The sequence below is a fragment of the Danio rerio genome, chromosome 6 (genome assembly GCF_052040795.2).
Source record: "Danio rerio strain M-AB ecotype USA chromosome 6, GRCz13ab, whole genome shotgun sequence".
NCBI classification, from domain to species: domain Eukaryota; kingdom Metazoa; phylum Chordata; class Actinopteri; order Cypriniformes; family Danionidae; genus Danio; species Danio rerio.
The window spans coordinates 18,676,154-18,820,332 of record NC_141026.1 but is presented as its reverse complement, the minus strand read 5'-3'; the positions used below and the strand labels follow the sequence as shown (position 1 = coordinate 18,820,332).

Genomic DNA, 144,179 nt, shown 5'->3' with positions numbered 1-144,179 from the left:
CCTTTGTTCAGACATGCTTTAGAAATGTTGCTGTCAGTAAATGTCATGTGTCACAATCAGGCAGGTGTGATTTACTCTGCTTTTCCCGTCTGCAGGTGGCCATCAAGTACGTGTCGAAGGACCGGACCCCCGAGCGACTGAAAGTTGTATGTTTTGATGTGAATCTGTAGTGTTTGCTGTGTTTGATTGAGTTCTGGATATAATGGAGGGTTTGTCCTGCAGGATGGTCAGGGTCGGCTGCCGCTGGAGGTGGCATTGATGACCCGTGTCACATCAGCTCCTGCCTGCCCCAGTGTCCTGCAGCTGCTGGACTGGTTTGACCGTCCCAGGCGCTACATCCTGATCCTGGAGCGACCGGATCCTTGCCAAGATCTCCAGAGCTTCTGTGAGGAGAACGGCTGTCTGGATGAGCGTCTTGCAAAGAAAGTGCTGGTGCAGCTGATTGCCGCCCTAAAACACTGCGAGAGCCGCGGCGTCCTGCACCGGGACGTCAAACCAGAAAACCTCCTGATCTCCACAGAGTCCCAGGACATCAAGCTGCTGGACTTCGGCTGTGGAGATCTGCTGAAGCGCTCGGCCTACAAATACTTTGCAGGTGAGTTTGAGTTACAGAAGGAAACGTTCTGTTGATGTTTGTGAACTTCTGCTGATCCACTAAAGGGAATTTGTCTGTACTGGAGCATGTTGAGCAGATGTTTGTGGTCTTCTTATGTCTCTCAGGCACTCCTGCATACGCTCCTCCTGAGTGGTTTCGTAGACATCGCTACCATGCGACTCCAGCTACAGTCTGGTCAGTAGGAGTGACGCTCTACAACATCCTGTGTGACCGTTTCCCATTCAGAGGCGCACAGAGGGTCACGTCCAGAAGCAGACTGACCTTCCCCAGGAGCTTGTCAACAGGTAAGAGATTCAGACACATTCAGAGATAGCCTGGCGAGCGAGCAGAAGTGTGTTGTTGTGTGTTTCTGAAGACGGTGTTGTGTGTAACAGAGTGCCGTCAGCTGATTCGCTGGTGTCTCAGTGCAGCACCGGCTGATCGACCCAGTTTAGATGACATTGAGAGCCATCCCTGGTTGCACTGCACAGGTGGCCAGTGACATTACACTTATCTAAATCCAGCAGTCATGGCTTGGGTTGCATTGTCAGGTTCAGTGTAGATAAACGCTGTCAATGATTTGTAGAAGGAGAGCAGGAGGGGCAGAGGAACTGAGGAGAACAGATCCTGATCCTGAGCTTCCTCTGCTGCATCTGTGAGCCTCTGTGTGAAGCTGTACGAGCTGAAGACACACACACACACACACACACACACACACACACATCACACACACACACAAGCTAGTCTACAGTTGACAAATGTACAGTTTCTAGACCACTTAGAGAAAAACGGGGGAAGGTGTTAAATAAATCATAAACAATAAAGTTATTTTATACGCAATTACAGCAGTTTTTTTTTGTCTTTACTGGTTTCACTAAAATGTAAATGTTCAAACCAAGGGCAGCACAGTGACTCAGTGGTTAGCACTGTAACTTCACAGCAAGAAGGTCGCTGGTTCGAGTACCAGCAGGGCCAGTTGACATTTCTGTGTGGAGTTTGAATGTTCTCCATGTGTTGGCATGGGTTTCCCCCACAGTTCAATGACATGTGGTTTATGTGAATTGAATAAACTAAATTGGCCATAGTGTGTTTGTGCATGTGAGAGTGTGTGGATGTTTCTCAGTACTGGGTTGAAGCTGGAAGGGCATCTGCTGTGTAAAACATATGCTGAATATTTTGGCGGTTCATTCCCCTGTGGCGACCCCTGATGAATAAAGGGACTAAGCTGAAGGAAAATGAATGAATGAACACAGACACTGGAGGAATTAGGAGACTCTGTTCAGTCAGATATGATCATGCTGTCTGTAGTGTGCTGAACTAACTAGACCAAACCTTTATTTGCAATATTTGATGTCTAAATTTAAAACATAAAAATCTAAACTAGCCGAATTGTTTTACTTAAACACAGATCTGTCGATAATAAACTCAGTAAATGTCCATACACGCATGCTGATATTTAACAAATGTTTTTTTTATTTTGAGTGATCTTCAATTTTAGGTAAAAAAGAAAAGTTTCTATGAGAATTTGAAATGAACAATATTGTGTTTTTGTGGACATTGAACTACAAAATTTTCAACATTGAAGAGTGCTGAATAGTTTTTTGATTTAATCTTCAATTCCAAGTTAGAAAAAATACAAATACTAAACTTCTTACGAGAATTTAAAGTAAACACTACTGTGTTTTTCTTCTTTTGTGCATATCAAATTGCAAATTATCCCAATATAGTGCAATAAATCTCTTTTTAGGACGATCTTCAGTTTCAGGTTAGAATACAATTATAATTTAAAAAATAACTTTATTTAAACAATATGTTTTTTTCATGTGTAGGTCAACGTTTCAACAGCTCAATCATTTTAAAAAGCATGTGCTCAAACTAAAAGAAGTAAAAAAGTGCTTTTGTGGTGCAGGGTCACGTCTCTCCTCAGTAAGTGATCATAGACAACACAAGGGGGCAATGTTCAGCACAGAGAATCACAATTTAACTAAAACGTATAAGACAGCGTGTTTTTCATCATCTCAACAGTTTGTCTAATGAAACACACAATAATTTAACATTTATTTTAACAAATACAGCTCATAGTGTTAATAACATTGTTTACTCTACACTTTGTACCGTGATCATGATGATTGTTTCCTTCAGTAATAAGCACTTTTCATATTTGCTTATTTATTTAGCTGTCTTTATCTTATAGCACTCTGTCTTGCTTTCTATATTTTTATCTTAACACAATCTCTACATTTTAAAAGATTTGTTTGCTTAAAATGAGTTCACAACTAAAATTAATGAACAAACTATTTGTTTTCTGAAACTAAATTTTCTTCTGATTTGACTGCTGGACTGATCCATGATTGGGGGTGGGGGGACACAATTGCACACATGCTATTTAAGGTAAAATGTATTTGTTAAAGCCTTATCCTACAAAATATGACAGGAAATTACATTATTAGTATTTATTGTGGGCCTCCAGACTTTCTTGGGGCCCTAAGCGGATAATATAACTTTTCATTAATAAAAATACCAAGTTTTGGCATTAAAGGTGTGTTTAACTTACTCATTAGGCAGCAACAAACATTTAATTCATATTGTAAGTTCTCTGAACTTAACATTTAAATTTCTTTAAATGATTCACCATGTCATTTAAAATGATTGGTTGTGCTTGAGATTCTGCCTTGACAACCGTGCTGATTGATCAATATATGTTATATGACACAAGGTGGTCATTTTGCTTGTGATGCTGAATTCTCCTGAAGCGCAGCAAGACAGAGGCACTACCTGAACCCATCTGACGAAAGAGAAAAGTAGTTCAGTGTAGATAAACGCTGTCAATGATTTGTAGAAGGAGAACAGGAGGGGCAGAGGAACTGAGGAGAACAGATCCTGATCCTGAGCTTCCTCTGCTGCATCTGTAAGGCTCTGTGTGAAGCTGTACGAGCTGAAGACACACACACACACACACACATGCACACACACCAGCTCAGAGTGTAAACTAGTATGTGTTTTTAAAATGAGAATATGCAATGAAACAAATATATAATATAAATGAGTAAAACAAGCCAAGAGTAATCTAAATGTTTTTCATAATTAAAAATGGTTGTTTATATTCTGTCCAAGAATTCTGTCCTTTTCAAAGAAAATGAACAATAAAATTGAATAAAAAGTAAAAAAAAAAAAAAGTCTTTACTGTTTTCAATAAAAAATAAATCTTAAACTTTTTTCTTCTCCAGTAAACAAAATGTTTAAAGTCTGCATGAACTTGAAGTTGCGACTTTTTTTTGTATAGTGACGCAGTTCTTAGAGAAACTGAATATTAAATGACAGCGAGCTGATTGGATGTAGTAAAGTAGGCATTTCATTTAGTAAGATTGGGAAAAGTGTTTGGCCAAAGATATTACAACCTAACAGACACATCCTGCTCACCATTTCTGCTTAGTGTCAAAACTGACAGTTGGAGCAGCGTGGTTAAATATGTTAGTCATGCCCAATTCCTAAGATGTACGTAATCTGACAATTTAACAGAAAAACAAACAGGAAGTGCATTTTTGTATTTCAATTAAGATTATAAGGGCAAACAAGTTTTGTTTTTTAATGACATGCACAGATAAATAGTTCACCACAACACTAGCAATGTGAGCTAACAAAATCATACGGTTAATTTTGTCATAAGTTAACGGGGACTTTAAAATTAACAGAGACTCACTCACTATCAGTATGATCCTTTAAGAGAAATGGAAACACAGATCAAATTATTTATTGATATAATACATGCTTTATACAGCAAATAAGTGTTGCTAGAATACAAGCACAAGATGCTAAACTACATGCTTAGCACTTTCCCATAGAAAACCATTCTAAAGTAAACACTAAACATTCAGTTACAATATCTTACTCCAAATGTTTACAATTTGTTACTTTGATCAGTTCATGACAAGGGTTACAAAGCATGTTTACAAACATCTGCTTTATAATAAACTACAGTAAGGGCTAACAGAGTACAGTTAATAAATAATCATGTTGCATTTCAGTAACACACTGATAATAAATATACATATGTGTTTCCATGACATAAATGACCAGGTATTATTTCTGCTATAAATATGGCAATAAATAAATGCAGTGGGGCTGGATGGTATCATGTATATATCATTACCGTGGAATCAAATGTGTACTGAAAAAGAGTTTTCTATTCTGTTTATATTTCGAAATGTAGGTGTAGTTAGCTCACGTCTAGCATGCGTAAGGCTGAGAAAGACTTTCTGGCAGTGTTGTCAATTGCTTTATATTTGTGCTGCTCGATATTGGAAAAATCTGACATTGCATTTTTTTTTTTTGTTTTGCTGCGATATACATTGCGATAGGAATATAATTTCACCAGATGATTTGAATAGCTATATTTGGAAAGCTTTTATTAATTTAGATCGACTTGGATGAAAAAGACTTTTTCTATGCAGTTCATCTGCATAAATTATAACAAATTACAAGCAATAATAAATAAATAAATAAACAGTGCTTTATGCTTTTCTGGGGAGTGGAACAGTATTCAAGTACAGAAACGAAACAATCAAATGTAAAATAACATGGTCATCATTGGATAAATAATGTCAAATTTTGATAATATCTTTATCTTTTAATCATTATTAAAATTAATCCTGCATTGTGACTATTGCAAATACACACATTGCGATATCGATGCTCAAACAATATATTGTTCACCACTACTTTATATTTTCAACAAAAAGGATCACAAAGTTTATTCATACAAATATTTATACAAGAAATGTAATATTTGTATTTTAAAGGGGAAAACAACTGTTTATTTCCTTAAAGTGTTTACATGTTTGTAATTTCATTTTTGAGTTATTTACTTGGGATATATTTTATATTTGTGATTAGATGTTACTTGAGAAATGTTTATAATGATATTAATAAGGCTTGACCATAAAACTGTGAAATGTGAGATACAGTGGAATTTGTTGTTCATCTGAAGTCATGTTTTATTTACAAAATACACCAGAGATGTTAATGTCTGTTAACTTTACCAGGTAATGATCATCATTTTTGTCATGAAGACTCCTGCTCCGCACCAGAGCCAATGCCTTCCACTGATTGACCAATGGTTCCTGTTCCTGGTTTACCTGTCGCTGGTCAGAAAGAGCAGGATCTGAGGGATTGTCTCAACATCCATCAGTCCACTCTCAGCGGGATTAGAAACACTTGGGTCAGTTTATTTATTTAACTTTCTTGGCGCAGTTGGAATTTGGATGTCTCCTAAGGACATTAAAGCCACGATGACAAGTGTGTGTTCGGCAAGAAGACTTACACCTAGTTATCATTAGCTGTGTTTCCATCCAAAGAGATTTATCCACAAAACTGGAATATTGCAAAAGACATTTATGAATAAAGCACTGTTTCCATCTAAGAGAACAAAACTGGTCACTTCCTGATAAACCGGCACCAAATATAAAAAAGAAAAAGGGAATTTGCTGTGGTAGGAGAAAACACTGTGGTCCTTTCTCTTATATAATAAATGACTTGCGCCTGGAGATAATAATACTGAACCAGTCTAAGGATGAACTTTGGCTGAATGATTTTAGAATGGCCAAAACAACATGTCAGATGCTCTACATTGTGGTCGGTCCACTTGTTTGTCTAATGCTGTACCATCACTCCTAGTTATCACATAATCTGTTAAAACAAAATCACATGACTTTCTTTGATGCGCATGTTGGAATTTATTTCAGTAAATGTCTTTCCATCATAGTTGGATGATTCAATTCAGCCTTTTTATTCTATGTTTGACGTAATCTCAACTGAAACATGGAGAGAGGGTGGGAAAGATTAGACAAAAAAAAAACAATCAGCCAATATTGTATTTATATCAATATCACATATCACAGCTCTGCCAGTGAGAGTGGTTGAGCTCAAGCGCATCAAATGAAAAGCAAATAGGAAGCGTCTTGAAAATGGCGGGTTATGTCAGATACTAGAGAGCATTTGAATGATCAAGATTTGATGAGAAACTGAAGTATGAGGTGATGGGGAAAAAATCATTGATCCATTTAGACGAAAGTGAGAAACTGCAAGCTTTGGATGCTTATATCAGTTTTATATCTTCAAAAGACAAATTCTGTCACTCGCTGACATGTAAAAAAAATATTTTAATTTCACATTATCTTCAAAGCAACAGTCACCAAAATGACACAATTAGGATCAAAGCCTAAGGGCCCTATCACACACTCAGCGCAATAAGGTGCAAGGTGTGTATGGCGTGATTAGTTGCTATTTTCAGATCAGCACAACTGAAATTTTCATGCTTTGCACCACGTTGTTTAAATAGCAAATCCATTTGTGCCACTTTGTGGACTCATGGGTGTTCTGGTCTAAAAATGTGGTGTGTTAAGGCGTATTGTTGGCGCATTGCTATTTTGAGGAACTGAAATAGGCCACGCTATTGACCAGATGAATGCTGGTTTAAAGTCCTGTGCAGAGCGTTAGCTAAAGTTAAAGAGTAAAAGTAAAGCAAAGAGAAATTAAAGAGGCCGACTGGAGGAGGCTCAGTCTTCATCCTCGAACAGATGATTTGTCTAACTGTTTTCTCACAAGTGAAGTGTTTAGTTTTTCCACTTACAAAGTCCACCATGTATATAGAAAATGAGCCATGGTGCAACACAGCTGACTCTTACTATACGTTCACACCGAAAGCGTCAAGAGCGTCAAAGGTCGCTTTGGGCACCCTGGTGACAACGCTGTCTGCCTTCACCTTTGGCGGCAAGAGCGTCAAAATTCGCTACATTGATCTTGTATTTAAAGGGGCCGTTGCAGCATATCAGTCACATTCCCACATAAAACATGCTTTCAAGCGTGAAAATGTTGCACACTTTTTATCAAATTTATTTAACAATGGAAGATCAAGTTGCATGTGGTGTGGCTTTGCTGCACTTAATTATCTAATGTGTCCATATGTCTGAAATATTCTGAAGCAGCAATACTGTTTTGTGCTGAGATTCCCGCTTTTTTAAGGAAAAATATATATAACATTAATTCACATGAGTAACTCACCAGTAACTTTTTAATGTTCCTGTGAGAAAACATTGCAAATAATTGGAAATCCAGTGACCGCAATAATCAAACCTGTGGAAACAACTGTGGTCAGAACCAAAGTTCACTGTGACTGTGTTCTCTGGACTGCTCTCGTGCGGCAGACTTCTACATTCTGATTGCTTGCTGCCGAACCACATCATAGCTTATTACCAAAAAGTTAACTTGATTTCAACTCTCTTCGACGCCCACACCGGTGAAGGCGCGCTGCACTACTCCTCACTGCCGACTTTCATTGAAAATGAATGAATTCCGGCTACTTTGGCGCTGTCGCCGCTTTCGGTGTGAACATACGGCTAAAGATGAGACTCTGATTGGTTTAATGCACATTTTGCTGAAAACACACCCATAACTCATGAAAAGAATAAGCACAACCCTGTCGGACCATGCGCCAGAGCACAGAACATATTTTCCTGTCCTTACAATAGCAAAATTGGATTCGGACATGGTCTTAATGCTTTTGTTCCATGCACTTTAGACTTTATGCTTAGATTGATAAAATAGAGACCTTTAAGGGGCAGTTTCAAAGAGTTATAAAATAATTTTGTATGGTATTTTGAGCTGAAACGTCACATACACACCCCAGGATCATCGGAGACTTATTTTAGATCTTGTAAAAAGGGGCATAATACTGTAGGTCCCGTAACATTGTTATTTCAGACTGGGTCTCTGCTTCATCAGTGTCTGGGTGATTGCCTGTCATTGTGGACCAGTAGTTGACATGTCTAAACACTACTTTATTTCCAATACGAGGCACAGAGAGACAACTCATTTGTATTTAAGGCACAAACACAGAAACAACACTTTTTAATCTGACAAAACAACTGACATTTTCAACAGTTTAAAACAAAAACAATGTATATAAATAAAGATATGTAGAGTATTTAAAGCTGAAATTTCACAGACACATTCTGGGGACACCAAAAATAAAATAAGTGAATAATAGGTGCCCTTTAAATGATTAGTTCTCTTCCATAATAAAACGTTACAGATAATGTACTCACCTCCTGACAGTGTGCCACTGCAATAGACACATTTCATGGTTATTAAGTTTGATGAGTCGTCAATAAATGATGATCAATTAAGGGAATTTATAATATCAGGCATCACATACAGCATTACTCATATTGAGCAGTTCTATCACTTTAAACACTGGGTTGGTAATGTGCAATGCTTTAAACTGTGCAGTTTTATTCTGAAACAGGAAGACAATGGCCAATTTCAGCATCTTGAATGGGGTGGGACATATCAAATACCAGAAGAGCATTTGATTGGTCAGCAGATGTGATGAGCATCTGAAGTTTGAGGTGTCATCAAATTATTTCTTGTTTCATTTTGCAGGAAATGGCAAATCCTAAAAAATATTTACATTTTTTTAAGAAAATGACCAATCATCATGCTAGGCAGGCGAGGCAGTGGCGCAGTAGGTAGTGCTGTCGCCTCACTGCAAGAAGGTCGCTGGTTCGAACCTCGGCTCAGTTGGGGTTTCTGTGTGGAGTTTGCATGTTCTCCCTGCCTTTGTGTGGGTTTCCTCCGGGTGCTCCAGTTTCCCCTACAGTCCAAAGACATGCGGTACAGGTGAATTGGGTAGGCTAAATTGTCCGTAGTGTGTGTGTGAATGTGTGTGTGGATGTTTCCCAGAGATGGGTTGCTGCTGGAAGGGCATCCGCTGCGTAAAAACTTGGCACTGTACTAAAATGTTGTGTGTTGTAAATGTATCTGATCAGGGGACATAACAGATACAACTATAGTGACTGTGATGATGAAAATTTATTTGGAAAAAAGAGACTGGAAAAGAAAGGCAGAATGGAGGATCTTTCAGAAATTGATGCAGCACCGCAAGTACCATCACCACCAATGACTATGGCAGAATCCTTAAGAACACCATCAAGATGCACAGTTACTTTACGTTCCAGTACCCCTAGGAACATTTACAGTCCTTGTTCCAGTGCAGTTGGAGATCAAGACAGAACTTATTGCAACTCGTCATGTCTTTGTAAGAATTCAAAACATCAGTAAATTTGTAAAGGCTTAATGCAGCTAGAAAGTAAAGATTAACTAGAGAACAACAGCAGTATCTATCCCACTGTTGAGATATATGAGATGTTATACTAATTCATTATTTGTGTTTTTTAGCATTACTGACTGAACTTATAAAATCACAAGAGGTCATAAAGCAGCAACTGGACCTGATTCTCAAAAATCAGCAAAAACAAAGCAGTACTCTGCAGCGGGATGAAACTCCAGATGCAAGCACATTTGACCTTCCTTTGTCCAATTTATTTGATTTAGAAAAGCTTGAACATCAACTAAAGGAGCAGCCCGAACAAAGGAAGAAAGTGGTAAGTTCAAGCTCTTTTGTATTTCATAGATTTTTTTTTTTTTTAATTTATTTTTTGTTTGTTAGTTTATTTTACTTATTGGTAGGTTTTCCACTAAAGAAGCAGTGTGGCGTATCCTAGGAAAGCTTTCCTTGGCTAAACAAATGAACTGGAGTGGGGCAAACCAAAAAGTGGCTTTTCGTGCACTCACCCTAAGGACTGTCGTAGTCAGTAAGTTGATTTGAAATATACATTTCAATACATTTAGAGGCTGTTATTCATCTGTGCCAAAATACCTTTTATGCAGAATGTGTATTTAAATCATTAACCAGAGGAACAAAGAATCTTTATATAATGTGATTTTAAGTCCCATTTAGGTTGTACTTATGTGAGAGCAAGCATGAATCTGTTTTTTTTTTTTCGATTAACATTTGTACTTGTTCACAACAAATCATCTGTTTATCTTTTAATCACAGATGCAGTGAGGACAAATGTCCATACCAACAGCGCCACTGATGAAGAGGTGGAGAAATACATCACAAGGTGGCTACAACTTGCTCCTGATAGGGTTGATGGAAGGAAGGAAAGAGAGCAGCTAATGTGTCAAATGTCTAAATCACTTTATTTTTTAAAATTATTTTATTTTATAACAACATTTTAAGTGTATTAAGATGTTCCCTGATACTTGGGCAATTTGTTTCTTTCACTTTCTCTATATATATATATAGAGAAAGTATATTCATGCTATATTCATATATATTAGCTATATATATTCATGCTATTTCTTTATATATACAAACATATATATATATGTGTGTGTGTGTGTGTGTGTGTGTGTGTGTGTGTGTGTGTGTGTATATATATATATATATATATATATGTGTGTGTGTGTGTATATATATATATATATATGCTATTTCTTAAACTGGTTTCTGTTCAGGTTTCTATAAAAAAATAGCTGTTTTAAGATGTCTTGTGCAATTTCATAGATTTTTACATGGGTATTTTAAGTTGTTTCCTTTTTTTAATTTTGTGCAGTTTCAAAGCTTTTTTTTACAGTCTATTTGGAAACTTTTGTGTTTGTGCAATTTCAGAATTTTTTAAAAATCTTCCTGTTTACTTAAATTTGTTTATAATGTGTCATTATTCTGCAGCTTCATTGTTATTGCTTTATTGAAATTTTTAATTCTTGAGCAGTACAACATGTATTCAATTTTATTATTATTTGTTTAATACTTGTTTAATCAATAAATGTTTTTTGTTATTTATTGTGTCCTTTGTTTGATTATTTGCAATGTAGGACATGTATGCTGTTTGCAATTTATTCAAAGGTTAAACGCTTATTTACTGTTATATCAACACAAATGGTCTATAAGTTGTGACTATATTGTTCTCTGGTGACTTAAACTGTATTTACACACACACACACACATAAATAAATATAAATTAGAGACACAGCTTAGATACCGATTGAGGGACGTAAACAACAACAATGGTTCTCATTCTTTCCTGGATTACATTTTTAATTAGCTCCCAGGAATCCAAAAAGGTCCACATATTGATTTTATAATGGAAGTCGTTTTAACATTAAGATATGATTAAATTGCCATTGCTTATATACTCAAAAGATGGCGTTACAGGGACCCAAATCCTAACAGAATTATTATCTACAGTGCTTCACGGAAATCATGCACTGCACGTTTAATCAGGGTAATTGCATTTGGTGGCGCGGTGGCGTTGCTGTGGTTACTATAATCAGTGACGTTCTAAAAAAGAATGTGTTCGAAAAGCCGTCGATGACGTTGAGAAAGTGTGAGCTGCATTAAGTGTCTGACCATCGCTGACATTAGCGGTATGTAAAGATCTTTCTAAAAGTATCATTTTAAGTTGTTATATTTGGTTGTTTCTACGTGCTTTTGGTGACGGACAAAGATTTTACTATTTCTCTGTCTAGTTCTGTGGATTGTACTGAATGTTGGTTGGAATGTGAGATTGCCTTCTTAACTTATTTTGGCGACTTGTCAATTTTAGGCATTTGAATATATCTATTTTTCTAGTTTGTGTATTCTGTTGTCTTCTTTAACAGCTTATTCATTATCGTAGAATGATTTTTGTTATGTTGTCAAGTTGGTAAACCGATAGATAAAACATTTTTGTTTGTTTATATGCTTCATTTGTATATTGCTATTTAAAATTTGCAGATTGTTATTTGTTATATCATCAGATTAATTGATCTGTTATAATGTATTTGTATGCTGTCAGCTTTAACACATATTCCATATTACTGCTGTATTTATTTACTGTTTTATTTATTTGTAATTTATGTCGTCGGCCTGTTCAACATTTGTAGCTTTTGATTGTTATTTCTTTTATTTACAGCTTTACTAATTATTGTAACACATTTATTTATTATAAGTTCATAGATTGTCATCTAGTAGAGTATTTACTTATAGCTGCGAAATATTAGTTAGAACAGAATCAGACTGGAGACAATGGTAGATGAAACCTTCAAAGAATGGTGTTAAGTTTAATTAAGGACTTGACATCTTTTTTAATTGTATTTTGCAGATCAGAAGGGACCACATGGAGAAAAAAAAGGAAAATTACACACCACAGCAACGACTGGAAATGGAAAAACAGATGGACGGCTGCATCGATGGAAGTCCTTCCAGGATGAAAGGGGTGTTGTTAAGTATAGATAAGTGGTTCTCAAACCTTTTCACTTTAGAAAGAATTTGTCTCTCGAAGTACGACCTATGCCTATATAAAATGTGTTTAAATTAAGTTAATTAAAATCATTACCATTCGTAAAAAATAAAAAAATAAATAAATGCTGTACTTAAAGGTAAAGTATTAGCATATAGGAGCTTATATTCATCAAAACCTGGAAATGTAGCTCGGGCCTCATAAATTTATGTCATCTTATTCATATCATATACAAACCAAATTGCATGTACATATGATATATTTGAATGGGGGAGACCAGGGATAGTTGTGCTTCTATTATATTTCTCTACAGATCTTTAAGATCTTACTTTACAAGTGTCTGCTATTAAATTGCATATAAGTTAATTTTCAGCGCATACAGAAATCGTGAATCCTTTTTAGTTTCAAACAGGAGGAGTGAAATGTACAATTCAGCCCACAGTTTGGGTTAGTTGGGTAATTTAACATTATAAAATAAGAATTAAGACCTAAAAAATGGATTTGAAAGCTTTTTATTCAGCATTGAGCTTTCAATATAATTTGTGTCTCTGTGTTTCAAAGCTGAATAAAATGTGCATCAGATTCAACAATTGAACACTATTTGTGTTTGCAGCCTTCATGAGCCCACAGAGTTCAAACACTGAGCTCAAACTACTTTTGACTTTCTCTTTAAAGAGCTATAGGAATACTGAAATTAAATCAAATAAAGACATTTTTGAATCTGCTTGGGGTTGGTGGAAACATTTCACCGACGTTACGAGCAAGTTACTAGCTTTTATTCTTACAACTGACCCAGTGTTATGTGGCCATGAATCTGTTCTCCCACAGCAAACAGCTAAAACATTATCACCAACAATGTGGCTTAAATATATCCACACACAGATTACATGGGTTTAACTACAAATCAGGCATTGATATCTTAAAAATAATTCAAGTAAAAAATATTACTTTGCTGAAACGTAGTGTTTCCTCTCTAATATCTGCTGTGTCTGCTACAGAACCTGGTCAGTCATCCACGGCCAGAAGGGTTAGGAAGTGCGAGATTGATTTGTGACTATTTCCTGGTTTCTCCCCCGTGAAATCTAAACATTAACCTGTATTTTTAATATATGATTTAAAATTACATATTTCAATTAGAGATTAGATCTGCTTACAGTGCGTCATTTACAGTATGTGTTTTAGAAAACTGAGTGATTATTAGGGATGCACCGATACCACTTTTTTATAAAACGATATGAGTATTTTAATTTATGTTCTAGCCGATACCGAGAACTGATACCAATACTTCATAGATTTGGTTTCGATGAAGTTTATTTATTTATTTATTCATTTAGTTTTTGCTTGTTGCAAGGATAACCACAAACATCTTTAAGAGAAGGCTTTTCCAAGCCAAAAATATACACACATTGTTGATAAACCTGCAAATCCAGACCTTATCTATTAAAGATTAACTGTGGACATTTAAATGATGAGTTATCCTTGCGCTGACATCCCTCCACGACTTCACACATTACATAAAGTGTGTGCAGTGTACGTTAACTTTTGAAGTCACTCTCTTACACTGCATATTCGGGAAGCATAAAACCCTGTTATGGGCGATTTTTTCATATTTACGAGTCCTGCCGTTAATCCGCAGGTCAGGTATAAAGTAGGCTATACTTGATGCTATACTTTAAGTTTAACTATAGGTGGGTCACGGCTAGATAAGATCAATAGCCATAATTACTCAAAGCATACTCTCATTTTAAAAATCATGCGACCATCATCTCACAATGTTTAATAATAATCTTATTTTTATTAAAACGAGTGATTTAGCAATGCCGCGCCACTGACAAGCCAACTGCAGATCAAACAAAGCAACTATCGCGGCAACCTTTTTCTGAATTTCAGCTGTTCTTTTTTGCATTTGATTATTATGCGTTCAATGTTAAAAAAATCAATAATGAATAGAGTGTATCCTGCGTTTGTGCGTTTTATCACTGAAGCTGCCCTTTTTCAAAACTAAAAGTTGCTTTGTCTCTCTGGCAATATTTCAGCTTTATCTAATGAAAAGTTAATTTAGATGAGCCAATATTCAAAAATTGCAGTAAAGTAACTGTGACGTGCGGCCACACATCGAATCTGAGGTCTGTTCTCATCTCTCTCTCGCTGTCATCCAGACATTGATACGTAGACACCACACAAGTCATGTCGCAAAACTGAGGCTGGTACCAGCTGACAGGTAGAACAGCTGAAGCCTTTGCGAAATCTGTCAAATACAGCACTGAAATGAACAGGCATAAATGTCTTTGACCCAAAAAGTCTATCAGTAGGATATCTGTAAAAACGCAATCAGAGCCAATGTTATGTAGAAATTGTGTAGCCTAATAATTATATTAATTTTAATAAAAAAGAAAATTAAAATAAATAATTCATTGCATTTTTCGTTTGCTAAAAAATATACAAAGGGTGGCTAGTTTGTATTAATGTGTTGTAATATTAATTAAATGTGTTTAGCCTATTTAAGCTTAACGGTTATATATACTGCCAATAGGCAAGCCATTCAAAAAATATTATTTTATTGTGTACTGGGTTAGAATTAGGGATGCTCAAAATAATCGATTAACCGTTAACCGAAAGGGTGCGTTTGTGACCGATTAATGCTATCAGTTAAACGATTAAAATTATTATTTTATATATTTTTAGTTTGGCTGCATAAGCGGCCGATTGAATGCGCCTTTGTGTTAAGAGGGGCATCTTTTGCACGCGGCTCATCCCAGAGCAGCAGTTTGTGTTGTCAAGACAACTACAGAGAACTTTTAAAGAGCTTGGTTTCCGCTACATTCATTCTTCCATGGCGGGGACCAAAATGCATCCCGCCACGGCTACATTACCCATTCAAAACATTCAGTTATTGTTGTTGTTGTTTTTAATAGCGGATTATAATCGCAACAAAACGTATTAAAAGGTAAGTGGATTATAACAGCGCAAACTTTTTTGTAACCATATAGTGCTGTGCGCTATTGTTTAATCCTTTGGGGTTACGTGCTGACTGACTGAATGACTGACAGGTGCGCGATGCGTGAGGCCAGCAAACACGCAGAAGCTTTCAGTTAAGATGAACAGTTTCTATAGTTATACTTTATTTATAGATAAAGTATGACTCTACATATAATCACTCTATCTTGCTGGCGTTTATGGCCGTTTCGCTTTACTTCAGGACGCATTAACACCGCTCTGAAGGTCTAATCGCTGTTTTAAGTTATCCAGAGCTGTATGAATGTACAAATCTTGAATATCATAATATTATTAAATATTACAATTTTATCAACATAGACAGCAACACTTTTGCACAATTGATACCCAGCTGATTCAGTCGTTTCATAAGAGGACCGCGCTTCTTCTCTTCTTTTTTCCTTGTCAACATAAAGGCAGTGAGGTGCGCCTCGCGTTTTTGGAATGAAAAAAGCACGTTAGCTGTGCTCGGCCACTTGTTCAACTGCAAGACATACTTAACTTGCAAGACGATAATGTATAACCCGTGCCTACAGACACATTTGCCAAAGAAGCAAAATGGAAGAAGAATATTGCTTCAAACAGACGTGTTGATGCCAAAAAAAGCGCTGATGTTGACCTGGATCTGCATCATAAACGCAACAAATAGGCTTTACCTTTTATTTTACAGCATATAAAGCATGTATGCACATTAATGCAATATCATATTTAAACAAAAAACTGTTTACAAAAAGTCAACATATGCGCGCGTTGTTGTTGTCTTTTCATCACGCAGCGCGCGCACTTGAGCGCGATGGAGAGAAAGGAAACCATAGCAAGACATAATCTTTAAAATAATGATTTCTATTAAAAATGTAAAAAGGTTTTGTGATTATAATAATAACAGCGGGGCATTAACTAAATGCATATTTTCCGTGGAGCGAGCGATTTGAGGAAGTCAGCTATTTTATTTGACGGAAGACAAAAATATGATTGGAAAAAAATCAGTCAGTGTTTTCGATTAGTAATATAAATTACTTATTTAAGTGCAAAATAATTTAGGGCAGTCCTATTTATTTTATTCATTTTATTTAGATTATTCTGTTCTTCTGTGCTAAACACTGCAGGTACGTGAAAATGCTCTGTTGTATTGTTCTATTATTAATATGCTAGCATATAAAAATAAATTAGTATTTTATGCAATATTTAAAGTGTCAGACACAAAATAGACATGTCAATTTGTTTAATATAAAATTAATAGTAATCTGACCAGTTAACCGTTAATAACCGATTATTGAGCGGCAGTTGTCGGTTAGCAAAATTAACCAAAATGAGCATCCCTAGTTAGAATGTATATTTTACATGAAAAACTATATGTAGCATGTCTCGCTGTCATTTAAAACATGCAATTCATAACACACCAGAGCTGTAGGCCTACACTTACACGGCGATGTTGGTCAATAGTCATACTGCGCACCACGTTATTGAGCTCAAATATCTCTGAGGGAGATTATGTGACCCGATAGCCATTATTAACTTGAGAGATTTTAAAAATAAAAGGCCTTTTTAAAAAAGGAACAACACACAAATCGGCAACAAGTAAAACTGGTCCCTTGGAGTTCAGCACTTGTCATCTTGCCAGTGTATGCTGCGTGGTGTGTATGTATAGCGCCCTTATGCGGCGCATGTCAACTGTCACTGGTGAGAGAGAGCGTGCCCGTGAGAGCTCAGTGCAAGTATCGATATAATCACAAGCAAAATCATATCATTATAAATATTCTATTAACAATACTTATCAAAATATTTATACACTTACATGGTATTTATTGAGATTGTGTGATCTGTATAGGCTGTCTGATCTTTACAGAAGCTGTAAACTGAGACGGGCGCAGTGACCGCAGTAATGTTCAGCTCTGATGAGGTGCTTTTATTTACCCTGTAGTCTTTAGATTTTTTACATAATGTTCCATTACTTAAAATTTCTTTCGTTTTTTTTTTATTTATAGTTTATATTAACATGAGTGCTAGCTTGTTTTGCTGTGATCATTATGCAAGGATCATATTTCATGTTCGGTTTATTCTTCAGTAGCCGATAGATTCATTAATAATGTATTTTTAAAAGGATTGTTTATAAGGACTAAGCTATAAATATATAATACATTAGGCTAATTATTAAGACAATGGTCAGGTAGGATAACAAATCACATCCATGTAGTAAATTACTGTTGAGTGGGATCTGTGCGTGGTATCTGCCTTTTTATGTACGATATGAGTATGAGTATTTTAAGTGTCGCCCCGATACTGGTATTGGAATCGGTGCATCCCTAGTGATTATAAATACACTGTTTGACCAATTCATGCGTGATGTATCAATTCATAGATTCAGCATTTCCATAATTTGGTGGAAGTGAGATCATATCTTAAGTAAAACATAGGGCCCTATCATACACCCGGCGCAATGCAGCGCAAGGCGCGGCGCAAATGTTATTTGCTAGTTTCACCTTGACGCAAGTGTTGTTTTGCTGTTTTGCACCACGTTGTTTAAATAGCAAATGCATTTGCACTTATATGTGCGCCCATAGGCGTTCTGGTCTGAATAGGAAAGTGTTCTGAGGCGCACTGCTGGCACGTTGCTATTTTGAGAAACTATAATAGATTTTTCATTAGACCAAAACAAACCCGGTCTAAACTCCAGCTCAGAGTTGCGCCTCGCTTACAGACTGCTTAATAGCCTACACACAAGATGTAGAGCAATACGCAAATATCTTTACATATGAAAAAATTTAAATATTAAGGATATATATAGGATATAATAAGAATATAAATATAGGAAATAAGTATAAAGGATTAAAATATTACAAATCATGTTATTTTCTAGCATAAATAAATATGAAAAATCACTGCTTTTATTTCTTCTTCATCTCGGGAGGCTTTTTCAGTTCATTCATAACAATTTGCTTTTGTATAATGTTATTATTATTAGCAGTATTATTTATTATCTCCATATTTATATTTGTTTTATTAAAAACAAGCTTAGATTTGCCCACCTGCAGGTTTTAGACCATATGGGGCACAGCATGTGTATTAGGATACAACTCAGGTTTTTAAGCACACTTTGTTGTTATTGTTCATTTATTCGTTTGCTAGAAATTAGAACTGAATTTAGAAATAGTTTTGAAACGAATATTTGCGCTTAACAAACAAAATTAATTATTTATAGGCTAATTAATGTGTGTGCATAAAGGTTTCCCTATCTAAGAGCGAAAGTGAAAGTAGATCGATTATCTCTCATTCTCACGCAGTAAATGCTCTGTTTAACAGTTTTCTGTTAAAAAAAAACTTTTAACTGTTTGCTTGTAAAATGCTGAGTTTTTCCACTTAGACTTACTTTACATCCTGTAAATAGCGAATGCGCTTATGGCGCGACGCAGCTGGCTCTTAAAGGGAATGGGAGATGAGACTCTGATTGGTTTATTCTTAAAACACATCTATAACTCAATAAGAAAATAAACTCAAACCTTTTAGACCATGCGCCACGGCGCAAAGCAGATTTTTCTGTCCTTAAATTAGCAAAGATGCATTCTGACACACCCTGAAAGCGTTTGCACCCTGGGTTTTGCGCTCTGCGCATGGACTGTCAAAATAGAGCCCATAGAGTTTGTGTAAACTGTGCAACTGACCACCGTTTTCAGGCCGACTCGGGTAAGGTTCCGCACCATTTGAATCACATCCAGATTAATTTAAATCTGAGGCAACAAACTAAATCGAAAGCCACACCGCTAAACTATTTACATAACAAATGACTTCAGGCTATAAATCATAAATGGATTTTTTTACACAACTACTAACACATGTTAACACATTAGTGATAATTATTTTACCAATAATTCTCCTGAGTTTGCACTGAAATAACTGAAATGCCAACAGGACTTGTCTGTAAAAGCACCTCTCTAACATGTATCTGCTTAAGCCCTCCACAGTTTTTTTTAGATTCTTAGCATCTGATGACATGATGCACTAAACATACTAATCATAACAGTGTGATCGTACAGAACAGGGAACAGCCAATGCTGATCACATCTGTTATCGTTTGCATCAAAGGGTAAAAGGGCGTTCATATATTTTTAATTATTATTCAGTGATTTCTCTGCATACCACTAGAAGGAAACCCGCGTACAACACTTTGAGAACCACTGGTATAGATGGGTGGTTAGGCCTTGTCTGTGTCAGGTTTTTCCTTTTTTCAGGTATTGGAGAGCAGGCAAAAGAGGGAGACTCACAAGAGCAGTGGAGCAGAAGAAGGAGAACGGTGGAGATATACTTGAAGACCTGGAGCTCATGAAGCAGGTAGTGCTGCTTGAACAGACTAAACAATGGAGTTAGTTTCAAAAGAAATGTATTAAAATTAGTTAAAGACCTGATATCTTTCTCTTTGACAGGTTGGCATGGAGCATGTGAAGGAACAGGGAAACACACTGTAATGACAAGTGCATCGTAATAAATTAGGTACAGCCTTAAACTTTAAGTTGAGTCAACTGAACTTTATAAAACATTTTAAACTTATACAATTACATTTTTACAGAGTAAGTGTCACAGAAGGGACGACATTCAGTTCAGTAATATAACAGGACGTCAGGTGAGTATAAGCAGGTGAGTTTATTGATGCAGATAATAAGTCCATTAACCTGAATTGGATATTTGATTATGCAGGCTTGGAGACTGGAGACGGATACCACAGACAGCAAACAGGATGAAGACTTAACGAGGAACCAGGAGACACCTCACTAGGAGAGACACTGGAACTCACAGGAGATGTGCTTGTGGTGCTTCAGTGAGTGGAAAACCTGGTCTTAATGGGGCAGTAAGTGGTTGTCAGATATTTCCTTCAGATAGACAGAAATAGATACAATATTTTTGTTTGTATGCTTCATTTGTATATCGCTATCTAACTTAACATTTGCAGATTGTTATTTGTTATATGATCGGATAAATTGATCTGTTCTAATGTATTTGTATGCTGTCAGAGTTACCACATTGAATATTACTGCACGTCTGTTGTCAGATAGATTGTCTGGCTGTTGTATTATTTATTAGTAATTTATGCTGTCGGCCTGTTCAACATTTGTAGCTTTTGATTGTTTTTTGTTTTATTTACAGTTTTCAAACTTCCAAAGAATGGTATTAGATTAATGAATGACTTGACATCTTTCTATTGTATTTTACAGATCAGATGGCACCACATGGAGAAAAGAAGGAATCACACACCTCAGCAATGACTGGATGGTCAGGAATTTAATTTTTTTTTAAATTAGGTGGACGTGTGAATCGATGGACGTCCTTCCAAGATGAAGGAGTGCTGGTTGTTGTAGATAGTAATTAGGCCTTGTCTTTGGCAGGTTTTTCTTTTTCAGGTAATGGAGAGAGAGCAGGCAGAAGAGGGAGACTCACAAGAGCATAAGTGGAGCTATCAGGAGCTTAAGTTTGATTACTTTATTTTGGATTATGAAAGAAAAATTCTCCAACAAGAGTGATTATGCTGCTTCCTGATGGTGAAAGTGATTATACTCATGGCAAGTATTATTTGACAGTTTGGTCATTTGTTTCACTAAGGGCCTACTCACACTATGCCATCCGTACCGTGCCCAGGCCCGTTTCCCGGATCGTTTGAGAAGTGTGAGTGCGCTGAATCAGGCTCAAGCACGGTTCACTTGGCCGGCCCTGGCCCGGTTGGAAGAGGTGGATCTGAGTGCGGTTCACTTGGGCCCGAAACTGAAAGCGACACGTGACTTTTAAGGGACTGTTTCATATGGATTTATTAATCATTCTTACTGTTCATTGAACGCAAACTGCCGTAGTTTATTAAATACGCAAACTTCTCAATGCACGACAGCTGAATTTGCGGTTAGTAAATAACCGATTGTGTTCTATTTGGGACACTACATTCATATACTATGCTGTTGAGTGTGTAAGTGCATAAGTACATAGTGTATAAGTTCATAGTGTATAGCGTGCCTTTTGGGACGCAGCTTTTGTCATTTGTAGGTTGGAGTGGAGCAGAAGTAGAAGAGTCACAGGAACAGTGGAAATATACTTGAAAATCTGGAGCTCAGGAAACAGGTAGAACTGCTTGAACAGACTAAACAATGGAGTTTGTTTCCAAAGAAATATATTGAGATTAAAGACCTGATATCTTTCTCTTTGACAGGTTGGCATGGAGCATGTGGAGAAACAGCGAACCACACATCAGTATTGACAAGTACATCGTAATAAATTAGGTAGACTTACATTTTTAGTTGAATCAAATTAACTTAATAAAACATTTTTAAATTATATACTTTAATTTGTAAAGACTAAGTGATGATTGGGTATTTCCTTCAGATACAGTAAATAGTTAGATAGATGTCTTGTCTGCCGCAGGTGTTTCTTTTTCAGGTAATGGACACACAACAAACAGAAGAAGGAGACTCACAAGAGCATCAGTGGAGATTTATCTGAAGAACGCTGGAGAGCAGCTTGTGCATTGCTGGAGTTCAGCAAGCATGTAGAGCTCTGTTAGTCGTGTCTTTGTCTTTTACAGACTGGAGTGGAGCATGTGGAGACCAATAGGAATCACACACCTCAGTGGTGACTGGACACTGATGGTCAAGAATATCCTTTTAATGCAGAAGTATGGGTGCATGGATAGATGTCCTTCCAAGTGGAAGGGGGTGGTGGTGGGCATAGATTGTTAAATAGATGTTTTGTCTGTGGCTGTTATTTACATTGTAGATAATGAATTCTCAACAGGCGGAAGAGAGATACTCACAAGAGCATAAGTATTATAAATAATTTTTGATACATTTTGAAATATAAGTTGTATGTACCTATGATATATTTGTATGGGGGAGACCGGGGATAGTTGTACTTCTATTATATTTCTCTATATATCTTTGAGATCTTGAGTTACAAGTGTCTGCTATTAAATGGCCAAATAAGTAATTTTTGCAGCGTAAACAGTAAATGTGAAACTTTTTAGTTTCAGGGCGTACTCACACTATGCTATCAGTACCGTGCCCAGGCCCATATCGTTTGAGAAGTGTGAGTGCTCCGAATCTGGCTCAGGTGCGGTTCACTTGGCCGGCCCTTGCCTGGTTGAAAGAGGTGTGCCAGCGCGCGATTCACTTGGGCTGGAAACTGAAGACGAGACGTGACATTTAAGGAACTGTTTTATATGGATTTATTAATCATTCATACTGTTCAATGAATGCAAACTGTCGTAGATTATTAAAGACGCAAACACCTCACTGCATGACAGCTGCACCTGTAGCAAACCTCTTAATTCCTGCAGCGCGATGACTTTATAATTGTTTATGAGCGTCAAAAGTGGCTGATCTGTTCAGCGAAATAATTAACTGCGTGTCACCCCTTCCACCCCTACCTCTCCAGCTTTCCCTTCATAGGGTGGCACGGTGGCCCAGTGGGTAGCAATGCAGCCTCACAGCAAGAGCGTCACCGGTTCTAGTCCTTTAACAGGCTGACTGTCATTTCTGTGCATAGTTTGCATGTTCTTCCCGTGCTCGCATGGGTTTTCCCTGGGTTCTCCGGTTTCCTCCCACATTCCAAAAACATGTACTACAAGTGAATTGATCAATCTAAATTTAGCACTACATTCAAACTCTCATTCAGCAGCATATCTCTTCATAGCATTTATTTTAGTCATCAGCTCATATCATGGGGGGAGTTGTCGAGATCTACCTGAGGCAAACGGGAGGGAGCCCAGGGCTCAAGGACCTTTTGAGCTCAGGTCTCTCTCCCGGGACAGCATGCTAAACTTGCTTATAATCAGTCATCAGCTAAGTGTGAACTCTTGAAAACGATATAACTAAAGAAATTTCCACTGTGCTGAGTGAGAGCGCTTCTTACTGAACTGTGCATCATTGATGACGTAAGCATGCTCAGTCCCAAATGCGATGTGAGTGCGGGCCGTCAGGTGAGACGGGAGGGGGGACAAATGTGCTTCGGCCCGGTTCAAGGCAACTGTAAATAGTGTGAGTAAGCCCTCAAACAGGAGGAGTGAAATGTTACAATTCAGCCCACAGTCTGGGTTAGTTGTAACATCATAAAATGAGAATTATGACATAAAATGGATTTGAAAGCTTTTTATTCAGCATTGAGCTTTCAGTATAGTTTGTGTGTCTCTGTGTTACAAAGCTGAATGAAATGTGCAAATGTGCATCAGCTTCAACAATTGAACACTATTTGTGTTTGCAGGCTTCATGAGCCCACAGAGGTCAAACACTGAACTCAAACTACTTTTGACTTTCTCTTTTATAAGCTATAGCAATACTGAAATTAAATCATATAAATACAGTTTTAAATCTGCTTGGGGTTGGTGGTAACATTTCACTGATGTGACTAGCAAGTTACTAGCTTTTGTTGTTTCAACTGACCCAGCATTATGTGGCCATGAATCTGTTCTCCTACAGCTAACAGCTAAAACATTATCACCAACAATGTGGATTAAGTATATCCACAATCAGACACACAGATTACATGGGTTTAACTACAAATCAGGGAATGATATCTTAAAAATAATTAATTAGCTAATCTTAGCTGAAGTGTAGTTTTTCTGTCTAATATCTGCTGTGTCTGTCACAGGACTTTTTCATATGTGGTATGAGGACTAAAATGAGCATGTGTGAAGTGAATCAGCTGATTTGTAACTAGTTCCTTGTTGTAGAGATTGTAAGTGTTACAACTATCCCCGCTCTCTCCAAATCTAAGGGCTTCTTTTTGACGGTCCATGTGCAGAGCGCAAATTGCAGGGCGCAAACGCTTTCAGGGCGTGTCAGAACGCATTTTTGCTAATTTAAAGACGAGAAAATCCGCTTTGCGCCATGGCGCATGGTCTAAAAGGGTTGAGTTTATTTTCTTAATGAGTTATTGGTGTGTTTTGAGAATAAACCAATTAGAGTCTCATCTCCCATTCCCTTTAACAGCCAGCCGCGTCGCGCCATAAGCGCATTCGCTATTTACAGGACGTATAGTAAGTCTAAGTGGAAAAACTGAGCATTTCACTAGCAAACAGTTAACAGAAAACTGTTAAACAGAGCATCTACTGCATGAGAATGAGAGATAATCGATCTACTTTCACTTTCGCTCTTGGATAGGGAAATCTTTACGCACAGACATCAATTAGTCTATAAATAATTAATTACGTTTGTTAAGCGCAAATATTCGTTTCAAAACTATTTCTAAATTCCGTTCTAATTTCCAGCAAACGAATAAATGAACAATAATAACGAAGTGTGTTAGAAAACCTGAGTTATATCCTAATACACATGCTGTGCCCCATATGGTCTAAAACCTGACAGGTGGGCAAATCTAAGCTTGTATTTCATAAAACAAATATAAATATGGAGATAATAAATAATACTGCTAATAATAATAACATTATACAAAAGCAAATTGTTATAAATTAACTGAAAAAGCCCTCTGAGATGAAGAAGACATAAAAGCAGTGATTTTTCATATTTATGTAGGCTAGAAAATAATATGTTTTGTAATATTTTAATCCTTTATATTTATATCCTATATCTATTCTTATTATATTCTATATCCCTAATATTTAATTTTTTTCATATGTAAAGATTTGCCTATTGCTCTCTTGTGCGTATTAAGCAGTGTGTAAGCGAGGTGCAACTCTGCGCTGGAGTTTAGACCGGGTTTGTTTTGGTCTAATTAAAAATCTATTTTTGTTTCGCAAAATAGCAGTGCGCCTGAGAACGCCTTCCTTTTTAGACCAGAACGCCTATGGACGCACATATGAGCGCAAATGCATTTGCTATTTAAACAGCGTAGCGCAATGCCTCAAAACCACTCTTGCGCCAAGCTGAAACTAGCAAAAGACTATTGCACCGCGCCTTGCACCACATTGCGCCGGGTGTATGATAGGGCCCTAAACATTAACTTGTATTTGAAATATAACGTTCACTATTACAATTTAAATTAGAGATTAGATCTGCTTACAGCGCGTCATTTACAGTATGTGTTTCAGAAAAGTGAGTGATTATAAATACCCTGAAGAAAATTCATAAGTGATTTATCAATTCATAAATGCAGCATTTCCATGATTTGGTGGAATTGAGATCATATCATAAGTAAACCGTGGAGTTTGTGTAAACTGTGCATCCGACCACCGTTTTCAGGTCGACTTGGGTAAGGTTTGCAGGTGCTCCGTCTGTGCACAAACTTCCATTTTGTGTTTTTTCAAGGTTCAAACATGGTAAAATTGGCTTTAGTCTGTTCTTCGACCTGCACCATTTAACAAACTAAATCAAAAGCCACACCGCTAGGCTATTTACAAAACAAATATATATCGAAATATGTATCGGCTATACATCGAAAACACACATGATTTTACACAACTATGAACACTTTAACACGTTTGTGATAATTATTTCACCAATGATGCAGCTTGTAGAAACTCCTGAGTTTGCAGTAACTGAAAAGCACTTCACTAGTGCGTATCTGCTCGAGAGCTCCACAGTTTTTTTCAATCTTAGCATCTGATGACATGATGCACTAAACATACTAATCATAACAGTGTGATCATACAGTACAGGGAACAGCAAATGCTGATCACATCGGTGTTATCATACGCATCAAAGGGTAAAAGGGCGTTCATATATTTTTAATTATTATTCTGTGATTCCTCCGTGCACCACTAGAAGAAAGCCTGCGTACCACACTTTGAGAACCACTGGTATAGATAGATAGTTAGGCCTTGTCTGTGTCAGGTTTTTCCTTTTTCAGCTAATGGAGAGCAGGCAGAAGAGGGAGACTCAAAAGAGCATCGGTGGACATTTATCTAGAAAATGCTGGAGAACAGCAGGTAGGGCTCTGTCAGTACTGTCTATGGGTGCGTTCCAAATCACATACTTGTACACTATTCTATGCCATTTTGTAGTGTAAATGGTGTAAGTAGTGTGTGCACTAAAATATTCTCCTTTTTTTCTACTTTTTTGCCTTTATTAGATAGGACAGTAATGGGACAGGAAACGAAGTGGGAGAGAGAGAAGGGGGTAGGGTTGGGAAATGTCTTCGAGCTGGGATTTGAACTCGGGAAGCCCTATTGTGCTACTGCACCATATGTCAGCGCATTGACCACAAGGCTACTGCGCTGACAATATTCTTTTATTTTAAAAAGATTAAGTTCACTTTAAATTCACGGATGATGCTCTTATTTAACCGTTTAAAAAGAAGTGTGGACTGTGCACTTGGGGCTGTCTTTGTTTGTTTGCTGATTGGAGTGGAGCAGATGGAGACTCACAAGCGGAATGGTGGAGATATACTGCAAGACCGGGAGCTCAGGAAGCAAGTAGAACTGCTTGAACAGACTGAACAATGGAGTTTGTTTCCAAAAAAATGTATTGAGATTAAAGACCTGATATCTTTCTCTTTGACAGGTTGGCATGGAGCATGTGGAGAAACAGTGAACCACACATCAGTATTGACAAGTACATCGTAATAAATTAGGTAGACTTACATTTTTAGTTGAATCAAATTAACTTAATAAAACATTTTTAAATTATATACTTTAATTTGTAAAGACTAAGTGATGATTGGGTATTTCCTTCAGATACAGTAAATAGTTAGATAGATGTCTTGTTTGCAGCAGGTGTTTCTTTTTCAGGTAATGGACACAACAGACAGAAGGAGACTCACAAGAGCATCAGTGGAGATTTATCTGAAGAACGCTAGAGAGCAGCTTGTGCATTGCTGGAGTTCAGCAAGCATGTAGAGCTCTGTTAGTCGTGTCTTTGTCTTTTACAGACTGGAGTGGAGCATGTGGAGACAAATAGGAGTCACACACCTCAGTGGTGACTGGACACTGATGGTCAAGAATATCCTTTTAATGCAGAAGTATGGTTGCATGGATAGATGTCCTTCCAAGTGGAAGGGGGTGGTGGTGGGCATAGATTGTTAAATAGATGTTTTGTCTGTGGCTGTTATTTACATTGTAGATAATGAATCCTCAACAGGCGGAAGAGAGATACTCACGAAAGCATAAGTATTATAAATTATTTTTGATACATTTTGAAATATAAGTTGCATGTACATATGATATATTTGTATGGGGGAGACCGGGGATAGTTGTACTTCTATTATATTTCTCTATATATCTTTGAGATCTTGAGTTACAAGTGTCTGCTATTAAATGGCAATTTAGTTATTTTTGCAGCGCAAACAGTAAATATGAACACTTTTTAGTTTCAGGGCGTACTCACACTATGCTATCAGTACCGTGCCCAGGCCCATAACGTTTGAGAAGTGTGAGTGCTCCGAATCTGGCTCAGGTGCGGTACACTTTGGCGGCCCTGGCCTGGTTGGAAGAGGTGTGCCAGAGCGCGGTTTACTTGGGCTCGAAACTGAAGACGAGACGTGACTTTTAAGTAGGGTTGGGTACCGAAATCCGGTGCCATTATAGCACCGGTACCTAGGTAACCGGTACGTACCGGTATTAAATCAGCGTTTGAATTTCGGTGCCTAAGTTCGGTGCTGCGGCAAGGATGTTATGCCTGTTTCACACCGCAAGCGAAAGCAGTGCGTGAGCAGAGCGTGCGCAGCACGTATGTCGAGCAGAAGCAGCACGCAGGCGTTTGCCTTTGACGCCTGTTTCACACCGCAAGCGAAAGCAGTGCGTGAGCAGCGTGTATGGAGAGCAGAAGCAGCACGCAGCCGTTTGCCTTTCACACCAGCTGCGTCTGCAGCGCGCAGCTTTCCGGCAGCTGCTGCAGAGATCAATATATCTCTATTTCTATCTCTATGTCTATTCTATCTAGTTATGAACAGCTCTCGGGTGGAATAACTTGAGTGAACATGAAACAAAGCCTAGTAAAACTTTCTTCCTCAGCTTCAGCTGCACAGCACAGCACAAAGTGAGCTCACATCATCCAGCATGCGTGTCGAACTACACTACCCACAATACACTTTGCTATGGACTACAACTCCCGTAAATAGCAAATCTTTAAGTGACCACTCCCCTCTCCTGCAACACTAGCGTGCAACTTAAGCAAAACTGATACTAAAATAGTTTTACATTTGGTTTTGTAGTTCGGGCCTAAATAAATGTTTGTTGCAGTTTTTAATTGTTTTAAGATCATTTGAATGACTATATATAAATCAGTTGATATTACTAAAGCATTTATTGGGTAAAATTGCTACTTTTTACTGTCATTCAATGTGTCTTGGTCATTATCAATGCACAAAATAAACAATAAAAAATAGGACTTATTATGACTCCAGAATAATTATTTTTTAGGAAACAGTGCAAAAATTTTCAGAAACATTATTGTGAATGAATGGGAGGGCAAAATAAATTGACTTCAACTTTAGGCCTGTTAAAGTTTACAGGTGCAGCAATGTGCCTTGATGTACTTGAATGTTAGAAATATGTTCTCCCACACCAGTATAACGTTACTTGTCAAATAAATGAACAAGGAAGATTATTTTGAGTTTAAGTTATTTAATTATCTTGTTTATGAAGACTGCAGAGTGATGCATGAAAACAAATCACTTGAAAAGTGCATGGCCCCTGCCCGCCCCCCACAGGTTAATAGTAAGCTAATGTAATTTCATAATGCAAATCTTTTTTTTTATAATTTTTTATTTGTAGTAGCAATAAACACAGTACAATGATTCCACTTAAGAGAAAACATTTCCCACTGCTTAACATTTTTCTTTTTCACAAACTCTAAAGTAACAGAACACAAAAAAAAAAAAAATATATATATAAAAAAAAATAAATAAATAAAGGTTTCATCAAATACAATATATGAAAATAACAGTAAAAAGGTAACTTAAATAATATCAATACTAAATTTCCATAGGTCAGAGAGGGTCAAATTTTTATTTATTCATTCAACTTTAGGTTATTATCAACTGTGAATTACTAATTTAAAAAGAGGATTAAGAGGGGGAGTGCAATGGGTCGTAAATTGAAAAAATGTTTGTTATGTGGATGGGAATTAGATAGTAATAGTTTTATATTTCTATGAAGATTGGATGGAGCAATCTAACGTAATCAGTCCACTTGGACCAGATGTTTCTAAATGTATTAATTTGGAGTCGAAGGGAGAATGTAATTTTTTCCATCACATAGATATTATATACTATCTCTAGCCATTCTTGGGTTGTTGGGGATTCAGGAAGTAACCAGTGTCTTGTAATTGCTTTTTTGGCTGCGATTATTAAAATATCAAGTAAGTATTTATCAGATTTACATATTTGGATATCAGAGCTTCCAAAATAAATAACTATAAATTGAAAGGGTAGTGTAATATTAAGTATGTTTTCTATTACTCCATGTACTTCTACCCAAAATTGTTTTATTACTGGACATTCCCAAAAAATGTGCCAGTGATTAGGTTCCTGAGACCCGCATAGTCTCCAGCACTTAGTGTTCTTTCCTGTGGTGTATGCTCTTTGTTTTGGCGTGATGAAAAATCTCATTAGACATTTCCATCCAAATTCTCTCCACATATGTGAATTAGTACATTTTGATGTAAATCTACATATGTCTAACCATTCTTCCACCGTAATAATGGAATTACTTTCCTTTTCCCATTTTTCTTTAACATATTCTGTTGAATGGGGTTTAATCGATCTAAATCCTTTATAAAGTTTTGAAATTATACCTTTACTCCCACTGCCTTTGTAGGCATCTATAAATATTTTCAGTATCGAGTCATCCAGATCTGTTTTAATTTTAATATTATTTCCAAAGTGGTTACGTAATTGAAGGTATCTATAAAAATCAGATTTATCCAGGTTATATTCTTTCTTCAGACTTTCAAAATCTTTCAAAAGGCCTTTCTCTGTGAGTGAGTAGAATGTTAATATTCCTTTAGAAATCCAGGATTTAAATCTATAGTCCATTTGATTTGGTTTGAATTCAGTGTCATAAGCACACCATTGAATTATTTGTAGTTTATCATTCAGTTTGTATTCTTCTTTTATAATGTTCCAAATTTTTAATTGGGCTTTAATCCATAAATTTTGCGTTTTTTCTATGTATCCCCCCAGGTTTTTATGTGCCAATATCGCTTGTAATGGGGGATCATTCATTAGTGTAATTTCAATGTCTTTCCATTTTGCTTGATATGTTGGGTTACATAGGTTAACCAGATATTTAGTCTGGGCTGCATAAAAGTAATCCTTAAAGTAGGGTAAAGCCATTCCTCCTTGTTCCTTTGGAAGTTCTACTGTTTTTAATTTAATCCTTGTTTTTTTCCCCTGCCAAATGAATCTAGAAATGGTCTTGTTAAATTCTGACCAATGTGTTTGGGGTATTTCTGTTGGGAGAGCTTGGAATAAATAGAGGTATCGAGGAAGGACATTCACTCTTATTGCGTCAATTCTCTGGCTAAAGCTCAAGAAAGAAACGGCATTCCATCTGTGTATATCATTTTTTATATTTATTAGTAGAGTATCATAATTTACTTTTGCCAATGTTGAAATCTCTTTTGTTAAATGAATTCCTAAGTATTTCAGTGATTTCTGATCCCATTTCATATTAAATTTGTCTTTTATAGTTACTGGGGGTGTATATTTAAAAGATAGGGTCTGTGTTTTTTGTATATTTAATTTATAACCTGCATAGGAACCAAATTTCTCCAGTAAAGTCATTAGTTCAGGAAGTGAGGTTGTGGGTGTGCTTAAATAAATCAAAATATCATCTGCATACAATGCCAGCTTGTGAATATCTCCATTTATGTTTATACCTTTAATATTTTTAGTTTGTCTTATCCATTGTGCCAAAGGTTCTATATATAGAGCAAATAACAATGGTGAGATTGGGCATCCTTGTCTTGTCCCACGTTGTAATGTTATGGTGTCTGTGAGGTATCCATTTATTTTTATCCGGGCTACTGGTTTATTGTAAATTGTACGAATGCCTTTTATAAAGTTTTCATGTATGCCAAATCTTTCAAGAGCTTTATATAAAAAAGACCAATTTACAGAGTCAAAAGCCTTCTCCGCGTCAAGACTGATTAAAAGAGCCTCCATTTTGTTCTGATATATATGATTTAGTATATGTAAGGATCTTCTAATATTATCATAAGTTTGTCTTTGCGAGATAAAACCTGTCTGATCTTTATGTATTAGCTGCGGAAGAATCTTTTCCAGTCTTTTGGCGAGAATGCCTGTGTATAATTTATAATCAACATTTAAGATTGAGATTGGCCTATATGAACCGCATTCTAATTTATCTTTCCCCTCCTTTGGTAAAACAGAGATTACTGCTTCATTCCATGATGGGAGCATCTTACCCTCTTTTATAGTGATATTGCTCGCTTGGAGTAGGCTTGGAGTTAAGTTTGATCGAAAAGTTTTATACCATTCTGATGAAAACCCGTCGGGGCCAGGTGACTCATTTGATTTAAGATTAGAAATAGCGTTGACTAATTCAGTTTCAGTTATTTCAGCAGTTAATATTTTATTTTGTTCTTCTGTTACAACTGGTAGGTTGATAGAATTGAGAAATTGTTCTATTTGTTGGGCGTTCTTTAAATGTGGCTGAGTATACAAGAGCTTGTAATAGTTTTTAAAAGTCTTTTGTATTTCATGTTGTTTGTGTAGTGTATTTTTAGAATTCAAATCCCTTATTTTGTATATTGATCTCTCAATTTGTTGTTTTTGCATCCTTCTTGCTAACAATTTAGTGCCCTTTGGACCAGATTCATAGTATTTTTGTTTTGTAAATTTAATCTTTCTTTCAATTTCTTGTGCATATATTAAATTTATCTCGTTTCTGATTTTCTTTATTTTAGTCATTAAATCAGATTTTTTTTCCTTCTTATGTTGTAATTCCAGATCTTTTAGTTCTTCATTAAGGTTTGTTAATTTTAATTGTTTTTGTTTCTTTTCTTGAGCACATAGTGATATGATTCTACCTCTAATGACTGCTTTTAATGTATCCCATAATATGGCTGGGTTAACTTCTCCATTATCATTCTCTGTAAAAAATAACTTTATATCTTCCTTAATTTGAGTTTGAAATTGTTGATTATTCAGCATATTTGTATTTAATCTCCACAATGTTCTTCCTGGATTATCTCTAATATGTATAGTACAAGAGAGAGGGGCGTGATCAGATAGGTCAATCGTTCCAATATCACAGGTTTGTACTCTATGTCGATCTCGATTGAGTACAAAAAAATAATCTATTCGTGAGTATACATCATGGGGGTTTGAGTAAAAAGTGTAGTCACGGCCTGTTGGATAAAGATCTCTCCAGAGATCTACTATACCTAGCTCATTCATTAAAAATTTTATTTTTTTATGTAGGGGTGTGAGTTTAGAGTTTTTTGATGAATCTAGATTTGGATTAAGACGGATATTCCAATCTCCACCACATATAACAATTCCTTTGCCTTCTATCATCAAGTCAATTATTTTCCTATAGAAAGATAACTTGCTTCCTTGGGGAGCATATACATTACATACAGTTATATTAATATCTTTCGACTTTTTTACTGAAATATATCTCCCTTCCTTGTCTGAAATTTCTGAGAGGTGTTCAAATGGTATTTTTTGCGAAATTAATATTGCTACTCCCCTTCTATGTCCTGATTTGTAAGAAGAATAATACACTTTGGAAAATCCCATTCTCTTTAATTTTTCATGTTCTATTGGTGTAAGGTGTGTCTCTTGTAACAACACTATCCCTGCATTTTCTTTTTTCATTTTTAACAGTATTTGACTCCTCTTAGCTGGATTCAACACTCCATTTACATTAAATGTAATAACTTTAAGATTACCTTTATTCATATTTTTGTAGTTTACTAACCAATTTAATTCCCCTCTGCGTCTCTCTTGTTGACCGTAGTGTATATTTTGACATTGCCTCTCTTAAATTATAGATACTAAACTGATACCAAATTAGAACAATTTTAAAGAAAATTACACCACCGTAACTAACAAGAACAGTTGCTTCAGGTGTAGAGGCTCGATTCTAAAGAGCCTTATGGGGCTTACTGCGTTTTAAGCCTCCGTAAGGGAAATGTCCACTTTATTCAAGAAGTGGGGCCCTATTAATTGGTCGTAAATTAGTCCAGACAACGCAAAAAAAAAAAGTCTAACTCCAAAAGAAAATTATCCTCGGATGACAGTCAATAATCAAGTACCGACATTTTCAAACATTATTCGAACGCAATTAGGAATATAACGTTATTCATTCAGATGATTGTTTCAAAAACAGATAGGATAAAGGATAAAATATTGGTGTGAAAGACATATGAGATCTTAGCTGTTTTCCTGGATTAGATGTCTAGAATTCCGTTTTTGTTCATTTTCTAAATTGCTTAAGCTTCTCCTTATACTGACTACGGGAAGCTTTTTTGGGTTGTGCGTCACCGGCCACCTCTCCGTATCTCTGATCTTCTCCCCGGTCCCGTCGTTTCAGTACCGGTTGCCAGGTGGTTAGTTGTTTAGCTGTAATTTCCTCCTGTTCTATTGCCACGGAAGGTTTCACCACCGCGACCGTAAATCCACGCTTGACCAAGTCTTTCGTTGCCTCCGTCGCACTCTGGTACAGTTGGGTGCCATCCTCATAGAAAACACGCATCCTTGCCGGGTATGGGGTCTGGAATTTTATTTGCTTCTCCTTCAATACTTTCTTGACTTCGACATACTCTCCTCGCTTTTTAAGCACCTCTAAAGGGAAGTCGTGGTCTACGAAGAAACGAGTGTCATTAAAATACACCTTTTTTCTCTGCCAGGCCTTTCGAAGCACTTCTTCTTTCGTCCGGTAGCTCGAAAATTTCACTACTATTGAGCGTGGCTTTGCCTCCGGGTTACTGGGTTTCGGTTGTAACGCTCGATGTGCTCGTTCAATTCCAAGTTCACGGTCCCGGGGTAAGTTCAATGCGTTTTTCAGCAAATTATTTAGAAACTCGATCATGTCTGTGCCTTCCTTGTCTTCAGGTATACCGTAAATCCTTAGATTATCTCTGCGTGCCCGTCCTTCCTGATCGAGCACTCTGGCTTCCAGATTAGCTTGGCGCTGTATGAGGCGTTTGATTAGCGTCGATGCTAATTGTAGCGTGGTCTCGGTCTCTTCAATTCTTTCCTCAGCCTCTTCCAGTCTATCGTTTGTTCTTTTTAATTCCTGTTTGAATTCGTCAAACTGCTCCATGTTATCCTTTCTGAATTCTCGAAGTTCGATGAGAATACACCGCAGACTGACCTCGGGGCCCTCTTCGTCATGAGGTGATGGTGTCCGGGAACGGCTTCTGTTTAACGTTACTTGACTTGTTTCAGGGTTGTTTTCTGATACATTCGATGTTATTTTGCTCCTTGTGGTGACCCCTTTCTCCATCATTACTTTAATACTCCCAAAGTTTCACAAAATCAGGTTTTAGGGGGTTATTTTGTTAACCGTCGGCGAGCTCGAAGATTAAGCAGTCATCCTGACGGTGGCGCAACCGGAAGTCCTCATAATGCAAATCTTAAATTCATGCTAACTGTAACGGGGAGACTGACACGGAGGGATCCATTTGCAGTATTTATTAAGTCACACTTAATCAACATACAACACGCACGACTGTGCGAACATACAACATACACATCAATGAGAATGGGCTGGAGATGACAGACACAGAGTGATTACCAGGCATGGGTCAGAGGCAGGCAGCGTGATTCAGAGTCCGTGTAACAGGCTTTGGTCGTGGGCAGGCAGAAGACAGAGCAGAGTCAGGAAACGGGCTGAAGTAGTAAACGGGAGATCAGGCAGGATAGAACGCTCAGAAATGCTGGCCGGGGCTAAACAAGACTTCGCACAGAAGAGAGAGTGGGTCATTAGCGGATTTGATATCAGGTGTGCTGGAATCAGAGTGGAGGGATGGCATAATGTTAGAAGTCCGGAGATGGTGGCCTCTGCTGGCCAGCGAGGGAAATGACTGGGACCGAGTCGGTGACAGAGCCCCCCCCAACGAACGGCTCCTGAAGTGAGGCGAGTCTCGACGCCGGGGTCTTCCACGGGGGCGAGGGGCCGGCATATCCGGATGTTGTAAGTGGAACTCTTCCAGTAGTGTTGAGTCAAGAATGTCCTTGCGGTTGATCCATGATCTTTCCTCCGGGCCGTACACCGCCCAATCGATGAGATATTGGAGTTGTCCACCCCGGCGTCTGGATCTCAGGATTTCGTGGATCTGGTAGGCCTCCTCTCCATCGATCATGAGAGGCGGGGGACCCTGTTCACCGGCTGCCACCTCCCTATCCGCCTCGGCTGGACCAACAGCAGGCTTGAGCAGGGAGACATGGAAAGTGGGAGAAATACGGTACTGATTAGGGAGTGTCAGTCGGAATGAAACAGGAGATATTTGTTTATCTATTTGGAAAGGACCCACGTACCTGGGGCTGAGCTTCTTGCAGGGTAGTCTGAGGCGTAAGTCACGGGTGGAGAGCCATACCCATTGTCCTGGGGAATACGTGGGACCAGGGCGTCGGTGTCGATCGGCTTGTTCTTTGAAATGCTGTACGGCGTGATAGTGATGGGTGTGAGCTGCGTTCCATACTTTCTCGCAACTTTTGAACCAAGTATCTACAGCGGGGAGTTCAGTGGTCTCGCCGGACCAGGGGAAGAGAGGAGGTTGGAAGCCCAGGACGCACTGAAATGGAGTCAAACCTGTTGATGCCTTTCTCAGAGAGTTTTGAGCGTATTCTGCCCACATAAGGAATTTAGCCCATTCAGCCTGATTGGAATGACAGTATGTGCGGAGGAATCTGCCGATCTCCTGGTTCAGGCGCTCTGTTTGACCGTTGGATTGGGGATAGTAGCCGGATGTTAGGCTAACGTTTACTTGGAGGTTCTTAAAGAAGGCGGACCAGAGTCGGGAGGTAAACTGGGACCCTCAATCCGATACGATGTCTTCAGAGAGACCATAATATCGGAACACAAATTCGCAGAGCAGTTCGGCCATTTCCATGGCTGTAGGCAGTTTGGCTATGGAAATGAGGCGACAGGATTTAGAAAATCGGTCCACAACAGTGAGGATGGTGGTATTTCCTTGTGATACAGGTAAATCGGTGACGAAATCTATGGCAATGTGTGACCAGGGACGACGTGGCACCTCCAGGGGTTGGAGCAGTCCAGCTGGACGGTGACGGGAGTGTTTGGACATCTGACAGGGTGAGCATTTATTAATGAAATTGATGACGTCCTTGTTTATAGATGACCACCAGTATCGGGATTGGATTAATTGTTCTGTGGCAGTGCTGCCTGGATGACCGGAGCTGGGGTGGTCATGTACCTCGGCGATGAGTCTCTCACGGAGTGACGGGGGAACAAAGATCTTGTTTTCAGGACAGGACTGTGGCATGGAACTGTGTTCAGAGGCTTGAAGAATTTCATGCTCGATGTCCCACTGAATGGGAGCGATTATCAGGGGATCTTTGAGAATGGGCTCATCACCGTTATCTGATGTTTCCTCGTCTGAGAGGCGGGAGAGAGCATCTGCCTTAATGTTCTTCGAGCCAGGGATGTATGTGACTTGAAAGTCGAAGCGTGTGAAGAACAAAGCCCATCTTGCCTGTCTAGGGTTCAGACGTTTACAGGATCGAATGTATTCCAGGTTTTTATGTTCTGTGATGACGGTGAAAGGATGTTTGGCGCCCTTAAGCCAATGTCTCCACTCCTCTAAAGCAGCCTTCATAGCGAGGAGTTCACGGTTTCCCACGTCATAGTTCCTCTCCGCGGAGTTGAGTTTGCGAGAGTAGAAAGCACAGGGATGGAGCTTCTTCATAGATAGGGATCTCTGGGACAGAATGGCTCCAATGCCAGTGTTTGATGCGTCGATTTCAACCACGAAAGGTTGCTAGGGATCAGGATGACGCAGAATGGGTGCACTGGAGAACCGGGTTTTGAGCTGGGTGAATGCTCGAGTAGCGTCTGGGTTCCACTTGAGGCGAGCATTATTTGCCTTAACCATGGCGGTAAGTGGAGCAGCAACTGAGCTAAAGTTTCTTATAAAGCGTCGATAGAAATTGGCAAAGCCCAGGAATCGTTGCAGTTGTCGGATAGTTTCTGGTTGTGGCCATTGCATTACTGAATCGACCTTCTGTTGATCCATGGCCACGCCCTCGGGGCTGATGATGTAACCCAGGAACGATATACATGTTTGATGGAACTCGCACTTGGAAATTTTAGCGTATAACTGGTTCTGGATGAGGCGTTTGAGCACCGCCCTGACGTGCTGAATATGCTCTGATAAGGAATTGGAGTAGACCAAGATGTCGTCAATGTACACTATGACCCATTGGTTGAGCATGTCTCGAAATATCTCATTTACAAAAGCCTGGAACACGGAAGGACTGTTTGCTAGGCCGAAGGGCATAACGAGGTACTCGTAGTGGCCGTTGATTGTAGAGAACCCGGTTTTCCACTCGTCTCCCTGTCGGATGCGGATGAGGTTATATGCACTGCGGAGGTCCAATTTGGTGAAATACTGGGCTGAGCGGAGTTGTTCGAGGGCTGCTGAAACCAATGGTAAGGGATAGCGATATTTGACAGTGATTTCGTTCAATCCTCGGTAGTCGATGCAGGGGCGTAAACTGCCATCCTTCTTTTTCACGAAGAAGAAGCCAGCTGAAGCAGGTGATGTAGATGGTCTGATAAAGCCCTTTTCTAGCTCCTCTGAGATGTAAGTATTCATAGCTTCAGTCTCAGGTTGAGAGAGAGGGAAAATTCGACCACATGGTCGATGGCACAGTCATTTTCACGATGAGGAGGGAGCTTGGTAGCTTTCTGCTTATTAAAAGCCTCGGTTAAGTCGTGATAAGCCTCGGGAATTTGACAGAGTTCAGGGTCTTCGGTGCTGGTAATCGTGTTGATCTGGACTGGGGAAACAGAATGCAGACACTGGGTAAAGCACTGATCGCTCCATTTAATGATCTCACCAGTTCTCCAGGAAACTTGAGGGTCATGTAGTTGTAACCATGGTAACCCGAAGATTACAGAGTTTCGAGGGGAGTCGATGGCAAGAAGGGAAATCTCCTCTTCGTGGAGAGAGCCTGTTTGAAGAGAGATTGGTAGAGTCTGGAATTTTATGTGTCCCTCTCCTAGTGGGCGCCCGTCTACAGCAGTGATGGCTAGGGAGGAATCACAGAAGGTTAGAGGAATGGAGTGAGTGATAGCAAACGTGTAATCGATAAAGTTGCCAGCGGCTCCTGAATCGATCATGGCCATGGTCACAATCTCATCTCCTTTGTGTTTCAAACTGACAGGTATACTCATAATGTCATTAGTGGTCGTGAACATTGTGGTAGCACTCACCGGAAGGGTTTTAGGGGGAGGCTTGTTGGGACATAAAACCTTAGTATGACCTGGAAGTCCGCAATAGATGCACAGGTGATTTCTCCTCCTTCGTTCTCGTTCCTCAGGATTCAGGCTGGTTCTGCCCAGTTGCATGGGTTCAGCGGAGGTGTCAGGGGATACAGGACTGGAAGCAATTGAGCACAGTGGGTTACGAGTGCGGAGGAGAGTGTCTAACCTTATGGATAGTTCAATCAGCTGGTCCAGTGTTTTTCCCTCGTCACGACATGCCATCTCTTTTTGTAGTTCTGGTTTCAGAGCCTTTCTGTAGAGCGTAGTAAGTGGATCATCAGCCCAGCCTGTTTGCGCTGCCAGAGTGCGGAAATGCAGTGCGAATTCAGCTGCAGAGCGATCTCCCTGTTGGATAAACAATAGCTCCTCGCCAGCATTACGACCACCCTCAGGGTGATCGAACACAGTGCAAAAACGTTTGAGAAAGTCTTTAAACGAGGGAAATATCGGGGTGCTGTCTGGCCAAACTGCAGTAGCCCAGTCTAATGCTTTCCCTGTGAGCAATGAGGACACAAAAGCAATTTTCCATTCTCATCCTTCAACAGATGGGGCTGTTGGGCGATAAACAGTTTACATTGCAACAGAAAGCCTTTACATTTTGCTTGGTTACCTGAGAATTTGTCAGGAAATGCCAATCGAGCTCCGGAGACCATCGGGGGTTGTGTCACAACAGGTGGGCTCCGAGAGTAGTTGGCGGTGAGTTGCGCTGTGGGAGCAGCTTGCAGGTTTTGCAGTGATTTTCACAAGTTCGTCTGTCAACTGAGATAAGTGCGTTAGTTGCTGTTGATGAGTGGTCAATACCTGAGCTTGAGCTGTGACTTCGTGAGACAAAACCTGTATGGCTGCGGGATCCATGTTGGGCGAAGTCTTCTGTAACGGGGAGACTGACACGGAGGGATCCATTTGCAGTATTTATTAAGTCACACTTAATCAACATACAACACGCACGACTGTGCGAACAAACAACATACACATCAATGAGAATGGGCTGGAGATGACAGACACAGAGTGATTACCAGGCATGGGTCAGAGGCAGGCAGCGTGATTCAGAGTCCGTGTAACAGGCTTTGGTCAAGGGCAGGCAGCGAGTATCAGAGTCCGTGTAACAGGCTTTGGTCGTGGGCAGGCAGAAGACAGAGCAGAGTCAGGAAACGGGCTGAAGTAGTAAACGGGAGATCAGGCAGGATAGAACGCTCAGAAATGCTGGCCGGGGCTAAACAAGACTTCGCACAGAAGAGAGAGTGTGAGCTGCTTATAAAGGGTACGTGGGTCATTAGCGGAATGGATATCAGGTGTGCTGGAATCAGAGTGGAGGGATGACGTAATGTTAGAAGTCCGGAGATGGTGGCCGCTGGCCAGCGAGGGGAATGACTGGGACCGAGTCGGTGACACTAACCAACAAATGATCAAAGAAAATGTATTAATGTAATACAATATGAACTGATTTTTACTTTAAACTGTAATTATTTATTATGTATTATTTATTAATCATTCATACAGTTCAATGAACGCAACCTGTGGTAGATTATTAAAGACACAAACCCCTCACTGCATGACAGCTGCACCTGTAGCAAACCTCTTAAGTCCTGCAGCGCGATGACTTTATGATTGTTTATGAGCGTCAAAAGTGGCGGATCTGTTCGGCAAAATAATTAACTGCGTGTCACCGCATCCCAAATGATTTACGTGAAGTTTATTTATAAACTAATTTCCAGAGGATCACGTGATTTTGATTGAACACGGCTGGTTCTGCATTAGCATGTATGATCCACCAATCACGGCATTCCTAACCCACTGTAAAGAGCCAGGGTTTCCCACTACAGTCATCTTCAATTTGAAGAATCCCCCCTTCCACCCTTACCTCTCCAGCTTTCCCTTCAAAGGGTGGCACGGTGGCCCAATATTTAGCACTGTAGCCTCACAGCCAGAGCGTCACCGGTTCTAGTCCCTTAACAGGCCAGCTGTCATTTCTGTGCATAGTTTGCATGTTTTTTCCGTGCTCGCGTGGGTTTTCCCCAGGTTCTCCGGTTTCCTCCCACATTCCAAAAACATGTACTACAAGTGAATTGATCAATCTAAATTTAGCACTACAGTCAAACTCTCATCCAGCAGCACAAATTCTGTGAGTTAGCCCTCAAACAGGAGGAGTGAAATGTTACAATTCAGCCCACAGTCGGGGTTAATTGTAACGTTATAAAATGAGAATTATGACATAAAAATGGATTTGAAAGCTTTTTATTCAGCATTGAGCTTTCAGTATAGTTTGTGTGTCTCTGTGTTACAAAGCTGAATGAAATGTGCAAATGTGCATCAGCTTCAACAATTGAACACTATTTTTGTTTGCAGGCTTCATGAGCCCACAGAGGTCAAACACTGAACTCAAACTACTTTTGACTTTCTCTTTTATAAGCTATAGCAATACTGAAATTAAATCATATAAATACAGTTTTAAATCTGCTTGAGGTTGGTGGTAACATTTCACTGATGTGACTAGCAAGTTACTAGCTTTTGTTGTTTCAACTGACCCAGCATTATGTGGCCATGAATCTGTTCTCCTACAGCTAACAGCTAAAACATTATCACCAACAATGTGGATTAAGTATATCCACAATCAGACACACAGATTACATGGGTTTAACTACAAATCAGGCAATGATATCTTAAAAATAATTAATTAGCTAATCTTAGCTGAAGTGTAGTTTTTCTGTCTAATATCTGCTGTGTCTGTCACAGGACTTTTTCATATGTGGTATGAGGACTAAAATGAGCATGTGTGAAGTGAATCAGCTGATTTGTAACTAGTTCCTTGTTGTAGAGATTGTAAGTGTTACAACTATCCCCGGTCTCTCTCTTCAAATCTAAGAGCTCTATTTTGACGGTCCATGCGCAGAGCGCAAAACGCAGGGCGCAAACGCTTTCAGGGTGTGTCAGAACGGATTTTTGCTAATTTAAAGACGGGAAAATCTGCTTTGCGCCGTGCTGCATGGTCTAAAAGGGTTGAGTTTATTTTCTTAATGAGTTATTTGTGTGTTTTGAGAATAAACCAATCAGAGTCTCATCTCCCATTCCCTTTAAGAGCCAGCTGCGTCGCGCCATAAGCGCATTCGCTATTTACAGGACGCAAAAGTAAGTCTAAGTGGAAAAACTGAGCATTTTACTAGCAAACAGTTAACAGTTAACATTTTTTTAACAGAAAACTGTTAAACAGAGCATCTACTGCATGAGAAGGAGAGATAATCGCGATTAATTGCGTTTGTTAAGCGCAAATATTCGTTTCAAAACTATTTCTAAATTCAGTTCTAATTTCCAGCAAACAAATAAATGAACAATAATAACGAAGTGTGTTCAAAAACCTGAGTTATATCCTAATACACATGCTGTGCCCCATATGGTCTAAAACCTGACAGGTGGGCAAATCTAAGCTTGTTTTTAATAAAACAAATATAAATATGGATAAAATAAATAATACTGCTAATAATAATAACATTATACATTATATAAATTGTTATGAATGAACTGAAAAAGCCCCCCGAGATGAAGAAGACATAAAAGCAGTGATTTTTCATATTTATGTAGGCTAGAAAATAATATGATTTGTAATATTTTAATCCTTTATATTTATATCCTATATCTATTCTTATTATATCCTATATCCTTATTGTTTATTTTTTTCATATGTAAAGATATTTGCCTATTTGCCTATATAAGATATAATGCCTATTGCGCCAAGCTGAAACTAGCAACAGACTATTGCGCCGCGCCTTGCGCCGCATTGCGCCGGGTGTATGATAGGGCCCTAAACATTAACTTGTATTTGAAATATAATGTTCACAATTACAATTTAAATTAGATATTAGATCTGCTTACAGCGCGTCATTTACAGTATGTGTTTCAGAAAAGTGAGTGATTATAAATACACTGACCAATTCATAAGTGATTTATCAATTCATACATGCAGCATTTCCATGATTTGGTGGAATTGAGATCATATCATAAGTAAACTGTGGAGTTTGTGTAAACTGTGCATCCGACCACCGTTTTTCAGGTCGACTTGGGTAAGGTTTGCAGGTGCTCCGTCTGTGCACAAACTTCCATTTTGTGTTTTTTCAAGGTTCAAACATGGTAAAATTGGCTTTAGTCTGTTCTTCGACCTGCACCATTTAACAAACTAAATCAAAAGCCACACCACTAGGCTATTTACAAAACAAATATATATCGAAATATGTATCGGCTATACATCGAAAACACACATTATTTTACACAACTATGAACACTTTAACACGTTTGTGATAATTATTTCACCAATGATGCAGCTTGTAGAAACTTCTAAGTTTGCAGTAACTGAAAAGCACTTCACTAGTGCGTATCTGCTCGAGAGCTCCACAGTTTTTTTCAATCATAGCATCTGATGACATGATGCACTAAACATACTAATCATAACAGTGTGATCATACAGTACAGGGAACAGCAAATGCTGATCACATCGGTGTTATCATACGCATCAAAGGGTAAAAGGGCGTTCATATATTTTTAATTATTATTCTGTGATTCCTCCGTGCACCACTAGAAGAAAGCCTGCGTACCACACTTTGAGAACCACTGGTATAGATAGATAGTTAGGCCTTGTCTGTGTCAGGTTTTTCCTTTTTCAGCTAATGGAGAGCAGGCAGAAGAGGGAGACTCAAAAGAGCATCGGTGGACATTTATCTAGAAAATGCTGGAGAACAGCAGGTAGGGCTCTGTCAGTACTGTCTATGGGTGCGTTCCAAATCACATACTTGTACACTATTCTATGCCATTTTGTAGTGTAAATGGTGTAAGTAGTGTGTTCACACTGAAATATTCTTTTTTTTCAGCTTTTTTGCCTTTATTAGATAGGACAGTAATGGGACAGGAAACGAAGTGGGAGACAGAGAAGGGGGTAGAGTTGGGAAATGTCTTCATGCTGGGATTCGAACTCGGGATGCCCTATTGTGCTACTAGTTTGCTTTCAAAGAAATCCATTGAGATTAAATAAAGACCTGATATCTTTCTCTTTGACAGGTTGGCATGGAGCATGTGGAGGAACAGGGAAACGCACCTTAGTAATGACAAGTGCATCGTAATAAATTAGATACAGACTTACACTTTTTTAGGTTGAATCAAATTAACTTTATAAAACATTTAAAATCATATACTTTCATTTGTACATACTAGATGATTGTCTGGAATCTCTTTAAGTCAGATAAATGTCTTGTTTGCGGCAGGTGTTTCTTTTTCCTGTAATGGACACACAACAGACAGAAGAAGGAGACTCAAGAGCATCGGTGGAGATTTGTCTGAAAACCGCTGGTTAACAGTTTATGCATTTCTGGAGTTCAGCAAGCATGTAGAGCTCTGTTAGTTGTGTCTTTATCTTTTCCAGGCTGGAGTGCAGCATGTGTAGACAAATAGGAATCACACACCTCAGCAATGGACACTGATGGTCAGGAATATCCTTTAAAGGCAGATGAATGGGTGCATGGATGGATGTTCTTCCAAGTGGAAGGGGGTGGTGGTGGGCATAGATTGTTAGATATATGTCTTGTCTGTGGCTATTATTTACAACTACAACAGGCAGAAGAGTCAGACTCACGAGCAAAATGGTGTATATTTATCTGAGGAACACTGGAGAACGTTTGGTTTATTGATGCAGATCATCCAGCAAGTAGAGCTTTGTTAGTCTTGTATTTGTCTTTTGCAGATTAGACTGGGGCCTGTGGAGAAATGGGACTCGCACCTCAGCATGACTGGAAACTGATGGTCTGGGCTGCGTTTCCCAAACAACGAAGTAACTCGCGGCTAAGCTATAAAAGTCTGATGCATCGTTTGAAAAAAGAATGATGTAGTGACGAGTGTTTCCCAAAACTTGTATTTTCTCTGTCGCAGATCCATCGCTTAAACCAGGTTAGTTATAATTATGATAAAATGCCCGTAATGATGCTCTAAACTACTTTTTTAGAGAAGACAAACATAATTCCTTTGTGCAAATTATACACACTGTAACCAAGGGGGGGACACAAACAACTGAGGTTGGATCCACATGCAGGTTTATTCAGTGGTCAGGCTAGCAATGGTCAACACAGGTGCAAACAGATGTATAAAAGCAAATCCAGAATCGCAGTCAATATAACAAGCTAGAAGTCGAAAGGCATGCGGCAGACAGGGACAACTAAATAACAAGGCTAGGCAACTACACGTGAAAACAAGGCTAGGAAAATGCGTTGTTATGTCACTGTGGCAGAAAAAAGACTCGGCAAAGTGAATGAGTGTGTGTGCTGCTTAAATAGTGTGTGCAATCAGTCTCTGACAATCCTCAGGTGGTGCGAGTGTAATCAGTCTAGATGAGGAAGCATGTGTGTCTGGGTGAAGTGCATGTATGCAGTTGTAGTCCATAAACTGGCAGATTTGTAGTTAGAATGAGAGATAATGTTTAGAGGTTTAGAGGTAATAATGGTTAGAGGTCGCTGGTGATTGTGACACGCGCACACGCATTTAAAATAGAATTTAATATTAGATTTAGTAAAAATATGCACTCGCTTTCCATATTAACTGAAATATATGTAAATGACACAAACAGGGCTAATGTTTGTTTACTAATATTATTGAGAAGTTAAACATTACACATTCTATTCTAAAACATATCACTTACAAAAGCTAACACGTATTCTAATATCATATAAATCATAAAAATAAATAAATAATAAAGGCTATTTATTATAAAATGAAATGTAATATTAATTATTTATTAGAAATGAAAAAATCATACGTTAATAATAATATTAATGATGATGATGGTGATGATGATGATTATTATTATTATTAGGTAGGATATATACTTTAACACATATAAACCACTGCAGAAAGTTCTAACCAGCAGGCCTATGTCATATACAATACAGATACTTAATAAATAACCCACTATAAATTGAAATAATTAATGTATGCTTTTTGTTTTCACAAACTTTGAAGACGTAACATAAATTTTGCTTTTAAATAATAGGTCACCTATAGCTTTCGTCATGAGGCTTGTTCAAAATGACATCAATGTTTTCAAAGTGCACTGCGAAGGGAGCACAGTTGTAAACTGTAAGATCTGTAAGATCACGAAAACTGAACTGTAAAAATAGTTTGAACGCAAATTACACCTAAGAGAGATGACTTTAATGTTTTTTTTTTTTTTAATAATTGTAACTTTGAATGTTAAAATGTTCTAAATGAATAGGGCATAGGGGGATAACTGAGAATAGAACACAGTCAGGAACTGTTTCTAATTACAGCTCCAGAGCTGTAGTTTCAAGTGCTCAAGTTTGTGACGCAGTTTGTGAATGTTCTTTGGAGCGATGGATTTGGGAAACGGCAAATTAACAAACTATGTTTATAACAATGGAACTTGTGACCTTAGTTGGCTAACAATGGTTTTGGGAAACGCACCCCTGGTTAGGTATTTTTTGGATGAATGGATGGATGATAGATTAATGAATGAATGGCTGGTCAGATGGTAAATACAGTAGATGTCCTTCCAAGAGGAAGGGGGTGGAGGTGGGCATAGATAGTTGGAAAGATGTGTGGCAGCTATTTATATTGTAGTTGATGTACACACAACAGACAGAATAGGAGATTGACCAGGGGTGTCGCTAGACCCCATATACGGAGACACGTGCTCCATTAAAGGGGGCAATGCAGTAAATAAAGCAACAGTTTAATCGAGAACAAACTGACGCATGTGTGCAGAAAACCACTCTTGTGTGCCTCACGCACGGCTGCTTCTGCTTCTGCTGTGAATCCCGGTTGTTTAACATGCACACTGAAAAAAATACATGCCACTCATAAAACCAGCAGAACAGCCTTTAATGCAGTGGTGTCTGCGCTCAGTAAGTTTTGCAAGTCTGCAAAACTACTGTTTAAGTAATATGAGGATGATCATATTTTGACTATACAAGGCTTTTTTTGTATGAAGCACAAAGGAGAGATGATGAATGAGTCAGGAAAGTTAGACTTAATAACATTATTTCTCGGCCATCAGAGTCAGGTCTCAGACAACAGATAATTCTATACATTTTTGTTTTGTGTTTCTCAGAATTCTCATAATTTAAAATTCATGCAAAAGTTTTTTAAGAAAATTTAAAATCAGTTGAATGTAAAGACACAACTGAGTGATAGATTATGAGAGTGATTCGATTAGGTTAATTATTTAGGGAAAAAAGTATTATTATAATACAAACATTAAATAATAATAATAATAATAATACTTTTATTTATAATATAATTCAAATTTTAATGTAAAATATTCAGTATAGCTATTTATATATGGGTAAATAAATGTTTTTTTGGGTGGGGTGAGGTTGAGGGGGGCTCATGGCCCAGTAGAGCTTTACCCCTGAGACTCACAAGGGGAACAGTGGAGATATACTGGAAGACCTGGAGCTCGGCAAAGAGGTAGAACTGCTTGAACAGACTGAAAAATGGAGTTAGTTTCCAAAGAAATGTAGTAAGATTAATTATAGACCTGATATCTTTCTCTTTGGCAGATTTGTACGGAGCATGTGGAAGAACAGGGAAACACACCTCAGTAATCACAAGTGCATCGTAATAAATTAGGTACAGCCTTACATTTTTAAGTTGAGTCAAATTAACTTCATCAAACATTTTAATTTATTTATTTACATTTTCACAGAGTGATAGTCGGGTATTTTCTTTAGATAGGATGGATGGACGGACGGACGAATAGATAGTATCAAACAAGCAGGTAGAGCTCTGTTGATGTTTTCTTTGTCTTTTACAGAGTGGAGTGGAGAATTTAGGGAATCACATCTCTGCAATGATGAGAAACTGCTGGTCAGGTATCACCTATCACCGAAAGATGTTCAAGAGGAAGGGGGTGGTGGTGGGCTTGAGCTGGGCTCAGACTATAGGAGTTTTAAAAACCTAACCAATAATGAAATCTGGTTGCTGTGAACACATTAGGAGAATCTTTGGCTAATTTTTTAGCCCACCTCAAATCTTAAATGTGTGCTAAGTACAAAATATGAAAACTGCGCCACAGAACACAAGATATTAAGGTTATCGTGACCGATGGAGCACATCACTCTCTTTATCAATAATTACCATTTATTACTATACTAATATTAGACCAACTGCCACTACTGGCAAAACACTCTCATGCGCTCAAAATACATTTGGATCCTGTTTGAGTAGCTGTTAGTGGCGGTGATAAAGTTAAATAAATGGTGACCAATATGAATTATGTCCAGTAAGGGTGTTCGGCTCTGGGTTCTTCGGGGTCGACTGCTATTCTCTTCTCCTAATTTTGGAGTCGGTGGAATCGGCTCAAGAATCGACACCTTTTACATTCACTTAAAATAGCGCAAGGATTAAACATGCTGTATCATATCGTTCTTTATACAAGCAGTTCTCCTGTGGTCAGACAAAATCAGCATTTTAAATCATCTGCAGTCGAAATAAAATAATAATCCGCCTATACTTTTTTTAATTTAGAAAAGTAAATTGCAATCTTTGAGACAGAAAGTTAAAACATCAATTTATTATCAAAATATTTAATGAAAAGATGTGTAGCAGCAGTTCAATAACAAATTAAAAAACACCCCAATTGAGCCCAAACAACGCTTAAATAAAAATCTAAATGTTTGATACATAAACACAGAGCATGAGTGAACAAAATAATCAGGAATAGTAATTTTTTCTGCAGTTCTTATGTAAGTTGATCCGCTTCCAATTTAGAAACAGACTCAACTCCCATATTTCTGTTCTCAAGTCGATTCCAGTACTAGGTTCATTGAGAGTCGAGGAGTCGACTCCCCGTCCCTAATGCCCAGACAAATGTCTAATAATAATAATAATAGGCTTATAATCTCTCCATCATGCCACGATGTGCTGTGCATTCTTGCTCAAAAGCTAAATTGTTACCTGTTGCACTGCCTATATTGTGTAGAAAAATAATCTGTTATAGCATATAGAGCTACTCTATGTTGGTTTACGGCACTAGACACAGGCCTCACAGGAAAGATATATCTGTAATTTCTAAAAGCACATTTTAATGTTGAAGCTTTTTGTTTTTTGGAGATAACTAGCAATTTAGTAGGCATAGCTACCCAGCTACATCTGGCTCATAAATATTCACACACAGAATAACGTTAGTGGCTAATGAAAACTGATCATTTAAGCTTATTATAAGGAGGTTGTTGTCCTATCCACAAACGGAATAACTCACTTTTTTAATTACTTATTATTAATTTAGTAATATTTTACCAACTGCCACTACAGGAAAACACTAATATCCTGCACTCGAAATAGGCTACACTACGTCTCAGTTTGCGTAGCTGTTCATGCAGTTAGCCTGTAAAATTAAATTAACACACGCAAGTTGAGCTGCAAGTGTCTTTTAAATTTGCTCTCACACACAAACATTCATTTCATAAATGCGTATTATATATAACTAATAATCATTGGCAATTGGGATGTTTATAAGGGTCTGACATGCAGGTAGTGGACAGCAGAATGAAGAAATGTTGATTTGATATGTCTAAACGAATGTTCAATTATAATTATATCAATTATTCACACACCCATACACTCTCACATTCACACCAATACACTATGGCCAATTTAGTTTATTCAGTTCACCTATATCGCATGTCTTTGGACTGTGGGGAAAACCACACGAACATGGGGAGATCATGCAAACTCTACATAGAAATGCCAACTGACCCAGCTGGGACTCAATCCAGCAACCTTCTTGCTGTAAGGCGACAGTGCTAACCACTGAGCCACCCTGTCACAGTGATATTACTATTTATGACAATAATTGAAATCTCTCCGTCTTGCTGCGATGGCTGTGCTGTGTTTGACTGGCAATAGCTCAGCTTTTAGATTGCTAGAGCCTCTTTAAAAGTGAAATTGTACCTGTCACGCATTTAATAAGCCCAGTAGTGTAGAAAAATAAAATAATTCACTCAATCCAACACCCCTGATCTTCAGTTATCACTTACTGTCAAATTATTCTCATAGATTAAAATATTGTTTACTGGACTAGGCTATATAGACGTTGACCTAATGATTTTATAGGCTATTGAACTCATTATATCCTCATCACAGAAAAATAAATAAATAAATAAATGTATAAAAACACAGTTTAGTTTTTCTCAGTGGCTTTGGTGCATTTCTCACAACACTTTTTCCATTTGCACAACAGTTAATGCATTTCTCAAAACAATTAGCACAAACTGCAAAACCTAGATGATAACCTGAAAAAGTGAGTCACTTACTCAAAATGGATAGCTCATTCCTCAAAAGCAAGTATTGATGTCAATGAGAGTGTCAGTGTCATCGAGAGGAAAAGTCCTGACACCATTGTTTATTCACAAGATAGTCAAATGGCTTTGTCATGTTTTCATTATGACAGTTTGCTCTATTTTTTTTTCAATGCAATAAAGTCTGATTTTGGTGACACTTTCTGAAAATGCTCAAGACAGCACTATATACTATTTGCTCAGCCATTTGAAAACTACAGTAAAGTTAGACATCACTGCATTTAGTGAGGAATCTGATTACAAGACACTGAATATGTATGTTTCACATTTTTACTGCAGATGCTCTTTGCAATTCTAATTTATTCACAGCATTGGGCAAAAGAATAAATACACTCTTATTTACAACAAACATAAACTCCCTTTGGGCAGAGCTGTGCACAACTGTAAACAATATGTGCTGTGCACAACTTTCAAACATTAAGTACAAATTGCAACTGAACCTACAACATACACAGGTCTGTAAATCATTCATGAAATTGTTCAATTTAGAAGACATTTTCTGGAAAATAAAGATGTAAAAGTTTTAATAAAATTTTCTTGTCAGATTTCGACAACTAGTTCAACATTTTTGTATGTAATGACTCAAGTAATGAGATGAGGACTATTAGTTTTTAAATGAAATGACTTTTCAGTATTCACAAGTTTAGTTTATTTTGACTGACATGACATAAGCGAATAATAATTTTATAAACAGCAGAGAATTGTATGAAAGCAATTGATACATGTCCAAAAGCATTCACAATTTGTTGGAAGGAATGAGAAACTGCTACTATGATGTGCACAAATTACTAATAGTTTTGAGAAATGCATTAACTGTTGTGCAAATGTAAATAGTGTTGTGAGAAATGCACCAAAGCCACTAAGAAAAACTGTAATATGTTGAATCATTTTGGGTTTTGGAGATAACTGGCAATGTTCTAGTGCCCGGCTACACATGTGTCATCAATATCTGCACACCGCTATAAGAATAACGTTAAATCTGGCTAATAATAAAGGATAATTCAAGCTTATTATTCAAAAAAATGATATATTTATTTATTTATTAAAAGCAACATGATTCTCTCCAGCTCATGGCTTTGTTAATACTGAATAGGTTTGAACTGCTGTGATTAGCCCGATTTCAAATCCTGGATTTCAATCATGTCTGTTATGATCAGGGAGGCTGCAATTTGTGTTCAAGATGGCGAGGTGCAAGATTCTATCTTTAAACGGCTCACATTACCAGATAATCTGCGCTGAGAACCGATCAAAGTCCTCGACAAGATTTCATCTCCGATTCTCAGGAGGTCAAAATAAATTGGATTACAACTTCTGTAGTCTGAGCTCAGCTTTAGATAGATAGATGTATTCTCTGCGGCAGGCGTTTCATTTTCAGGTAATGGACACACAACAGACAGAAGAAGGAAACTCACAAGAGCATCAGTGGAGATTTGTCTAAGGAACGCTGGAAAACATTTAGTGCACTGCAGGAGTTCAGCAAGCATGTAGAGCTCTGTTAGTCGTGTCTTTGTCTTTTACAGTCTGGAGTGCAGCTTGTGGAGAAATATAGGAATCACACACCTCAGCAATGACTGGACACTGATGGTCAGGAGTGTCCTTTAAAAACAGGTGGATAGGTGCATGGCATGAATGTCCTTCCAAGAGGAAGAGGGTAGTGGTAGACATGGATTGTTAGCTAGATGTCTTCTCTGTGGCTGTTATTTATTGTAGGTAATGGACATACAGCAGGGAGAAGACAGAGACTCACAAGAGCATCAGTGGAGATTTTTTTTTTAATTGCCGGAGAACCGCATGTGCATTGCAGGAGCTCAGCCATCAGTTAGGGCTCTGTTGGTGCTGTCTTAGTCTTTTGCAGATTGGAGTGAAGCAGAAGGAGGAGAGTCACAAGGCAACAGTTGAGATATATCTGAAGAGCACTGGAGAAAACTTTGTTTATTGCTGAAGATCAGCAGCATGTAGAGTTTTGTTAGTCTTGTTTTTGTCTTGTATGTCAGATTACACTGGGGCATGAGGAGAAACGGGACTCACACCTCAGCAATGACTAGAAACTGATGGTCTGGTTAGTCATTTTACTGAATAGATAGGTGGATAAATGAATGAAAAATAGATGTCCTTCCAAGAGGAAGGGGGTGGTGGTGGGCTTAGATAGTTAGCTAGATGTCTCGTCTTTGGCAGGTGTTCAAGTAATTGACACACATCAGGCAGAAGAAGGAAACTCACAAGAGCATCAGTGGAGATTTATCTGAAGAACACTGGAGATTATCTTGTGCATTGCTGGAGTTCAGCAACATGTAGAGCTTTGTTAGTCGTGTCTTTGTCTTTACAGACTGGAGTGCAGCATGTGGAGTAAAATAGGAATCACACACCTCAGCAATGACTGGACACTGATGGCTAGAGGTTAAGTGTTTCCTTAATGGATGGATGAATTGAAAAATAGATGTCCTTCCAAAAGGAAGGGGGTGGAGGTGGGCATAGATTGTTAGATGTCTTCTCTGTGGCAGTTATTTAAATTGTACACTGTTAACCCTTGATGTAGATTATGCGGTAAATAACTCTAAAATAGCCAGTGTTCTGCTGTAATGAATGGAAACAGTATTTTACTGTAAAACCAGCAGGATTTGTATGTGTTGTGATTGGAAGTGACACAAACAACTGAAGGTAAGATCTAAATGCAGGTTTATTCGAAGGTCAGGCAAGCAATGGTCAAAACAGGTATGAACAGGTATGTGAGGGCAAATCCAGAGTCGTAATCGAGGTACAGGCAAAAGGTCGAAAGGCTGGCGGCTAAACAGGATAACGAGGATACTAAGCTAGATTAAGACACGGAAAAACAAGACAGGAAGAAACGCGTAGAATTGTCACCAAACAGTAAACAAGACTCTGCAACCTGAATGAGTGTGTGTGCTGCTTAAATACTGTGTGAAATATCAGTCTGTGACAAGTTTCAGCTGGTGATGTAATCAGAAAGATGAATGACCAGGCGTGCGTGTTTGGAAGAAGTGCATGTATGAAAATGTAGTCCTGGAGAATGCGGAAGTTGAGTTCATGATGATAGAGGAAACCAGCGATCTCCAGAGAATGATCGCTGGTTATCGTAACATAGCCCCCCCTCTAAAGAGCGGCTTCCAGACGCTCCAAATACAGTTCAGGCGGGAGGTGGAGCAGAGGCGGAACAGGGGGAGGGATGGAGGGCCAGGACCATGCAGCTGGAGCGTACCTGGGGCGTGAAGCTGAGGCAGGCCTGGAGCGTGGAGTTGCTGAAGGCCTGGAGCGTGGAGCTGCGGAAGACCCGGAGAAGGGAGCTGCGGAGGACCTGGAGCGTGGAACTGCGGAAGACCCGGAGAGTGGAGTTGCGGAGGGCCTGGAGCGTGAAGCTGCGGAAGACCTGGAGAGTAGAGCTGTCGTGGTCCTGGATCGTTTGACAATGGAGGACCAGGAGCGTGGAGCTGTGGAAGACCCGGAGAGTGGAGTTGCGGAGGGCCTGGAGCGTGGAGCTGCGGAAGACCCGGAGAGTGGAGCTGTCGTGGTCCTGAATCGTTTGACAATTGAAGACCTGGAGCGTGGAGCTGGCTGCGTCTCCAGCTGTGGCGCTGACTGCGGCGTCGACTCTGGCTGCGGCGTCGACTCTGGCTGCGGCGTCGACTCTGGCTGCGGCGTCGACTCTGGCAGCGGCGCTGGCAGCTCCGGCGGTGGCAGTGACTCTGGCAGCTCTAGAGGATCTGGCAGCACTGGACGGTCTGGCAGCACTGGAGGTTCTGGCAGCACTGGAGGTTCTGGCAGCTCTGGAAGGTCTGGCAGCTCTGGAGGGACTGGCAGCTCTGGCAGCACTGGAGGGTCTGGCAGCACTGGAGGTAGCCTTTCAGGGACATGAACAGATTCAGGACAGGAAGCCATCTTGTGAGCTGGCATACTGGAAGCGGCCATCTTGTGAGCTGGAGGACTGGATGCGGCCATTTTGTGAGCTGGATGTGCGGTGGTGGAATGATCAGCAAGCCCCGGTGTTATCTGGTCTTGCTGTACACTGCCCCTCCCCAAAAAACATTTAGGAGTTTGAAATTAGGTCATTACTTTATGTAGCCATTACAGGTAGTAACTGTGGTAATAAATGGTAAATTACTGTCTCATCTACTCTGATGCTTTATGTGGATATTTATAGAGTTGCATTTATTTTAAGACAGAAAACAATGGTTTAGGCATTAACACACACATACACTGGCTGTCCGTCTTATTCTAAACACAAATGTGTTGTCCTTTAAGGGAGCCACAGGTGTTTGATTTGTTTACTTCTGAGTGTGCTCTATTCTCTGTCTGTCAGTTCAGATGCAGAGTCTGATGTGTTTTAAGCTCTAAATAAGAATCTACAATGAGTGTAAAGGAGTAAATGTGTTCAAATATTTTGAGGGTTTCTTAAATAAAGTCTTTGTGTTAAATCCAATTGTTGTTATCCTGAACTGTGCACTTGAAAGCTACATCGTTAGCTAGTTAGCATCTCCTCACACTTCTTACATGACTTTCATTGAAGTATATGTATTAATTGGACAACTCATCTTTAATGGTTTTGCCATAATGTACAGATGCAAACAGTGTAATGTGCCTTTCTGGAACTAAGCAGATTTTATACCCATTAAAATCCTTCAATTTGAATCTCCTCAGTTAGATAACGTGCACAGAAATCCTCACAGGGAATCATAACAGATGATCTATACTGTACAGCCATCCACACACAGACCTCCACTGTCAGGTCCCAAGTTGTGAATTTGATGCTGAGAGTTTTTCAGAGATGTTTCCACCTGTCGGTTCATATTAGCGACAATAGAAAAGTTTGTTGTCTTGAGCTTTTTTTAAGTAAATAATAATAAAAGATATTTGGATCCTTGGTGTTGCCGACTTTTGTTTTTACCATTATATTAAGATTAATCAAGTCAATCAATGCCACACTAGAGCTTATTCAAAGGCAAGTATTATCTATGGACAAGATACATTTGAAGGCAAAATTATTCAGCCTCTTTTGAAATTTCAATTATTTTCTAAAATATAAGTGATGTTAAACAGCGCAAGGAAATTGTCACAGTATTTCTTATAACTTTGTTTACTTTTCTTATAATTAACCTGACTTGCCTAGTTTAACCTAGTTAAGCCTTTAAATTGTATTTTAAGCTGAATATTAGTATATTTGAATATCTTGCAAATTAACTAGTAAAAATGTGTTTGTTTTTTAAATCTTTCCGTTAAACAGCACTTGCATTCATTTTTGCAGAGGCTAAATGAATTTGACTGGAGAACTGAACAAATTAAGTTTTTTAATTATTATTATTATATGTGTGATTGAGATAAATGTTGCCAGTTGCTTTGACAATGTGCTTTATACCATCAGTGTTGGGGAAAGATACTTTTAAAAGTAATGCAATACAATATTGAGTTACTCCCCCAAAAAAGTAACATTATAATGTAAAGCTGTATTACTTATACTTTATGGAAAATATTGTATGTTACCTTTCAGCTTTATTTGTACAGCGCTTTTACAATGTAGATTGTGTCAAAGCAGCTTCACATAAATAATCATAGTAACAGTTATAGTGTTTCTGCTGGGAGAAAACTATTATTAATATTACTATTATTTATTTATTTATTTTTTAATTCAACAATAAATGTTTTAAAAGAGAATTAATTAAACTAAGAAGTAACTCAAATACTCCTTAATTTGTTAAAGTAATGTGTTACTTGTTACTTAGAAAAGTCATATTATTTCATAACTTGTGTTACTTGTAATGCGTTACCCCCAACACTGTAACCATCGATGTCAAACTCAGTTCCTGGAGTTCCCCCCCTACTTCAACACACAAGTCCTACTGTATATACACTGCATGTGTTGTTCATTATTGAACCTTTTTGTTTCATTGTGAATAGAAAATGTCTTCATACCTGCTGATTTGTTTAATTTTGTCAGACATTTTCTGTTGTTTGTTTGTTTGCTGCCAAAACAATAAAATACATTTGTCTGAAGAATTGATTTGCTTTTTATTTTTCATAACAGTTCAGAAAACTGATTAATTTGAGTTAAACTACAATAACTACTGTATATATGATTTACCATTAATGTGTGTGCAGTAGCGATTATGCTGTGAGTACAGAACTACAGTACAGTAATTAACTGTAAGCAGTTTCCAGTTAGTTTCCGCTACTGCTCTGTTACAGTGACTAACACTGTTGCCAGTATTCTACTGTAAAAAAAAAAGTCAAACCTGGTAAGATCTAATACATTTATTACAGTATTTATTATTTGTTAACATTAGTTAATGTAAATAAAGTTTCATTGTTAATTCACGTGAACTCACAGGACATTAACTAATATTAACAATTTAATTTAATATTACATTAATAATAAAACAGCCCAGACCTGGCAATGGTCATGCAAGCAGACTAGCTTTTCTCACACTGAAGCAAATATATGCATAAACACACTCCTCAAAGATCTCTTTTTTTAAATGAATATTTGAATAAATGAATGCTTTATTTTAATATATTTGTGCATAAACATTAGATCAGTCAATATCAAAGTCAAAACTGTAAACAAAAAACTTCAAAAAAAATCTTAAGATCACATTTAAAAAATGAGTTCACCCAAATGGTTCACGCCACTGGTACTTCACAGCTACTGTGGGGTCACCCATTGTGGAGAGGTCTCAGCTGAGATGCCCAACCAAGACAAACCACCTGATTCTGGACAGCAGAAGATTGAGCAGAAGCAGCAGAAGAAGATGTTGCCTGAATGACTGGAAGAAACTTCAAAATGACCGGAGTTACAGATGGACCAAGCTACTGTAAACTCTTCTCTGGAATAAATATAACACACACACACACATAGAATAACACGAAATAAATCTAGCAGACATTAAGAATGAAATATTTATAAGTCAAATATTTATTAATAACCTTCATTTAAAGAATATTTTAATAATAATAAAATAAAAAAACATTTTCAGTGTCTTGAAATGGCAGAGTCTACTTTCACTAAAACACATTGAAATGAAAGGATTATTTCATCAAACATGTAAAACTTACGATCCTGAGGAAAAATAAAAAGAAGTGACCACTATAAAGTTATTGGTTATCCTGAATTAAATTAATGCAAATTATTGAGAAAATTCCATGTTTAATGTTATAAAATTGACTCGAAAAAGTGAAAGATTTTCAATTCATCATTGTGTTAAATGTGAAAAGAAGCAAGTAAACACACAAAATAATCTACAATAGAAAGAAATTGATTTAAATGGCACAAAATGTGTAAATGATGACAAGTTTATTTTATATGTGTGAAAACAATTCAGCTTATTGTACTTTACTGCATTTATGAAAAAAAGATGTTTTAAAATAAGAAAATAAGAATCTTCAAAATAAGAATCTAAAACTTCCAGTAGGTGGTGGTAAATACATACACTTACATACCTTTAACTACACATGACATTTTACTCCACCTTACATATTACTCACCCGGATATATATAATTGTATAAGGGTCATTCTCACTATAAAGTGCCTTCGAGACATCAAAATGATAAAACTAAATTGTTTGAGAGTTTTGATTTAACCACAGTTGTTGTATTAATAAGAACTTAGACTGTAAGAAATGAATGTTGGTCAAGCTCCTGCCCTTTTTACAAATAATCTGCAAGTAGAAAAACAGTAAACAAACCTCACATTGTGTCAACCCTCACGTCCAGCAGTGAGCCAGTGCATCTGTGCTGAGCGGAGCAGTGGCCGGTCTTGGGTGAAGCAAACAGGTAAACCTGAGTTTCTCCAAAACACCCCCATATCAGCTGGAGTACTTTAGGGTGAAGTTGGCACTTTCCTGGGAGTGTGAGCTGCATGATATTCCTTGGTGCTTGCCACTGACATCCCTGAGACATGCAACAAAAACCTAAAATTAATAACAGAATTTAACATGAACCTGTTTATAATAAGAACAATTAAGAACAATCAGTAAATAAAAGTGAATAAAGAGTTAAATGTGAATTAGAGTTTTATAACAGATTTGGACAGTTGCACAGTTTAACCAAGCTTAATGTTGTGTTCAATGTTCTCTGTATTTCTCAGTTCTCCTGCATTTGTTCTGTTAATAGGTGTGGATGCCAGTTCACAGGCCAGTACTCATGAACTTTGAGAGACAGTTTTTGGGGAAACTGTATCAAAGATAGGGGTGTAACGATACACTCAAGTCCTGACGATGCACTGAGGTCTTATGAAGCAAAGGAATCTCTCTCTGTGCAACAAAGTGAACATTATTTACAAATGTATCATCTGTAATATCTCTGTGGTAAACAAACGTGTGATTTCACGGCCATGAAACAGCATTATCAGCGTAATACAGGAAAACAGAATTGACCTTTTTGGGTGAAAATTAACCTTATACAATAAGTCGAGTACTGCAAAAAAAAAACAAGTTCAGTATTGCAAGTCCTATCGTTTACACAAGCGATGCACATCAGCACATTTATATTTCACAGTTTCACATTATGATGTATCGTTATACCCCTAATCAAAGAAGAATGTAAAGAACACGCCTTGAACTCATTTTAATCTGTCTACTTTATATTTTCAGCTAATAGGCTGTATAATTGGACGTCAGGGCACCAAAATTAATGAAATCCGTCAGATGTCTGGGGCTCAGATCAAAATTGCTAATGCCATGGAGGGGTCATCAGACCACCAGATCACCATTACTGGAACACCTGCCAACATCAGCCTGGCACAGTATCTTATAAACGCCAGGTGAGATTCAAAGCAAGTAACAGAATAAATGCTAAACACAGATGTGAATAAAATGTATTTAATATATATATATATATATATATATATATATATATATATATATATATATATTTTTTTTTTTTTTTTTTTAATACTGTAATCAAACGTAAAGGAATGCAAAAGTTTAAAGAAAAGTGTTATAGATACCAAGGCTGAATTTAATTGATGAATAAATAAAGTAAAATTACAACAATCTTTTATTATTACAGATTTATTTTTAAAGCTAAAGCTCACTTTTTAATGATCCTCACTAAACCAATGTTTCTATCTTGTCTTCAAAATTAATTCTATACTGATTGTTTTCAGGAAAATTATTATTATCTGTAGTAGTAGTAGTAGTAGTAGTAGTGTTATTAGTAGTAAACATAGCAGTAGTGGCAGCAGCAGTTTTTATTTTTTTTTCTTAGCAGTGTGGTTGAATTTGGTGGTGGTCAGTATTGCCAAGATAACATTTTTATTTTTTTGAAAATGCAGTTGCAGGAAAGAATAATTCTTAATTAAATCTAGTTTAGAATTATAGCACAGAAACTTAGCATGCTGAATGTCTAGCGGTTATTACTCTTATTTATTTCAAACTAATTGTTTTATTCATATTATACAGTATATTCAAATGTATTTAAGTTATCATACATGTAATGTGAGCAATAAATTGTATGAAAATATGCTTCATTTTAAATTTGTAAGTGGCGAAACGGGCAGTCATAAATGTTGTGATTTTGAGAAAATAAAATCTCATTTTAATTACGCTGTAAAAAGCAATTAGTTGACTATAAAAAGGTAAGTTAAGTCAACTTAATAGGTCCTCATATTTTTAAGTGAAGTCAATTGGTCACTTTTAAGGCAGCGGTTTTGATCTCTTCATTAAAGTAACTAATCGCTTTTTATAAGAAACAAAATGATGTTTTACATTTGAAGGTGACATTTATTCTTTTTTCGATTATATATTTTTATTTCGCTTTTTCAACAATTAACAATACAGAACATCAAAACAAAACAGCAAACAAACTAAATTAAAGCATACACCGTATATTAAATAAATGAGTAAAATTAAATTAAATAAATCAATAAAAAGGGAGGAGATACAGCATAAGCTAGTAGAAACAAAACATTTTGTCAAATCAAATCAAGTGGTACTGTTTTAATGTAGTTCAAAAATGGATTCCAAATCTTTTTAAATACTTCATCCTTTCCTCTCAAAGAATATGTGATCTTCTCCAATGGTATACAGTTGCAAACTTCTGAGATCCACAGTCCAGTTGGTACATAAATGTCTGTTTTCTATTTTAAAGCAGTGCATTTTTTAGCTATCGTCAGCAACATTTCGGTAAGTTTAATAGCATAATTATGCTGGAGGTTAGAATTTGTGTAATTACCCAATAAACTTATCTCTGGATCCAATGGAAAATCAATTGCATGAATCTGTGATATAATATTACATACTTGTACCCACAATACTTTCACTTTAGGGCACAGCCATGTAGAATGCAAAAATGTAGCTTCTTCTATACCACATCTGAAGCAGAAAGGAGAAATACTGTTTTTAAATTTGTGTAATCCGGATGGAGTATAATAAAGCTGGTGTAAGAAATTAAACTGGATTAGTCTAAATCTGGAATTCAAAGTTGAGGTTACCCCATCTCTACATAGCTGACCCCACAGGTCATTTTCTAGTGTTATCCCCAAATCCTGTTCCCATCTAGTTTTAGACTTATCTGGGTCAGTCAAAGGTTGTCTAAGCATCAAAGCATCATATATTCTAGAAACTGTTTTATGTAATGGTTTATCAGAGAAAACAAGTTCCTCCATAGCAGTTAAATTGGGTATCTTGGGATATTTTTTTAATTTGACCCTTAATAGTATATTAGTGGGACAGTCCTCTTTCATCTCAAATGTCTCCATATTAAGCCATGACGGGTAGGGGGTTTCAGCGGACATCTGTGCCAGATACCTGGATTGGGCTGCCCAATAATACATCTTAAAATTGGGGAGTCTAAGTCCTCCTTTGCTGTAGTCTAAAGCCAGTTTGTCAAGACCAACCCTTGGGGTTTTCCGATAGCAAATAAATGATCTCACTAGTGAATTATGAGAAGTCAAAAAGGATTTAGGTATTGATATTGGAAGAATGAAATACATATAAGAACCTGGGCAAAACATTCATTTTAACTGCATTAATTCTACCAGACAATGTGAGTGGTAAATCCATCCAATTTGTTAAGTCTCTGCCAGTTTTTTCTAAAAGATTAGCCAAATTAAATTTATAGAGATTTTTTAGGTTGCCGTCTACATGTATACCCAAATACTTAATGCCAGCAGGTGAGCATTTAAAAGAAAAGGTATTTAATGAAGTATAATCAAAACCTGATAATGGCAAAATTTCACTTTTATCAATGTTAACTTTATATCCAGAAAAAGTACTATATGACTGTAATACATTCTGTGAATTAGATAGGGAGTCTACAGGGTCAGTAAGAAACAAAAGAATATCATCGGCGAACAAAGATATTTTTTGTATTTCAGGGCCAGTTTTAAAGCCTTTTATGTTGGGGACACATCTAATAGCCTCAGCTAGAGGTTCAATCGCAAGGGCAAAGAGAGCTGGGCTGATGGGGCAACCTTGTCTACATCCTCTATACAAAGGTATTGAAGAAGAAATAATACCATTTGTAATAATTTTAGCTTTTGGGGATTTATAAAGTGATTGAATTAGCTCTATGTATACAGTTCCAAATCCAAATTTTTTTAGTACTTCAAATAAGTATGACCACTCAAAAGCCTTTTCGGCATCGAGAGAGGCGACTATCCCTGGTATATGTTTTTCTTTAGCAGTGTGAATAATGTTAAAAACTCTCCTCAGATTATTTGCGCCTAATCTCCCAACTACAAAACCAGTTTGATCTGGATTAATCAATTGAGGAAGTCGAGTTTCTAATCTTTTAGCTACCATTTTAGTGACTATTTTATAATCTACATTGAGGAGTGAGATTGGTCTGTAGGAGGCACAGTTATTTGGATCCTTGTCTTTTTTGAGTATTACTGAAATTATAGCATTTGAAAAGGAGTCTGGAAAACTTTTTTCCACCTTAGCCTGATTAAGAACTTCCATTAAATATGGCACAAGCAAATCTTTAAACTCTTTATAGAATTCTAATGGAAAACCATCTTCACCTCTTGATTTATTATTAGACAATAGATTAATAGCTTCAATCAGTTCAGAAGTAGAAAAAGGCTGATCCAGACTAGATCTGTCTTCCTCTGAGAGATATGGTAAATGGACTGAGGAGAGAAAAGCTTTCATTTGTAATGATCTATACATGATTGAGAGGTATATAATTCTGTGAAATATTGCTTAAATACATCATTAATTTCTACCGGGTTTCATGTTTCCTTGTTACCAGTTTTAATAACATTTATTGTTCGTTTCTGTTCCTCTCATTTTAATTGCCAGGCCAAGACATTCTAAGCTTTCTCACCGAGTTCGTAATAACGTTGATTAGAGTAAATAATAGCTTTCTCTGCTTGGTAGGTGTTCAATTTATTGTATTCAATCTTTTTGTTTAGTAATTCTTTATAAATATCCTTTGTTTGCGACTTGTGGTACAATTTTTCAAGTACTAGTTTTTCAACTTCTAAAGTACTTAATTTGGATTTTTTGTTTTTTAACAGCCCCTTAATGTAGGAAACTTTTTGACCTCTAAGATAAGCTTTTAAAGTGTCCCATAATATAAAACTATTGGAGCATGAGGGTTTATTTGTTGCAGTAAAAATATCAATTTGTTCCCTTATGAATTTATGAAATTCAGGTTGTTTAAAAAGAGTAGGGTTTAGTCTCCACCTGTAAGTTCCTTTTGTTTTTTCTGGAATGGACAGTGACATTACAAGGGGAGAATGATCACTCAGTAATCGAGGGAGATATTCAACATCTAGCACTCTGTATAGAAGTTGAGAGGGCAACAAGAAATAATCTATACGAGTGTGTGTATTATGGGGATGCGAATAAAAAGAGTAGTCTCTTTCCACTAAATTCAGATCTTTCATAAATGTTGTAGTAGATTTAGCTGCTTTAGAAAGGGGCACTGGTGTCGTTGAAGATCTTTCTAGTATATTGTCTAAAACAAAATTAAAATCTCCACCTACCAGGAGTTGACATTTATTCTTGATTTATTCTTTGTAACACAGTTTGTTTCATTCAGCGCATGATATTCTTTGGTCTGAAAATGGTTGTTGATTACAAACCAGATGATAGTCAGTGTTTAATGATTTATTTCAGCCTTCAGAAGGGCCTGATTGTTTAATCTTTGACATTTTTACTTGGCTCGACTTCATTGATGTTGACTGTGCTTCAAGTAATTGTAATAGTTCATAAAGCAATGTACTTTGTTTACATCTTTGTTTATTACCGTGATGTGCTGCAGTGACTTGGATCTGAAAGTGTGACGGTGTCACATTCGTCCAGACATACTTAAGAAAGATTAATTTAATTATTTAAGAACTGACCCTTTTGGGCAACGCAACTGTGATTAAAGTAAAGCAGCAAGTAACAGAAGCTGATTTGAATGTAATGTTGTGACTTTTTAACAAGTCATTTGCTGTTAAATTTGAATAATAATAAATAATAAATATACTCAAGTTCTTTTTTTTCCAAACTTGGTTTTAATAGATAGTGACTACATTGTGAGTTCTATTGTATCTCTGCTGTATTTGCTCAATGTTACAGTACTCTGTTCAGAATGTTTATTATTTATATCACAGAAATGGGATTCATTCAAACGTAATGTATTATGTATGGATTTCAGTGTTGACTGCTGTAAGATTTTATGTGATTAATAATATGACATAAAATCTCTTTTTTTCATTGCGATCTCATTTTCACGTCATTGCAAGGATACTTATGAAGGTAAAAAATGAATATGTATTTGCTTCTGTCATTTCTATTTCTAAAGACAGTTAATTTTGCTCCAGTGACTTATAATTGTATAATCATGTCTATATTCTTCTGAGTCTAAAATATTGTTATTCTGAATGTCTTGACACCCTTGGCAGTCTTTATCCAGTATAACATCATATAACAGGTTATGTCACCATATACAAAATAGATCCTCCGTTGTGCAAAGATAATCATTTATTTAAGGTCTTAGAAAACAAGAACTGACTACAATCTTTAAGTGATGATTGCTGCTGATTGACGCATTGTATGACTTAATTTCTTGATTTTTCTTTTAATAAAGTCTCTTGGTCTCACGTAGGTTTTGTTTGTTTTCTGTGCCAGTGATTTATACTTGAATATGTTTACGAGGTGGGTTGTTAGCCCAACGATCAACCCTCAACCTGGAGGACCAGGACATACACACATACGGACAATTTAGCTTACCCAATTCACCTATAGCGCATGTCCTTGGACTTATGGGGGAAACTGGAGCACCTGGAGGAAACTAACGTGAACGAGGGGAGAACATGCAAACTCCACACAGAAATGCCAACTGGCCCAGCCAGGACTCGAACCAGCGACCTTCTTACTGTGAGGCGACAATGCTAACCACGGAGTCACTGTGTTGCCCCAGCGTGTATATCAATTAAGAAAAAAATATATCAGCATTTAAATATCTACTGACTAATTTAACTTTTCTCTTTTCGTCAGATGGGTTCAGGTAGTGCCTCTGTCCTGCTGCGCTTCAGGAGAATTCAGCATCACAAGCAAAATGACCACGTTGAGTCAAATAACATATATTGATCAATCAGTGCGGTTGTCAAGGCAGAATCTCAAGCACAACCAATCATTTTAAATGACATAGTGAATCATTTAAAGAAATTTAAATGTTAAGTTCAGAGAACTTACAATAAGAATTAAAAGTTTGTTGCTGCCTAATGAGTAAGTTAAACACACCTTTGATGCCAAAACTTGGTATTTTAAATAATATCAAGTTATATTAACTTAATATCTTTAATAATGACTACAGCAGGGTTTACAGTGCATAATCAGGGCGGATTAAATCAATAAGCTAACTAAGCAGTCGCTTAGGGCCCCAAGGAAGTCTGGAGGCAGACAATAAACACTAATAATGTCATTTCCTGTCATATTTTGCAGGATAAGGCTCTAACAAATACATTTTACCTTAATCAGTATGTGTGCAATTGTGTCCCCCCACCCCAATCATGGATCAGTCCAGCAGTCAAATCAGATGAAAATTAAATCTTTTAAAATGTAGAGATTGTGTTCAGATAAAAATATAGAAAGCAAGACAGAGTGCTATAAGATAAAGACAGCTAAATAAATAAGCAAATATGAAAAGTGCTTATTACTGTAGGACTTCTGGGTCTCATGACTCGAATTGCTTAGGGCCCCAAAATCACTGAATCCGGCCCTGCTCATAACAAACAATCATCATGATCACAGTAAAAAGTGTAGAGTAAACAATGTTATTAACACTATGAGCTGTATTTGTTAAAATAAATGTTAAATTATTGTGTGTTTCATTAGACAAACTGTTGAGATGATGAAAAACACGCAGTCTTATACGTTTTAGTTAAATTGTGATTCTCTGTGCTGAACATTGCCCCCTTGTGTTGTCTATGATCACTTACTGAGGAGAGACGTGACCCTGCACCACAAAAGCACTTTTTTACTTCTTTTAGTTTGAGCACATGCTTTTTAAAATGATTGAGCTGTTGAAACTTTGACCTACACATGAAAAAACAATATGTACATTTTAAATTATTTTCAAAATTATAATTGTATTCTAACTTGAAACTGAAGATCGTCCTAAAAAGAGATTTATTGCACTATATTGGGATAATTTGCAATTTGATGTGCACAAAGAAGAAAAACACAGTAGTGTTTACTTTAAATTCTCTTAAGAAGTTTAGTATTTGTATTTTTTCTAACTTTGAATTGAAGATTATATCAAAAAACTATTCAGCACGCTTCAATGTTGAAATTTTGTAGTTCCATGTCCACAAAAACACAATATTGTTCATTTCAAATTCTCATACAAACTTTTCTTTTTTACCTAAAATTGAAGATCACTCAAAATAAAAAACATTTGTTAAATATCAGCATGCGTGTATGGACATTTACTGAGTTTATTATCGACAGATCTGTGTTTAAGTAAAACAATTCGGCTAGTTTAGATTTTTATGTTTTAAATTCAGACATCAAATTTTGCAAATAAAGGTTTGGTCTAGTTAGTTCAGCACACTACAGACAGCATGATCATATCTGACTGAACAGAGTCTCCTAATTCCTCCAGTGTCTGTGTTCATTCATCAATTTTCCTTCAGCTTAGTCCCTTTATTCATCAGGGTTCGCCACAGGGGAATGAACCGCCAAAATATCCAGCATATGTTTTACACAGTGAACCTTGCTGTGAGGTTACAGTGCAAACCACTGAGTCACTGTGCTGCCCTAGGTTTGAACATTTACATTTTAGTGAAACCAGTAAAGAAAAAAACAACTGCTGTAATTGCGAATAAAATAACTTTATTGTTCATGATTTATTTAACATCTGTCCCCGTTTTTCTCTAAGTGGTCAAGAAACTGTACATTTGTCTACTGTAGACTAGCTTGTGTGTGTGTGTGTGTGTGTGTGTGTGTGTGTGTGTGTGTGTGTGTGTGTGTGTCTTCAGCTCGTACAGCTTCACACAGAGGCTCACAGATGCAGCAGAGGAAGCTCAGGATCAGGATCTGTTCTCCTCAGTTCCTCTGCCCCTCCTGCTCTCCTTCTACAAATCATTGACAGCGTTTATCTACACTGAACCTGACAATGCAACCCAAGCCATGACTGCTGGATTCAGATAAGTGTAATGTCACTGGCCACCTGTGCAGTGCAACCAGGGATGGCTCTCAATGTCATCTAAACTGGGCCGATCAGCCGGTGCTGCACTGAGACACCAGCGAATCAGCTGACGGCACTCTGTTACACACAACACCGTCTTCAGAAACACACAACAACACACTTCTGCTCGCTTACCAGGCTATCTCTGAATGTGTCTGAATCTCTTACCTGTTGACAAGCTCCTAGGGAAGGTCAGTCTGCTTCTGGACGTGACCCTCTGTGCGCCTCTGAATGGGAAACGGTCACACAGGATGTTGTAGAGCGTCACTCCTACTGACCAGACTGTAGCTGGAGTCGCATGGTAGCGATGTCTACGAAACCACTCAGGAGGAGCGTATGCAGGAGTGCCTGAGAGACATAAGAAGACCACAAACATCTGCTCAACATGCTCCAGTACAGACAAATTCCCTTTAGTGGATCAGCAGAAGTTCACAAACATCAACAGAACGTTTCCTTCTGTAACTCAAACTCACCTGCAAAGTATTTGTAGGCCGAGCGCTTCAGCAGATCTCCACAGCCGAAGTCCAGCAGCTTGATGTCCTGGGACTCTGTGGAGATCAGGAGGTTTTCTGGTTTGACGTCCCGGTGCAGGACGCCGCGGCTCTCGCAGTGTTTTAGGGCGGCAATCAGCTGCACCAGCACTTTCTTTGCAAGACGCTCATCCAGACAGCCGTTCTCCTCACAGAAGCTCTGGAGATCTTGGCAAGGATCCAGTCGCTCCAGGATCAGGATGTAGCGCCTGGGACGGTCAAACCAGTCCAGCAGCTGCAGGACACTGGGGCAGGCAGGAGCTGATGTGACACGGGTCATCAATGCCACCTCCAGCGGCAGCCGACCCTGACCATCCTGCAGAACAAACCCTCCATTATATCCAGAACTCAATCAAACACAGCAAACACAACAGATTCACATCAAAACATACAACTTTCAGTCGCTCGGGGGTCCGGTCCTTCGACACGTACTTGATGGCCACCTGCAGACAGGAAAAGCAGAGTAAATCACACCTGCCTGATTGTGACACATGACATTTACTGACAGCAACATTTCTAAAGCATGTCTGAACAAAGGAGGGAAGAAAATCTCTTACTGGCAGTCCATCAGACCTGCGCATCCCAGCAAACACAGAGCCGAATCCACCTCGTCCCAGCAACGGGCCCTTCTGGTACAAGTCTGCAACACAGAAGAGCACAAGAAATGAAGAGAGAAAGAGAAAACATGCTGCGGTCTCATCAATGACAAATCATTTCCTAACTGAGCCATAAGATCTAGAAGATGAGCTGTGCTGACCTCTGCGAGAGCGTTTGGCTGGTCTGCTGGACGAGGTGGACAGTGTTTGCTGGCTGCTGCTCTGCCTTTTCCTCTTGCTGTTCCTCTGGTCTGTGGATGCAGAATCAGCCAAATGTGAAGGCAGAGGAGCCAAAAAACCAGGAAGCTCAGTGGTGCCGTCCCGTGTATCTTCTGTGCATTAAAACATTTTTAATGAATCTTTTTTGTTAACTTCTGTAATCCTTTTCATATTAGTCAAACATCATACAGCATCATGCAGTGATATACAATGACAAACAAATGAAAGATTAAAAACACTCACCTCCTCTTTCTTCACCCATGTGGGACATGGACAATCTCCTCCAACCTGCAATAAAACAGACAAATACAGACAAATATAAAAAATAAATGTAAAACAAAGTAAAGAAAAAAGAAAAAGAAAAAGAAGAAAAAAAAACGAAATGAAAAAAGAGCAACAAAGTTGTGTTTAAAAAAATAATCAGAAAAATAACGAAAAAAAGATGATTAGAGAAATTGTGCTCTTTAAAATAAGTCTTTTTCTCTCAGAAATCCTCCAACAGCTTCAGAAATCTCAGGAATCGCACAGAAATGCTCTGCAAAGTCGCCTCGTCTCTCAACCAAAAGATTGCGATGGGTTTGATTGTTTTTATATGCGGTCAGAAATCATACCATAACACACGTTGCTATAGCAACTAACATATTGGCGTGACCTTGCGTGCCTGAGATATTTTTATTTTATTTTCATAAATATAATTCATGCAGTTATTCGATTTTCTAAATCTTAATTATTAATAGTAATAATTAATCTAAAGCTCTTGTTATAAAATTAAATAACTATCATTTTAATAGGCCAATCAGCTTTCCGTAAAACTTGATTGCGTCACCACCGACATTAGCAGAAGAGAAACCTTTACATTTAACGAAAATCACACAGAAATTCAAGAATAAAGATTTTAATAAACAGTACTAAACAAACGAGCTCTTCTATAAATGTAACTTACCATAATGAAGAAGTGGACAAGGATGAAATTGTTCTCCATTCGGGAGAGCTACAGGAATCATAAACTGTTTTCAGAAAAAATATTGTATTATTTTCAGAGAAACACATTTCTAGGAGTTTATTTACGCTAAATTTCATATTATTGCCGAATCACGCTGAAGCAGGGCATTACGAAAGGTCATGTGACTGACGTCCCTGACGTCACTCCTTGCGTAATAAATGTATGGCGAACGCACAATTTAGGTATATTAATGAATTATATTTTTAAATAAAATAAATTGTATAATAAACAACAATGATATTAAATTAAATAAGGCTTTTAGTATTTCATTTAATTTAATTTCGATAGCTCAATCAGTGTATGTTGATGACGCAGTGTTGATGAAAGCTGATTGGCCTATTGAAAATTATGCCGGAAATTAAATTTTTATACATTTTTAATTTAATAACAAGAGCTTTTAATTAGAACTAATCGGATTTATACCCCTTTTTGGCTATTTGTATTTTACAATGTTAGTTGCTATAGCAACGCTTGTTATGATATGATTTCTGACTGCATATAAAAACAATCAAACCCATCGCAATCTGTTGGTTGAGAGACGAGGCGACTTTGCAGAGCATTTCTGTGCGATTCCTGAGATTTCTGAAGCTGTTGGAGGATTTCTGAGAGAAAAAGACTTATTTTAAAGAGCACAATTTCTCTAATCATCTTTTTTTCGTTATTTTTCTGATTATTTTTTTAAACAACTTTGTTGCTCTTTTTTTATTTCGTTTTTTTTCTTCTTTTTCTTTTTCTTTACTTTGTTTTACATTTATTTTTTTATATTTGTCTGTATTTGTCTGTTTTATTGCAGGTTGGAGGAGATTGTCCATGTCCCACATGGGTGAAGAAAGAGGAGGTGAGTGTTTTTAATCTTTCATTTGTTTGTCATTGTATATCACTGTATGATGCTGTATGATGTTTGACTAATATGAAAAGGATTACAGAAGTTAACAAAAAAAAATTCATTAAAAATGTTTTGATGCACAGAAGATACACGGGACAGCACCACTGAGCTTCCTGGTTTTTTGGCTCCTGTGCCTTCACATTTGGCTGATTCTGCATCCACAGACCAGAGGAACAGCAAGAGGAAAAGGCAGAGCAGCAGCCAGCAAACACTGTCCACCTCGTCCAGCAGACCAGCCAAACGCTCTCGCAGAGGTCAGCACAGCTCATCTTCTAGATCTTATGGCTCAGTTTGGAAATGATTTGTCATTGATGAGACCGCAGCATGTTTTCTCTTTCTCTCTTTTCTTCATTTCTTGTGCTTTTCTGTGTTGCAGACTTGTACCAGAAGGGCCCGTTGCTGGGACGAGGTGGATTCGGCTCTGTGTTTGCTGGGATGCGCAGGTCTGATGGACTACCAGTAAGAGATTTTCTTCCCTCCTTTGTTCAGACATGCTTTAGAAATGTTGCTGTCAGTAAATGTCATGTGTCACAATCAGGCAGGTGTGATTTACTCTGCTTTTTCTGTCTGCAGGTGGCCATCAAGTACGTGTCGAAGGACCGGACCCCCGAGCGACTGAAAGTTGTATGTTTTGATGTGAATCTGTTGTGTTTGCTGTGTTTGATTGAGTTCTGGATATAATGGAGGGTTTGTCCTGCAGGATGGTCAGGGTCGGCTGCCGCTGGAGGTGGCATTGATGACCCGTGTCACGTCAGCTCCTGCCTGCCCCAGTGTCCTGCAGCTGCTGGACTGGTTTGACCGTCCCAGGCGCTACATCCTGATCCTGGAGCGACCGGATCCTTGCCAAGATCTCCAGAGCTTCTGTGAGGAGAACGGCTGTCTGGATGAGCGTCTGGCCAAGAAAGTGCTGGTGCAGCTGATCGCGGCCCTAAAACACTGCGAGAGCCGCGGCGTCCTGCACCGGGACGTCAAACCAGAAAACCTGCTGATCTCCACAGAGTCCCAGGACATCAAGCTGCTGGACTTCGGCTGTGGAGATCTGCTGAAGCGATCGGCCTACAAATACTTTGCAGGTGAGTTTGAGTTACAGAAGGAAACGTTCTGTTGATGTTTGTGAACTTCTGCTGATCCACTAAAGGGAATTTGTCTGTACTGGAGCATGTTGAGCAGATGTTTGTGGTCTTCTTATGTCTCTCAGGCACTCCTGCATACGCTCCTCCCGAGTGGTTTCGTAGACATCGCTACCATGCGACTCCAGCTACAGTCTGGTCAGTAGGAGTGACGCTCTACAACATCCTGTGTGACCGTTTCCCATTCAGAGGCGCACAGAGGATCACGTCCAGAAGCAGACTGACCTTCCCTAGGAGCTTGTCAACAGGTAAGAGATTCAGACACATTCAGAGATAGCCTGGCGAGCGAGCAGAAGTGTGTTGTTGTGTGTTTCTGAAGACGGTGTTGTGTGTAACAGAGTGCCGTCAGCTGATTCGCTGGTGTCTCAGTGCAGCACCGGCTGATCGGCCCAGTTTAGATGACATTGAGAGCCATCCCTGGTTGCACTGCACAGGTGGCCAGTGACATTACACTTATCTAAATCCAGCAGTCATGGCTTGGGTTGCATTGTCAGGTTCAGTGTAGATAAACGCTGTCAATGATTTGTAGAAGGAGAGCAGGAGGGGCAGAGGAACTGAGGAGAACAGATCCTGATCCTGAGCTTCCTCTGCTGCATCTGTGAGCCTCTGTGTGAAGCTGTACGAGCTGAAGACACACACACACACACACACGCACACCTGCACACACACCAGCTCGGAGTGCAAACTGGTATAAAGTGTTTTTAAAATGAGACTATGCAATGAAAAAAATATATAATATAAATTAGTAAAACAAGCCTAGAGTAATCTAAATGTTTTTCATAATGAAAAATGGTTGTTTATATTCTGTCCTTTTTTTTAAAGAAAATTAACAATAAAATTGATTTTATACCCAATAACCAAGAACTGAGTCTTTACTGTTTTCAAATAAATGTAAATCTTGAACTTTTTTCACCTCCAGTAAACAAAATGTTTAAAGTCTGCATGAACCGGAAGTTGCGACTTTTTTTTTTTATATTGTGACACAGTTCCTAGAGAAACTGAATATTAAATGACACAACGGTGGGCGTGGCTTGTTTTTTGTACTGCGAGCTGATTGGATGTAGTAAAGTAGGCATTTCATTCCGAAAGATTGGGAAAAGTGTTTGGGCAAAGTTATTAAAACCTAACAGACACCTCCTGCTCACCATTTCTGCTTAGTGTCAAAACTGACAGTTGGAGCAGCGTGGTTAAATATGTTAGTCATGCCCAATTCCTAAGATATACGTAATCTGGCAATTTAACAGAAAAACAAACAGGAAGTGCATTTTTGTATTTCAATTAAGATTATAAGGGTAAGGATTATAAGAATTATTTCTGCTATAAATATGGCAATAACAGATCAGTTGGACATTAACAAGCAGTTTAAAAAATTCTATGAAAAGTTATATACATCCGAGACAAATAATAAAGCGAATATATCCCATTTTTTTGATACAATAGAAATGCCCAATATCAGTGATCAAGACAAGGATAATCTTGAACTACCCATATCTATAAAAGAAATTGAACAAGCTATCAAACAAATAAAAAGCGGAAAGGCACCTGGCCCTGATGGATTTATAATTGAATTTTATAAAACATTTTCACACAAATTATCCCCAATATTCAAAAAGGTGTTTATAGAAATAACTGAGCAGAAATCTTTACCACCAACTATGTCACAAGCTATTATCACTGTTATACACAAAAAAGGTAAGGATCCCTTGAAGTGTGACTCATATCGACCTATAAGTTTACTTTCGAATGATTACAAGATATTAGCAAAGATTTTGGCAGCAAGGCTTAATCCAGTCATACAAACACTTATTCATCAAGATCAAACAGGATTCATAGCAGGGCGGCAGCTTTCAAGCAACTTACGGAGACTATTTACAGTTTTTTACAATTGCTATGACACTTTTTTCAATACATGTAACAAGTTTCCTAAACTCTTAACACGGTTAGCACAACACCCGTCTTCGTGGGCTATACAATTAACACATTTCTTGGTGTTTTGACACAAAATGCATCCAGTTAACACAAATTTAAAATGCTTGAACTTCTTTTACACACAAACTCAACCAAGACCAAAACTATGTAATTTCGCAGTCCAATTTACCAATGCTTTCACACAGTATGTCAGAACAGATAACATCATGTTCTAAACAGAACCTATACAGGCTAAAGCCAAAGTAAACAGCTGTTGATATTGTCAATTGAAACACAAATATATTCCCTGTATATATATATATATATATATATATATATATATATATATATATATATATATATATATATATATGTGTGTGTGTGTGTGTGTTTGTGTGTGTGTGTGTGTATATACCGCTGTCAATCCGCTGTCATCTGTCATATATATAGACACACACACACACACATATACATGTATGTATATATATACACACACACACACACATATATATATATATATATATATTTATGACAGCTCCCATATGAACATGATTTCCATCTAGAAAGCACACTCCTGTGTTGAGATTTTTCAAATCACATGATCATACTGTATGTTCTAAAAAAAGGACTCATGAGGTTTTTGAAAGGAACAAGGAGCACATTGCAGAACTCTGTCACCAATACGTCCAGGTAAGGTTATGCAATACAGTCATTACTTTACTATGCACAGTGTGTTTTGCAGTAACCTACTCTATAAACCTGGTGTTCATTAGTACATACATTAGTTATAGTACAGTGAAGTTGGAGGTCAATCAAGTCCCACATGAAATTATCTATGTTGACGAGGCTGGCTTCAACTTGGCGAAAAGGCGTCGCCGTAGGAGAAACATAATAGGTTAAAGGGCCATCGAAGTCGGGCAAATGCAGAAGACCAGGCAGTATAGAAAATTATTTAGTTTTTTATTATAATTGTGATGCTTTTTCTGTTTGTAAATCTTGCAGTGATTGCCTTTTGCAAATAAAGTCTACTGCAGCAATTATGTGCCTGTATTTTTTTACATCAACTGTAAATGTTATAAAGCAATTTTTTCTTTATTTTTGTATTGACCTTTTGCAGTAAAATAAAAGAAAATGCATTTACTAAACCCAACAAAATGAAAATGTAGAGAGTCTTAAGATATAAGGGCAGAGCTGACACATAAACTAATGCAGTTTCTGTAAATTTAACTGATGATAGTGTTTTTATTGTCAGTGTGTTCTGATTGACTGAATGTTTCTGTTGGAAGAGAAGATGTGTTTGTGTTTTGAACAATAATGTCATTTTGAAACATGTTTGTAGTGTTTTGTTAGACATAGTGTAGTGTGTTCGTTTATTATTGTATTTTGAAAAGTAGTTTAGAGGTTTAGTTTATAATGTGTGATTTTGAGCATAAAATTAACTTTTTTGTCAATTGTGTGTTTTAGGTGTGTTGCTGCATTAAGAGTTTAGCAAACTTGTTAAATGTATTGAAAAAACTGTCATAGCCATTGTAAAAAACTGTAATATACTTTACTCACAAAGTTCACATTTGCCAGAGGTGCTATTGTCATTAGATGCTCATAAAGCCTTTGACCGTATTGAGTATGAATATCTATTCACAGCTCTGAAAAATTTTGGCTTTGGTCCTGGTTTTTGCACTTGGATTAGTATACTAAATTCGCATCCAACTGCTTGTATAAGAACTAACAAGGTAATATCAAACTTTTTTCCTTTATATAGAGGCACCAGACAGGGCTGTCCCCTTTCTCCCCTCCTATTTAATATAGCAATAGAGCCACTAGCTATAGCTTTAAGGAAAGAGTCAGACTTGCTAGGCATTAATAGGAGTGGGAAGACTCAAAAGGTTTCACTGTACGCAGATGATCTCATTATATACATATCCAATCCTGATAGTTCCATACCCAAAACAATAGATCTTATAAATAGCTTCGGGGCAGTTTCAGGATAAGAAATTAGTTTCAGTAAAAGTATATTATTTCCAATTAATAAGATAGCAAAACAGTCAGACCTCAGTAAATTTTCATTTAAAATTAGTAATATATCTTTTAAGTACCTGGGAGTTTCTGTGACCAGTACATATAAACAGCTATTTAGATGTAATTTTGATGCAGTGATGGAAAAAACGAAACAAGATTTAAACCGATGGTCTTTATTGCCTATCTCTCTTGCAGGCAGAATTAATGCGGTTAAGATGTCTACTTTGCCAAGGTTCTTGTTTTTGTTTCAAAATGTCCCAGTATTCATTCTTAAATCCTTCTTTAAGGAGCTGGATAAACAGGTGTCTTCTTTTATATGGAATAAAAGCATTCCATGAATTAGGAAAGCATTTTTAGAAAGGCAGAAAGAAGTTGGGGGACTGGCGTTGCCCAACTTTATGTATTACTATTGGTCATGTAACATTGAAAAAATTGTTTATCTGACAGATCCTGAAAATCAGGAGAATGAACCTGAGTGGGTAGAGATGGAGCAGGCATCCTGTGGGACAGTTTCTCTGTTTTCAATGCTTTGTGCCTCACTACCACTTAATAGAAAATATCTGCCAAACAATCCTATAGTCAATGGTTTTATTAAAGATATGGGCTCAGTTTAGGACGCATTTTAAGCAAAAGCAAGCACTTTCTTTATTACCCATTACTTCCAATGCATTATTTCCACCATCCTTAATTGATCATGCTTTTCAGATCTGGTTTAGAAAGGGACTCAGATATGCAAGGGACTTTTTTCAAGGAAGTCATTTTATGTCATTTGAACATATGACTAAAGAATTGGATATTCCTAAATCACATTTCTTCAGATATCTTCAGGTAAGAAGTCTAGTAAAAAGGTATTTTAATACACTTTCAGCTCCTCCCATAAGTAGCTGGATTGAGGAGATCTTTGATCTAAATGCATCTGAGGGTAGTCTGATATCAAAAGTATACAGTCTGATTTACAGAGCAGCTGCACCATCTCTAGATTTTCTAAAGAAACAGTGGGAAGATGACTTAGGAAATATAGTTCCAGAGTCAGTCTGGCAATCAACAATTAAGCAAATTCACTCAACATCTATTTGTGTCAAACACGGTTTATTACAATTTAAGATAATTCAAAGGCTGCACTTTTCTAAAAGCAAATTGTCCAGAATATTTCCAGAAATTGACCCAACATGCTCTAGGTGCCACAGAGACGAGGCCACCTTAGGTCATATGTTCTGGACATATCCATCCCTAAGACCATTTTGGACTGTGGTGTTTGAGCCTTTTTCTTATATATGTGAAAAGGAGATACTATTAGATCCAGTAATGGCAATATTTGGTGCGACACCTGAAAATCTTTCACTACCAGCAGGTCAATTAAATGCACTAGCGTTCTCTACTTTGCTGGCCCGAAGACTTATTCTTTTGCAGTGGAAGTCAACTAAACCACCAACACATACTAAATGGGTAGAAAATGTCATGGCGTATCTAAAGCTTGAAAAACTCAAATATAGCACCCAGGACTCAAATAATAGATTCTTCAAACTTTGGAGACCCTTCCTGTCATATTTTGAGAACAGATTTAACCCAAATACTAAAATGTAATCCCCCCAACCCCCCCCCCCCCCTTTCCCCTAACTTTATTTATTTATTTATTCATTTATTTATTTACTTATTTATTTTTATTTATGTATTTTTTCGTACCTTTTACCTTTTTCTTTTTAATTAATATTATTTCACCTTGTATTTGTTTTCTTTTTTTATGTACCTTGTTCTTGTATATGTTTAAGTTGCTCTGTTAAAAGTTTAATAATAAGATTTTTCAACTAAATATAGCAATAAATAAATGCAGTAGGGCTGGATGGTATGATGTATATATCATTATCATGTACTGAAAAAGAGTTTTCTATTCTGTTTATACCTCAATGTAGGTGTAGTTAGCTCACGTCTAGCATGCGTGAGGCTGAGAAAGACTCTCTGGCAGTGTTGTCAATTCCTTTATTTTAGGGCTGCTCGATATTGGAAAAATCTGACATTGCAATTTTTTAGTTTTGCTCTAATATACATTGCGATAGGAATATAATTTCACCAGATGATTTGAATAGCTATATTTGGAAAGATTTTATTAATTTAGCTCGACTTGGATGATCAAGACTTTTTCTATGCAGTTCATCTGCATAAATTATAACAAATTACAAGCAATAATAAATAAATAAACAGTGCTTTATGCTTTTCTGGGGAGTGGAACAGTATTCAAGTACAGAAACGAAACAATCAAATGTAAAATAACATGGTCATCATTAGATAAATAATGTCAAATTTTGATAATATTTTTATTTTTTAATCATTATTAAAATTAATCCTGCATTGTGACTATTGCAAATACGCACATTGCGATATCGATGCTCAAACAATATATTGTTCATCACTACTTTATATTTTCAACAAAAAGGATCACAAAGTTTTATTTATACAAATTTTTATACAAGAAATGTAATATTTGTATTTTAAAGGGGAAAAAACTGTTTATTTCCTTAAAGTGTTTACATGTTTATAATTTCATTTTTGAGTTATTTACTTGGGATATATTTTATATTTGTCATAAGATGTTACTTGAGAAATGTTTATAATAATATAATTAAAGTTTGTCCATAAAACTGTGAAATGTGAGATACAGTGGAATTTGTTGTTCATCTGAAGTCATGTGTTATTTACAAAATACACCAGAGATGTTAATGTCTGTTAACTTTACCAGGTAATGATCATCATTTTTGTCATGAAGACTCCTGCTCCGCACCAGAGCCAATGCCTTCCACTGATTGACCAATGGTTCCTGTTCCTGGTTTACCTGTCGCTGGTCAGAAAGAGCAGGATCTGAGGGATTGTCTCAACATCCATCAGTCCACTCTCAGCGGGATTAGAAACACTTGGGTCAGTTTATTTATTTAATTTACTTGGCGCAGTTGGAATTTGGATGTCTCCTAAGGACATTAAAGCCACGATGACAAGTGTGTGTGGCAAGAAGACTTACACCTAGTTATCATTAGCTGTGTTTCCATCCAAAGAGATTTATCCACAAAACTGGAATATTGCATAAGACATTTATGAATAAAGCACTGTTTCCATCTAAGAGAACAAAACTGGTCACTTCCTGATAAACCGGCACCAAATATAAAAAAGAAAAATGGAATTTGCTGTGGTAGGAGAAGACACTGTGGTCCTTTCTCTTATATAATAAATGACTTGCGCCTGGAGATAATAATACTGAACCAGTCAAAGGATGAACTTTGGCTGAATGATTTTAGAATGACCAAAACAACATGTCAGATGCTCTACATTGTGGTCGGTCCACTTGTTTGCCTTATGCTGTACCATCACTCCTAGTTTTTTACATAATCTGTTAAAACAAAATCACATGACTTTCTTTGATGCGCATGACCTTAGTTGGCTAACAATGGTTTTGGGAAACGCACCCCTGGTTAGATTTTTTTGGATTAATGGATGGATGACAGATTAATGAATGAATGGCTGGTCAGATGGTAAATACAGTAGATGTCCTTCCAAGAGGAAGGGGGTGGAGGTGGGCATTGATAGTTGGAAAGATGTCTTCTTTGTGGCAACTATTTAAATTGTAGTTAATGAACACACAACAGACAGAAAAGGAGACTGACCAGGGGTGTCGCTAGACCCCATATACGGAGGCACGTGCTCCAGTAAAGGGGGCAATGCAGTAAATAAAGCAACAGTTTAATCGAGAACAAACTGACGCATGTGTGCAGAAAACCATTCTTGTGTGCCTCACACACCGCTGCTTCTACTTCTGCTGTGAATCCCGGTTGTTTAACATGCACACTGAAAAAAATACATGCCACTCATAAAACCAGAATAACAGCCTTTAATGCAGTGGTGTCTGCGCTCAGTAAGTTTTGCAAGTCTGCAAAACTACTGTTTAAGTAATATGAGGATGATCATATTTTGACTATACGAGGCTTTTTTTGTATGAAGCACAAAGGAGAGATGATGAATGAGTCAAGAAAGTTAGACTTAATAACATTATTTCTCCGCCATCAGAGTCAGGTCTCAGACAACAGATAATTCTATACATTTTTGTTTTGTGTTTCTCAGAATTCTCATAATTTAAAATTCATGCAAAAGTTTTTTAAGAAAATTTTAAATTGGCAAAGAGGTAGAACTGCTTGAACAGACTGAAAAATGGAGTTAGTTTCCAAAGAAATGTAGTAAGATTAATTATAGACCTGATATCTTTCTCTTTGCAGATTTGTACGGAGCATGTGGAAGAACAGGGAAACACACCTCAATAACCACAAGTCTATCGTGATAAATTAGGTACAGCCTTACATTTTTAAGTTGAATCAAATTTACCTTATCAAACATTTTAATTTATTTATTTACATTTTCACAGAGTGATAGTCGGGTATTTTCTTTGGACGGACGGACGAATAGATAGTATTGAACAAGCAGGTAGAGCTCTGTTGATGTTTTCTTTGTCTTTTACAGAGTGGAGTGGAGAATCTAGGGAGTCACATCTCTGCAATGGTTAGAAACTGCTGGTCAGGAATCACCTATCACCGAAAGATGTTCAAGAGGAAGGGGGTGGTGGTGGGCTTGAGCTGGGCTCAGATTATAGGAGTTTTAAAAACCTAACCGATAATGAAATCTGGTTGCTGTGAACACATGAGGAGAATCTTTGGCTAATTTTTTAGCCCACCTCAAATCTTAAATGTGTGCAAAGTACAAAATATGAAAACTGCGCCACAGCACACAAGATATAATTATTTTTATAGGCTATTGAACTCATTCTATCCTCATCACAGAAAAATAAATAAATAAATGTATAAAAACACAGTTTAGTTTTTCTCAGTGGCTTTGGTGCATTTCTCACAACACTTTTTACATTTGCACAAGTTAATGCATTTCTCAAAACAATTAGCACAAACTGCTAAACCTAGATGATAACATGAAAAAGTGAGTCACTTACTCAAAATGGATAGCTCATTCCTCAAAAGCAAGTATTGATGTCAATGAGAGTGTCAGTGTCATCAAGAGGAAAAGTCCTGGCAAGTGTTTATAAAAAGATAGTCAAATGGCTTTGTCATGTTTTCATTATGACAGTTTGCTCTATTTTTTTTTCAATGCAATAAAGTCTGATTTTGGTGACACTTTCTGAAAATGCTCAAGACAGCACTATATACTATTTGCTCACCCATTTGAAAACTACAGTAAAGTTAGACATCACTGCATTTAGTGAGGAATCTGATTACAAGACACTGAATATGTATGTTTCACATTTTTACTGCAGATGCTCTTTGCGATTCTAATTTATTCACAGCATTGTGCAAAAGAATAAATACACTCTTATTTACAACAAACATAAACTCCCTTTGGGCAGAGCTGTGCACAACTGTAAACAATATGTGCTGTGCACAACTTTCAAACATTAAGTACAAATTGCAACTGAACCTACAACATACACAGGTCTGTAAATCATTCATGAAATTGTTCAATTTAGAAGACATTTTCTGGAAAATAAAGATGTAAAAAAATTTTATAAAATTTGCTGGTCAGATTTCGACAACTTGTTCAACATTTTTGTATGTAATGACTCAAGTAATGAGATGAGGACTATTAGTTTTTAAATGGAATGACTTTTCAGCATTCACAAGTTTAGTTTATTTTGACTGACATGACATAAGCGAATAATAATTTTATAAACAGCAGAGAGTTGTATGAAAGCAATTGATACATGTCCAAAAGTATTCGCAATTTGTTGGAAGGAATGAGAAACTGCTACTATGATGTGCACAAATGACTAATAGTTTTGAGAAATGCATTAACTGTTGTGCAAATGTAAATAGTGTTGTGAGAAATGCACCAAAGCCATTGAGAAAAACTGTAATATGTTGAATCATTTTGGGTTTTGGAGATAACTGGCAACGTTCTAGTGCCCGGCTACACATGTCATCAATATCTGCACACCGCTATAAGAATAACGTTAAATCTGGCTAATAATAAAGGATAATTCAAGCTTATTCGAAAAAAAGGATATTGTAATGAAGTTTACGACCCTTTGGCTGCCGGGAAGAAGGAGGCGGAGAACCGACGCAGGTTTAAAATATTTATTAATCACAATGACGGCAGCTCCTCACGGAGACTGCCATCTAAACCAAAACAAACGGACGGCAGCTCCTCACTGAGACTGCCGTCAAACTGAAAGCAAAAGTAAAACAATATGCCCGGGCCCGGTCCTCTCTCGCCTTCCTCTGCCATCGGTCCTCCTTTTATGATCCAGAGCTCCTTCCGTGGGATCCGAGGCAGGTGCGCACCGCAGGTGTATCCACTTACGCGGTGGCCTCACCCCGTTCCCACGGCTCTCGGCCACACCCCCTCGCCACAGATATATTTATTTATTTATTGAAAGCAACATGATTCTCTCCAGCTCATGGCTTTGTTAATACTGAATAGGTTTGAACTGCTGTGATCAGCCCGATTTCAAATCCTGGATTTCAATAATGTCTGCTATGATCAGGGAGGCTGCGATTTGTGTTCAAGATGGCGAGGTGCAAGATTCTATCTTTAAACGGCTCACATTACCAGATAATCTGCACTGAGAATTGGAACCGATAAAAGTCCTCGACAAGATTTCATCTCCGATTCTCAGGAGGTCAAAATAAATTGGATTAAAACTTCTGTAGTCTAAGCTCAGCTTTAGATAGATAGATGTATTCTCTGCGGCAGGCGTTTTTTTTCAGGTAGTGGACACACAACAGACAGAAGAAGGAAACTCACAAGAGCATCAGTGGAGATTTGTCTAAGGAACGCTGGAGAACATTTAGTGCACTGCAGGAGTTCAGCAAGCATGTAGAGCTCTGTCAGTCGTGTCTTTGTCTTTTACAGTCTGGAGTGCAGCTTGTGGAGAAATATAGGAATCACACACCTCAGCAATGACTGGACACTGATGGTCAGGAGTATCCTTTAAAAACAGGTGGATAGGTGCATGGTATGAATGTCCTTCCAAGAGGAAGAGGGTAGTGGTAGACATGGATTGTTAGCTAGATGTCTTCTCTGTGGCTGTTATTTATTGTAGGTAATGGACATACAGCAGGGAGAAGACAGAGACTCACAAGAGCATCAGTGGAGATTTTTTTTTAAATTGCCGGAGAACCGCATGTGCATTGCAGGAGCTCAGCCATCAGTTAGGGCTCTGTTGGTGCTGTCTTAGTCTTTTGCAGACTGGAGTGAAGCAGAAAGAAGAGAGTCACAAGGGAACAGAGGAGATATGTCTGAAGAGCACTGGAGAAAACTTTGTTTATTGCTGGAGATCAGCAGCATGTGAAGTTTTGTTAGTCTTGTTTTTGTCTTGTATGTCAGATTACACTGGGGCATGTGGAGAAACGGGACTCACACCTCAGCAATGACTAGAAACTGATGGTCTGGTTAGTCATTTTACTGAATAGATAGGTGGATAAATGAATGAAAAATAGATGTCCTTCCAAGAGGAAGGGGGTGGTGGTGGGCTTAGATTGTTAGATGTCTTCTCTGTGGCAGTTATTTAAATTGTACACTGTTAACCCTTGCTGTAGATTATGCGGTAAATAACTCTAAAATAGCCAGTGTTCTGCTGTAATGAAAGGAAACAGTATTTTACTGTAAAACCAGCAGGATTTGTATGAAATTAGATCATGCAAAGAATAAATGACTGTAATTTACTTTATGTAGCCATTACAGGTAGTAACTGTGGTAATAAATGGTAAATTACTGTCTCATCTACTCTGATGCTTTATGTGGCTATTTATAGAGAGTTGCATTTATTTTAAGACAGAAAACAATGGTTTAGGCATTAACACACACATACACTGGCTGTCCGTCTTATTCTAAACACAAATGTGTTGTCCTTTAAGAGAGCCACAGGTGTTTGATTTGTTTACTTCTGAGTGTGCTCTATTCTCTGTCTGTCAGTTCAGATGCAGAGTCTGATGTGTTTTAAGCTCTAAATAAGAATCTACAATGAGTGTAAAGGAGTAAATGTGTTCAAATATTTTGAGGGTTTCTAAAATAATGTCTGTGTGTTAAATCCAATTGTTGTTATCCTGAACTGTGCACTTGAAAGCTACATCGTTAGCTAGTTAGCATCTCCTCACACTTCTTACATGACTTTCATTGAAGTATATGTATTAATTGGACAACTCATCTTTATTGGTTTTGCCATAATGTACAGATGCAAACAGTGTAATGTGCCTTTCTGGAACTAAGCAGATTTTATACACATTAAAATCCTTCAATTTTAATCTCCTCAGTTAGATAACGTGCACAGAAATCCTCACAGGGAATCATAACAAAGGATTCATACTGTACAGCCATCCACACACAGACCTCCACTGTCAGGTTGTGAATTTGTTAATGTGTTACTTGTTACTTGGAAAAGTCATATTATTTCATAACTTGTGTTACTTGTAATGCGTTACCCCCAACACTGTAACCATCGATGTCAAACTCAGTTCCTGGAGTTCCCTACTTCAACACACAAGTCCTACTGTATATACACTGCATGTGTTGTTCATTATTGAACCTTTTTGTTTCATTGTAAATAGAAAATGTCTTCAAACCTGCTGATTTGTTTAATTTTGTTAGACATTTTCTGCTGTATATTTGTTTGCTGCCAAAACAATAAAATACATTTGTCTGAAGAATTGGTTTGCTTTTTTATTTTTCATAACAGTTCAGAAAACTGATTAATTTGAGTTAAACTACAATAACTACTGTATATATGATTTACCATTAATGTGTGTGCAGTAGCGATTATGCTGTGAGTACAGAACTACAGTACAGTAATTAACTGTAAGCAGTTTCCAGTTAGTTTCCGCTACTGCTCTGTTACACTGACTAACACTGTTGCCAGTATTCCACTGTAAAAAAAAGTCAAACCTGGTAAGATCTAATACATTTATTACAGTATTTATTATTTGTTAACATTAGTTAATGTAAATAAAGTTTTATTGTTAATTCATGTGAACTCACAGGACATTAACTAATATTAACAATTTAATTTAATATTACATTAATAATAAAACAGCCCAGACCTGGCAATGGTCATGCAAGCAGACTAGCTTTTCTCACACTGAAGCATATATATGCATAAACACACTCCTCAAAGATCTCTCTTAAATGAATGTTTTCTGCAGAATGCTTTATTTTAATATATTTGTGCATAAACATTAGATCAGTCAATATCAAAGTCAAAACTGTAAACAAAAAACTTCAAAAAAAATCTTAGGATTACATTTAAAAAATGAGTTCACCCAAATGGTACACGCCACTGGTACTTCACAGCTACTGTGGGGTCACCCATTGTGGAGAGATCTCAGCTGAGATGCCCAACCAAGACAAACCACCTGATTCTGGACAGCAGAAGATTGGCCTGACGCCCAGAAAGAAGATGTTGCCTGAATGACCGGAAGAAACTTCAAAATGACCGGAGTTACAGATGGACCAAGCTACTGTAAGCTCTTTTCTGGAATAAATATAACACACACACACACACACACACACACACACACACACACACACACACACACACACACACACACACACACACACACACACACACACACACACACACACACACACACACACACACACACACACACACACACACACACACACACACACACACACGCATAGAATAACACGAAATAAGTCTTGCAGACATTAAGAATTAAATATTTATAGGTCAAATATTTATTAATAACCTTCATTTAAAGAATATTTTAATAATAATAAAATTTAAAAAAGTTTCCAGTGTCTTGAAATGGCCGAGTACTTTCACTAAAACACATTGAAATGAAAGGATAATTTCATCAAACATGTAAAACTTACGATCCTGAGGAAAAATAAAAAGAAGTGACCACTATAAAGTTATTGGTTATCCTGAATTAAATTAATGCAAATTATTGAGAAAATTCCATGTTTAATGTTATAAAATTGACTCGAAAAAGCGAAAATTTTCAATTCATCATTGTGTTAAATGTGAAAAGCAGCAAGTAAACACACAAAATAATCTACAATAAAAAAGAAATTGATTTAAATGGCACAAAATGTGTAAATGATGACAAGTTTATTTTATATGTGTGAAAACAATTCAGCTAATTGTACTTTACTGCATTTATGAAAAAAAGATGTTTTAAAATAAGAAAATAATCTTCAAAATAAGAATCTAAAACTTCCAGTAGGTCGTGGTAAATACATACACTTACATACCTTTAACTACACATGACATTTTACTCCACCTTACATATTACTCACCCGGATATATATAATTGTATAAGGGTCATTCTCACTATAAAGTGCCTTCGAGACTAAATTGTTTGAGAGTTTTGATTAAACCACAGTTGTTGTATTAATTAGACCTTAGACTGTAAGAAATGAATGTTGGTCAAGCTCCTGCACTTTTTACAAATAATCTGCAAGTAGAAAAACAGTAAACAAACCTCACATTGTGTCAACCCAGTCATGGACAAATGTAAAGTATCAGTACAGTCAGAGCATCTGGAAAGTTTTCATAGCGCTTCACTTTAACCACATTTTTATGTTACAACCTTAATTCAAAATGAGTCAAATTCATTTATTACCTCTAAATTCTACACACAATACCCCATAATGACAATGTGATTTTTTTTTAATTGTTGCAAATTTATTAAAAATTAAAAAAAACCTGAGAAATCACATGTACATGTACTCAGAGATAGTAGAATCTCACAAATGTTTTAAGTGTTGCCCAGCCGCAGCTCTACAGTTGTCTGTTAGAGAGGCTCTGCTGCTAATGCCCAGGAGGATGCGGGACTTCCAGTTGAGTGTGCACTTATCCCTGAGGACACACCTTGATTTGGGTATGATACACAAGGGCGATGGCATCCACAACCCAGTGTGCCAGCCTCTGCTTGATATGGCACTTTCCTTCTGCCGACTGCCGAAACAGACACAAAGCAAAATAAAACAAAAAGAAAAAGAAAAAAAAACAGACTAGAGAATGCTCTGTTTGGGCCACGTAAACACCCAGTGTGCGACCTCATCACAGCAATGGAGGGGGTTAAGTAAGCCTCCTCCAGGGTCAATGCTTAAAGTCTCACTATCTGATCTGGAGTGGTAGGAACCTTGGGCACATAGCCAGGCCAGAGTCTCAGGACAATGTGAGAGTTAGCTGGCCCAAATTCCAAGCATGATTTGCTGACAGAAAATGCCTCCAGGTCCCGGACTCTATTAATAGAAGCCAGTGTGATGAGCAGAGCTGTCTTCAAGAAAAGAAAACTTAAAGATATTGAATCAAGCGGCTCTCTTTGCAGTGCGCAGAGGACCACAGAGTGATCCCAAAAGGGCATGAGAGGTCAGCTACCGATGCTGCCAGGTCACTTAAGGTTTCTATGTCATGTCTATAGATCACACATGAAGGTTTCAGAGATTTGATTTGATTTATTTATTTCCAAACAGAAATATCACACATAAAACATCATTAACAAAAAATACATTTCAACATGGTGGAAAATGGAGTGGGATGAAGCACAAGCTTATTATTTTCCCACCCCATCACCACACACATCATTCGTCTATTACTTAAACTGATTTCTTCTTTTACTGATCTCTTCTTTTTCATAAAATATATTTTATCCTTTTGATATCTTTGACAAATTATATGTTTGATTCCAATTGTACCTTTACATTTTGTAACAGACCCAAAGGAAAAAAATTCACTGCAAATAGCCATTAATTAAAACTTCATCATACCTTTCTCTATTTATCCTTTTTCAATCACCTTCATCATTATATTCCTTTAATAATATACATTTATACAACTTTTTCAATTGATTATTATCCTGACATTGTTTGGGAGTCTGATCTAGACTGTTCCATAATTTCACATCACAGACAGACATACACAAACTTGTTAAAGTTGTCCTTGTTTTCAACCTCCTAAACCTTAGTTCTTCTCTCAGATTATATCCCTCTTGTCTTTCTTCAAATAATTTTTGCATGCATTTTGGAAGTAATTCATTCCTAGCTTTAAACATAAATTGTGCTGTTTTAAATTGAACCAAATCTTTGAACTTGAGTATCTTTCATTTTAAATATAAAGGATTTGTATTCTCCAAATAGCCCACATTTTCCATCAGTCTAATGACTTTTTGTATTTTAAGGGATTGATTGTATTTGAACAACATCAATTAGGACTAACAAAAACCAGAAACAACTATCTAACTAATGCTGAGATGACTTATTTATATTTGTGTGCAATAATTCCAAAATGTATGTCTAATCATTATTAAATATTAATGATGACAATAATACTAACAATGAATTACATCTCTCATGATCGTGCTGCCCTGAATGTGCTTGAATGTAAGTTTATAAATAAATTCATGGTTTGCATCAAACTAAAATGAAGCATTGCAGTAAGAAATATTTTTGTTTTGCACTATTGTTTTTATCTAATAAATAATATTTCTGCTACAAAACAAACAAAAGATTATAATAAATCATTTAATTCAAGGCTGAAAGCTGCAAAACTGTTTTTAGTTAGTAATTCAAGAAAGAATGGACAAAAGAAAGTAATAAAAGTCTCACTTCTATCACTCTTTAAAGGTTTTGATCTGGGTTTGTGTCATTTTAAATGCTCAGTCTTGTTATGAGCTGATTTTCTTTCTTCTGTGTTTGTGGAAAGCAGGCGAGTCAGCGCACTAATTTATAAGCAGGCAGAGCAGGATTCTCGTGATGATCACCGGCACAATACTGCTCTTTGTTATGAGCCGCAGATTCAGTTTAAACTTAGCAAAGGCGAGCTTCTTTGGGGATGATGTGTACAGTGTTAGATTTCACATTTAGCGGACATTTGAGCAGAACACGCAGTGAATGCAACGCATCGAGCTTCAGGCACCTTCTCCGAAAACACGGATCAACATTCACCACATGTCATGATCGCTGTCATCGGCGCCATTACGTTGTAACTTTAGGTGGGGTTTGCAAATCTGTGTGTAGGCTACTTTTCACTCTTCAGCTGTTTGCATTTCCAAATAACATAACCTTTGTTTTACTTATATTTAATGACAATTTGTTTAAGTCAAACCATTATTTTAATTAATTAATTTCTGTTTTAATCAACTCCATAAGTTTTAGTAAATTATCCCCAGAACAAAAGAAACTTTTATCATCTGCAAATAATATAAACTTAAACAACTCTGATATCTTACACAGATCATTCATGTAAATTATAAACAATATTGGACCTAAAACTGATCCTTGTGCTATGCCACACTTTACATTTAGATATGAAGATTTATGGTTGCCAATTTCCACAAACTGTTGCCTATTTTTTAAATAACTGCTTATTCAGTCCAAGGCTACTTCTCTAATACCAAACCTTTATCATTTGTTTACCAATATATTATCATTTATTGTATCAAATGCCTTCTTTAAATATATAAAAATTCCAACTACCTTCTCCTTTTTCTGATCTGGACGTAAGTGCCAGATAGAAAACCTCCTTGAGAAAGAAGGTCCTTTCTCAGGAGAATCTGTCAGGGAGGGTCTGTCCCGAGGAGTGTGAGTTCTGGAAACCAGGTCTGGGTGGGCCAGTGTGGTGCAACCAGCAAGATCTGCTCCTCGTCCTCCCTGACCTTGCACAGGGTCTGTACAAGAAGACTCACTAGGGAAGCGCAAACTTGCCTGATACACATGTCCGAATCCAGCAGTGAGCCAGTGCATCTGTGCTGAGCGGAGCAGTGGCCGGTCTTGGCTAAAGCAAACAGGTAAACCTGAGTTTCTCCAAAACACCCCCATATCAGCTGGAGTACTTTAGGGTGAAGTTGGCACTTTCCTGGGATTGTGAGCTGCATGACATTCCTTGGTGCTTCCCACTGACATCCCTGAGACATGCAACAAAAACCTAAAATTAATAACAGAATTTAACATGAACCTGTTTATAATAAGAACAATTAAGAACAATCAGTAAATAAAAGTGAATAAAGAGTTAAATGTGAAGTGCCATTAGAAACTCCTGGAATGTCAGTCGCTTTGTAAAAATGAACAGTATTTTACTGTAAATCAGGAAATTCTCCATTAGATTTATTTGTGTTTTATAACAGATTTGGACAGTTGCACAGTTTAACCACGCTTAATGTTGTGTTCAATGTTCTCTGTATTTCTCAGTTCTCCTGCATTTGTTCTGTTAATAGGTGTGGATGCCAGTTCACAGGCCAGTACTCATGAACTTTGAGAGGCAGTTTTTGGGGAAACTGTATCATAGATAGGGGTGTAACGATACACTCAAGTCCTGACGATGCACTGAGGTCTTATGAAGCAAAGGAATCTCTCTCTGTGCAACAAAGTGAACATTATTTACAAATGTATCATCTGTTATATCTCTGTGGTAAACAAACATGTGATTTCACGGCCATGAAACAGCATTATCAGCGTAATACACTCTAAAAAAGCTGGGTTGGTTTTTTAACCCAAATGCTGGGTTGAGACTGCTGGGTAACAAAATTGGGTTGATTCAACCCAATTTGGGTTGAAAATCGGTCTTTATCTATAACCCAGCAGTGCTGGGTTGGGAACACGGACGTGAAAGAGAGCACGCACGTCACGTCAACATGCAGGGACATCAACGTGAGAAACCGCCATTTTCTTTGCGCTGTCTTTGAGGGGAAGCGAGTGAAATTCTGTCTGAGACGCAAGTTATTTAGTGTGTATTTAACAATTTTCATAAGAAATAACACACTTAGTTTACTTAGTATAATATACACGCGCTTTTTTTTCTGTTTCTCCGAGTCCGCCTGACGACCGACCTGTTTCTCCGGACCTGTTTCTCCGCCTGACGGCGACCTGTTTCTCCGCCTGACGCCCGAGCTGTTGCTCCGCCTGACGCCCGAGCTGTTGCTCCGCCTAACGCCTGACCTGTGCTCGCCTCACGCCCGACCTGCTGCTCCGCCTCACAGCCAGCCTGTTGATCGGTGGACGGGAAAGCGCGCATGGCATCGGAAGGAGCTTGAAAAGTATAAGGTAACTAATGGAACTAACGTGAAGCATGTTTGATGACCACTTTATAAACACAACACCTAGGATAATTTAGGAGCTTTTTATTGTAATAAAATGCCTTTTGAATGACACAGATTTTTATGTTGGCTAGGTGATGACAGTAAGTAACGTTACTGTGATTTGTGATCTTTCTGAGGTGTTAACTGTAAAGCAGTAAGTAGTATTTTTACTCTTGTATTTCTTAAGTTTGTTCATGGATTTTTGTGACAATACTTTGATGCATAATTGTTGAATTCAGCTTCTCTAACAATTTTTTTTTAATCAAAATATATACAATAATTGTCCTGCTCTGCATGTACATTTTGTTTAGCTGTACATTGAATAGCAAATGTTATTAATTTACTATGAGCATTTTACATTCTAGACGTGATTTGACATATCTTTAATTAATCCTGTATGTAAGGGTCGTTTCATGCAAACGGAAATGTCTGAGCTAAGGCTAATTCCAACCTAATCATCTTCGACTGCAAAAAGAAAAAGTTTGACATCCGTTTTATGTGACACCCTGGATAATTATTATCATTTAGGAGTATTTGTTTGATATAGTGACTTTTGGCTAACATGATCTTTTTTTTACTTAATTTTGCTTAAACGCTTTTATTTGTTATTCTTTTTCAGATGGATAATTGCGTGAAAATCAAACTAAAAGAATGCAATCTTGAGGAGTTAATCCCCACATTTGAAGGTATGTAATAATATTTTACTTGGTTCATTGTAATCATTAGGGCTGCCCTTGTCTAAACATTTGTCTGGTTGACTTGTGATGTTTATTTGAAGCATTAGTTGAATAATTACAGATTTATTAATAAACCTTTTATTCATTGATTCATTTTCTTTTTGACTCAGTCCCTTTATTAATCTGGGGTCGCCACAGCAGAATGAACCGCCAACTTATCCAGCATATTTTTTACACAGCGGATTCATGCAGCATACATTGACTTTGCCAGTGTGGACTTTTTTTCTGCAACTAATAAATTTTGGGGTGCATGGTGACGCAGTGGGTAGCACATTCGCCTCATAGCAACAAGGTCACTTGATCGATCCTTGGCTGGGTCAATAGGCGTTTCTGTGTGGAGTTTGCATGTTCTCCCCGTGTTCGCGTGGGTTTCCTCCAGGTGCCCCGGTTTCCAAAGACATGTGGTAAAGGTGAATTGGGTAGACTAAATTGTCAATGGTGTATGTGTGTGAATGAGTATTTGTTTCCCAGTGATGGGTTGCAGATGAAAGGGCATCTGCTGCATAAAACTTATGCTGGATATGTTGGTGGTTCATTCCATTGTGGTTACCCCAGATTAATAAAGCGACAAAGCTGAAAAGAAAATGAATGAATGAATAATAAATTTTTAGTTGACTAATGGTTATTCAATTATTAGGGGGCAGCCCTAGTAATCATTAGCCACTTCAACACTTCAAACTGAGAGATTAAACTTTAATGCCAATTTGTCTTTGTCTGGTTATTTTTTAAAATCTGCTGTTCATGCAAGTGACATTCTCTTGTTTTATTTTTAGCACAGGAGCGAACCTTTCCTCGTTTTTAGGTCAATTTGAATAGAATTCAGAGGGTAAGGATTCAATTAAAGGTTTCTCGATGCATAATGATGCATTTAATGCATAATGCTTGTCTTAGTTATTTTATTAACAATGAAAATGTTATTTTTATGTTTGTTATTAGGGTGGCATGGGGGCACACTGGGTAGTGCTGTCGCCTCACAGCAAGATGGTCGCTGGTTTGAGCCTCGGATGGGTTTCCCCCCCACAGTCCAATGACATGCGGTGTAGCTGAATTGGGTAAGCTAAATTGTCCATAGTGTGTGTGTAAATGAGAGTGTGATGGGTTGCAGTTGAAAGGGCATCTGCTGCGTAAAACATAAAAAGATGACGGTTTTGTGAAAGTTGTGATTTGGTCACAGCTATGGTTTATCAATTTTTTTCTGGTAAGATGCTTTATATAGATAGTGAATGCAACAAACTCTAAATGGCCTGTAAGCCAATTATTTTCATTAAAGGAGAAGTCCACTTCCAACAAAAGGTTCACACATAATGTTCTCACCCCCTTGTCACCCAAGATGTTCATGTCATTCTTTCTTCAGTCAGAAAGATTTTTTTTTAGGAAAATATTTCAGCAATTTTATCCATCTTCATGGACTGAGATTGTGCCTCATTTTTGAAGTGCTTAAAGAAAATTTAAATGCGGCTTCAAATGATACAAATACGGTTGCAAACAGTCCCAGCTCAGGAAGAAGGGTCTTATCTATTCTCATTAAGAAAACACAATTAAATACTTAATAATTTCAAATGCTCATCTTGCCTTACTATTACTTATTAAAAAAGGTTCCTTAGGCAAACCTGTTGTTGCATTGTCATCTTCACTCGGGCCAAAAAATTGCAGCATGGTGCCATGGTCAGTGGTTAACTAATGCCAACACTGGCTGATAGCTTGGTGTGTTATGGCCTTAATTGCTTCTAAAGGTATTTTAGGTGTTCTAAAGTTAACTCTAAAGATATTTAACTTTTACACTTTTGAGTTTTTAATAAATCTTAATTCTATTTATTTTTTCAGATTGGGACCAATATTGCTGAGTATCTTCATCCATTGAATTCAAGAATCTATTGAGTTTCCTCATGTTCTCGTCCTTGGAGACCACCACTTCTTTCAAGCCTTTGCTCACGTGCTGTGCTATTTATTATTGCAAAGTACATTACTTGCTAAAGTGGACGTTTGCTATAAAGCATTCTACATCTTTGGTGTGAACTACCCCAAGCAGTGTTCCCTGGTGTGGCAGACTGTGGTTTATGGACATCCTGGGGAGGAGACACTAGCAGTAAGGGTTCTGCTAGCATTAATTTTTGCTGACAAACAGTAATCATTAATACTGTGACCTCACTGCTTCCTTGGATTCTGTGTTCTTTAACTTGTACTTTGGATTGTGGGGGAAAAGGAGCACCCGGAGAAAACCCACACAAACACGGGGAAAACATGCAAACTCCACACAGAAACACCAACTGACCCAGCTGAGGCTTAAACCACCGACCTTGTTGCTGTGAGGCAATCGTACTACCCACTGTGCCACCATGACACCCATTTCTAAAGAATAGTTTTAATAACTCATTTCTAATAACTGATTTCTTTTCTTTGCTATGATGACGGCACATAATAATGGACTAGATATTTTTTAAAGACACTCTACACTGCAGTTACATTACAACTAATGTTTCTTACAGACTCTTTTATATCTCAGGATTGATGTTTGCACATGATTGTTCGAGTAAAAGTTAAAAAAAGTTTTCCTATTTCAAATTTGTTTAAAAATGCTTCCATCCTCAGGTTTCATTTTAACTTTTATATCTGTTTTTTCTTCAAAACTGCATTTACATTGAACTTGATCATCCTTACTGATGATTGCTTTATATCTCATATATTGATGTTGGCACATAATTGTTAAAGGAAAGTTATAAAATGTTTTCTTATTTTTTCTTAATATAAAATTTGTATTTTCTTAGTTTTTATTGTTTGTTTTGTTTTTTCAAGCTGTTTGATGCCTTTTCATTATTACTTTCACATATTTTTTTCTGCATTGCAGTTGATGATTTATATGAGAATATGTTGATGTTTGTGCTCAAATTACTTTCTGACTTCAGTCTTTTAGAAGCATTTTCATTATTACTTCCTTATACTATTGTTTTTCTCTACTCTGCAATAACATTGCAATTGCCTCTTACTGATGATTCCTGATTTATACATGATGCAAATGTTTTTGAATGTATTTCAAATATGCATTTTCTTAAGGTAATTTGTCTGATTTCAGTCTGATGCATAGTTACTGAACTTTAGTCAGTGTTTCTGTGATACAGTTTGATAAATTTTCATAGAAATCGTCTTAATCGTCTTAATATATATATAAATCATCTTTTTTCTTATGACTTTAACAGTCATTATTTAAAATAGTAAAAACATGGTCAACCATTTGGTAGAGCAGGCAGTCAAAGGGTTAATGCTGAGGTGCAGATGGGAAAAATGTCTTAAATTCATTTGGACACATTTTATCTTTTGTCATAAATAAAATTCCATTACTGAACAACTATGTATTGCTGTAGAATTGTTTTTATTTTAGTGATTTTAATTATCAGTTTCTAGATTAAATTTCTGACCCATTTTGGGTTACATTCAACCCAGCAGTGTAGTAATTTTTAACTAATAGTTGGGTTAAAATCACAACCCAGCATGCTGGGTTAAACTTGTAACCCAACTTGCTGGGTTAAAGTAACCCAGCGTTGGGTTTGTCCCTTTTTTACCCAGCGCTGGGTTACCAAAACAACCCAAATTCGGTTGTTTTCAACCCAGCAGTTTTTAGAGTGTACAGGAAAACAGAATTGACCTTTTTGGGTGAAATATACCTTATACAATAAGCCGAGTACTGCAAAAAAAACAAGTTCAGTATTGCAAGTCCTATCGTTTACACAAGCGATGCACATCAGCACATTTATATTTCACAGTTTCACATTATGATGTATCGTTATACCCCTAATCAAAGAAGAATGTAAAGAACACGCCTTGAACTCATTTTAATCTGTCTACTTTATATTTTCAGCTAATAGGCTGTATAATTGGACATCAGGGCACCAAAATTAATGAAATCCGTCAGATGTCTGGGGCTCAGATCCAAATTGCTAATGCCATGGAGGGGTCATCAAACCGCCAGATCACCATTACTGGAACACCTGCCAACATCAGCCTGGCACAGTATCTTATAAACGCCAGGTGAGATTCAAAGCAAGTAACAGAATAAATGCTAAACACAGATGTGTGTAAGTTCTGAATTAAATGTACTTAATATATTTATTTAAAAAAATACTGTAATCAAACGTAAAGGAATGCAAAAGTTTAAAGAGAAGTGTTGTAGATACCAAGGCTAAATTTAATTGATGAACAAATAAAGTAAAATTACAACAATCTTTTATTATTACAGATTTATTTTTAAAGCTAAAGCTCACTTTTTAATGATCCTCACTAAACCAATGTTTCTATCTTGTCTTCAAAAATAATTCTATACTGATTTTTATTTAGGAAATATATTATTATTATCATTAGTAGTAGTAGTAGTAGTAGTGTTAGTAGTTAGCATAGCAGTAGTGGCAGCAGCAGTTTTTTTTTTCTTAGCAGTGTGGTTGAATTTGGTGGTGGTCAGTACTGCCAGGATAACATTTTTATTTTTTTTGAAAAAGCAGTTGCAGGAAAGAATAATTCTTAATTAAATCTAGTTTAGAGTTATAGCACAGAAACGTTCGAGGTTACAGAAGTAACCCTTCGTTCCCCGAGAAGGGGAACTTCAGTGCCATGAATGGGAGGATTCGGATCAGAAGCCGCTTATCTGGAGAGTATTGAACGGGCCAATGAATGAAATTAATTGGCAGCGTAAGCTTGCGCAGGTGTGCGACATCTGCAATTATCTCAGCATATAAGCACACCTGAAGCCAGCAGACGCCATCCTTTTAAGCTGAAGAGACTTTCAAACAGCTAAGGGACAGTCATTATGGCGACGGAATATGGCACTTCCGTTCCCCTCCTCGGGGAACGAAGGGTTACTTCTGTAACCTCGAACGTTCCCCTTCGGTTGGGGAACTTCAGTGCCATGAATGGGAGAATATGGAAAGCGCCATAATGACTGCACCTTACCAACACCCCCGATGAGGAGATAGTCAAGCAAGCGTGACGCACCCACATCATGGGGGGCGCGGTCCTCCAACGTGTCCCTGGCCCTAATTTATCCTACTTCAACAGAAGTTTTACGGATTTAGATATATTTTTTGGGAAGTCGTGAGCATCTAGATAATTCTAGGAAATACGACAGTACGTTGGGAAGCGTGCAATCCCGATAGGGAGGACGCTGCGGAGGCCATCCGTTACCCAAGGGGGGGGTAGATGGCAGAATTTACCTATGGACTAGCCCTAAAAAGGGGGAGTACGCATAGCAAAAGAGTGGTTAGCGGAGAGGGAAGACACGGGTCCGCCCAGGGGGGGGACTTAACCGTGGCGGAATAAGCATATGGGATCGCCTAGTGGGAATCACGCATAGCAGGCACCTATACCCAAAACGCGGGCTGACCAGCGGGCAGACCTACAACGTAGTGGGCCAGCAAGTGACTCCTCCGCTGAGTCAGTGCTGGGGGCCACGGAGGAATCTGCAGGGCTCACCTGACGGGGAACTTTACTGACAGATAAAAAAGGCGCACGTACCTCCGTGTTAGGGAGAATGGCGCCGCAAGCGTGTTTCAACACCCTACCGAGTTGTCTCCTCAATCACCAAAGGGTTACCTAATACCCTTGAGGAAACCGGCTCCACTCGCAGATTGTAAAACCTTGCAAATGTGTTGGGTGTCGCCCAGCCCGCAGCTCTACAGATGTCTGTTAGAGAGGCGCCGCGTGCACGCGCCCAAGAGGATGCAACGCTCCAAATGGAGTGTGCACGTACTCCCGGGGGACACGGCTGACCTCGACTCGAATAAGCGAGTGAAATGGCATCCACAATCCAGTGGGATAATCTTTGTTTCGATACGGCACTCCCCTGCTGCCGACCGCCATAACAGACAAAGAGCTGCTCAGATGATCTAAAATTCTGAGTACGGTCCACATAAATGCGCAGAGCGCGAACTGGACAAAGTAAAGAAAGGGCTGGGCCTGCCTCCTCCGGGGGCAGCGCTTGCAGGTTCACTACCTGATCTCTAAAGGAGGTGGTAGGAACCTTGGGCACATAACCGGGGCGGGGTCTCAGGATAACGTGAGAGTAATCCGGCCCGAATTCCAGGCACGAGTCACTGACCGAAAATGCCTCCAGGTCCCCGACCCTCTTGATGGAGGCCAACGCAACCAGCAGAGCTGTCTTCAGGGACAGAAATCTTAGAGATACTGATTCGAGTGGCTCAAAGGGATCGGATCGCAGACTCGTGAGAACGAGGGCGAGATCCCAAGAGGGCATGAGAGGGGGGCGAGATGGATTAATTCGCCTAGCACCCCTAAGGAACTGGATGACCAGGTTATGCTTTCCCACGGTGCCGCCAGCTACCGCGCTATGATAAGCGGAGATGGCGGCCACGTAAACCTTGAGAGTGGAGGGCGACAGCCTGCTGTCCAACTTCTCTTGAAGGAAAGAGAGCACAACACTAATCTGGCAATTTCGGGGGTCTTCTCTGCGAGAGACGCACCATTCAGTGAATAGACTCCACTTCAGGGCGTAGGCGCGCCTCGTGGAGGGGGCTCTAGCCTGAGTGATGGTATTAACCACCGCAGTCGGTAGGTTACCTAAGTCTTCCTCGCGTCTAGGGACCACACGTGGAGGTTCCAAAGATCGGGGTGAGGGTGCCAGATGGTGCCCTGTCCCTGAGAGAGTAGGTCCTCTCTCAAAGGGATCCGCCAGGGGAGGGCCGTCGCGAGGAGTGAGAGCTCTGATATCCAGGTCCGGTTGGGCCAAAGGGGCGCAACTAGCAGAACCTGTTCCTCGTCCTCCCTGACCTTGCACAGAAACTGCGCGAGCAGGCTCACTGGGGGAAATGCATACTTGCGCATGCCCCGAGGCCAGCTGTGGGCCAGTGCATCCGTGCCGAGAGAGCCCTCGGTCAGGGAAAAAAACAACTGGCAGTGAGCGTTCTCGGGGGAAGCAAACAGATCGATCTGGGCCTCCCCGAATCGCGCCCATATCAGCTGAACAGACTCGGGGTGGAGTCTCCATTCTCCAGGGCGTAACAGCTGTCGTGAGAGCGCATCGGCTGCACGATTGAGCGTGCCTGGGACGTGAATGGCGCGCAGCGATTTCAGCCGCGGGTGACTCCAGAGGAGCAGACGGCGGGCGAGCTGAGACATGCGGCGAGAGCGCATACCCCCCATGCGGTTGATATACGCCGCCGCTGCCGTACTGTCCGTCCTGACCAGCACGTGTTGCCGCTCCAGCACCGGTAAAAAGCGGTGGAGAGCGAGGAACACTGCCAACAGCTCTAGGCGATTGATATGCCAATGCAGCTGGGCACCCTTCCAGAGGCCCGCAGCCGCATGCCCGCGACACACGGCTCCCCAACCCGTGTTGGAAGCGTCTGTTGAAACAACAACATGGCTGGACGCCTGTCCTAGAGGCACACCGGCCTGTAGGAACGAGGGGTCGTTCCAAGGGCTGAGGGCGCGGCGACACAGCGCAGTAACCGAGACCCGGTGTGTGCCCGCGTGCCATGCGCGTCTGGGGACCCGATCGTGAAGCCAGTGCTGAAGTGGTCTCATATGGAGCAACCCGAGCGGCGTGACGGCGGCTGCGGATGCCATATGCCCCAGGAGCCTCTGAAAGAACTTCAGTGGGACCACTAGTTTGCGGTCGAGCTCCCTCAGACAGTTCAGCAACAGGCGAGCGCGTTCCTCGGAGAGGTGCGCTACCATGGTGATCGAGTCCAGCTCCATCCCGAGAAAAGAAATCCTCTGCACGGGGGCGAGTTTGCTCTTTTCTCGGTTGACCTGAAGCCCCAGTAGGCGGAGATGCCGAAGCACCTCGTCCCTGTGCATAATCAATTGCTCCCGCGAGTGGGCTAAAATCAGCCAGTCGTCGAGATAACTGAGTATGCGAATGCCCGCGAGCCGAAGGGGCGCTAGGGCACCCTCCGCGAGTTTGGTGAAGACCCGCGGAGACAGAGAGAGCCCGAAGGGGAGGACCTTATACTGCCACGCTCGACCCTCGAACGCAAACCGCAGAAATTGGCGGTGGCGTGGAAGAATGGAGACATGGAAATACGCGTCCTTCAGGTCTATGGCTGCAAACCAATCCCGAGGACGAACGCATTGGAGAATGCGCCTCTGCGTGAGCATTCTGAACGGCAGCTTGTGCAGACAGCGGTTCAAAACGCGCAGATCTAGGATTGGCCGTGACCCACCGCTCTTTTTGGGTACGATGAAGTATGGGCTGTAAAACCCACTCTCCATCTCGGCTGGAGGAACCGGCTCGATTGCACCCTTCGCCAGGAGGGCAGCAATCTCCTCTCGCAAGACAGGGGCGGACAGGGGGTTGACCCTGGAGAAATACACGCCCGTAAACTTGGGGGGCCGTTTCGCGAACTGAATCGCGTAACCGAGTCTGATTGTGCGTATGAGCCACCGCGAGGGGCTGGCCCGCGCTAACCAGGCAGGCAGAGCCCTCGCTAATGGAGTCATCGCTACAATCGCTGACGTACCAGCGGTGGGGCAGCGCGGAGTGGGTGTGCTGATCCGGGAAGCACGAAGGTCCCGCGGAAGAGCTGGAGGAGAGCGATTCGCTCTGGCTCCGCACCCTGACTCCGGAGAGGGGGCTGGAGGGCTGAGGGAAGGGAGACCGTCCCCCCAGCGCTCGTGAGCCACTGGCGAAGCACATAGAGTCTGCGAGCCGGAAGGCAGCGCGTCCCGGACTGGCAGAACTCGTGCAGTCACATCCGGGGAAGGGAAAAAGTGCTCTTTTACTGATGTTTTGGTGGCACTGAAAAGTACCGTTGTTATCGGGGCCCCGCCCTCCAGCGGGGAAAGAGCAAGTTTCCTCTTCTCCGGATGGCCTGTCTCAGGGACGCTTCGCGGTCCGTTTACCGGACTTAACGGCGCCCTGGGCAGGAGGGGCTGCCTGCTTTCGAGGTGAACGCCGCGCCCGCTTGGCCGGAGGCGCAGGCGGGGGCGGGGCAGCACTCGTTGGCGGGCGCCCTCGGCGAGGAACAGCGGAGGTGGATGGCTCGGCGGGCGGAGCGGGCTTACGGCCACGCCGATAGATGACATTGCCCATCGCATCCGACTGCTCTTTCACCGCCTTGAATTCCTGGGTGAATTCACCGACGGTGTCGCCGAACAGGCCAGCCTGGGATATGGGCGAGTCAAGAAAGCGAACTTTGTCAACGTCGCGCATATCGGCCAGGTTTAGCCAGAGGTGGCATTCCTGAACCACAAGTGTGGACATCGTCCTCCCCAGCGCACACGCGGCGGACTTAGTAGTCCGAAGAGCATAGTCGGTCGCGGTGCGCAGCTCATGTAATAAGCTTGGGTTGGACCCGCCCTCGTGCAGCTCGGCCAGCGCCTGCCTGCTTGGTGGCGCTGGTAGGTGGCCATCGCGTGCAAAGCAGAAGCAGCCTGGCCCGCAGCCTTATAAGCTCTGGCTCCGAGGGAGGCAGACAACCTACAGGCTTTGGACGGGAGGCGGGGCAAACCCCGCCACGTAGAGGCGCCGCGCGGACAAAGATTGACCGCGACAGCGCGCTCCACTGACGGGATCGCCTCATACCCCCTGGCAGCTCCGCCGTCAAGGGCGGTGAGAGCGGAGGCACTCGCAGCACGGGCAGAGAAAGGTGCCCTCCAGGACTGCGTGAGCCTACTGTGCACTTCCGGGAAGAAGGGGACGAGAGGCTTCGAAGGCTTCGCCTTCTGGTCCTCTACGTAGCACCCATCTAGTCGGTCCGGCCGCGGAGCTGGGGAATAAACCATCTCCAACCCCACGGCCGAAGCAGCCCGGGAAAGCACGGCTAACATGTCCGCTTCAGGATCCGATTTGACAGCGCTCACCTGCCCGGAGGGGGCGAGCGGGTCCGGATCTTCGTCGGACAGTGAAAGCCCACCCTCCGATGCCGCGGAGGACATCTGATCTCCGGTGTCAGCGAGTGTGAGAGCTACCATCTGGTTAGACGGATCACTCTCACCACCCGAAGCTTGGATGGAGCGCCGTGAGGAGCGAGAGGTCCGCGAGCCCGTGGGCGGCGGATTAGCTCCCGCTGAAACCCTCAGATCTGCCCGAGCGCCCGCTGCTTTTTTAGAACAGGAGGCAACTGGGGTGGCTCGCTCTCTTGCGAAAGTTAACTATACGCACCGCTCTGGAGGACCGGACCCAAAGAACCGCAGGCAAGGGAGTAACCCAGCTCGACCGTCTGCCACCGCGAAGACCCACTCTGGACCGGGAGACACACTCGTTCGCTCTGAAGTCCTGATCAGCAAGAGGAACCCTCATCGACTCACTCAGAAAGGATCTGAAGCGAAAAGGATGGCGTCTGCTGGCTTCAGGTGTGCTTATATGCTGAGATAATTGCAGATGTCGCACACCTGCGCAAGCTTACGCTGCCAATTAATTTCATTCATTGGCCCGTTCAATACTCTCCAGATAAGCGGCTTCTGATCCGAATCCTCCCATTCATGGCACTGAAGTTCCCCAACCGAAGGGGAACTTAGCATGCTGAATGTCTAGCGGTTATTACTCTAATTTATTTCAAACTAATTGTTTTATTCATATTATACAGTATATTCAAATATATTTAAGTTATCATACATGTAATGTGAGCAACAAATTGTATGAAAATATGCTTCATTTTAAATTTGTAAGTGGCGAAACGGGCAGTCATGAATGTTGTGATTGAGAAAAATGAAATCTCATTTTAATTACGCTGTAAAAAGCAATTAGTTGACTATAAAAAGGTAAGTTAAGTCAACTTAATAGGTTCTCATAATTTTAAGGGAAGTCAATTGGTCACTTTTAAGGCAGCGGTTTTGATCCCTTCATTAAAGTAACTAATCGCTTTTTATAGAAAACAAAATGATGTTTTACATTTGAAGGTGACATTTATTCTTAATTTATTCTTAGTAACACAGTTTGTTTCATTCAGCGCATGATATTCTTTGGTCTGAAAATAGTTATTGATTACAAACCAGATGATAGTCAGTGTTTAATGATTTATTTCAGCCTTCAGAAGGGCCTGATTGTTTAATCTTTGACATTTTTACTTGGCTCAACTTCATTAATGTTGACTGCGCTTCAAGTAATTGTAATAGTTCATAAAGCAATGTACTTTGTTTACATCTTTGTTTATTACCGTGATGTGCTGCATTGACTTGGAGAACTGAAAGTGTGACGGTGTCACATTCGTCCAGACATACTTAAGAAAGATTCATTTAATCATGTAAGAACTGACCCTTTTGGGCAACGCAACTGTGATTAAAGTAAAGCAGCAAGTAACAGAAGCTGATTTGAATGTAATGTTGTGACTTTTTAACAGGTCATTTGCTGTTAAATTTGTATAATAAATAATAAATATATTCAAGTTCTTTTTTTTCCAATCTTGGTTTTAATAGATAGTGACTACATTGTGAGTTCTATTGTATCTCTGCTGTATTTGCTCAATGTTACAGTTCTCTGTTCAGAATGTTTATTATTTATATCACAGAAATGGGATTCATTCAAACGTAATGTATTATGTATGGATTTCAGTGTTGACTGCTGTAAGATTTTATGTGATTAATAATATGACATAAAATCTCATTTTTCATTGCGATCTCATTTTCACGTCATTGCAAGGATACTTTTGAAGGTAAAAATAAATATGTATTTGCTTCTGTCATTTCTACTTCTAAAGACAGTTAATTGTGCTCCAGTGACTTATAATTGTATAATCATGGCCATATTCTGAGTCTGAAATAGTGTTATTCTGAATGTCTTAACACCCTTGGCAGTCTTTATCCAGTATAACATCATATAACAGGTTATGTCACCATATACAAAATAGATCATGCGTTTTGCAAAGATAATCATTTATTTTAGGTCTGTAAGAATTGAAATATTACAAATATTTTTGATGTCTTTGACAATTCAAAACATGAGCTGAAAACAGGGCCAATGGACTCCACAACCCACCAGGGGGGAATGCGGGAAAAACCAGTTCCTGCTGCAATTGCATCTGAGTATGCTGAAACTCAGCTTCATCCCCCCAACTCACGCATATGGTCATTTCAATGTTTGAATGTTCTAGATTAACCAAACTGACTTTAACTATCATGTTTGATATCATTTGAAATGTCTCAGTGCGATTGGTACAATGGTCTCGTTCTCTCAGAAATAGACATAATCAAAACAATAAATATATAACTTCAGGCATCTTTTGAACCACTATGAAGGGTGTGACTTTTCCCTAAGTGTGAATGCCTTTTGTTATTCACACCCCCTTTCTTGAGGGAATTCTTGGATTATTTAAGGTAAGGTCTGAGAAAGATTCAGCGCGATTCTGCCTAACCAGATCAGCCCATAACATGGTTTGATCCATGTTATGTATATTTTTGAAGTCAGGAATGCATCTTTTTCATCTTGGATTTGTCTTTGATAATTTGATGTTTTGTATTGATCGTTTATGAATTGACTGATTGAATTTGGCATAATACATTTACCTGACTAATAAATTATGTTTTGAATTATTCAAACCTCGTGTTATTATCACTGATAAATGTTGTTGTCCATAGCACTACAAGCCACTGTACAGGTTAGTAACGGAATAAAACAAGTTAGACGGAGCAGCGTGGCACGCTATACAATGTTGTTAGAGATCCGACTAATAAATTGGCATTTATTCAAGTATACTTGGACTGTAAAAGGCCAACTATTTAGAACAACAAAATATTGTTGAAACTACTTTAAATGTGGATATTTAGGCCTTCATCTACAAACGTATAATCCTGCGCGATTATTATTAAAATACTTTGTCTTGATTAAGTAGATAACAGATCTATGGGGACCACATAAAAATCTCCTAAATTGAGTAAGTAGGGTTCTGCCTTTTTAGGAGAGTGGTTAATCGCCTCTGTTTAATGACCAAGACTGACAAGCTTGTATTAAGAGATTGTATACCTGGCCGGTGCAAGACTCGAGATGCTATAGGAATCTGAATAAATGAGAATAAGGTATAATAACAAATCAAAAGAATATTCAATCATAATCTAAATTAATGTGAACGGAAACAAAATAACCTTCTCAATGTTTTATAATTGGAGTCAGATAAAACGAGGATAAATATATTAATATTCTAAACTACCTCATACTAAAATTGGAGTCAGATATGAGTTAAGTTTAATATAGATCAACATTGTGCACTGGAAAGGCCGAACATGCAGTGAACCTTCATCCACCATTGGATACCGTCATTGGACCAACTGGCTGGACCCTACAGGTCTAAGAAAACAAGAACTGACTACAATCTTTAAGTTATAATTGCTGCTGAATGACGCATTGTATGACTTAATTTCATGATTTTTCTTTTAATAAAGTCTCTTGGTCTCACGTAGGTTTTGTTTGTTTTCTGCGCCAGTGATTTATACTTGAATATGTATGGAATTGTATTTTTACTTATTAGATGATTTAGCTGATCTCTTATTTACTCAGCATCACTGCAGCATCACAGAATGACTCTTTGACTCACACTGTAAACACTAATAAGTTGAGAATACTCAAATCTACAACTCTACAATTCAATTAATTGAGTTGACCAAATGTGGTCTCTTCATTAAATTAAATTTTTAAGCACAGATAACTTAAAATACAAGGGCTAACTGGCCCGGCCGTGAATCGAACCAGCGACCTTCTTACTGTAAGTCGACAATGCTAACCACTAAGTCACTGTGTTGCCCCAGCGTGTATATCAATTAAGAAAAATGTATATCAGCATTTAAATATCTACTGACTAATTTAACTTTTTTCTTTCGTCAGATGGGTTCAGGTAGTGCCTCTGTCCTGCTGCGCTTCAGAATTCAGCATCACAAGCAAAATGACCACCTTGAGTCAAATAACATATATTGAACAATCAGTGCGGTTGTCAAGGCAGAATCTCAAGCACAACCAATCATTTTAAACAGAGACATGGTGAATCATTTAAAGAAATTTAAATGTTAAGTTAAGAGAACTTACAATATGAATTAAAGTTTTTTGCTGCCTAATGAGTAAGTTAAACACACCTTTGATGCCAAAACTTGGTATTTTTATTAATATGAAGTTATATTGACTTAATATCTTTAGTAATGACAACAGCAGGGTTTAAAGTGGATTAAACCAATAGGCGAAGTAAGCAGCTGAAGTTAGGGCCCCAAGGAAGTCTGGAGGCAACAATAAATACTAATAACAGTTTCTATAAATTATATATAATCTCATTTCCTGTCGTATTTTGTAGGATAAGGCTCTAACAAATACAAATTTACTTTAATCAGTACATGTGTGCAATTGAGTCCCCCCACCCCCAATCATGGATCAGTCCAGCAGTCAAATCAGATGAAAATTTAGTTTTAGAAAACAAATAGTTTGTTCATTAATTTTAGTTGTGAACTCATTTTAAGCAAACAAATACTTTAAAATGTAGAGATTGTGTTCAGATAAAAATAACGAAAGGAAGACAGAGTGCTATAAGATAAAGACAGCTAAATAAATAAGCAAATATGAAAAGTGCTTATTACTGAAGGACTTCTGGGTCTCATGACTCGAATTGCTTAGGGCCCCCAAATCATCAAATCCGGCCCTGCTCATAACAAACAATCATCATGATCACGGTACAAAGTGTAGAGTAAACAATGTTATTAACACTATGAGCAGTATTTGTTAAAATAAATGTTAAATTATTGTGTGTTTCATTAGACAAACTGTTGAGATGATGAAAAACACGCTGTCTTATACGTTTTAGTTAAATTGTGATTCTCTGTGCTGAACATTGCCCCCTTGTGTTGTCTATGATCACTTACTGAGGAGAGACGTGACCCTGCACCACAAAAGCACTTTTTTACTTCTTTTAGTTTGAGCACATGCTTTTTAAAATAATTGAGTTGTTGAAACTTTGACCTACACATGAAAAAACAATATGTACATTTTAAATTACTTTCAAAATTATAATTGTATTCTAACCTAAAAACTGAAGATCGTCCTAAAAAGAGATTTATTGCGCTATATTGGGATAATTTGCAATTTGATGTGCACAAAAGAAGAAAAACACAGTAGTGTTTACTTTAAATTCTCGTAAGAAGTTTAGTATTTGTATTTTTTCTAACTTTGAATTGAAGATTATCAAAAAACTATTCAGCACTCTTCAATGTTGAAATTTTGTAGTTCAATGTCCACAAAAACACAATATTGTTCATTTCAAATTCTCATAGAAACTTTTCTTTTTTACCTAAAATTGAAGATCACTCAAAATAAAAAAACATTTGTTAAATATCAGCATGCGTGTATGGACATTTACTGAGTTTATTATCGACAGATCTGTGTTTAAGTAAAACAATTCGGCTAGTTTAGATTTTTATGTTTTAAATTCAGACATCAAATATTGCAAATAAAGGTTTGGTCTAGTTAGTTCAGCACACTACAGACAGCATGATCATATCTGACTGAACAGTCTCCTGATTCCTCCAGTGTCTGTGTTCATTCATTCATTTTCCTTCAGCTTAGTCCCTTTATTCATCAGGGGTCACCACAGGGGAATGAACCGCCAAAATATCCAGCATATGTTTTACACAGCGGATGCCCTTCCAGCTTCAACCCAGTACTGAGAAACATCCACACACTCTCACATGCACAAACACACTATGGCCAATTTAGTTTATTCAATTCACATAAACCACATGTCACTGAACTGTGGGGGAAACCCATGCCAACACATGGAGAACATTCAAACTCCACACAGAAATGCCAACTGGCCCTGCTGGTACTCGAACCAGCGACCTTCTTGCTGTGAGGTTACAGTGCTAACCACTGAGTCACAGTGCTGCCCTTGGTTTGAACATTTACATTTTAGTGAAACCAGTAAAGACAAAAAAAACTGCTGTAATTGCGTATAAAATAACTTTATTGTTTATGATTTATTTAACATCTGTCCCCGTTTTTCTCTAAGTGGAAGTGTAGACTAGCTTGTGTGTGTGTGTGTGTGTGTGTGTGTGTGTGTGTGTGTGTGTGTCTTCAGCTCGTACAGCTTCACACAGAGCCTCACAGATGCAGCAGAGGAAGCTCAGGATCAGGATCTGTTCTCCTCAGTTCCTCTGCCCCTCCTGCTCTCCTTCTACAAATCATTGACAGCGTTTATCTACACTGAACCTGACAATGCAACCCAAGCCATGACTGCTGGATTTAGATAAGTGTAATGTCACTGGCCACCTGTGCAGTGCAACCAGGGATGGCTCTCAATGTCATCTAAACTGGGCCGATCAGCCGGTGCTGCACTGAGACACCAGCGAATCAGCTGACGGCACTCTGTTACACACAACACCGTCTTCAGAAACACACAACAACACACTTCTGCTCGCTCGCCAGGCTATCTCTGAATGTGTCTGAATCTCTTACCTGTTGACAAGCTCCTAGGGAAGGTCAGTCTGCTTCTGGACGTGACCCTCTGTGCGCCTCTGAATGGGAAACGGTCACACAGGATGTTGTAGAGCGTCACTCCTACTGACCAGACTGTGGCTGGAGTCGCATGGTAGCGATGTCTACGAAACCACTCAGGAGGAGCGTATGCAGGAGTGCCTGAGAGACATAAGAAGACCACAAACATCTGCTCAACATGCTCCAGTACAGACAAATTCCCTTTAGTGGATCAGCAGAAGTTCACAAACATCAACAGAACGTTTCCTTCTGTAACTCAAACTCACCTGCAAAGTATTTGTAGGCCGAGCGCTTCAGCAGATCTCCACAGCCGAAGTCCAGCAGCTTGATGTCCTGGGACTCTGTGGAGATCAGCAGGTTTTCTGGTTTGACGTCCCGGTGCAGGACGCCGCGGCTCTCGCAGTGTTTTAGGGCCGCAATCAGCTGCACCAGCACTTTCTTGGCCAGACGCTCATCCAGACAGCCGTTCTCCTCACAGAAGCTTTGGAGATCTTGGCAAGGATCCGGTCGCTCCAGGATCAGGATGTAGCGTCTGGGACGGTCAAACCAGTCCAGCAGCTGCAGGACACTGGGGCAGGCAGGAGCTGATGTGACACGGGTCATCAATGCCACCTCCAGCGGCAGCCGACCCTGACCATCCTGCAGGACAAACCCTCCATTATATCCAGAACTCAATCAAACACAGCAAACACAACAGATTCACATCAAAACATACAACTTTCAGTCGCTCGGGGGTCCGGTCCTTTGAAACGTACTTGATGGCCACCTGCAGACAGGAAAAGCAGAGTAAATCACACCTGCCTGATTGTGACACATGACATTTACTGACAGCAACATTTCTAAAGCATGTCTGAACAAAGGAGGGAAGAAAATCTCTTACTGGCAGTCCATCAGACCTGCGCATCCCAGCAAACACAGAGCCGAATCCACCTCGTCCCAGCAACGGGCCCTTCAGGTACAAGTCTGCAACACAGAAGAGCACAAGAAATGAAGAAAAGAGAGAAAGAGAAAACATGCTGCGGTCTCTTCAATGACAAATCATTTCATTTCTGAGCCATAAGATCTAGAAGATGAGCTGTGCTGACCTCTGCGAGAGCGTTTGGCTGGTCTGCTGGACGAGGTGGACAGTGTTTGCTGGCTGCTGCTCTGCCTTTTCCTCTTGCTGTTCCTCTGGTCTGTGGATGCAGAATCAGCCAAATGTGAAGGCAGAGGAGCCAAAAAACCAGGAAGCTCAGTGGTGCCGTCCCGTGTATCTTCTGTGCATCAAAACATTTTTAATGAATCTTTTTTGTTGACTTCTGTAATCCTTTTCATATTAGTCAAACATCATACAGCATCATACAGTGATATACAATGACAAACAAATGAAAGATTAAAAACACTCACCTCCTCTTTCTTCACCCATGTGGGACATGGACAATCTCCTCCAACCTGCAATAAAACAGACAAAAACAGACAAATATGAAAATAAATGTAAAACAAAGTAAAGAAGAAGAAGAAGAAGAAGGAATGAAAAAACAGCAACAAAATTGTATTTAAAAAAATAATCAGAAAAATAACTAAAATAAAGATGATTAGAGAAATTGTGCTCTTTAAAATAAGTCTTTTTCTCTGAGAAATCCTCCAACAGCTTCAGAAATCTCAGGATTCGCACAGAAATGCTCTGCAAAGTCGCCTCGTCTCTCAACCAACAGATTGCGATAGGTTTGATTGTTTTTATATGCAGTCAGAATTCATATCGTAACACGCGCTGCTATAGCAACTAAAATTGTAAAATACAAATAGGCAAAAAGGGGTATAAATCCAATTAGTTCTAATTAAAAGCTCTTGTTATTAAATTAAAAATGTATAAAAATTTAATTTCCGGGGTAATTATCAATTGGCCAATCAGCTTTCATCAATACTGCGTCATCACCATACACTGATTGAGCTATCGAAATTAAATGAAATCAAATACTAAAAGCCTTATTTAATTTAATATTATTGTTGTTTATTATACAATTTATTTTATTTAAAAATATAATTCATTAATATACCTAAATTGTGCGTTGGCCATACATTTACTACGCAAGGAGTGACGTCAGGGACGTCAGTCACATGACCTTTCGTAATGCCCTGCTTCAGCGTGATTCGGCAATAATATGAAATTTAGCGTAAATAAACTCCTAGAAATGTGTTTCTCTGAAAATAATACAATAATTTTTCATGTTTATGATTCCTGTAGATCTCCCGAATGGAGAACAATTTCATCTTTGTCCACTTCTTCATTATGGTAAGTTACATTTATAGAAGAGCTCGTTTGTTTGGTAATGTTTATTAAAAACTTTATTCTTGAATTTCTGTGTGATTTTCGTTAAAGATTTCTCTGCTGCTAATGTCGGTGGTGACGCTGTCAAGATTTACTGAAAGCTGATAGGCCTATTACAATGATAGTTATTTAATTTTATAACAAGAGCTTTTAATTAATTATTATTAATAATTAAGATTTAGGAAATCGAATAACTGCATGAATTGTATTCATGAAAATAAAAAAATATCTCAGGCACGCAAGGTCACGCCATTATTAGTTGCTATAGCAACGCGTGTTATTGTATGATTTCTGACCGCATATAAAAACAATCAAACCCATCGCAATCTGTTGGTTGAGAGACGAGGCGACTTTGCAGAGCATTTCTGTGCGATTCCTGAGATTTCTGAAGCTGTTGGAGGATTTCTGAGAAAGATTTATTTTAAAGAGCACAATTTCTCTAATCATCTTTATTTTAGTTATTTTTCTGATTATTTTTTTAAACACATTTTTGTTGCTCTTATTTCATTCCTTCTTCTTTTTCTTTACTTTGTTTTACATTTATTTTTTATATTTGTCTGTATTTGTCTGTTTTATTGCAGGTTGGAGGAGATTGTCCATGTCCCACATGGGTGAAGAAAGAGGAGGTGAGTGTTTTTAATCTTTCATTTGTTTGTCATTGTATATCACTGTATGATGCTGTATGGTGTTTGACTAATATGAAAAGGATTACAGAAGTTAACAAAAAAGATTCATTAAAAATGTTTTGATATACAGAAGATACACGGGACGGCACCACTGAGCTTCCTGGTTTTTTGGCTCCTCTGCCTTCACATTTGGCTGATTCTGCATCCACAGACCAGAGGAACAGCAAGAGGAAAAGGCAGAGCAGCAACCAGCAAACACTGTCCACCTCGTCCAGCAGACCAGCCAAACGCTCTCGCAGAGGTCAGCACAGCTCATCTTTTAGATCTTATGGCTCAGTTAGGAAATGATTTGTCATTGTAGAGACCCCAGCATGTTTTCTCTTTCTCTCTTTTCTTCATTTCTTGTGCTCTTCTGTGTTGCAGACTTGTACCAGAAGGGCCCGTTGCTGGGACGAGGTGGATTCGGCTCTGTGTTTGCTGGGATGCGCAGGTCTGATGGACTGCCAGTAAGAGATTTTCTTCCCTCCTTTGTTCAGACATGCTTTAGAAATGTTGCTGTCAGTAAATGTCATGTGTCACAATCAGGCAGGTGTGATTTACTCTGCTTTTCCTGTCTGCAGGTGGCCATCAAGTACGTGTCGAAGGACCGGACCCCCGAGCGACTGAAAGTTGTATGTTTTGATGTGAATCTGTTGTGTTTGCTGTGTTTGATTGAGTTCTGGATATAATGGAGGGTTTGTCCTGCAGGATGGTCAGGGTCGGCTGCCGCTGGAGGTGGCATTGATGACCCGTGTCACATCAGCTCCTGCCTGCCCCAGTGTCCTGCAGCTGCTGGACTGGTTTGACCGTCCCAGGCGCTACATCCTGATCCTGGAGCGACCGGATCCTTGCCAAGATCTCCAGAGCTTCTGTGAGGAGAACGGCTGTCTGGATGAGCGTCTTGCAAAGAAAGTGCTGGTGCAGCTGATTGCCGCCCTAAAACACTGCGAGAGCCGCGGCGTCCTGCACCGGGACGTCAAACCAGAAAACCTCCTGATCTCCACAGAGTCCCAGGACATCAAGCTGCTGGACTTCGGCTGTGGAGATCTGCTGAAGCGCTCGGCCTACAAATACTTTGCAGGTGAGTTTGAGTTACAGAAGGAAACGTTCTGTTGATGTTTGTGAACTTCTGCTGATCCACTAAAGGGAATTTGTCTGTACTGGAGCATGTTGAGCAGATGTTTGTGGTCTTCTTATGTCTCTCAGGCACTCCTGCATACGCTCCTCCTGAGTGGTTTCGTAGACATCGCTACCATGCGACTCCAGCTACAGTCTGGTCAGTAGGAGTGACGCTCTACAACATCATGTGTGACCGTTTCCCATTCAGAGGCGCACAGAGGGTCACGTCCAGAAGCAGACTGACCTTCCCCAGGAGCTTGTCAACAGGTAAGAGATTCAGACACATTCAGAGATAGCCTGGCGAGCGAGCAGAAGTGTGTTGTTGTGTGTTTCTGAAGACGGTGTTGTGTGTAACAGAGTGCCGTCAGCTGATTCGCTGGTGTCTCAGTGCAGCACCGGCTGATCGACCCAGTTTAGATGACATTGAGAGCCATCCCTGGTTGCACTGCACAGGTGGCCAGTGACATTACACTTATCTAAATCCAGCAGTCATGGCTTGGGTTGCATTGTCAGGTTCAGTGTAGATAAACGCTGTCAATGATTTGTAGAAGGAGAGCAGGAGGGGCAGAGGAACTGAGGAGAACAGATCCTGATCCTGAGCTTCCTCTGCTGCATCTGTGAGCCTCTGTGTGAAGCTGTACGAGCTGAAGACACACACACACACACACACACACACACACACACACACACACACACATCACACACACACACAAGCTAGTCTACAGTTGACAAATGTACAGTTTCTAGACCACTTAGAGAAAAACGGGGGAAGGTGTTAAATAAATCATAAACAATAAAGTTATTTTATACGCAATTACAGCAGTTTTTTTTTGTCTTTACTGGTTTCACTAAAATGTAAATGTTCAAACCAAGGGCAGCACAGTGACTCAGTGGTTAGCACTGTAACCTCACAGCAAGAAGGTCGCTGGTTCGAGTACCAGCAGGGCCAGTTGGCATTTCTGTGTGGAGTTTGAATGTTCTCCATGTGTTGGCATGGGTTTCCCCCACAGTTCAGTGACATGTGGTTTATGTGAATTGAATAAACTAAATTGGCCATAGTGTGTTTGTGCATGTGAGAGTGTGTGGATGTTTCTCAGTACTGGGTTGAAGCTGGAAGGGCATCTGCTGTGTAAAATATATGCTGGATATTTTGGCGGTTCATTCCCCTGTGGCGACCCCTGATGAATAAAGGGACTAAGCTGAAGGAAAATGAATGAATGAACACAGACACTGGAGGAATTAGGAGACTCTGTTCAGTCAGATATGATCATGCTGTCTGTAGTGTGCTGAACTAACTAGACCAAACCTTTATTTGCAATATTTGATGTCTAAATTTAAAACATAAAAATCTAAACTAGCCGAATTGTTTTACTTAAACACAGATCTGTCGATAATAAACTCAGTAAATGTCCATACACGCATGCTGATATTTAACAAATGTTTTTTTTATTTTGAGTGATCTTCAATTTTAGGTAAAAAAGAAAAGTTTCTATGAGAATTTGAAATGAACAATATTGTGTTTTTGTGGACATTGAACTACAAAATTTTCAACATTGAAGAGTGCTGAATAGTTTTTTGATATAATCTTCAATTCCAAGTTAGAAAAAATACAAATACTAAACTTCTTACGAGAATTTAAAGTAAACACTACTGTGTTTTTCTTCTTTTGTGCACATCAAATTGCAAATTATCCCAATATAGCGCAATAAATCTCTTTTTAGGACGATCTTCAGTTTCAGGTTAGAATACAATTATAATTTAAAAAATAACTTTATTTAAACAATATGTTTTTTTCATGTGTAGGTCAACGTTTCAACAGCTCAATCATTTTAAAAAGCATGTGCTCAAACTAAAAGAAGTAAAAAAGTGCTTTTGTGGTGCAGGGTCACGTCTCTCCTCAGTAAGTGATCATAGACAACACAAGGGGGCAATGTTCAGCACAGAGAATCACAGTTTAACTAAAACGTATAAGACAGCGTGTTTTTCATCATCTCAACAGTTTGTCTAATGAAACACACAATAATTTAACATTTATTTTAACAAATACAGCTCATAGTGTTAATAACATTGTTTACTCTACACTTTGTACCGTGATCATGATGATTGTTTCCTTCAGTAATAAGCACTTTTCATATTTGCTTATTTATTTAGCTGTCTTTATCTTATAGCACTCTGTCTTGCTTTCTATATTTTTATCTTAACACAATCTCTACATTTTAAAAGATTTGTTTGCTTAAAATGAGTTCACAACTAAAATTAATGAACAAACTATTTGTTTTCTGAAACTAAATTTTCTTCTGATTTGACTGCTGGACTGATCCATGATTGGGGGTGGGGGGGACACAATTGCACACATGCTATTTAAGGTAAAATGTATTTGTTAGAGCCTTATCCTACAAAATATGACAGGAAATTACATTATTAGTATTTATTGTGGGCCTCCAGACTTTCTTGGGGCCCTAAGCGGATAATATAACTTTTCATTAATAAAAATACCAAGTTTTGGCATTAAAGGTGTGTTTAACTTACTCATTAGGCAGCAACAAACATTTAATTCATATTGTAAGTTCTCTGAACTTAACATTTAAATTTCTTTAAATGATTCACCATGTCATTTAAAATGATTGGTTGTGCTTGAGATTCTGCCTTGACAACCGTGCTGATTGATCAATATATGTTATATGACACAAGGTGGTCATTTTGCTTGTGATGCTGAATTCTCCTGAAGCGCAGCAGGACAGAGGCACTACCTGAACCCATCTGACGAAAGAGAAAAGTTAAATTAGTCAGTAGATATTTAAATGCTTGTATACATCTTTCTTAATTAATATACACGCTGGGGCAACACAGTGACTGAACATTGTTTAAAACAGAGTGCCGTCAGCTGATTCACTGGTGTCTCAGTGCAGCACTGGCTGATCGGTCCAGTTTAGATGACCTTGAGAGCCATCCCTGGTTGCACTGCACAGGTGGCCAGTGACATTACACTTATCTGAATCCAGCAGTCATGGCTTGGGTTGCATTGTCAGGTTCAGTGTAGATAAACGCTGTCAATGATTTGTAGAAGGAGAGCAGGAGGGGCAGAGGAACTGAGGAGAACAGATCCTGATCCTGAGCTTCCTCTGCTGCATCTGTAAGGCTCTGTGTGAAGCTGTACGAGCTGAAGACACACACACACACACACACACATGCACACACACCAGCTCAGAGTGTAAACTAGTATGTGTTTTTAAAATGAGAATATGCAATGAAACAAATATATAATATAAATGAGTAAAACAAGCCAAGAGTAATCTAAATGTTTTTCATAATTAAAAATGGTTGTTTATATTCTGTACAAGAATTCTGTCCTTTTCAAAGAAAATGAACAATAAAATTGAATAAAAAGTAAAAAAAAATAAAAGTCTTTACTGTTTTCAATAAAATATAAATCTTAAACTTTTTTTCTTCTCCAGTAAACAAAATGTTTAAAGTCTGCATGAACTTGAAGTTGCGACTTTTTTTTGTATAGTGACGCAGTTCTTAGAGAAACTGAATATTAAATGACAGCGAGCTGATTGGATGTATTAAAGTAGGCATTTCATTTAGTAAGATTGGGAAAAGTGTTTGGCCAAAGATATTACAACCTAACAGACACATCCTGCTCACCATTTCTGCTTAGTGTCAAAACTGACAGTTGGAGCAGCGTGGTTAAATATGTTAGTCATGCCCAATTCCTAAGATATACGTACTCTATCAATTTATCAGAAAAACAAACAGGAAATGCATTTTTGTATTTCAATTAAGATTTTAAGGGCAAACAAGTTTTGTTTTTTAATGACATGCACAGATAAATAGTTCACCACAACACTAGCAATGTGAGCTAACAAAATCATACGGTCAATTTTGTCATAAGTTAACAGGGACTTTAAAATTAACAGAGACTCACTCACTATCAGTATGATCCTTTAAGAGAAATGGAAACACAGATCAAATTATTTATTGATATAATACATGCTTTATACAGCAAATAAGTGTTGCTAGAATACAAGCACAAGATGCTAAACTACATGCTTAGCACTTTCCCATAGAAAACCATTCTAAAGTAAACACTAAACATTCAGTTACAATATCTTACTCCAAATGTTTACAATTTGTTACTTTGATCAGTTCATGACAAGGGTTACAAAGCATGTTTACAAACATCTGCTTTATAATAAACTACAGTAAGGGCTAACAGAGTACAGTTAATAAATAATCATGTTGCATTTCAGTAACACACTGATAATAAATATACATATGTGTTTCCATGACATAAATGACCAGGTATTATTTCTGCTATAAATATGGCAATAAATAAATGCAGTGGGGCTGGATGGTATCATGTATATATCATTACCGTGGAATCAAATGTGTACTGAAAAAGAGTTTTCTATTCTGTTTATATTTCGAAATGTAGGTGTAGTTAGCTCACGTCTAGCATGCGTAAGGCTGAGAAAGACTCTCTGGCAGTGTTGTCAATTGCTTTATATTAGGGCTGCTCGATATTGGAAAAACCTGACATTGCATTTTTTTTTTTTTTTTTTGCTACGATATACATTGCGATAGGAATATAATTTCACCAGATGATTTGAATAGCTATATTTGGAAAGCTTTTATTAATTTAGATCGACTTGGATGAAAAAGACTTTTTCTATGCAGTTCATCTGCATAAAATATAACAAATTACAAGCAATAATAAATAAATAAACAGTGCTTTATGCTTTTCTGGGGAGTGGAACAGTATTCAAGTACAGAAACAAAACAATCAAATGTAAAATAACATGGTCATCATTGGATAAATAATGTCAAATTTTGATAATATCTTTATCTTTTAATCATTATTAAAATTAATCCTGCATTGTGACTATTGCAAATACGCACATTGCGATATCGATGCTCAAACAATATATTGTTCACCACTACTTTATATTTTCAACAAAAAGGATCACAAAGTTTATTCATACAAATTTTTATACAAGAAATGTAATATTTGTATTTTAAAGGGGAAAACAACTGTTTATTTCCTTAAAGTGTTTACATGTTTGTAATTTCATTTTTGAGTTATTTACTTGGGATATATTTTATATTTGTGATTAGATGTTACTTGAGAAATGTTTATAATGATATTAATAAGGTTTGACCATAAAACTGTGAAATGTGAGATACAGTGGAATTTGTTGTTCATCTGAAGTCATGTGTTATTTACAAAATACACCAGAGATGTTAATGTCTGTTAACTTTACCAGGTAATGATCATCATTTTTGTCATGAAGACTCCTGCTCCGCACCAGAGCCAATGCCTTCCACTGATTGACCAATGGTTCCTGTTCCTGGTTTACCTGTCGCTGGTCAGAAAGAGCAGGATCTGAGGGATTGTCTCAACATCCATCAGTCCACTCTCAGCGGGACTTTGGCTGAATGATTTTAGAATGGCCAAAACAACATGTCAGATGCTCTACATTGTGGTCGGTCCACTTGTTTGTCTAATGCTGTACCATCACTCCTAGTTATCTCATAATCTGTTAAAACAAAATCACATGACTTTCTTTGATGCGCATGTTGGAATTTATTTCAGTAAATGTCTTTCCATCATAGTTGGATGATTCAATTTAGCATTTTAATTCTATGTTTGACGTAATCTCAACTGAAACATGGAGAGAGGGTGGGAAAGATTAGACAAAAAAAACAATCAGCCAATATTGTATTTATATCAATATCACATATCACAGCTCTGCCAGTGAGGGTGGTTAAGCTCAAGCGCATCAAATGAAAAGCAAATGGGAAGCGTCTTGAAAATGGCGGGTTATGTCAGATACTAGAGAGCATTTGAATGATCAAGATTTGATGAGAAACTGAAGTATGAGGTGATGGGGAAAAAATCATTGATCCAATTAGACGAAAGTGAGAAACTGCAAGCTTTGGATGCTTATATCAGTTTTATATCTTCTAAAGACAAATTCTGTCACTCGCTGACATGTAAAAAATATATTTTAATTTCACATTATCTTCAAAGCAACAGTCACCAAAATGACACAATTAGGATCAAAGCCTAAGGGCCCTATCACACACTCAGCGCAATAAGGTGCAAGGTGTGTATGGCGTGATTAGTTGCTATTTTCAGATCAGCACAACTGTAATTTTCATGCTTTGCACCACGTTGTTTAAATAGCAAATCCATTTGTGCCACTTTGTGGACTCATGGGTGTTCTGGTCTAAAAATGTGGTGTGTTAAGGCGTATTGTTGGCGCATTGCTATTTTGAGGAACTGAAATAGGCCACGCTATTGACCAGATGAATGCTGGTTTAAAGTCCTGTACAGAGCGTTAGCTAAAGTTAAAGAGTAAAAGTAAAGCAAAGAGAAATTAAAGAGGCCGACTGGAGGAGGCTCAGTCTTCATCCTCGAACAGATGATTTGTCTAACTGTTTTCTCACTAGTGAAGCATTTAGTTTTTCCACTTACAAAGTCCACCATGTATATAGAAAATGAGCCATGGTGCAACACAGCTGACTCTTACTATACGTTCACACCGAAAGCGTCAAGAGCGTCAAAGGTCGCTTTGGGCGCCCTGGTGACAACGCTGTCTGCCTTCACCTTTGGCGGCAAGAGCGTCAAAATTCGCTACATTGATCTTGTATTTAAAGGGGCCGTTGCAGCATATCAGTCACATTCCCACATAAAACATGCTTTCAAGCGTGAAAATGTTGCACACTTTTTATCAAATTTATTTAACAATGGAAGATCAAGTTGCATGTGGTGTGGCTTTGCTGCACTTAATTATCTAATGTGTCCATATGTCTGAAATATTCTGAAGCAGCAATACTGTTTTGTGCTGAGATTCCCGCTTTTTTAAGGAAAAATATATATAACATTAATTCACATGAGTAACTCACCAGTAACTTTTAATGTATGTTCCTGTGAGAAAACATTGCAAATAATTGGAAATCCAGTGACCGCAATAATCAAACCCGTGGAAACAACTGTGGTCAGAACCAAAGTTCACTGTGACTGTGTTCTCTGGACTGCTCTCGTGCGGCAGACTTCTACATTCTGATTGCTTGCTGCCGAACCACATCATAGCTCATTACCAAAAAGTTAACTTGATTTCAACTCTCTTCGACGCCCACACCGGTGAAGGCGCGCTGCACTACTCCTCACTGCCGACTTTCATTGAAAATGAATGAATTCCGGCTACTTTGGCGCTGTCGCCGCTTTCGGTGTGAACATACGGTTAAAGATGAGACTCTGATTGGTTTAATGCACATTTTGCTGAAAACACACCCATAACTCATGAAAAGAATAAGCACAACCCTGTCGGACCATGCGCCAGAGCACAGAACATATTTTCCTGTCCTTAAAATGGCAAAATTGGATTCGGACATGGTCTTAATGCTTTTGTTCCATGCACTTTAGACTTTATGCTTAGATTGATAAAATAGAGACCTTTAAGGGGCAGTTTCAAAGAGTTATAAAATAATTTTGTATGGTATTTTGAGCTGAAACGTCACATACACACCCCAGGGTCATCAGAGACTTATTTTAGATCTTGTAAAAAGGGGCATAATACTGTAGGTCCCGTAACATTGTTATTTCAGACTGGGTCTCTGCTTCATCAGTGTCTGGGTGATTGCCTGTCACTGTGGACCAGTAGTTGACATGTCCAAACACTACTTTATTTCCAATACGAGGCACAGAGAGACAACTCATTTGCATTTAAGGCACATACACAGAAACAACACTTTTTAATCTGACAAAACAACTGACATTTTCAACAGTTTAAAACAAAAACAATGTATATAAATAAAGATATGTAGAGTATTTAAAGCTGAAACTTCACAGACACATTCTGGGGACACCAAAAATAAAATAAGTGAATAATAGGTGCCCTTTAAATGATTAGTTCTCTTCCAGAATAAAACGTTACAGATAATGTACTCACCTCCTGACAGTGTGCCACTGCAATAGACACATTTCATGGTTATTAAGGTTGATGAGTCGTCAATAAATGATGATCAATTAAGGGAATTTATAATATCAGGCATCACATACAGCATTACTCATATTGAGCAGTTCTATCACTTTAAACACTGGGTCGGTAATGTGCAATGCTTTAAACTGTGCAGTTTTATTCTGAAACAGGAAGACAATGGTCAGTTTCAGCATCTTGAATGGGGTGGGACATATCAAATACCAGAAGAGCATTTGATTGGTCAGCAGATGTGATGAGCATCTGAAGTTTGAGGTGTCATCAAATAATTTCTTGTTTCATTTTGCTGGAAATGGCAAATCCTAAAAAAGTATTTACATTTTTTTAAGAAAATGACCAATCATCATGCTAGGCAGGCGAGGCAGTGGTGCAGTAGGTAGTGCTGTCGCCTCACTGCAAGAAGGTCGCTGGTTCGAACCTCGGCTCAGTTGGGGTTTCTGTGTGGAGTTTGCATGTTCTCCCTGCCTTTGTGTGGCTTTCCTCCGGGTGCTCCAGTTTCCCCTACAGTCCAAAGACATGCGGTACAGGTAAATTGGGTAGGCTAAATTGTCCGTAGTGTATGAGTGTGTGTGTGAATGTGTGTGTGGATGTTTCCCAGAGATGGGTTGCGGCTGGAAGGGCATCCGCTGCGTAAAAACTTGGCACTGTACTAAAATGTTGTGTGTTGTAAATGTATCTGATCAGGGGACATAACAGATACAACTATAGTGACTGTGATGATGAAAATTTATTTGGAAAAAAGAGACTGGAAAAGAAAGGCAGAATGGAGGATCTTTCAGAAATTGATGCAGCACCGCAAGTACCATCACCACCAATGACTATGGCAGAATCCTTAAGAACACCATCAAGATGCACAGTTACTTTATGTTCCAGTACCCCTAGGAACATTTACAGTCCTTGTTCCAGTGCAGTTGGAGATCAAGACAGAACTTATTGCAACTCGTCATGTCTTTGTAAGAATTCAAAACATCAGTAAATTTGTAAAGGCTTAATGCAGCTAGAAAGTAAAGATTAACTAGAGAACAACAGCAGTATCTATCCCACTGTTGAGATATATGAGATGTTATACTAATTCATTATTTGTGTTTTTTAGCATTACTGACTGAACTTATAAAATCACAAGAGGTCATAAAGCAGCAACTGGACCTGATTCTCAAAAATCAGCAAAAACAAAGCAGTACTCTGCAGCGGGATGAAACTCCAGATGCAAGCACATTTGACCTTCCTTTGTCCAATTTATTTGATTTAGAAAAGCTTGAACATCAACTAAAGGAGCAGCCCGAACAAAGGAAGAAAGTGGTAAGTTCAAGCTCTTTTGTATTTTTTTTTTATTTTAATTTATTTTTTGTTTGTTAGTTTATTTTACTTATTGGTAGGTTTTCCACTAAAGAAGCAGTGTGGCGTATCCTAGGAAAGCTTTTGGTCAACTCCTTGGCTAAACAAATGAACTGGAGTGGGGCAAACCAAAAAGTGGCTTTTCGTGCACTCACCCTAAGGACTGTCGTAGTCAGTAAGTTGATTTTAAATATACATTTCAATACATTTAGAGGCTGTTATTCATCTGTGCCAAAATACCTTTTATGCAGATTTAAATCATTAACCAGAGGAACAAAGAATCTTTATATAATGTGATTTTAAGTCCCATTTAGGTTGTACTTATGTGAGAGCAAACATGAATCTGTTTTTTTTTTTTCGATTAACATTTGTACTTGTTCACAACAAATCATCTGTTTATCTTTTAATCACAGATGCAGTGAGGACAAATGTCCATACCAATAGCGCCACTGATGAAGAGGTGGAGAAATACATCACAAGGTGGCTACAACTTGCTCCTGATAGGGTTGATGGAAGGAAGGAAAGAGAGCAGCTAATGTGTCAAATGTCTAAATCACTTTATTTTTTTAATATATTTTATTTTATAACAACATTTTAAGTGTATTAAGATGTTCCCTGATACTTGGGCAATTTGTTTCTTTCACTTTCTCTCTATATATAGAGAAAGTATATTCATGCTATATTCATATATATTAGCTATATATATTCATGCTATTTCTTTATATATACAAACATATATATATATATATATATATATATATATATATATATATATATATTTATATATATATATATATATATATATATATATATATATATATATATATATATATATATATATATATATTATACTATATTTGCTATTTCTTAAACTGGTTTCTGTTCAGGTTTTTTATAAAAAAAATAGCTGTTTTAAGATGTCTTGTGCAATTTTATAGATTTTTACATGGGTATTTTAAGTTGTTTCCTTTTTTTAATTTTGTGCAGTTTCTAAGCTTTTTTTTTTTACAGTCTATTTGGAAACTTTTGTGCATGTGCAATTTCAGAATTTTTAAAAAATCTTCCTGTTTACTTAAATTTGTTTATAATGTGTCATTATTCTGCAGCTTCATTGTTATTGCTTTATTGAAATTTTTAATTCTTGAGTAGTACAACGTATTCAATTTTATTATTATTTGTTTAATACTTGTTTAATCAATAAATGTTTTTTGTTATTTATTGTGTCCTTTGTTTGATTATTTGCAATGTAGAACATGTATGCTGTTTGCAATTTATTCAAAGGTTAAACGCTTATTTACTGTTATATCAACACAAATGGTCTATAAGTTGTGACTATATTGTTCTCTGGTGACTTAAACTGTATTTACACACACACACACATAAATAAATATAAATTAGAGACACAGCTTAGATACCGATTGAGGGACGTAAACAACAACAATGGTTCTCATTCTTTCCTGGATTACATTTTTAATTAGCTCCCAGGAATCCAAAAAGGTCCACATATTGATTTTATAATGGAAGTCGTTTTAACATTAAGATATGATTAAATTGCCATTGCTTATATACTTAAAAGATGGCGTTACAGGGACCCAAATCCTAACAGAATTATTATTATTATTATTATATTCTACAGTGCTTCACGGAAATCATGCACTGCACGTTTAATCAGGGTAATTGCATTTGGTGGCGCGGTGGCGTTGCTGTGGTTACTATAATCAGTGACGTTCTAAAAAAGAATGTGTTCGAAAAGCCGTCGATGACGTTGAGAAAGTGTGAGTTGCATTAATTAGCTCCAGTCGTGTTTCTTAAAGCAAGTTACATTTCGTATCAAACTGTTTTAAAGTACTAAACGCTGTTACAACCAAACACCGTGGAAATGTTTTAAGCTCTAAATTCGCTAATTATACAGAACACAAGCAGTAAAAAGCTTACCTTTTTGACCGGAATCCACGTGATATCTTTGAAAAACCAAACTTTTTCTTCTTGTGATCTTCGTGCCATGGTGGTTGACAACCAGCTTTTTGGAGCATTACCGCCACCGTCTGGATTGGAGTTTGGATTTTGGAGTTTGGAATTTAGTAACGCATGTGTTTATTATGAAACCAACTTCTGCTTTAAAAAAAAAAACAGTCAGCACAGGAGCGTGCTATCTCAAAAATAAGCTAATTTTACATAGTTTTTCTCTAGATGACATGTATAATCTATTTATAAATAATATTGTTTTGTTTGCGTCTAAACATTGCGACCATCCACACTAAATATTCTTTTTTTTTTTTTTTTTTTGCTATCGTACCATGAATATTTTCTCAAATTATCATTAAACATGGAGCTAACAGATTACTAGATAAAATAAGAACTTAATCAGTTGCCATCAGCCGAGTCCTTGCCAGAAGCGGCCAGGACTCTACAGACAGACTCGGGCCGGATATGGTTGACCGGAATCGGGCCAGTGCTTTACAGCCGCATCACAGCCGCATGTGCGCGAGCGAGCTGCGGCCCGCACTCGGCCCGGATAACACTCGCCGATGCCGAGTCGGAGCCGGAGGCGCCGGAGGGCAGCCGAGCTCGGGCCGATTACTGCCTGCTATCTGGGAAGTGTCTGACCATCGCTGACATTAGCGGTATGTAAAGATCTTTCTAAAAGTATCATTTTAAGTTGTTATATTTGGTTGTTTCTACGTGCTTTTGGTGACGGACAAAGATTTTACTATTTCTCTGTCTAGTTAGACTGTGGATTGTACTGAATGTTGGTTGGAATGTGAGATTGCCTTCTTAACTTATTTTGGCGACTTGTCAATTTTAGCCATTTGAATATATCTATTTTTCTAGTTTGTGTATTCTGTTGTCTTATTTAGCAGCTTATTCATTATCTTAGAATGATTTTTGTTATGTTGTCAAGTTGGTAAACCGATAGATAAAACATTTTTGTTTGTTTGTATGCTTCATTTGTATATTGCTATTTAACATTTGCAGATTGTTATTCGTTATATCATCAGATTAATTGATCTGTTATAATGTATTTGTATGCTGTCAGCTTTAACACATATTCCATATTACTGCTGTATTTATTTACTGTTTTATTTAATTGTAATTTATGTCGTCGGCCTGTTCAACATTTGTAGCTTTTGATTGTTATTTCTTTTATTTACAGCTTTACTAATTATTGTAACACATTTATTTATTATAAGTTCATAGATTGTCATCTAGTAGAGGATTTACTTATAGCTGCAAAATATTAGAATAGAATCAGATTGGAGACAATGGTAGATGAAACCTTCAAAAAATGGTATTAAGTTTAATTAAGGACTTGACATCTTTTTTAATTGTATTTTGCAGATCAGAAGGGACCACATGAAAAAAAAGGGAAATTACACACCACAGCAACGACTGGAAATGGAAAAACAGATGGACGGCTGCATCGATGGAAGTCCTTCCAGGATGAAAGGGGTGTTGTTAAGTATAGATAAGTGGTTCTCAAACTTTTTCACTTTAGAAAGAATTTGTCTCTCGAAGTACGACCTATGCTTATATAAAATGTGTTTAAATTAAGTTAATTAAAATCATTACCATTCGTAAAAAATAAAAAAATAAATAAATGCTGTACTTAAAGGTAAAGTATTAGCATATAGGAGCCTATATTCATCAAAACCTGGAAATGTAGCTCGGGCCTCATAAATTTATGTCATCATATTCATATCATATACAAACCAAATTGCATGTACATATGATATATTTGAATGGGGGAGACCAGGGATAGTTGTGCTTCTATTATATTTCTCTACAGATCTTTAAGATCTTACTTTACAAGTGTCTGCTATTAAATTGCATATAAGTTATTTTTCAGCGCATACAGAAATCGTGAACCCTTTTTAGTTTCAAACAGGAGGAGTGAAATGTTACAATTCAGCCCACAGTTTGGGTTAGTTGTAACACACCCTGTGGTGAGATGTAAATGATGATTTCCACCGGGGTGAAATGAAACATTATAAAATAAGAATTAAAACCAAAAAATAGATTTGAAAGCTTTTTATTCAGCATTGAGCTTTCAATATAATTTGTGTCTCTGTGTTTCAAAGCTGAATAAAATGTGCATCAGATTCAACAATTGAACACTATTTGTGTTTGCAGGCTTCATGAGCCCACAGAGTTCAAACACTGAGCTCTAACTACTTTTGACTTTCTCTTTAAAGAGCTATAGGAATACTGAAATTAAATCATATAAAGACATTTTTGAATCTGCTTGAGGTTGGTGGAAACATTTCACCGACGTTACGAGCAAGTTATTAGCTTTTATTCTTACAACTGACCCAGTGTTATGTGGCCATGAATCTGTTCTCCCACAGCAAACAGCTAAAACATTATCACCAACAATGTGGATTAAATATATCCACACACAGATTACATGGGTTTAACTACAAATCAGGCATTGATATCTTAAAAATAGTTCAAGTAAAAAATTACTTAGCTGAAACGTAGTGTTTCCTCTCTAATATCTGCTGTGTCTGCCACAGGACCTGGTCAGTCATCCACGGCCAGAGGGGTTAGGAAGTGCGAGATCGATTTACAAAATATTTCCTGGTTTCTCCCCCTTGAAATCTAAACATTAACCTGTATTTTTAATATATGATTTACAATTACATATTTCAATTAGAGATTAGATCTGCTTACTGTGCGTCATTTACAGTATGTGTTTTAGAAAACTGAGTGATTATTAGGGATGCACCGATACCACTTTTTTTACAAACCAATACGAGTACGAGTATTTTAATTTATGTTCTAGCCGATACCGAGGACCGATATCAATAGATTTGGTTTCGATGAAGTTTATTTCTTTATTTCTTTATTTTAAATTTTTTTCTTGTTGCAAGGATAACCACAAAAATCTTTAAGAGAAGGCTTTTCCAAGCCAAAAATATACACACATTGTTGATAACCCTGCAAATCCAGACGTTATCTATTAAAGATTAACTGTGGACATTTAAATGATGAGTTATTCTTGCGCTGACATCCCTCCACGCCTTCACACATTACATAAAGTGTGTGCAGTGTACTATACCTTATGGAGTCACTCTCTTACACTGCATATTCGGGAAGCATAAAACCCTGTTATGTGCGATTCTTTCATATTCACGAGTCCTGCCGTTAATCCGCAGGTCAGGTATAAAGTAGGCTTCACTTGATGCTATACTTTAAGTTTAACTATAGGTGGGTCACGGCTTGATAAGATCAATAGCCATAAATACTCAACGCATACTCTCATTTTAAAAATCACGCCACCATCATCTCACAATGTTTAATAATAATTAATCTTATTTTCATTAAAACGAGTGATTTAGCAATGCCGCGCCACTGAGAAACCAACTGCAGATCAAACAAAGCAACTTTTTTCCGAAGTTCAGCTGTTTTTTTTTGCATTTGATTATTATGCGTTTAAAATTTAAAAAATCAATAATGAATAGAGTGTATCCTGCGTGTGTGCGTTTTTTTTTTTTTTTTCGCTGAAGCTGCCCTTTTTCAAAACTAAAAGTAACTTTGTCTCTCTGGCAATATTTCAGCTTTAATCTAATGAAAAGTTAATTTAGATGAGCCAATATTCAAAAATTGCAGTAAAGTAACTGTGACGTGCGGCCACACATTGAATCTGAGGTCTGATCTCATCTCTCTCTCTCGCTGTCATCCAGACACTGATGCGTAGACACCACACAAGTCATGTCACAAAACTGAGGCTGGTACCAGCTGACAGGTAGAACAGCTGAAGCCTTTGCGAAATCTGTCAAATACAGCACTAAAATGAACAGGCATAAATACCTTTGACCCAAAAAGTCTACCTATAGGATATCTGTAAAAACGCAATCAGAGCCAATGTTATGTAGAAGTTGTGTAGCCTAATAATTATATTAATTTTGATAAAAAGAAAACCAAAATAAACAATTCATTGCATTTTTCGTTTGCTAAAAAATATACAAAGGGTGGCTAGTTTGTATTAATGTGTTTTAATATTAATTAAAATGTGTTTAGTCTATTTAAGCTTAATGGTTATATACGCTGCCAATAGGCAAGCCATTTAAAAAATATTATTTTACTGTGTACTGGATTATAATGTATATTTTACATGAAAAACTATATGTAGCATGTCTCGCTGTCATTTAAAACATGCAATTCATAACACACCAGAGCTGTAGGCCTACACTTACAGGGCGTTGTTGGTCAATAGTCATACTGCGCACCACGTTATTGAGCTCATATATCTCTGAGGGAGATTATGTGACCCGATAGCCATTATTAACTTGAGAGATTTTAAAAATAAAAGGCCTTTTAAAAAAAGGAACAACACACAAATCGGCAACAAGTAAAACTGGTCCCTTGGAGTTCAGCACTTGTCATCTCGCCAGTGTATGCTGCGTGGTGTGTATAGCGCCCTTATGCAGCGCATGTCAACTGTCACTGGTGAGAGAGAGCGTGCCCGTGAGAGCTCACTGCAAGTATCGATATAATCACACGCAAAATCATATCGTTATAAATATTCTATTAACAATACTTATCAAAATATTTATACACTTACATGGTATTTATTGAGATTGTGTGATCTGTATAGGCTGTCTGATCTTTACAGAAGCTGTAAACTGAGACGGGTGCAGTGACCGCAGTAATGTTCAGCTCTGATGAGGTGCTTTTATTTACCCTGTAGTCTTTAGATTTTTTACATAATGTTCCATTACTTAAAATTTCTTTTATTTTTTTATTTATAGTTTATATTAAAATGAGTGCTAGCTTGTTTTGCTGTGATCATTATGCAAGGATCATATTTCATGTTCGGTTTATTCTTCAGTAGCCGATAGATTCAATAATAATGTATTTTTAAAAGGATTGTTTATAAGGACTAAGCTATAAATATATAATACATTAGGCTAATTATTAAGACATTGAAGTCAGGTAGGATAACAAATCACATCCATGTAGTAAATTACTGTTGAGTGGGATCTGTGCGTGGTATCTGCCTTTCATGTACGATATGAGTATGAGTATTTTAAGTGTCACCCCGATACTGGTATTGGAATCAGTGCATCCCTAGTGATTATAAATACACTGTTTGACCAATTCATTCGTGATTTGCAGCATTTCCATAATTTGGTGGAAGTGAGATCATATCTTAAGTAAAACATAGGGCCCTATCATACACCCTGCGCAATGCAGCACAAGGCGCGGCGCAAATGTTATTTTCTAGTTTCAAGTGTTGTTTTGCTGTTTTGCACCACGTTGTTTAAATAGCAAATGCATTTGCGCTTATATGTGCACCCATAGGCGTTCTGGTCTAAAAAGGAAGGTGTTCTGAGACGCACTGCTGGCACGTTGCTATTTTGAGAAACTATAATAAATTTTTCATTAGATCAAAACAAACCCGGTCTAAACTCCAGCGCAGAGTTGCGCCTCGCTTACACACTGCTTAATAGCCTACACACAAGATGTAGAGCAATACGCAAATATCTTTACATATGAAAAAATTTAAATATTAATGATATATATAGGATATAATAAGAATAGATATAGGAAATAAATTTAAAGGATTAAAATATTACAAATCATATTATTTTCTAGCCTAAATAAGTATGAAAAACCACTGCTTTTATGTCTTCTTCATCTCGGGAGGCTTTTTCAGTTCATTCATAACAATTTGCTTTTGTATAATGTTATTATTATTAGCAGTATTATTTATTATCTCCATATTTATATTTGTTTTATTAAAAACAAGCTTAGATTTGCCCACCTGCAGGTTTTAGACCATATGGGGCACAGCATGTGTATTAGGATATAACTCAGGTTTTTGACCACACTTCGTTATTATTGTTCATTTATTCATTTGCTGGAAATTAGAACTGAATTTAGAAATAGTTTTGAAACGAATATGTGCGCTTAACAAACAAAATTAATTATTTATAGACTAATTGATGTCTGTGCGAAAAGGTTTCCTTATCCACGAGAGCGAAAGTGAAAGTAGATCGATTATCTCTCATTCTCATGCAGTAGATGCTCTGTTTAACTGTTTTCTGTTTAAAAAAACTGTTAACGGTTAACTGTTTGCTTGTGAAATGCTCAGTTTTTCCACTTACACTTACTTTACGTCATGTAAATTGCAAATGAGTCTATGGCGTGACGCAGCTGGCTGTTGAAGGGAATGGGAGATGAGACTCTGATTGGTTTATTCTCAAAACTTACCTATAACTCAATAAGAAAATAAACTCAACCCTTTTAGACCATGCGCCACGGCGCAAAGCGGAATTGAAAGCATTTGCCCTGAAAGCGTTTGCGCCCTGCGTTTTGCGCTCTGCGCATGGACCGTCAAAATAGAGCCCATAGAGTTTGTGTAAACTGTGCAATTGACCACCGTTTTCAGGCCGACTCGGGTAAGGTTCGCGGGTGCTCCGTCTGTGTACACAAAGACTTTTTAGTTTTTCTATTTCTCCAAGCTTCAAACATGGCAAATTGGCTTGAGTCTGTTCTGCGGCCCGCACCATTTGAATCACATCCAGATTAATTTAAATCTGAGGCAACAAACTAAATCGAAAGCCACACCGCTAGACTATTTACATAACAAATGACTTTAGGCTATAAATCATAAATGCATTTTTTTACTACAAACACGTTAAAACATTAGTGATAATAGAGTGGAGGAACTATGACGTCACTTTGTAGGCTAATCGGCTGCTTGCATAAAACTGGTTCCCTCGTGAAAATCTCTATGGGATTCCCATAGGCTTTTCGAAGATAGCAAATAAAAAGCTCTGTGTTCAAACACTGTTCATTACACTTACATGTTTTGTCCAGCCGGATAATCCTCACATGAAAATACAACTTTGAGCACTTTTGGATCTTAAATACAAACGCAAGAATTGAAAAGCTAACATTAGGCTATAAACGGACTACACTGCCCTCTGGGCGCTCGCCTGTGACGTCAGCACCACCCTGCTACAGGCAACTTTTCAAGCTTATTTTTTAGAAATAATGTCCATGACAAAGAGTTAATCTCTCTGTTTATTATATTATAATCCACGGTATATATTATAAACAAATAAAAACCTATGTGCCTTTGGATCGTTTTTAAGTGGGAAATACATCTGTGTTGCTTTACGGTTGTTCTAAAAGTTTTAAAACTGATTGTATAAATCTGCCTACATAGTATTATCATAAGACATATTTAAATAAGTGTATCGCTCCCGTGCACACAGCCTGCTTACCTTAACAGACGACAGAAAGGAGGCGTGAGGAACAAGTCTATCAAATGCCTGCAAGTTCCATCATCATGGACACAGAGTAACATTCAATATTCCTTTTTTTGTCACGAAATGCACTAAAAAGCAGCCCATACAGTCACATGCTGTACATTTTATGGAGGAGTGTAAATATTGCTGTTATGACAGAGTTAAATGTGTTCAGATGAAGAAGAAAAACCTGACGAAAAATCACTTGATCACATTAAAATGACAGTTAACATGCATGTATTTTTACACATTTATTGATACATTTGCATTACTGAGAGCAGGAAAGAGACAGGCTACACTAGTAAGCAGTATCTTCATAATATTGTTTATTAAAATAAATGATCAACAAATTAATCTGTCTCGACAGCCTTTACAAGTGAAGGAATTATCTGCACACAATCTGAATTCCCAATTAGAATAATACTACAAACTATAAAATACTATTCATGAAAATACCTAAATAACAGACAAATCCAAATGCCCATCACGAGCGAGCTGCGCTCCAGACCAGATCAACTCGATGACATATAATGTCTCCGACACCGCCTGTCAGGGTAGAAAGGGAACAGATTCAATAGCAGGTGAAACAAATTTATTCTTCTCAAAAAAAACACAAAATATCCTCAAAAGGCAGTTCAAAACTCAAAAAGCTGGACTCAGAAATGGGCGCAGTTCCGGGCGCTACCACCAGATGGCAGGAGAGCGCTCCCAAGGCTTCACTGGGCAGCAGAAGGAGAGATGAAAAGAATCAGGTGAGTTCCGGATATTACCGCCAGGGGGCGATTGAGCAATACCAAACGCTCGGCCAGCACCGGAGAAGAAGAGCCTTACGGGGTACTGCTGGGCGTTCTCCCTTGGTGGAGATTCAGTAGCGAGAATGGGACAGCCAGACCAAACCACAGCGATCCGGATGACAGGACAAAATAGCAAAATAAAGGAGAGAGAGAAAAACCGAAACCAAAACAAGCAGGAGCTTGGAGTCTGGGGAAACAGGACACGACAAGACAAGACAGATTACTCACAATAGATATTAACGTACAAGCCTCACGAGCATGCAAAACAGACTGACGAAAGACAAGAGACGAGAGGAGACTAAATAGGGGAGAAATCAAGCAGCAACAGGTGAAGGAGAGGATCGCAAATTGATTACCAGGTCTCTAAGGCGGGGAAACAAAAAGCACGCGGACAAGAAGCACGTGGCCAGCTGTCAGAACAAACCCACATGCTCCAAACACACAAAGACAACGCAAACAAGTAATTCCATACTCTTAACAGTACCCCCCCCTCCCAGGGGCGCCACCTGGCGCCCCCAGAAGGGGCTCACCTCGCCGCTGATGGAAGTCCACGATTAACGACCAGTCCAAGATGTCCCGTGCCGGAATCCAAGACCTCTCCTCTGCACCATAGCCCTCCCAGTCCACGAGGTATTGGAAACCCCGACCACGACGTCTCCGGTCAAGGAGTCTCTTCACAGTATAGACCGGAGTGCCGTCCACTAGACGAGGGGGAGGTGGAGCCGGGGAAGTAACAAGGTTCAGTGGGGATTGGATAACAGGCTTTACCCTGGATACATGAAAAACAGGGTGAACCCGACCAAGAGTGCAAGGAAGCTTGAGCCGAACCGCCACTGGACTCAAGACTTTAGTGATTCGGTATGGCCCAATGAACCTGGGTGCCAGCTTGCGAGAAGGCACACGGAGAGGCAGGTCCCTTGTAGACAGCCAAACCTTTTGACCACAAACAAAAAGGGGAGCAGGAGTCCGGTGGCGGTCAGCCACCCTCTTAGTCCGTCTGTAAGCCTGGGCCAAGGCCTCCTTAGCCCTCCTCCATGTGTGGCGACACCTTCGGACAAAGGCCAAGGCAGACGGAACAGCGGCATCGGGTTCCTGAGCGGGGAACAAAGGGGGTTGATAACCAACAGAACATTGGAAAGGGGACATACCTGTAGAAGCTACCGGCAGGGAGTTGTGGGCATATTCAATCCAAGACAACTGCTGGCTCCAAGAGCCCGGATTTTGAGACACCAGACAGCGGAGACTTCTCTCAAGATCCTGATTGGCTCGTTCAGTTTGCCCATTGGTCTGGGGGTGAAAACCTGAGGACAGACTCGTAGAGGCCCCGATCTGTCTACAGAACTCTTTCCAAAACCGGGAGACAAATTGGGGTCCTCTGTCAGAGACCACATCCACCGGAAGGCCATGAATCCGGAAGACGTGGTCAACTACCACCTGAGCAGTCTCCTTGGCTGATGGGAGTTTGGGTAAAGGGATAAAATGGGCCGCTTTAGAGAAACGGTCCACCACTGTTAAGATTACAGTGTTACCTCTCGATGGGGGTAGGCCAGTGATAAAATCAAGAGCCACATGTGACCAGGGTCGAGAGGGAATGGGAAGGGGACGTAACAGACCAATGGGTGGCCGATTAGATGTCTTATTCTGGGCACATACAAAACAAGCCAATACAAACTGTCTGACATCTTGGGCCATTGAAGGCCACCAAAATCGCTGTTGGATATTGACCAGCGATCTCCGGACTCCTGGGTGACAGGCTACTCTGGACTCATGACCCCACTGGAGTACTTCGGATCTTAAACTGGCTGGCACAAATAGCCTTCCCTCTGGACACCCTTCTGGAGCTTCCCCTCCTCGCACGGCCTCCTCTACCCGCCGTTCGATGTCCCAGGAGAGAGTTCCCACCACCACCTCTCTAGGAAGTATCGCTTCGGGGGTAGCCTCTCCTCCTGGTACATCAAACAGGCGGGAGAGTGCATCAGGTTTTATATTCTTGGACCCAGGCCGGTACGAGAGGGAAAAATTAAAGCGTCTGAAGAAAAGTGCCCATCGGGCCTGACGGGAACTCAATCTCTTGGCTGAACGGATATATTCTAGATTTTTGTGGTCCGTCCAGACCAAGAACGGTTGTGCCGCCCCCTCCAACCAGTGGCGCCACTCACCCAGGGCCAGCCTGACCGCCAGCAGCTCTCTGTTACCAATGTCGTAGTTTCGTTCGGCTGGGCTCAGACGGTGAGAGAAGGCACACGGATGCACCTTCCCATCCCTAGAGGACCGCTGAGATAAGACCGCGCCTATCCCGACCTCCGAGGCATCCACCTCAACGATAAACTGCCGTTTAGGATCTGGAAGACAAAGGACAGGAGCAGTGATGAAACGGGACTTGAGAACATCAAAGGCCTCCTGTGCCTGACTGTGCCATATAAACGGTACCTTAGGTGAGGTGAGAGCCGTTAAGGGTGCAGCGACCGAGCTAAAGTTCCGGATGAACCGTCTATAGAAGTTGGCAAATCCAAGGAACCGCTGCAGAGCCTTACGAGAGTCAGGGACTGGCCACTTGGCAACGGCCCTTACCTTAGCGGGATCAGCCTTAATACCCTCCGTCGAGACAATATACCCTAGGAACGAAACAGACTTGCTGTGGAACACGCACTTCTCCACTTTGACATACAGCTGGTTTTCCAGCAGCCGCTGTAGCACCTGGCGGACATGCTGAGTGTGTACCTGTTCCGACTCAGAAAAGATAAGAATATCGTCAAGGTACACAAAGACAAATCTGTTTACCATGTCTCTCAGCACATCATTCACCAGGGCCTGGAAGACTGCAGGGGCATTGGTGAGCTCGAAGGGTAGAACTCGGTATTCAAAATGCCCCGTTGGTGTGTTGAACGCAGTCTTCCACTCATCCCCCTCACGTATCCGGATCAGGTGATAGGCATTACGGAGGTCTAGTTTATTAAAGACCTTGGCTCCCTGCAATAACTCAAAGGCAGAAGAAATTAAAGGCAGAGGATACCTGTTCTTAACAGTAATGTCATTAAGGCCTCTGTAGTCAATACAAGGGCGCAGAGAACCATCCTTCTTTTTAACAAAGAAGAACCCAGCCCCGGCTGGAGAGGAAGAGGGACGGATGAGGTCGGCTTCTAAAGACTCTCGAATATACCGGTCCATGGCCTCTCTCTCAGGAGCAGAAAGGGAATACAATTGACCCTTTGGCGGAGAAGTGCCTGGGAGGAGTTCGATGGCACAATCGTATGGCCGGTGCGGAGGCAAGGAAGTGGCTCGAGACTTGCTGAAGACCTGGCGAAGATCGTGGTACTCCACCGGGACTCCAGAGAGATCCACCCTCTCCATCTGAAACACATGAGACACAGAACCAGGACACGAAGCAGGACCAAGACAAACAGCAAGACAAGACTGACTCCAAGACAACACAGAATTCCCTGACCAATCAACGTGAGGGTTGTGTTTACTTAACCACGGGTGCCCCAATACCACTGGAGCACTCGGAGAGTCGAATAAATAAAAAGTAATAACCTCACGGTGATTTCCAGAGACTATCAAACTTACAGAGGGGGTAGAGTGGGTGATGGATGTAATGGCAAACCCATTAAGGGAGCGCACAGTGATGGGAGAGGAGAGAGGAATGGCTGGGATGCGCCAAGATCTGGCCGTGGTGCTGTCCAAAAAGTCTCCCTCAGCTCCAGAGTCAAGCAAGGCAGGACAAGAGTGAGTCAATCCATTGAACTGGACTGAGACTGGGAGACAGGTGCGTTGTGTGGGGGTGTCGAAACAAGGGAGAGTGCCCACCAGAATCCCCCGGTTTACTGATGGGCTGGAGCTTTTAAAGGACACTGCAATGCTCTGTGACCCGGCTTCCCACAGTACAGGCAAAGGCCTCGAGCCAGACAAAGCCGCTTCTCCTCAACAGTCAGTCGAAGACGACCTAATTGCATCGGCTCTGGTGAGGTGGTAGGTAATGGGGTGCGAGGATCACTTGAAGGGCGTCTATGCGACGATGCAGTCGGGCCTCCACCCGAAAAGCGAGATCCACCAGGGCATCAAAGTCTCGGGGAAGGTCATGAGTGGCAATCTCATCTTGTATGTAGTCATCCAGACCATCCCTAAATCTGGCACGAAGAGCCGCCTCATTCCATGTGCAGGCAGCTGCCAGGGTTCTGAACAGAACAAAATAATCAGTAACCTAGTGCCCTCCCTGACTCAGCTGGGCCAGTTGGGAGGCTGCTTCATCTCCCTGGGCGGATCGATCAAACAGCTTGGTCATTTCTGCACGGAAGTCCTCAAACATGGCACAGAAAGGGGCACGTGCATCCCACACTGCTGTTGCCCAATCATGGGCCCTGCCCTTAAGAAGGGTTATTACAAACGCCACCTTTGACTCTTCAGTTACATAGCGACGGGGCTGTAGAGCAAATACTAGGGAGCACTGTGAGAGGAATGCCCAGCAAGAACTAGGATCCCCATCATAGGGCGGTGGGTTGTTGGCGTGAGGTTCAGGTTCGAGATGAGGAATAGCCACCTGTCTGCCACCCCGGGCATTCTCATGTAGCTCCTGAATTTGAGCATTAAGCTCGATTACTTCGGCCCTTAACATCTCCACCTCCTGCGAGGCTGCATTTAACTGTGTAGCGTGCTGGCCAAGGAGAATGCCCTGCTGTGCCACTGCGTTTCTCACATGCTCAGCACCTGCTGAATCCATAATTTGGTCAGTCCGTTCTGTCAGGGTAGAAAGGGAACAGATTCAATAGCAGGTGAAACAAATTTATTCTTCTCAAAAAAAACACAAAATATCCTCAAAAGGCAGTTAAAAACTCAAAAAGCTGGATTTAGAAATCGGCACAGTTCCGGGCGCTACCACCAGATGGCAGGAGAGTGCTCCCAAGGCTTCACTGGGCAGCAGAAGGAGAGATGAAAAGAATCAGGTGAGTTCCGGATATTACCCCCAGGGGGCGATTGAGCAATACCAAATGCTCGGCCAGCACCGGAGAAGAAGAGCCTTACGGGGTACTGCTGGGCGTTCTCCCTTGGTGGAGATTCAGCAGCGAGAATGGGACAGCCAGACCAAACCACAGCGATCCGGATGACAGGACAAAATATCAAAATAAAGGAGGGAGAGAAAAAACGAAACCAAAACAAGCAGGAGCATGGAGTCTGGGGAAACAGGACACAACAAGACAGATTACTCACAATAGATATTAACGTACAAGCCTCACGAGCATGCAAAACGGACTGACGAAAGACAAGAGACGAGAGGAGACTAAATAGGGGAGAAATCAAGCAGCAACAGGTGAAGGAGAGGATCGCAAATTGATTACCAGGTCTCTAAGGCGGGGAAACAAAAAGCACGCGGACAAGAAGCACGTGGCCAGCTGTCAAAACATACCCACGTGCTCCAAACACACAAAGACAACGCAAACAGGTAAGTAATTCCATACTCTTAACACCGCCTGTAGTCCCAATTAGCAACTTGATAGCAACCGTCTTTTTAAAGAAGCATAACCGATTTAAAAATTCAAGAGTGTGCTGTAACTGATGTGTTCTGTGTCGTAGAACAAAATGTGAAAGTATTTTGAGTTTGTGTTGGCCACAAACCTTATTTAACCGATTTTACTGAAACCCCATTAAAAAAACCATTGACTTTGGGACGAGGGAACTGGAACTGCTAAAATGCTAATTCGCTTCCGGGTTTTTGCATACAAATTGACGTCATAGTTCCTCCACTCTATTATTTAACCAATAATTCTCCTGAGTTTGCACTGCAGTAACTGAAATGCCAACAGGACTGGTCTGTAAAAGCACCTCTCTAACATGTATCTGCTTAAGACATCCTCAGTTTTTTTAGATTCTTAGCATCTGATGACATGATGCACTAAACATACTAATCACAACAGTGTGATCGTACAGAACAGGGAACAGCCAATGCTGATCACATCTGTTATCGTTTGCATCAAAGGGTAAAAGGGCATTCATATATTTTTAATTATTATTCAGTGATTTCTCTGCATACCACTAGAAGGAAACCCGCGTACAACACTTTAAGAACCACTGGTATAGATGGGTGTTTAGGCCTTGTCTGTGTCAGGTTTTTCCTTTTTTCAGGTATTAAAGAGCAGGCAAAAGAGGGAGACTCACAAGAGCATCGGTGGAGATTTCTCTAAAAAATGCTGGAGAACAGCAGTTGGGGTTTTGTTGGGGCTGTCTTTGTTTATTTGCAGATTGGAGTGGAGCAGAAGAAGGAGAACAGTGGAGATATACTTGAAGACCTGGAGCTCATGAAGCAGGTAGTGCTGCTTGAACAGACTAAACAATGGAGTTAGTTTCAAAAGAAATGTATTAAGATTAGTTAAAGACCTGATATCTTTCTCTTTGACGGGTTGGCATGGAGCATGTGAAGGAACAGGGAAACACACTGTAATGACAAGTGTATCATAATAAATTAGGTACAGCCTTAAACTTTAAGTTGAGTCAACTGAACTTTATAAAACATTTTAAACTTATACAATTACATTTTTACAGAGTAAGTGTCACAGAAGGGACGACATTCATTTCAGTAATATAACAGGACGTCAGGTGAGTATAAGCAGGTGATAATATATTGATGCAGATAATAAGTCCATTAACCTGAATTGGATATTTGATTATGCAGGCTTGGAGACTGGAGACCAATAGGCAACTGGATACCACAGACAGGAAACAGGATGAAGACTAGACGAGGAACCAGGAGACACCTCACTAGGAGAGACACTGGAACTCACAGGAGATGTGCTTGTGGTGCTTCAGTGAGTGGAAAACCTGGTCTTAATGGGGCAGTAAGTGGTTGTCAGATATTTCCTTCAGATAGACAGAAATAGATACAATATTTTTGTTTGTTTGTATGATTCAATTGTATATTGCTATCTAACTTAACATTTGCAGATTGTTATTTGTTATATGATCGGATAAATTGATCTGTTCTAATTTATTTGTATGCTGTCAGCGTTAACACATTGAATATTACTGCACGTCTGTTGTCAGATAGATTGTCTGGCTGTTGTATTATTTATTAGTAATTTATGCTGTCGGCCTGTTCAACATTTGTAGCTTTTGATTGTTATTTGTTTTATTTACAGTTTTACTAATTATTGTAACACATTTATCTCTTCTAAGTTTATAGATTGTCATCTAGTAGAGTATTTACTTATAGGTGTGAAATATTATTTGTTAGTTTTAGAACAGAACCAGACTGGAGACAATGGTAGATGAAACTTCCAAAGAATGGTATTAGATTAATGAATGACTTGACATCTTTCTATTGTATTTTACAGATAAGATGGCACCACATGGAGAAAAGAAGGAATCACACACCTCAGCAATGACTGGATGGTCAGGAATTTAATTTTTTTTTAAATTAGGTGGACGTGTGAATCGATGGACGTCCTTCCAAGATGAAGGAATGCTGGTTGTTGTAGATAGTAATTAGGCCTTGTCTTTGTCAGGTTTTTCTTTTTCAGGTAATGGAGAGAGAGCAGGCAGAAGAGGGAGACTCACAAGAGCATCAGTGGAGCTATCAGGAGCTTAAGTTTGATTACTTTATTTTGGATTAAGAAAGCAAAATTCTCCAACAAGAGTGATTATGCTGCTTCCTGATGGTGAAAGTGATTATACTCATGGCAAGTATTATTGGATAGTTTGGTCATTTGTTTCACTAAGGGCCTACTCACACTATGCCATCCGTGCCGTGCCCAGGCTCGTTTCCCGAATCGTTTGAGAAGTGTGAGTGCGCTGAATCAGGCTCAAGCACGGTTCACTTGGCCGGCCCTGGTCCGGTTGGAAGAGGTGGGCCTGAGCGCGGTTCACTTGGGCTTTGGCGCGGTACACTTGTAGTGTGAGTGCAAAACGCGCCAAAGCCCGAAACTGAAAGCAACACGTGACTTTTAAGGGACTGTTTCATATGGATTTATTAATCATTCTTACTGTTCAGTGAACGCAAACTGCCGTAGTTTATTAAATACGCAAACTTCTCAATGCACGACAGCTGAATTTGCGGTTAGTAAATAACCGATTGTGTTCTATTTGGGACACTACATTCATATACTATGCTATTGAGTGTGTAACTGCATAAGTACATAGTGTATAAGTTCATAGTGTATAGCGTGCCATTTGGGACGCAGCTTTTGTCATTTGTAGGTTGAAGTGGAGCAGAAGTAGACTCACAAGGAGAACGGTGGAGATATACTTGAAAATCTGGAGCTCAGGAAGCAGGTAGAACTGCTTAAACAGACTAAACAATGGAGTTTGTTTCCAAAGAAATGTATTGCGATTAAAGACCTGATATCTTTCCCGTTGATAGGTTGGCATGGAGCATGTGGAGAAACAGCGAACCACACATCAGTATTGACAAGTACATCGTAATAAATTAGGTACAGACTTACATTTTTAGTTGAATCAAATTAACTTAATAAAACATTTGTAAAATTATATACTTTAATTTGTAAAGACTAAGTGATGATCAGTTATTTCCTTCAGATACAGTAAATAGTTAGATAGATGTCTTGTCTGCCACAGGTTTATCTTTTTCAGGTAATGGGCACACAATAGACAGAAGAAGGAGACTCACAAGAGCATCGGTGGAGATTTATCTGAAGAACGCTGGAGAGCAGCTTGTGCATTTCTGGAGTTCAGCAAGCATGTAGAGCTCTGTTAGTCGTGTCTTTATCTTTTACAGACTGGAGTGGAGCATGTGGAGACAAATAGGAATCACACACCTCAGTGGTGACTGGACACTGATGGTCAAGAATATCCTTTTAATGCAGAAGTATGGGTGCATGGATAGATGTCCTTCCAAGTGGAAGGGGGTGGTGGTGGGTATAGATTGTTAGATAGATGTTTTGTCTGTGGCTGTTATTTACATTGTAGGTAATGAATACTCAACAGGCGGAAGAGAGATACTCACAAGAGCATAAGTATTATAAATTATTATTGATACATTTTGAAATATAAGTTGCATGTACCTATGATATATTTGTATGGGGGAGACCGGTGGATAGTTTTACTTCTATTATATTTTTCTATATATCTTTGAGATCTTGAGTTACAAGTTTCTGCTTTTAAACTGCAAATAAGTTATTTTTTCAGCGTAAACAGTAAATATGAACACTTTTTAGTTTCAGGGCGTACTCACACTATGCTATCCGAACCGTGCCCAGGCCCATAACGTTTGAGAAGTGTGAGTGCTCCGAATCTGGCTCAAGTGCGGTTCACTTGGCCGGCCCTGGCCTGGTTGAAAAAGGTGTGCCAGCGCGCGATTCACTTGGGCTGGAAACTGAAGGCGAGACGTGACTTTTAAGGAACTGTTTTATATGGATTTATTAATCATTCATACTGTTCAATGAATGCAAACTGTCGTAGATTATTAAAGACGCAAACCCCTCACTGCATGACAGCTGCACCTGTAACAAACCTCTTAATTCCTGCAGCGCGATGACTTTATAATTGTTTATGAGCGTCAAAAGGGGCTGATCTGTTCGGCGAAATAATTAACTGCGTGTCACCGCATCCCAAATGATTTACGTGAAGTTTATTTATAAACTAATTTCGAGAGGATCACGTGATTTTGATTGAACACGGCTGGTTCTGCATTAGCATGTATGATCCACCAATCACAGCAATCCTAACCCACTGTAAAGAGCCAGGGTTTCTCACTACAGTCATCTTCAATTTGAAGAATCCCCCCTTCCACCCCTACCTCTCCAGCTTTCCCTTCATAGAGTGGCACGGTGGCCCAGTGGTTAGCACTGTAGCCTCACAGCAAGAGCGTCACCGGTTCTAGTCCTTTAACAGGCCGGCTGTTATTTCTGTGCATAGTTTGTAGGGATGCACAATATATCGGAAGCCATATCGTTATTGGCCGATAAATGCTATTTTTAAGATTATTGTTATCGATCCGATGTCTAAATTAAGCCGATAAATTACGTAATTGTTGCTGTGCACGCGTGGGCGAAACATGTTCAGATTTGTTCATGGATCTCTCCTCACACTGATTATTCCTTCAAAGTCCGTCCTTTCCTCACGTGGTATTGCTGTGCGTTAATAGCTCAGTAAGTAACCGTTATCCTTATCATTGTAGATATGTTTGATTGAGTGTCATTGTGTATTTTGCTTCAAATCGCCTCAGGAAAAAATATTACATATGAAAGTCTTTCCTGCTCAGTCTATTTGTTGTGTTAGAGATAGCAGGGAGAGTTACTTATTACTCCAAGGCCGAATAATATTAGTTTCAGGGTTAATTCTTTTAGTTGCAGCCGGTGAATGAACGAGGACCCGAAAAAAGCGCCCCTCTTTTCTGTCTCTCCCTCTTCGCTTCACACACACAAACACACATACACACACACACCAAACTGACCTGCACACGTGACGCGCTAAACAAAAACTTTACGGAAAGTTTTTAGTCTAATATAATTATTTGTTATCAACGCGTTTCCCATGTGTTGATCAGAATATTCATATTGATTATAACAAGCGCGCGAGAGCTTTCACCGCACGAGCGCACACACATAGATCTGACAGCCTTCACACACACACATAGATCTTGAGCCTTCACAGATCAACAGGGGAGAGCCTAGGTGCACCGGTCACTGAATCCAGCATACGGGCCACACGTTCTGTCTTTATATTCTGCTCTGTGTTTGCCATAAAGTCATCTGAGCTCAATGATCAGGTTTGTATCAAAATCCGAGGGCAAATCTGCACCTTCACAGCGGTTTGTCATAAACTTTCCATCGATCATTTTCCCCGCGATTGACAGCAAGAACGAACGCAAGCGTTGATACTACATGTGTTCAAAAGAATCTAAAACGCCAAATAGGATGAATTTATGTCGCATTTTTAAAAATAATACATTCTGTATCTAGCTTATCACTTGTACTGTGGCTCTGAACTGTCAAAACACCTCTAAAAAAAGGCGTTTTCGGACATGACATATTTGTACACATGTACATTACTGTAACCCGTTTTATTCAAGAACATTTGAGCTGGTTTTAGTCCTTAACTCTTTAAATTTCATCTTATTTAAAATATATTTAACTTGCTTGTTAATTAAATCCTATTTTGTTATTTAACCTTTTTAATTTTATGCAACAGTCAATTTGCATGTTAATTTGCTATGAAAAAATGAAATAATATATTTTTTGCATGCTGATTTGTGTGAAATCGTGAATATAGGTTATATATAATTGAATATATACTTTTGAAATCATAGCTTTTTTGCTTTGAGTATAGGCTATTCAGTTCAAAAGAGCGGAGTTTCAGCTTTTATGAAGTTTGCTGTGTAAAAATATAACATTTTGAAATTTATAATTATCGGCCTATATATATCGGCTATCGGCCTTCAAGTCTGAAGAATTATCGGTTATCGGTATCGGCCAAAAAATCCATATCGGTGCATCCCTAATAGTTTGAATGTTCTTCCCGTGCCCGCGTGGGTTTTCCCTGGGTTCTCCGGTGTCCAATTGTCAAGTGAATTGATCAATCTAAATTTAGCACTACAGTCAAACTCTCATCCAGCAGCATATCTCTTCATAGCATTTATTTTAGTCATCAGCTCATATCAAGGGGAGAGGCAAACGGGAGGGAGCCCAGGGCTCAAGGACCTTTTGAGCTCAGGTCTCTCTCCCGGGACAGCATGCTAAACTTGCTTATAATCAGTCATCAGCTAAGTGTGAACTCTTGAAAACGATATAACTAAAGAAATTTCCACTGTGCTGAGTGAGAGCGCTTCTTACTGAACTGTGCATCATTGATGACGTAAGCATGCTCAGTCCCAAATGCGATGTGAGTGCGGGCCGTCGGGTGAGACGGGAGGGGGGACAAGTTTGCTTCGGCCCGGTTCAAGGCAACTGTACATAGTGTGAGTAAGCCCTCAAACAGGAGGAGTGAAATGTTACAATTCAGCCCACAGTCTGGGTTAGTTGTAACATTATAAAATGAGAATTATGACATAAAAATGGATTCGAAAGCTTTTTATTCAGCATTGAGCTTTCAGTATAGTTTGTGTGTCTCTGTGTTACAAAGCTGAATGAAATGTGCAAATGTGCATCAGCTTCAACAATTGAACACTATTTGTGTTTGCAGGCTTCATGAGCCCACAGAGGTCAAACACTGAACTCAAACTACTTTTGACTTTCTCTTTTATAAGCTATAGCAATACTGAAATTAAATCATATAAATACAGTTTTAAATCTGCTTGAGGTTGGTGGTAACATTTCACTGATGTGACTAGCAAGTTACTAGCTTTTGTTGTTTCAACTGACCCAGCATTATGTGGCCATGAATCTGTTCTCCTACAGCTAACAGCTAAAACATTATCACCAACAATGTGGATTAAGTATATCCACAATCAGACACACAGATTACATGGGTTTAACTACAAATCAGGCAATGATATCTTAAAAATAATTAATTAGCTAATCTTAGCTGAAGTGTAGTTTTTCTGTCTAATATCTGCTGTGTCTGTCACAGGACTTTTTCATATGTGGTATGAGGACTAAAATGAGCATGTGTGAAGTGAATCAGCTGATTTGTAACTAGTTCCTTGTCGTAAAGATTGTAAGTGTTACAACTATCCCCGCTCTCTCTCTTTAAATCTAAGGGCTCTATTTTGACGGTCCATGCGCAGAGCGCAAAACGCAGGGCGCAAACGCTTTCAGGGCGTGTCAGAACGCATTTTTGCTAATTTAAAGATGGGAAAATCCACTTTCAAGGGTTGAGTTTATTTTCTTAAGAGTTATTGGTGTGTTTTGAGAATAAACCAATTAGAGTCTCATCTCCCATTCCCTTTAAGAGCCAGCTGCGTCGCGCCATAAGCGCATTCGCTATTTACAGGACGTAAAGTAAGTCTAAGTGGAAAGCATTTCACTAGCAAACAGTTAACAGTTTTTTTAAACAGAAAACTGTTAAACAGAGCATCTACTGCATGAGAATGAGAGATAATCGATCTACTTTCACTTTCGCTCTTAGATAGGGAAACCTTTACGCACAGACATCAATTAGCCTATAAATAATTAATTTTGTTTGTTAAGCGCAAAAATTTGTTTCAAAACTATTTCTAAATTCAGTTCTAATTTCCAGCAAACGAATAAATGA

At 38.8% G+C, this 144,179-nt stretch overlaps 5 protein-coding genes and 5 long non-coding RNA genes across 28 annotated transcripts in view; 8 read left to right on the top strand and 2 right to left on the bottom strand.

Moving 5' to 3' along the window:
• LOC147843473 (serine/threonine-protein kinase pim-3-like) overlaps window positions 1-12,852 on the top strand; it is a 14,258-nt gene extending 1,406 nt beyond the window's left edge. The window contains exons 5-12 of one of the 4 annotated variants that reach the window (XR_015493455.1): window positions 96-146; window positions 223-595; window positions 721-900; window positions 5,638-5,813; window positions 9,830-10,035; window positions 10,101-10,245; window positions 10,491-10,557; window positions 12,583-12,852. Coding sequence is in view for 2 of the 4 variants with exons in the window: in XM_087257050.1 (XP_087113176.1) it covers window positions 96-146; window positions 223-595; window positions 721-900; window positions 991-1,086; window positions 1,182-1,210 (729 nt within the window). In the remaining 2 variants the exon portion in view is untranslated. Of the gene's footprint in view, window positions 1-95; window positions 147-222; window positions 596-720; window positions 901-990; window positions 1,087-1,181; window positions 3,748-5,637; window positions 6,075-9,829; window positions 10,036-10,100; window positions 10,246-10,490; window positions 10,558-12,582 lie in introns of those variants that run through there. The other 3 variants (XR_015493454.1, XM_087257050.1, XM_087257051.1) reach the window with 3 other exon arrangements.
• Window positions 12,853-18,481: 5,629 nt separating this feature from the next.
• Window positions 18,482-24,339, top strand: LOC147843472 (uncharacterized). Of its 2 annotated transcripts, none has more exons than XR_015493519.1 (9): window positions 18,482-20,040; window positions 20,133-20,199; window positions 20,276-20,329; window positions 20,404-20,554; window positions 20,919-20,976; window positions 21,090-21,263; window positions 21,701-21,810; window positions 21,899-21,968; window positions 22,111-24,339. It is a non-coding gene; the product is annotated as an uncharacterized LOC147843472 (long non-coding RNA). The 2 variants fall into 2 exon arrangements; XR_015493518.1 differs by having other exon boundaries at window positions 21,720-21,810; window positions 22,111-24,232.
• Window positions 24,340-56,657: 32,318 nt separating this feature from the next.
• On the bottom strand, window positions 56,658-69,529 carry LOC147843471 (serine/threonine-protein kinase pim-3-like). 2 transcript variants are annotated; one of them, XR_015493451.1, is made up of 9 exons: window positions 69,334-69,527; window positions 68,634-68,678; window positions 68,333-68,503; window positions 68,133-68,215; window positions 67,968-68,018; window positions 67,519-67,891; window positions 67,214-67,393; window positions 58,102-58,306; window positions 56,658-57,242 (listed from the first exon to the last, which is right to left on the bottom strand). XR_015493451.1 is itself a non-coding variant. In XM_087257047.1 (9 exons), exons 1-9 carry the CDS (start codon window positions 69,392-69,394, stop codon window positions 66,904-66,906), a joined length of 1,089 nt encoding a protein of 362 aa, XP_087113173.1. In that variant the 5' UTR covers window positions 69,395-69,529; the 3' UTR covers window positions 66,676-66,903. The 2 variants fall into 2 exon arrangements, 1 of the variants encoding a protein (XP_087113173.1); XM_087257047.1 differs by lacking the exons at window positions 56,658-57,242; window positions 58,102-58,306 and adding exons at window positions 66,676-66,932; window positions 67,028-67,123 and having other exon boundaries at window positions 69,334-69,529.
• A 390-nt stretch (window positions 69,530-69,919) lies between these two features.
• On the top strand, window positions 69,920-84,020 carry LOC137495937 (serine/threonine-protein kinase pim-3-like). 6 transcript variants are annotated; one of them, XR_015493476.1, is made up of 10 exons: window positions 69,920-70,231; window positions 70,363-70,533; window positions 70,656-70,738; window positions 70,853-70,903; window positions 70,980-71,352; window positions 71,478-71,657; window positions 71,748-71,843; window positions 71,939-72,027; window positions 78,068-78,243; window positions 79,831-80,856. XR_015493476.1 is itself a non-coding variant. In XM_087257088.1 (8 exons), exons 1-8 carry the CDS (start codon window positions 70,204-70,206, stop codon window positions 71,965-71,967), a joined length of 1,011 nt encoding a protein of 336 aa, XP_087113214.1. In that variant the 5' UTR covers window positions 69,920-70,203; the 3' UTR covers window positions 71,968-72,279. The 6 variants fall into 6 exon arrangements, 2 of the variants coding, with proteins under 2 accessions (XP_087113214.1, XP_087113215.1); XR_015493477.1 differs by lacking the exons at window positions 71,748-71,843; window positions 71,939-72,027 and adding an exon at window positions 79,590-79,659 and having other exon boundaries at window positions 79,831-84,020; XR_015493475.1 differs by lacking the exon at window positions 79,831-80,856 and having other exon boundaries at window positions 78,068-78,338.
• A 2,756-nt stretch (window positions 84,021-86,776) lies between these two features.
• LOC137495942 (serine/threonine-protein kinase pim-3-like) lies at window positions 86,777-109,247 on the bottom strand. 3 transcript variants are annotated; one of them, XM_087257025.1, is made up of 8 exons: window positions 108,942-109,247; window positions 108,641-108,811; window positions 108,436-108,518; window positions 108,271-108,321; window positions 107,822-108,194; window positions 107,517-107,696; window positions 107,331-107,426; window positions 107,002-107,235 (listed from the first exon to the last, which is right to left on the bottom strand). In XM_087257025.1, the coding sequence occupies exons 1-8, from the start codon at window positions 108,967-108,969 to the stop codon at window positions 107,207-107,209; spliced, it is 1,011 nt and encodes a 336-aa protein (XP_087113151.1). In that variant the 5' UTR covers window positions 108,970-109,247; the 3' UTR covers window positions 107,002-107,206. The 3 variants fall into 3 exon arrangements, with proteins under 3 accessions (XP_087113150.1, XP_087113152.1, XP_087113151.1); XM_087257024.1 differs by lacking the exons at window positions 107,002-107,235; window positions 107,331-107,426 and adding an exon at window positions 86,777-89,263; XM_087257026.1 differs by lacking the exons at window positions 107,002-107,235; window positions 107,331-107,426 and adding an exon at window positions 86,777-89,243.
• LOC101884741 (uncharacterized) lies at window positions 89,967-94,496 on the top strand. 2 transcript variants are annotated; one of them, XR_015493544.1, is made up of 6 exons: window positions 90,301-90,378; window positions 90,506-90,567; window positions 91,033-91,099; window positions 91,924-91,976; window positions 92,087-92,202; window positions 92,975-94,496. It is a non-coding gene; the product is annotated as an uncharacterized LOC101884741 (long non-coding RNA). The 2 variants fall into 2 exon arrangements; XR_015493545.1 differs by lacking the exon at window positions 90,506-90,567 and having other exon boundaries at window positions 89,967-90,396.
• LOC147843470 (uncharacterized) lies at window positions 95,571-103,630 on the top strand. 2 transcript variants are annotated; one of them, XR_015493575.1, is made up of 2 exons: window positions 95,571-95,702; window positions 101,615-103,630. It is a non-coding gene; the product is annotated as an uncharacterized LOC147843470 (long non-coding RNA). The 2 variants fall into 2 exon arrangements; XR_015493574.1 differs by having other exon boundaries at window positions 95,589-95,711.
• Window positions 109,248-110,192: 945 nt separating the features above from the next.
• Window positions 110,193-112,459, top strand: LOC137488052 (serine/threonine-protein kinase pim-3-like). Its single transcript, XM_087257079.1, has 9 exons — window positions 110,193-110,230; window positions 110,445-110,489; window positions 110,620-110,790; window positions 110,913-110,995; window positions 111,110-111,160; window positions 111,237-111,609; window positions 111,735-111,914; window positions 112,005-112,100; window positions 112,196-112,459. Exons 2-9 carry the CDS (start codon window positions 110,462-110,464, stop codon window positions 112,222-112,224), a joined length of 1,011 nt encoding a protein of 336 aa, XP_087113205.1. The 5' UTR covers window positions 110,193-110,230; window positions 110,445-110,461; the 3' UTR covers window positions 112,225-112,459.
• A 4,562-nt stretch (window positions 112,460-117,021) lies between these two features.
• On the top strand, window positions 117,022-124,448 carry LOC147843469 (uncharacterized). 5 transcript variants are annotated; one of them, XR_015493492.1, is made up of 5 exons: window positions 117,022-117,081; window positions 120,747-120,859; window positions 121,030-121,163; window positions 121,402-121,468; window positions 124,328-124,448. It is a non-coding gene; the product is annotated as an uncharacterized LOC147843469 (long non-coding RNA). The 5 variants fall into 5 exon arrangements; XR_015493493.1 differs by lacking the exons at window positions 117,022-117,081; window positions 121,402-121,468; window positions 124,328-124,448 and having other exon boundaries at window positions 120,822-120,952; window positions 121,030-121,117; XR_015493495.1 differs by lacking the exons at window positions 117,022-117,081; window positions 120,747-120,859; window positions 121,402-121,468; window positions 124,328-124,448 and adding an exon at window positions 120,865-120,952 and having other exon boundaries at window positions 121,010-121,144.
• A 6,656-nt stretch (window positions 124,449-131,104) lies between these two features.
• Window positions 131,105-139,836, top strand: LOC147843468 (uncharacterized). Its single transcript, XR_015493546.1, has 9 exons — window positions 131,105-131,370; window positions 136,348-137,500; window positions 137,577-137,630; window positions 137,707-137,869; window positions 138,365-138,422; window positions 138,536-138,709; window positions 139,227-139,301; window positions 139,390-139,459; window positions 139,605-139,836. It is a non-coding gene; the product is annotated as an uncharacterized LOC147843468 (long non-coding RNA).
• Window positions 139,837-144,179: the final 4,343 nt, after the last annotated feature.

What these genes read in the sequence shown, in the direction of transcription:
- LOC137488052 (XM_087257079.1), top strand. Translation starts at nt 110,462, where the DNA reads ATGTCCCACATGGGTGAAGAAAGAGGAG. An exon ending in GCAGGTCTGATGGACTGCCA is followed by an intron (nt 110,996 to 111,109) that starts GTAAGAGATTTT and finishes TCCTGTCTGCAG; the next exon opens with GTGGCCATCAAGTACGTGTC. An exon ending in TCCCTGGTTGCACTGCACAG is followed by an intron (nt 112,101 to 112,195) that starts GTGGCCAGTGAC and finishes AATGATTTGTAG; the next exon opens with AAGGAGAGCAGGAGGGGCAG.
- LOC147843471 (XM_087257047.1), bottom strand. Translation starts at nt 69,394, where the DNA reads ATGATTCCTGTAGCTCTCCCGAATGGAGAACAATTTCATCCTTGTCCA. An exon ending in AGCCAAACGCTCTCGCAGAG is followed by an intron (nt 68,216 to 68,332) that starts GTCAGCACAGCT and finishes TCTGTGTTGCAG; the next exon opens with ACTTGTACCAGAAGGGCCCG. An exon ending in TCCCTGGTTGCACTGCACAG is followed by an intron (nt 66,933 to 67,027) that starts GTGGCCAGTGAC and finishes AATGATTTGTAG; the next exon opens with AAGGAGAGCAGGAGGGGCAG.
- LOC137495937 (XM_087257088.1), top strand. Translation starts at nt 70,204, where the DNA reads ATGTCCCACATGGGTGAAGAAAGAGGAG. An exon ending in CATGGGTGAAGAAAGAGGAG is followed by an intron (nt 70,232 to 70,362) that starts GTGAGTGTTTTT and finishes TTTGATGCACAG; the next exon opens with AAGATACACGGGACAGCACC. An exon ending in GCAGGTCTGATGGACTACCA is followed by an intron (nt 70,739 to 70,852) that starts GTAAGAGATTTT and finishes TTCTGTCTGCAG; the next exon opens with GTGGCCATCAAGTACGTGTC.
- LOC137495942 (XM_087257024.1), bottom strand. Translation starts at nt 108,969, where the DNA reads ATGTCCCACATGGGTGAAGAAAGAGGAG. An exon ending in AGCCAAACGCTCTCGCAGAG is followed by an intron (nt 108,519 to 108,640) that starts GTCAGCACAGCT and finishes TCTGTGTTGCAG; the next exon opens with ACTTGTACCTGAAGGGCCCG. An exon ending in CCCTAGGAGCTTGTCAACAG is followed by an intron (nt 89,264 to 107,516) that starts GTAAGAGATTCA and finishes TATTAATTTTAG; the next exon opens with GTTTTTGTTGCATGTCTCAG.